General features: G+C 31.7%; 10 protein-coding genes and 1 pseudogene across 24 annotated transcripts; 7 read left to right on the top strand and 4 right to left on the bottom strand.

The window, feature by feature from the left end:
* Positions 1-12,849: 12,849 nt before the first annotated feature.
* Positions 12,850-17,386, top strand: LOC133672375 (DUF724 domain-containing protein 1-like). 12 transcript variants are annotated; one of them, XR_009834850.1, is made up of 5 exons: positions 12,850-13,006; positions 13,499-13,940; positions 14,511-14,777; positions 15,748-15,947; positions 16,058-17,386. XR_009834850.1 is itself a non-coding variant. In XM_062092815.1 (4 exons), exons 2-4 carry the CDS (start codon positions 13,536-13,538, stop codon positions 15,835-15,837), a joined length of 762 nt encoding a protein of 253 aa, XP_061948799.1. In that variant the 5' UTR covers positions 12,850-13,006; positions 13,499-13,535; the 3' UTR covers positions 15,838-17,386. The 12 variants fall into 12 exon arrangements, 2 of the variants coding, with proteins under 2 accessions (XP_061948799.1, XP_061948758.1); XR_009834847.1 differs by having other exon boundaries at positions 14,511-15,947; positions 16,900-16,946; positions 17,033-17,386; XR_009834844.1 differs by having other exon boundaries at positions 14,511-15,947; positions 16,058-16,109; positions 16,193-17,386.
* A 1,536-nt stretch (positions 17,387-18,922) lies between these two features.
* On the top strand, positions 18,923-34,485 carry LOC133672359 (peroxisomal ATPase PEX1). Of its 3 annotated transcripts, XR_009834836.1 has the most exons (18): positions 18,923-19,292; positions 19,410-19,583; positions 19,655-19,754; positions 21,260-21,745; positions 21,947-22,687; positions 23,608-23,699; positions 25,083-25,156; positions 25,349-25,571; positions 25,822-25,915; positions 26,032-26,186; positions 27,112-27,342; positions 29,130-29,330; positions 30,441-30,566; positions 30,648-30,709; positions 31,448-31,565; positions 33,376-33,660; positions 33,754-34,143; positions 34,240-34,485. XR_009834836.1 is itself a non-coding variant. In XM_062092751.1 (17 exons), the coding sequence occupies exons 1-17, from the start codon at positions 19,092-19,094 to the stop codon at positions 33,790-33,792; spliced, it is 3,402 nt and encodes a 1,133-aa protein (XP_061948735.1). In that variant the 5' UTR covers positions 18,923-19,091; the 3' UTR covers positions 33,793-34,485. The 3 variants fall into 3 exon arrangements, 2 of the variants coding, with proteins under 2 accessions (XP_061948735.1, XP_061948748.1); XM_062092751.1 differs by having other exon boundaries at positions 33,754-34,485; XM_062092764.1 differs by lacking the exon at positions 18,923-19,292 and having other exon boundaries at positions 19,563-19,583; positions 19,655-19,750; positions 33,754-34,485.
* Positions 34,486-39,042: 4,557 nt separating this feature from the next.
* Positions 39,043-39,789, top strand: LOC133693449 (uncharacterized). Its single transcript, XM_062114671.1, has one exon. It carries the CDS (start codon positions 39,197-39,199, stop codon positions 39,590-39,592), a length of 396 nt encoding a protein of 131 aa, XP_061970655.1. The 5' UTR covers positions 39,043-39,196; the 3' UTR covers positions 39,593-39,789.
* An 8,858-nt stretch (positions 39,790-48,647) lies between these two features.
* On the top strand, positions 48,648-50,565 carry LOC133677209 (protein DUF642 L-GALACTONO-1,4-LACTONE-RESPONSIVE GENE 2-like). Its single transcript, XM_062099103.1, has 3 exons — positions 48,648-48,785; positions 49,219-49,731; positions 49,840-50,565. The coding sequence occupies exons 1-3, from the start codon at positions 48,668-48,670 to the stop codon at positions 50,376-50,378; spliced, it is 1,170 nt and encodes a 389-aa protein (XP_061955087.1). The 5' UTR covers positions 48,648-48,667; the 3' UTR covers positions 50,379-50,565.
* A 466-nt stretch (positions 50,566-51,031) lies between these two features.
* Positions 51,032-56,017, bottom strand: LOC133679049 (boron transporter 4-like). 2 transcript variants are annotated; one of them, XM_062104533.1, is made up of 14 exons: positions 55,882-56,017; positions 55,139-55,247; positions 54,975-55,057; positions 54,404-54,596; positions 54,174-54,312; positions 53,894-54,059; positions 53,633-53,799; positions 53,315-53,488; positions 53,129-53,224; positions 52,922-53,038; positions 52,383-52,690; positions 51,754-52,033; positions 51,511-51,648; positions 51,032-51,322 (listed from the first exon to the last, which is right to left on the bottom strand). In XM_062104533.1, the coding sequence occupies exons 2-14, from the start codon at positions 55,240-55,242 to the stop codon at positions 51,290-51,292; spliced, it is 1,998 nt and encodes a 665-aa protein (XP_061960517.1). In that variant the 5' UTR covers positions 55,243-55,247; positions 55,882-56,017; the 3' UTR covers positions 51,032-51,289. The 2 variants fall into 2 exon arrangements, with proteins under 2 accessions (XP_061960517.1, XP_061959878.1); XM_062103894.1 differs by lacking the exon at positions 55,882-56,017 and having other exon boundaries at positions 55,139-55,863.
* A 5,951-nt stretch (positions 56,018-61,968) lies between these two features.
* On the top strand, positions 61,969-66,549 carry LOC133672350 (uncharacterized). Its single transcript, XM_062092740.1, has 7 exons — positions 61,969-62,434; positions 63,061-63,196; positions 63,437-63,518; positions 64,376-64,551; positions 65,235-65,372; positions 65,458-65,597; positions 66,012-66,549. Exons 1-7 carry the CDS (start codon positions 62,317-62,319, stop codon positions 66,272-66,274), a joined length of 1,053 nt encoding a protein of 350 aa, XP_061948724.1. The 5' UTR covers positions 61,969-62,316; the 3' UTR covers positions 66,275-66,549.
* A 4,705-nt stretch (positions 66,550-71,254) lies between these two features.
* LOC133685213 (protein ANTI-SILENCING 1-like) lies at positions 71,255-76,728 on the bottom strand. Its single transcript, XM_062106887.1, has 6 exons — positions 76,635-76,728; positions 74,932-75,332; positions 74,392-74,560; positions 73,493-73,654; positions 73,161-73,399; positions 71,255-71,580 (listed from the first exon to the last, which is right to left on the bottom strand). The coding sequence occupies exons 2-6, from the start codon at positions 75,283-75,285 to the stop codon at positions 71,578-71,580; spliced, it is 927 nt and encodes a 308-aa protein (XP_061962871.1). The 5' UTR covers positions 75,286-75,332; positions 76,635-76,728; the 3' UTR covers positions 71,255-71,577.
* Positions 76,729-83,067: 6,339 nt separating this feature from the next.
* Positions 83,068-88,191, bottom strand: LOC133672318 (uncharacterized). Its single transcript, XM_062092703.1, has 7 exons — positions 87,558-88,191; positions 87,111-87,421; positions 86,100-86,831; positions 85,613-85,741; positions 84,796-84,999; positions 83,804-84,004; positions 83,068-83,410 (listed from the first exon to the last, which is right to left on the bottom strand). The coding sequence occupies exons 1-7, from the start codon at positions 87,835-87,837 to the stop codon at positions 83,288-83,290; spliced, it is 1,980 nt and encodes a 659-aa protein (XP_061948687.1). The 5' UTR covers positions 87,838-88,191; the 3' UTR covers positions 83,068-83,287.
* A 14,249-nt stretch (positions 88,192-102,440) lies between these two features.
* On the bottom strand, positions 102,441-108,529 carry LOC133681550 (uncharacterized; annotated as a pseudogene).
* Positions 108,530-113,936: 5,407 nt separating this feature from the next.
* On the top strand, positions 113,937-115,949 carry LOC133694981 (caffeoylshikimate esterase-like). Its single transcript, XM_062116703.1, has 2 exons — positions 113,937-114,443; positions 115,153-115,949. The coding sequence occupies exons 1-2, from the start codon at positions 114,128-114,130 to the stop codon at positions 115,815-115,817; spliced, it is 981 nt and encodes a 326-aa protein (XP_061972687.1). The 5' UTR covers positions 113,937-114,127; the 3' UTR covers positions 115,818-115,949.
* Positions 115,950-130,233: 14,284 nt separating this feature from the next.
* LOC133672295 (plastidic ATP/ADP-transporter-like) lies at positions 130,234-134,799 on the top strand. The gene is made up of 5 exons (XM_062092676.1): positions 130,234-131,135; positions 132,385-132,639; positions 133,454-133,597; positions 133,692-134,039; positions 134,197-134,799. Exons 1-5 carry the CDS (start codon positions 130,380-130,382, stop codon positions 134,554-134,556), a joined length of 1,863 nt encoding a protein of 620 aa, XP_061948660.1. The 5' UTR covers positions 130,234-130,379; the 3' UTR covers positions 134,557-134,799.
* The last annotated feature ends 9,380 nt before the right edge of the window (positions 134,800-144,179 follow it).

Below are 144,179 nucleotides of genomic sequence, written 5' to 3'. Positions count from 1 at the left end.
TAAAAAGCAAAAACCTTAGTACAAATTAAATAATCATATTTATACTAGGTATAAAAATGTCTTAAATAATTCTAGAAAAATAATAAAAGAGTTCTAAATAAAATAAAATAGAAAAAAGAATCCTAAATCAACTAGAAAAATAATACAAATCTCGTAAAGTAGCATCTGAACCTTATTATAAGGATTTCTTTATGTCTGATTAATTTAAAATTTTAATTCAATATAAAACAAGACATTCGAAAACTTCTAGTAAAATTTTAATCCAATTCAATTATTGGATAAAAAATTATATTTGTTAACATAAAATTATACAATAAAAAAATAGATCAAAACTAACTTTAACTCCACAAACTAAGTTGTTAAATATCCTTTTTTATCATTAGAAAAAGAAAAAACCCTTTTTAAATAGAAAGTCTATAAATCAAAAAGAAAAAATATAACAAAATATATATATATATATAGAAACTTTTGAATTATATTACAATGTCTTTTTAAATTTTCATTAACCAAAAGTTTCAATCTTATATAGAACAATACGTGTGAAAATTCCTAGTAAAATTTTAACATGATCAAATACTCAAGTTGAAACTTATCCTTAATAATATAAAACTATATATAACATTAAGTTAAAATCCGAATTTAATTGTTAAGCCCTTGCATGTATCATTTCAAAAGGATTCAGGGAGCTTGGAAAGCGGCAATGAAAAAACAAACACGGCTAGGAATCCATGTAAGATCACTTGACACGTACCAATTTGGTCAAATTGTTCATAGAAAAAGTCCAGTTTGTCAGCACAAAATTGCTCTCTATTTTTTCATCACTTATTTATAACCATGTCATATGTTGGTGTAGTTTGTAAATGAATAAAGAAAAGATGTTTATCCCACATTAGAAAGAAACACTCCCTCCTAATGTTTCTAAGTGTGGGTTTCTATTGTGTAGTAAATTAAGCCATGATGGATATTTATAATATCATTTGGAACTTGGAACTTAATATGAATAGTTATACTATTTGATGAACAATCATATTATTTCATCAACAATCATATTGTTTGATGAACAACCATAGTGTTTCATCAATAGTCATAATGTTTGATGAACAATCATATTGTTTCATCAATAGTCATATTGTTTGATGAATAGTCATACTGTTTCATCGTTATGTTTCAAGTCTATAAAAGCATGTTACTATACAAAAAAGAAATAACAACAAAAAGACATATTCTTTTCTTAGTCTTATCTTCTTATTCTTTTAGAGGTTTAGAGGGCTTAGTTGTATCCTGGAGGTGTTGTCTCTGTGTTGGACAAATAAACACCTTAAAGATAGTGTTTTCATGCCTCTAAGCCAACTCCATATTTGTTTCCATCCAAAATTTTCCTAACAATTTTAAGGTGTTCATTTTGATGGAGACAAATATGAATTCTAGCGTTAAAGTTGCTAAGGATGTCAAAATTCAACTAGATCGGTTTGATGGTACGAATTACACAAGATGGATGGACAAGATGATATTCTTGCTTCCTTCATTAAAGATTTACTACATTCTTGATCCGAATCTATCTACACTACCTGAACCACAAGAAGATGAATCTGCCACTATTAAGATTGCAAGAGTAAAACGTGAAGAAGATGAAGTGCTTTGTCGAAGGCATATACTGAATACTTTGACCAGTCGACTTTATGACATCTTCTCTAAATTAAAGTCGCCAAAAGAAATTTAGGCTGCCTTGGAGACACACTACAAGCAGGAAAAATCAGGTTCTGATCGTTTTCTTGCTTTAAAATTTTTTAAGTATGAGATTACTGATAATAAGCCAATCATGGATCAAGTCCATGAAATTCAATTGCTGATATCAAAACTTAGTGATTTGGATATCAAAGTTCCTGATTCACTTCAAGTGGGGGCTGTTTTATCAAAACTTCCTCCATCCTGGAATGAATATAGGAAGAAGATGTTGCATTCTACAGACAATTATACCTTTGAACAATTTCAAACACACTTGCAAATTGAGGTTCAATCTCGTATGCGTGAATTGCAAGCAACAAATTATAAAGTGAATTTGGTTACTAAAACTGGTTTGACAATGACTCAAAACAATTTGAAAGTGGAAAAGAAAGGAAACAAATTCAAGAAGAAACAATATGCTAATAAGAAGCATAGAGTTTGTTTCCATTGTGGAAATAAAGGGCACTATATAAAAGAGTGCAGATTCAAGAATTTCAACAAGAAAGATGGTTCTTTCAAAGTGAATATGGTTGAAAAAGACGAAGTCAGGGAGTTAGTTGTCATGGTTTCAAACATTCAAATTGGAATGATTACCAAATTAAATATGACAACTAATGTTGTAAAGACTTCAGATTGGTGGCTGGATTCTGGTGCAACAGTTCATGTTTGCAACAACAAAGCATGGTTCAAGACTTATGAAGAATTGAAAAAACCTGAAGAGGTCTTGATGGGCAACCATAATTCTGCCAAAGTTTTGGGCAAAGGAACTATTGAGTTGTACTTTACTTCTGGACAAAAATTTTCTTTACTTAATATGTTTCATGTTCCTGAAATTAGAAAAAACCTTGTATCTGCTAGTCTCTTGAGCAAGAAAGGGTTCAAGATTGTTTTGGAGTCTGATAAGGTTATTGCAACTAAGAGTGGGATGTTTGTGGGAAAGGGTTATTCATGTGATGGCATGTTTAAGTTCAGTATTAATGAAATCAATGTTATTTCTGCTTATATGGTTGAATCCACTTCTCTTCTTTGGCATGCAAGATTATGACATCTAAATTATAGATATTTGAAATATATGTGTAAGCATGGTTATATTTCATATCAACACAATAATAAAGACAAATGTGAAGTATGTATTCAAGCAAAGATGACAAAAAAGCCTTTTCCTAAAGTAGAAAGAAATTCTCAATTACTTGAGTTGGTCTATTCTGATATATGTGAAATAAATGGTATGTTAACAAGGGGTGGGAAAAGATATTTCATAACTTTCATTGATGATTATTCTCGTTTTACCTATGTTTACTTGTTAAGAACTAAAGATAAAGCCTTTGGAAAATTCAAGGAATTCAAGAAAATGGTAGAAAATAAAAAGAAAAGGAAAATTAAAGTTCTTAGAAGTGATAGAGGTGGAGAATACTTTTCTAAGGAGTTTTCTACATTTTGTGAGGAAAACAGAATAATTCATCAAATGACAGCACCCTATACACCACAACATAATGGACTTGCTAAAAGGAAAAATAGGACCTTAGTGGATATGGTCAATGCCATGCTTTTGAATGCTAAATTACCAAATAATTTATGGGGTGAAGCCTTACTTACTGCATGTCACATTCATAATAGAGTACTATCTAAAAAATCAAATGTTTCTCCCTGTGAAGCATGGAATGGTAGAAAACCAAATCTGAATTATTTTAAAGTGTGGGGGTGTGTAGCTTTTTATAAAAGTTCTGATCCTCAAAGAACAAAATTAGGACCTAGAGGTCTTAAGAGTGTTTTTGTTGGTTATGCACAAAATTCAAAGGCTTATAGACTTTTGGATTTAGAAACTAATGTGATTGTTGAATCTATACATGTTGAATTTATCGAATATAAATTCATAAGTGATTCAAATATGCAAGAACCAAATCTAAAAGTAATGACTCCTAGCTCAACGTTAAGTGAAAAACGTAAAAACCTAGAAGTAATAGGTTTAAGTGAACCTAGAAGAAGTCAAAGAGTTAGAAAGGAAAAACAAATAGATACAGATTTTATCTCTACCGATTCAATTGTATTTTTAGTGGAAGGTGATAGAAATACAATATTAAAAAAGACACCTATGATCCTAAATATAGAAGATGATCCAAAGACATTTGGTCAAGCTATGTCTTTTAGGGATGTTGCTTTTTGGAAAGAAGCAGTAAATGATGAAATGGATTCAATATTGTCTAACAATACTTAGATCCTAGTAGATTTACCTCTAGGTTCTAAGCCAATAGGATTTAAATGGGTGTTTAAAAGAAAATACAATACCGATGGTTCTATACAAACCTTCAAGGCATGATTGGTTGCTAAAGGTTTTACTCAAAAGGAGGGTGTTGATTATTTTGACACTTATTCTCTAGTGGCAAGAATTACATCAATTAGAGTTTTATTTGCATTAGCATCAATTTATAAATTGTATGTTCATCAAATGGATGTAAAAACGGCTTTTCTAAATGGAGATTTAAAGGAAGAAGTGTATATGGAGCAACCTGAGGGTTTTATACTTCCTGGAAATGAAGAAAAAGTCTGTAAATTGGTAAAGTCCTTATATGGTTTAAAACAAGCTCCGAAACAATGGCATGAAAAGTTTGACAAAGCAATTTTGTTGAATGGTTTTCATCACAATGGTGCTGATAAGTGTATGTATTCCAAATTTACAAAAGATTTTGGTGTGATTATTTGTCTCTATGTAGATGACATATTAATATTTAGCACCAATATTATTGGAATAGTTGAAACCAAAAGGTATCTCACTTCTATCTTTAAAATGAAAGATCTTGGTGAAGTAGATACAATTTTAGGAATCAAAGTTAAGAAACATAGTAGTGGCTATGCACTTAATCAGTCACATTATATTGAGAAAATGCTCGATAAGTTTAAGCATCTCAATATAAAGGAGGCTAATACCCCATTTGACTCTAACATGAAGTTAAATGATTATTGTGATAAAGCGGTAGCACAACTAGAATATGTTAGTGCCATTGGAAGTCTTATGTATGCTATGCATTGTACAAGACCAGATATAGCTTTTGTTATATGCAAGTTATCAAGATATACAAGCAAGCCGAATACAGATCATTGGAAGGCTATTGCAAGAGTCTTTGGTTACCTAAAAAGAACGATCAATTTAGGCTTGTTTTATTCTGATTTTCCAGCTGTGATGGAAGGATATAGTGATGCAAATTGGATGACTAGTTCAAGTGATAATAAGTCCACATCATGATGGATTTTCTCACTTGGAGGAGGTGCAATATCTTGGGCATCTAAGAAACAAACATGCATCTCTCATTCTACCATGGAATCAGAATTTATTGATATAGCAGCTGCAGGTAAAGAAGCAGAATGGCTTAGAAATATGTTGTTTGATATTAAGTTGTGGCCACAACCTATGTCAGCTATTTCTTTATACTGCGATAGTGAAGCAACTATGTCTCGAGCTTATAGTAACATTTACAATGGTAAGTCAAGACATATAAGCATTCGACATAGATATATTCGAGAGTTGATTACAAATGGTGTAATCACCATTGTCTATGTGCAGTCTGTGAATAATTTAGCGGATCCGCTCACAAAAGGACTATCTAGAGACATGGTACGAAAAACAACTAATGGAATGGGGTTGAAACCTGTTATTAAAGATACCAGTAATATGAACCCAACTTCGGATTAGCAAGAAGCTTATCTCTTAGTTTAATGGGTAATAACAAGTTACTGTTTTGTATCTGTTTGACACTAATAATTAATTTGAGTCCCTATTCTGATAGTATTCAGTGTATTCTATTATGAAAAGTAGGATAAGCGTGGGCTCCTAATGGAATTTAAAGTTCATGTCTAATGTAATAGAGACATGTATAATTCCACCTATATGAATATAAAAGTGGTGCCGTTTTTGACAAGAGTTAGGGTTTTCTCTTGTAAATATTCAAGAAAAAAAATTATGATTTTAGCACATGGCCATAATAGTGCTAAACAGTTGTAAACCTCTTTAAGAGTTTGGATAGTATTATGTGTGTAGTATCTTTTATTCTACAACCAAAGTTTTGGTTTAATCTGCGGACACCAATAACTTTAGTAGGATTCAAGTTCTAACACTAATGGAAGGTTTAAATTGCAAAATACCTTCTTGTATGCATAATTCTATCAAGTGAAAAGACCTTCATTACAAACTAGTGGGGGATTGTTGGTGTAGTTTGTAAATGAATAAAGAAAAGATGTTTATCCCACATTAGAAAGAAACACTCCCTCCTAATGTTTCTAAGTGTGGGTTTCTATTGTGTAGTAAATTAAGCCATGATGGATATTTATAATATCATTTGGAACTTGGAACTTAATATGAATAGTTATACTATTTGATGAACAATCATATTATTTCATCAACAATCATATTGTTTGATGAACAACCATAGTGTTTCATCAATAGTCATAATGTTTGATGAACAATCATATTGTTTCATCAATAGTCATATTGTTTGATGAATAATCATACTGTTTCATCGTTATGTTTCAAGTCTATAAAAGCATGTTACTATACAGAAAAGAAATAACAACAAAAAGACATATTCTTTTCTTAGTCTTATCTTCTTATTCTTTTAGAGGTTTAGAGGGCTTAGTTGTATCCTGGAGGTGTTGTCTCTGTGTTGGACAAATAAACACCTTAAAGATAATGTTTTCACGCCTCTAAGCCAACTCCATATTTGTTTCCATCCTAAATTTTCCTAACATCATATCTTGTAAAATATGCTCAACTTAGATTTTATCCCATTAAAGACAAAATGTTTTCAAACCTATTTTCAATTAAATTTATTTTATATTACACCTGCTCATCTAGCCTTGCTATTCAACCCATTCAAACTTTTTTAGCATTATTTGATTTGAATTGAATTAAGAAAATCCATATCTCCGAATACCAAAAAAACAAAAAAAATTAGTATATGAATATTAGTCTTATTACCGGTGCTACATTATGGGTGGAATTCAAAATTAATTTTAAACATAATAAAAGAATATATCAATGTTGTGGATGCATTTTAAAATACAATGATTCTTTTTTAATTCAAAGATGCAAACATGTTGTTTACATAACGGGTAAGATTTCAAATCAATTTTTAATGTAAAAAGAATAATCATGTTATGGATATGTTTTCATGTATTATTTTTTTTAATTGAGATGAGAAAAGTTGTTTATGCTTTCTAAAATAAATGAAGAAATATATGAACTGATAAATTAAAAGAGAATTTTGAACACTAATTAAATATTAAAGTGGAAAACAAATCTTCATACTGGAAATAAAAGATAGATGCATCTAATACTTTACACTAACCGTTCTTTTTATTTTAAATATTTGCATTCATTTTATCTTAACAACAAAATGTTATTGCTAATAACAAAACATTTCCCTTTTTTATAAAAGAAAACTTCATACAAATACAACCAATTCATATAAAATATAAGAGAGAGAAAATTCGATGCAAATCAAATTAGTCTCTTTGAAGTTTCATTGAACTAAAGAAAATATAAAAATATCAATACTTATTTTAAAAACAAGGTTTAAAAAAGGTCAAAATTAAAAACACAAAAAAAGATCAAATGTTGAACAATCACGCCCACTCGTCTAGTCTTAATCAACAACCTAGGCACGCCTAGGCTTGGTAGCCCAGGCTTCTGCCTTCAAAAAAAATCTCCTTAGAAGTGTATGACATGTCATCCATTTTTGTGTTTTCTTTTTATTTTTGCTTAAAGTGGACAATAAAATCACTTATAGTGGCTGACAACCTATTGATAATTAGTCACTTTTTTGGTCACCTATGATGACCAAAAAATAAGGATTCATGTTTTTTATCTTGAAAACCTAATTTGCAGCTTGTCGTTAATATAAGCCTTAAACAATTATTTAACAACCCCAAAACACCTTAAAATCACTATAAAAAACAAGGATTGTATCATATGGAACCTAATCTACTTTTCCTACATGTTTAGAGGAAAATAACACATTCATTGAACTTATCTAAAGAAGGGAAATTCATTGACATAAAGATCTCTATTTTTTATGGTCAACATACAAATTTCTCTCTTCTTTGTTATTTTTTATGAGTTTCTCCCTCCTCTCTCAAACTTAAAAACTGAAAAATAAACAAAATAAATTTTTGTATTAATATGAAAATTCTAAAAACTTTGAGATTGACCACAAATTTTCTCTGTCTTTTACATTGTTGTTCTTTTTCTTCTATTTTTGTCATTCTAATACAATTTTAAAAATTTATCTCATTGAATTAGATCACAAAAGGAATAAACAAACAAAGTACGAGGATGAAATATAAAAAAAAAAGGTGAGAAGCAATTTCACTGATTTTATGAATAGTTCTGCCACCTAAAAAAACTCTTGTTCTTTTAGTTTTTTACTAGCTAAGTGGTCCGCGCTATGCTGCGACCCTAGTCAATTTTTTAACACAAAAAAAGATGCTTAGGTGATGCGAACATTTTTAAAGGAGTAGGAAAATTTAGGGCCTAGATCATTGATTCAAATTGATTCAATAAGCTTAGTTAATTTAACAACATGATTATATAAAAAAATAATAATGATAATGGCTAATAAAAAAAATGAATGCTCACTGATATTATGAAAAGATACCCTCTAAATATTATTAAAATGTATCAATAGTCTCATTTGATAAAAAAAAAAAAGTTGAATGAAAACGAGATAATCTCATAAAGAGAAAAAAAATCAAACGCTCAATTACAAGCAAATCAAATGTTGAAAAACAAATTGAAAAACATTAATTTTAAAAAAAGACAAAAAACCTGACTTGAGTTAGCATGTTAAACTCGCGATATGGTTGTGAGGTCGAGATAACTCGTACAAAAGAAATTGAATAGAAAATGGAGGTCAACTCTCAAGTAAACTAAATAATAAAAAGCAAAACAAAAAAAATCGATTAAAAAACTATAAAAAAAACTTGGATAAACTCGAGTTAACTCGACTAACCCTAAGGATATGAAAATATGATTACTCCGTAGAAAGAAAAAAAAGGCAAAATCACAAAGTTGAAGACCAAATAACCTTATACCTAAGGCTAAATTAAAAAAAAATAATTAATGTTATTCGAAGCACGTGACACGTGACACGAGTCATGAGACCGAGTTACCCCATAGAAGGCAAACTTATAAATCATCTAAGATTAAAAAAAACAAAACAAATATCAATAAAAAAAATAAAGACCAAATTTTGTATAAAAACTAAATGAAAAAAAAACAATGAGGGGTGGAATTAAAAAATAAAATAAATCAAGAAAATGATAAAAAATAGTAATCAATAGAATAAAGATAAAATCTGATATAAAATAAAATAAAATAAAATAACGTGGGGTGGAATTGAAAAATAAAATAAATCAAGATAAGGATAAAAAAACCAAAAAATAGCAATAAAAAAAATAAGAAACAAATATAATAGATAAGAAAATTCAAGAAAGATGAAATTAAAAAAAAAAACTTAATTTTATAAGTTATTCCAATTAAATAAATAGTAATAAAAAGAACAATGATCAAATTTGAAGGGTTGCTTTTAGGCAAGTGTAGAAATTGAGGGAAAACTAGAAAAAAAGGAAGAAAAAAATGTTGTCATTGTTAAATCAAATGTCTGTTGGCTATACGCGTCGGTCTAAGATGGAAAGAAATACAAGATGATTTAAATAATACCCTGAAAGCAACTGTTAGACCACTAAAAGACCTCTCAAACACTGCCTAAATGGCAGACGTCTGCTATTTTTTTAAATAATATTTTATTTTTATCAAACTATTAAATTACCTATCTTTCAACTTCACTGTAACAAAAAAAAAAAGTTTAAAAATACGAAAAAGCCTTTGCAAGCTAGCTTAATAATTTTTTATTCTAACAGCAAGTCTGTTATTTCACCACGCTTAAGAAAGGAAAAGAAAAATAAGCTCTTAGATGCTAGTTTTTAAGGTTAATTAAGTAATTTTATTATGGTGGCAAAACACATAACGACCAATTAGTCTTGATAAATTTGGTAAATACAAATGAGTGATCTGGAAAACAACTTATTACCAATTAACAATATATTGATTTTTGATGAGAAATGTAAAAATAATATTACGTTGTTTAAATCCACAAATATTTTGTATCTTAGCCTACAATAAAAACTTGATTTTTTTTTAGTTTTCTGTTAATATGATATTATATATTTTTACATTTCAGATGGATATTGGATTTAAATTTTTAATTGCTCTTGATCTTGATAGCTAAAATAAATTAAATATATTTGAGAATTATTTATAAATTGGAATTGAACTAGGAAAATCCATATTTCCAAATACAATAAAACGATATCAGTATATGAATATATTATATATTTTACATTTGAGATGGATATTAAATTTAGATTTTTAATTGCTCTTGATTCCAAAATAAATATTAGAAATTTAAACTATATCGTTTGATATCTTAAATCTATTAAAAAAAATGGCCTAATCAAAATCTAATAAGAGTGAATTTAATTTATAATTTTAAAACTAAATAATTTTAAAATATGCATCCACAATATTAACAAACACTCTAAAACATTTAGGTTTTTTACTGTAGCAGTTTTTTTTTCGCTTTTGTTTCTTATTTTTACATGTTTTATTTCCTTTTTTTTTTACCCAAAATTGACTTATTCTTCTTCTTCTTTTTTAATTTTTTTTCAAAATTATCTTTGCTAATTTTTTTAAATATTGAGCTGGTTGAAAATTTAACTATATAGTTTTTTTCTTTAAAACATTGTGGATTGCTATAATATTCTCATACATTATTTTTTTTTCTTTTTATGATTTATTTATTCTTTATTTTTTCAAAATGATCTTTGTAGATTTTATTTTTTTTATATTAAGTTGGTTGAGAATTTAGCTTTTTAGTTTTTTTTTTAAAATATGGATTGCTACAGTGTTTTTCCTATATAGTTTTTGTTTTGCTGCTATGTTTCCCCATATATTTTTTTAAAAAAATTATCTTTATCGAATTTATTTTTTCAATATTGAGCTAGCTGATAATCTAGCTTTAGCTTTCCCCACATGTTTTTTTATTTTTTTATTTGTTTTTCTTTTTTTTCAAAATTGTCATTTTTTACATATTTTCTTTTTTTTTTCCTTTTTTTTAGAATTATTTTTGTTAATTTTATTTTTTTACTATTGAGCTGGTTAAAAATTTAATTTTTTAGTTTTTTTCTTTAAAATACTATAGCTTTCCCCACGTGTTTTTTTTCCGCTTTTGTTTCTTTTTTTTTACATGTTTTGTTTTTCATTTTTTTACCCAAAATTGACTTTTTTTTAAAAAATAGTTTTTGTCGGTTTTTTTGATATATTGAGCTGGTTGAGAACTTATTTTTATAGCTTTTTTTTTAAAAAAACACTATGGATTGCTATAGTGTTTCCCTTACATGGTTTTTGTTTGGCTGCAGTGTTTCCCCCATATGTTTTTTTTTTAAATTATCTTTGTCGAATTTATTTTTTCAATATTGAGTTGGTTGAGAATTTAGCTTTTTTTCCTGAAAACATCTTTGATTGCTACAGTGTTTTCCCATATAATTTTTTTTATGTTTTTTTTTTAAATTGTCTTTGTCGTTTTTATTGTTTTTAATATTAAGCTGGTTAAAAATTACAACTGTAGATTTTCTCATGAAACATTATAGATTGTTATAGTGTTTCCCTGCATGTTTTTTTTCCTTTTATTTTTTTTATATTTGTCAAAATTATCTTTGTTGATTTTTTTCAATATTGAGATGGTTGAGAATTATAATTGTATATTTCCTCATAGAACACTATAGATTGCTACAATGTTTTTTTAAATAATTTTAATATTGAGCCGGTTGAAAATTTAGCTTTAACTTTCCCCGCGTATTTTTTTTTTCATTTTTTTATTATTTGTCTTTTGGTTTTTTTTCTTCCAAAATTGTCATCTTTTTTTTTTTAATTTTTTTTTATAATTATTTTTATCGATTTTATTTTTTTAATATTGAACTGATTGAAAATATAAATTTATAGTTTTTTTTTTTTTAAATTTGTGGATGATAATAATTTTTTTATATAATTTTTTTTACAAATCCACGATAATACACAAGTCACAAGCCAGCAGATCGCACGGCATGTCACCTAGTAAAATAATAAAACGTGTGGAGAAAGGAAATGCCATTTCTGGCACTACCAGCGGTAGTACTGTTTTAATGCAATATCAAATATCAAATAAAATAAAATCCATTCTTTCCAAATATACATTTCTTTGCTCCCCCACTCGCACTCGCATGAATCTTTTTTAATTACTTGATTGTGATATTATGGATATTTTACTCTTGGCTGGATTTAGAAATCTGTTCAATAAATTATGTGGTTTTTTTTTCGTGCACCAAACTCTTGAAAGTTTTTTTAGTTTTCTTTATTTTAAATTATTTTTTAAATATTTTTAAATTGTTTTTGATATAAAATGAATTTTATTAAAAATAATTTATTTTAATATATTTTTAAATAAAAAAATATATTTTTTTAAAAAATTCGCTACATAATAATAAACATTACCAAAGTCGCCATTGATTTGGTCTTAACTGACAAGCCACAGAGAAGCGATGCCGTACCGATGTTCTTGTTTGACCAAGCTTGGTCCAACAACAAGAATCTGTTTTAAAAAAAAACACTCATATAATTAGTTTTGGACTGCAAATTGATTATTGGCCGAACATGAGTTGGCCTTTCAGCTAAAGTCGGTGGATTGGTTATTGATAATTACCAAAGTAGCCAAAATTGGTCGAATAATAATTGATGGAAAACTGAATCCTACCGAAATACTTGCTTCATAAGCCTCGAAATCACATGAAACCTCTATTTCAATGGCGCTGTCAAACAAATTCAGGTACATTACGAAAAAAAAATTTTAATTAAAGAAACGGGCCAATTTGGAATTTTTATAACAGGAGCTCCTTTTGTGTAAAAAAAAGAAGTTACATATAAAAGGAAAATTTACGTGTAGCAACCTCATTGGTTACTCAGACACCCTACATCTCCGCGCTAGATCCCACTTTCGTAGTCATCAAGTGATCGCTTAATAGCCGTCTGATTATATAACTTTTAAGTTAAATAAGAATTCTGAAAACCCTAATCATTCGGCTGCACCATTCAAACACAAACACAAACACAAACAACAAACAAAATCTCAATTTCTTTTTTTTTGTTTTAAAAGAGAAAGAAATCCGAAAGCAGAAGAAAACAAACTCTGCGAAAAAGGTTAGTGAAAAAATATGATCTGCGTTTGATTCAGTGATTTTTGGTGCTTTATACAAGATTGTTTTGTTCTTATTGATTTGATATTCGGTTATTTTATATGGTTTTATTTATTAATTGATGTTGAAGAGAAACAATTTATCGATAGTTAATTTTCAAATACACATCTTAATTTGGGGTTTTCTGGTCACTAAGCTTGAATGAATAGATGTTTTATTAATCAATTCTATCTTTTCACAATCTTCTTATCACTTATACGTTTATAAGATTTTTTAGGTTTTTTTTGCAATTTTTTTGTTTACTATTATTTTCCGGTTAATTTTATTACCTCTTTTGTGATGGCTGATTTTATATGCAGAGTATAATTTCATGGTTCTTTTCTGTGTAATTTTTTTATAATATTTTTTCTCTTGTTGTAGTTGATAACGTGATTTGTATGATCTTTCTGTTTCTGTGAAATTACTGATTTGTTGAATTGAATTTTTGATACGGCAGGTTGGTAGAATCTTGTTGGTATTTTAATTTAGCCATCATGAGATTCAAGGCAGGTATGAAAGTGGAGGTATTAAGCAAAACGGAGGTTGCAACGGGTTCTTGGCTTTGTGCCGAGATAATCTCTGGGAATGGGCACACGTACAGTGTGAAGTATGGCTGGTTTCCAATGAATAATGATGCAGAGGCAGTTGTGGAGAGGGTGCCTAGGAAGGCAATTAGGCCTTGTTCGCCACCGATGGCGGGGGATGATCATTGGGTCCCTGGGGATCTTGTTGAAGTGTTCCACAATTCTGCTTGGAAGACAGCAATAGTAATGGAAGTTATGGGTGATAAAAGCTTTCTTGTTAGGTCACTTGGATTGTGTGGAGAATTCATTGTCCATAAATCTCATTTAAGAGTTCGACAGTGCTGGCAAGATGGCAGATGGATTGTCATGAGGAAGGTAATATTCAATCTGCATTTGCTTTGTTATGTTTTGCTTTCCTTTTGATTATCCAGTACAATTTTAAGAGTTTGTCTTGATAAGTGCACAAGTATGGTTCTTGAATTGGAGACCTGAGAGCAGTTGCCTTGAGCAAAATTTGCTAGGGTCAAGACTGTGCCCTAATCATCTTTCTTAGGACCCTGTTTATATGGATTAATAGCTGGATTATTCCTTCTTTTTTGTTTAATTCATTACCTCCATTGATCCTTCCATGCACCCTAAAACATGAAGTCTTCAATGCTTTGCTTGATGAGGTCCTTTTGATCACTAAATTTTTTTGATTGTGAACTGCAGTTAAATTGCCAGCCAATTTTCCTCATCTGGGAAGTAATTAAATTGTTGTAGCTCATGATCAAGTTGCTATATGACTGAATTTGATATTCTCCTTTTTTGGAGTTTAATCTGCTTAATTTACATGAATTTTGTGTTCCAAGTGTCACAAATTGATGCTATGTGTAATTATGTTAGTGAGTTCTTATTGTTTTACAATTCCTAATCATCATTTATATGTGTGGCATTTTGCAACAGGGTTTGGAGAATTATGTTGTGCCTATGGGAAAAGGACTACCGGATACAGGGATACACCTGTCTGCAGACAATGATTGCTTTCCAGTGGAGAAAAGTTTTGACGTGCGAAGGTGCCCTATGGTTTCCTCTAGAACATTGAAGAGAAGGTCAACATTTGGCAGTGATCTTGAAACATATCCAGTTACTGCTCAAAAGAAGAGACTGATTGAAAAAAATGGTATTCATGAACAAATTTGTTCAGCTTATCCATCTCCTACTTTTGAAAAGGTAGACACGCTTTTTTATCCAAATGAAATATTGGGTGAGAATTATGTGCACTCTTCCTTTCATGTTGGAAAAGTTGAGCTCTCTAAAATGGATGTAGGTAGGAATAATGATGGTAGTCTTGTAGAATCCTCAATATCTGTTGACACTGATAGTTGTATGTCCTCCGTTGGTAGTTGTAGTGCTGTAGGCAGCTATGGTCACAATCTGCCTTGTCCAAACCTATGTGATAAAAATTTAGAGGATTTGCATAGTGATGCTGAATCATCAAATGGATCAGAATATGAGATAAAAGATTCCCCATCTTATGATGGGAAATTTGGAGTTGAAGTGCATAGGTCAAAATTAGATGCCTATTGTTCTACTGTTGAGGCATTGTATAGTGCAGGGCCTTTGAGTTGGGAAGATGAAGAAAATTTGACAAGCCTACGTGATGAGCTCCACATTTCAGATGATGAACACTTGATGGTGTTAAGAAATTTGACATCTGTTAATAGTAGGATTGTTAGTAGGTGATTTTAGGATTTTGTCCATCACCAAAACATTATACTGTAACTTTTCTTTGACAATGCGTTGTAGAGTCCATGGATAAGATGTGTAGCTGCTCGACATGTATATCTTTTCTGGTTATTTTGCAATGCCTCCCTCCCCTTCCCTTTTTTTTTGTTTTTTTTTGTATCCAGTTCTCTGAACCAGAACTGTCACTCAAGGAATTGTTTATATTTGATCTTTTTCAATTTTTTAGGCAACAACGAACTTGAAATTGACTAGAGTTTTATTGGAAGTAAACTGAGACTTTTTGTTCTTGAACAGGGTAATTTTGAGTGGGTTATTCAATTATTGAAAACATGGTACAAAAATCTGTCATTGTCTGAACATGTGTGGGAAGAAGATTTTTTTGTCTTTTGCGTTGTGAATGTATATATTCTCTACAACTTTTCTGAAAGATCATTCACATCCATGTATTTTCCAGCAGCACATGGATTTTGAGTTGACTAATATGCTGATGCTATGTCGGAACGGCTCATGGCCAATATTGAGGGGTTGCATTCCTTGTTTCTAAAAGTCTCAAGATGATGATGCATAAAGTTTACTGCCATGCTTGGTAGGCTATGGGGCAATATCTACACCTGATTCCTGACTGGCTCATGTCTGGCTGACTTGGCCATGGGTGTGAGTTTTTGATTAACTTTTTAATGCTTGATCATAACTAGCCATCTTTTTCATAATTTTGTTTTCTCCTCTCTAAATGGGTTTTTTTGATTGAAATTTTAAAATATAAGGTCAACTTTGATCAGTTAATTCTACCAAATTTCAGGTGGTCAATGTCCAAGGGTAAGTGAAAGTCCTTTCCTCCTTAATAAATGCAGTGATCTATACGAGGTTGTTTGTGTGTTCACAGATATTTTGGATTTCAGGTGTTCTTCTGTTGAAGAAAATATCTAATACCAACAAATTGATTTTGTTAATGTGGTCATTTATGGTTGTTCGAGCGTAAGTGGCCTTGATTGATAATCAGGTGAAACTATTATGCAGATTGTTGTGGGAGAGTGATTTTATTGGAAATTTTTCATAGTGTTGTCATTGAAATTTAATGTTTCAGGATGATTAAATCTTTTAAATGACTTAATAGTCTTGTTTTAATGGGTGAAAGAACTCACTTACCAGAACAGAACCTTTCTGAAAGGATCGTTATTTCTTATTTCTTAGAAAGTCCTTCAAGTGCAAAGTTCAACACACAATATAAATGAAGCTGTTTGATGTGGCATTTCCTTGCCAATTGCCTATAATTCAAGTGCAAAGTTCAACACACAATATAAATGAAGCTGTTTGATGTGGCATTTCCTTGCCAATTGCCTATAATGTGGTGCGTTGACGACATTTCTTAACTTGAAACAAATCATAGTTCAGGAATATGCATTCTGTGCTTGCTTTATAAATGAAGCGATACTTTATTGCATCACATTGCTCTAGAATTCCATGACTCAACAAATTATTATAAGTTGCTGTTGATTTTATGCATCCTCTGATGGAGGTTGGGGTATTAGCTAGTAGCAACATTCATAATATGTCCTGACATGCTATGTCCATGTTCATTTGTATGACGAACAAGTATTCGATGTAGATGGATGTTGCCATGGTTAAGGGAAATCATGCCCGTCATTGCCTCTGGTAATTCCTTTAATGTGGCATGTCTGAAAGTTGATTAGTAAAGCCATTACTTATTAAAGTTCATGTTTGTTTGCATGACAAACAAGGATTCATTGAAGATGGATGTAGCTGTGGTCGAAGGAAATCATGCCTTGCCTCCGGTGGTTCCTTTGATATGGTGTTTCTGTAAGTTGATTAGTAATGCTATTACCTCTTCAACTTCTGTTTTCTGGAGTCAAGTTTCTATTTATGGTTTCCCATATTGGCGTCGTGTTGTGGTGTTAATGGGGATGCCGAAAGCAAGGTTTTGCAGCCCTTGTGATGTAAACTTTGGAAGCAGCTCAATAGATATTCAAAATCTTGAGAATTATCAACTTTCAATTCTTTGTAAAATCTAAACTGCAATGCCACTCACATGGCTATAAATAACCATGTCATGATATAGATTGAATCATTGGATATGTATGTATATGTATATATATATATATGTATGTGTATATATATATATATAATCATATTTTATTTGGAAAGTTTAATGTGGATTAAAATCGCGAAATTCTCATAAATTATATAGCACGTGCTCTTGCTTTTGCATTATCGAGTGGTATAATTTGCTTGGGTGTCCCACGGGGTTTGCTTCGTGGGAAGCATGACGTGGATACCAATGTCTGATGCTGTGGCTCGCCGAGATCCCCAGTGATATTAGAGAAAAATGGCTTTCAAATAAATGGTAGGATTGTTGAAATATTTGCAGGGTAGTAGTTGGTGAATTGATAGCCTCTTTATTGGGGTTGAAGTATAATCTTAGCAGACACATCTTTAGCTTAGCAACTCGAGCAAAATATTTCAATCAATGTTTATTTATTTATTTTTTGTTTCCTGTGAGATGCAGTCAATGTCTGATTGCAAAATGGAATTAGCCTGTGGAGTCTGGCTATCTTCGTGCCTATGAGCGGGATGCATCCACCACCACTGAATTAAAGCAATCATGAAATGTTATTGAAGTTTTTACTAGCAGTCCTGTGATGATTTGAACTGCAAAACCGTGAATCTCAAATATGGAGAGAATTGAAAAAAATATTTTTGAATCTAAATACCAATATCTTTTTTTCATTTTTAATAGGAATGTGATTTTTCTTTTTTTCTTTCTATTTCTTAAAGTGAGTTTTGTGCAAGAACTAATAACTATTATTAGGAGTTTTAAAGCTCTCTCTTATCCATCACGAACAACGCTTTAATGGTGGACAAGGGAAGTATTGAGAGAGGAAAAAAAGAGGAGAAGGCATGTAATACCGGCTGATTTTTTACAGGTTAAAACTTGTTATGGGCAGGCCTAAATAGGATAGGCTCAGGTGGGATTATTTTTTAAAATATATATTTTTTTAAAATATTCAAATAATATATTTTTTATTTTTTATATTAGTATATTAAAATAATAATAAAATACTAAATAAATATTTGTTTGGTTTTTTCAAAAAACAAAAAGCTTTTATCACAGGAGCATATTGAAAGTCATGAAATAAAAAAGAAAACAAAAGACATAAAAAGAAAACAAAAGACGTCGGTTCTTGAAAAGGTTACAATTGAGGCAAAGGTCATTGATTCGGTTTCAATTAAAAACAATAATTAAATTAAATTTTTTTAAAATAAAAATTAAATTAATTCAAACTAATCGATTTTGGTTTGATTTAGTTATTTAAAAAAAAAATCGATTTGACTTGATTTTTTCTAGTTTGTCTTAGTTTTTTTTTATATTTAAGTTTGGTTCGGTTCGATTCATTTTTTTTAGTTTTAAATTTATAAAACTAAAATCAAATTTTTAAAAAATTTAATTAATTTTTTTTTTCTATTCAATTTTTTTAATTATTTTTCTCCATGTGAGGCAGTTCTACATGTATCAAGCGTCAGTTGTGAGACTCATCTTTTCCTGTTGTTCACAAGTCGTTCCAAACTCAAAGTCAGTAGAAAGAAAGAAAGAAAGAAGCAAAGCTTCGAGAAGCGCAAAAAAAAAAAAAAAAACAGTCAGCTCATTAACCACCTCCTCCTCTCTCTCTCTCTCTCTCTCTATCTCTATATATCTTCTTCCAGCTCTACTCTTAATTAACTTGAAACAAAACGCCATTCCATAGCTCTCTCTTTCTCCATTCCTCCTTGAGGTATCGAAAAATGGAATTCCAAGTGAAGCACGTGGGCGGTATAGAGAATTGCTTTGTCTCTCTCCCTTTCAACCTAATCCAAATCCTTGAATCCACTCGCCGCCCTGCTCCTCTCCCTCCACTTCTCACTCTTGAACTACGTTCTCCTTCCGCCAACCGCCACTGGACCGTCGCTTGGTCCGGTGCTACCTCCTCATCTTCCTCCATCGAGGTACCTCAATTTACATCTGATTCATTTTATTTTTTTTTAAACTGGAGCGGTAGTTAATCTAATTACTGCAAATTTCAAGGATTAATTGCTTTATTTTTGGTTATCTGTGGGGTGAAGGTTGCGCAACAATTTGCAGAGTGCATTTCATTGCCTGATCATATTAGTGTTCAAGTCAGGGCTGTTTCTAATGTTGTCAACGCGACTTTAGTAACCATTGAACCTCATAGTGAGGATGATTGGGAAGTTTTAGAACTTAACGCTGAACAAGCCGAGGCTTCCATATTAAAGCAGGTATTTCTTGCGCTATTTCTTTTCTTCTCTTTTTCTTTTTCTCCCATTTGAGAAATCATATCTGCTTGCAGGTGAGGATTGTCAATGAAGGAATGAGATTTCCTTTGTGGTTACATGGAGGCGCTGTCATTACATTCCTCGTGGTTTCAACATCTCCCAAGAGAGCGGTGGGTAAGATGATGTCTGCAACTTTCCACTCAAATTATAGTAGCTTGATGAAATTGGTTCAGTGATTACCAGCCTTGCTTTTTTTTTTTGTGAGTTGTGCTTTCTAGTTATGTGGTTTAAGGAATTGCATTTTTGTTGTTATCAATTTCTTATTTTGTATAATTTAGTTCTGGAATTAACACTGATTTATCAATTCTTGAAATGATGCTGTTCTTTTGGATGTACATTAAAAAAAAACGATTTTATTGAACTCTAATAATGACTCACATGAAGCTATTGAAGTACAAAAGTTGAGGTCTTACCACGTCCTGTTACCAAACTGTGGCTTGTGATCTTGATAAATTCAACTGTAACACATTGCTTACCGAAGAATTGCTACTCGTTCCCCTTTTGTTAAGTTGTATTCTGCAGCTGCTCAATATTGTTATGGTATATTGTGAATCTATGTGGTTGTTCGGGATTGCATTTGTATTTTGACATCAAGGTAATTTTGGTGTAGAATTTGTCTATTTTTTTTAGGTTCTAGGGGCCAATAGATTTATGAGATAAGGTGTATCGAGAGTCTAAGAAAGTGATATTTAAAAGAGAAATCTGGTTTGAACTCAATGTCAAGTTTGTTTGTGTGGGAGTATGTTTGGATATATTCTAGATTTCCCATTTCTCTCTCCCTCCCTCTTTCCCTCCTACACACACACAACACAAGTTAACTTGTTTCCAAATGATAGGATTCATAATACCTTGAAGGTACATTTGTTATGGTCTTAATTATGTATTTTCATATTAGAGTTTCGATTAATATAATGAAACAAGTGTATTTAATTTACATTTTTCCTGTCTGCTATCCCCTCCCCCTCATAAATTTGATAGATTTTACCGTGTAAAAAGAGACAACAAGCAGTATAAGACATTCTCTGACCTGGTATAAGAACATGTATACATACAAAGCACTTTCCAAAAGCTTTGATGGACACTTAATAATGATTCTAACCCATAACTATTCCCGGGGTCAAATTCACATAATCAACTTTTTTAGAGGATGCCCGTTTTATCCATATCTAACATCTTTTATAGAAAATTTCGTTTAAGGATATTCAATTTGGTCACATCATTTCAGCATTCTTTTCATCTGCAGGAGGTTGGAAAGAACTTCATTCACCATGTAACATAATAGCATTTTTCTTCCACTTTTATGTGTCTTCTATTCTTCCTTGTTACTGTGAAGGCAAGCTGCTGAAATTCTGCTGCTTTTGGCAAATTTATATAATAGATGCATTGATTTTTCTCATGCTAAGCTGTCATATGATCCTCAATTGAGCTCAGCATCCAATGTTGGAATTCACACCTGTATTAAAGAAATCTCCTTTTATACTCGTTGCAAGTCTGTGCATAATATTCCTTTTCTTTTTTATATGCTTTGGTTTTGATATCATTGGTTGTTGACAATTATGTTAAATTAAGGTTTGTCATGGGCTACTAGTGTTAATCCTGACCTATGAGATTGTTTTCAGTTCAACTTGTTCCAGGAGCTGAAGTTGCAGTTGCTCCAAAAAGACGCAAAAAGGTTGTTAATAAACAAGATGCCACTGTGCAGTCTTCTAATAAAGAAAGTAATATGGCAAAGGCCCTGTTGCGTCTTCAAGATTTAGACAGAAGATTGTTTCACAATTGTGATGTCAAAGGTGTTGAGCTGGCCACCGCACCCACTTGTGTTGCTTATATGCATCCTGAAACTGCTCAAAAGTTTTCTTTAGATTCTCTGCAGTTGGTCACACTTGTTCCAAGATTGTCATCAAAAGATGGTGTTAAGACTCTTGATAGCGATGCATTGAGAGTGAAAAGTGCCTCTCCCAAGGAAGCTAACAATGGAACTTTAACTGACAAGAAAGAATTTCGTCAAGCAATTGTCCGCCTTTTGTTTTCCGATTCAATGGCTAAAGGACATGTAATGATAGCTCGATCCCTTCGTTTGTATTTGAGAGCAGGGCTGCACTCTTGTATGTTAATTATTCTGAGCACTCATTGATCTTATCTATGTTCCTTTATACTGTTTTATTTGCTTTTATGTGAACCTTCATTATTAGCTTTAAAATGCTTCAATAAGGATTTTGTTCCTCTCTTAACAATTATGACTCCTCATTTGATTTTTTTATGCCATACTGTGCAGTTTTGAATTTAGAATATTCTTTTGTTTTCAGGGATTTATTTAAAGGGAAGCATTACTGATTTGAAGGACATTGCATCACTTTCACTTTCTCCCTGTTACTTTAAGATGCCTGGACAAGATAAGCCTGTTGAGAAGCCTGGTCTAGAACTGATTGACATCGATAAACTTCAGAAACCAAGAAAAACTAGCTTGGACACCTATATGGATGCTGTAGATTGGTCAATCCACGACAAAATTTTTGCTTCTCTGTCACAAGACTTTCCTTCTAAACAGGAAGAAGAGACTGGTTATCTGCCTGATAATAAAAAGGGATTGAGAAGACTTCTTCAAGCATGGTATCGTGCACAGCTTGATGCTATTGCTTCAACTTCTGGGGTGGAAGTTAATTCATTAATTGTAGGTAAAGAAACTTTACTTCACTTTGAAGTGAAAGGATATGACTTTGGGATTGATAGGAAGACCAGGGAAAAGGCATCTTCGTATTCAAATGGATCTCTAAAGAACAGAAATAAGACTGGTGGAATGCAACTTGAATTCTTGTATGTGCTGAGTATTCCTGAGGAATCTGTGCACGGAATAAAGGTGAATGCATACAGTCTTGCCTTTGATGAAAGAAAAAAGGATAATCTTGGAGTAGGGTTGTTTGAAAGGCTGAAACTAGGTGGCCCTGTGTCCTTCTATTCTTTGAAGGAAAGTAACTCTTTTACAGGGTTTAGTTCAAATGCATCATCTTTGAGCTGGATGGGGACAACTGCTTCTGATGTGATTAACAGTAGGTACTTTCTCTCAATGCTTCTAATTGCAGTGCTTGAAGTTCTCAGGGAAGCCTTTATCATGTGGAATTTTGTAGTTCATGAGCATATAGTGTAATGATCTACATTCCTTTGTTATATATGTTGTCCAGATGCTAACAGAACACATACACATGATAATGAGGAATAATGACAATCTCTACTGTCATGTTTATTAAGACATGGAAGAATCTCAAGGTGGATATTGAAGTCAGTTTTCTGCGCACAATACTGGATACCTTCTTTCTACATTGATATTAACTTTTCTTAGCATGTCGAATTGGGGCCAGTGTCTAGTTGCACTTTCACCTTGATCTTCTTCCGTTCTTGACAGAGTGACTGTTTGAGTAAATATTTATGTGGTGAACCTTTTCTGTGGTTTTGGTGAATTGGAATTTTCTTAGAGCCCGTAATCATGTGTTCTATAATTGTTGTTTGATCTAAAAGAAAAAGAAAAAGAAAAAGCAGAAGAAAAGTTTGGATTGTTAGTGACTGTTTATTTTACTAGCTGGATTAGTGTATACAGTCTATCTAATGCTATTTAGAATTGAAGTTAGCTTTATTGCTTAAAGTTATGTTGTGGCTTTCTCCTGTATTCTCTCTCGGTCTTGTTTTTTTTTTTAATCACGATGCTTGATTATTTTGTGTTTGCATGCATCTTTGTATTGTGACAAAGTAGCTTGATGAAACATCTATGGATTGATTTTTCCAATATTTTTGCCATAACATGGTCATGCCAAACTGCATCGTGTGCTCGTGCTGGCACCCTATGCAGTTCTCAAATTTTTTTGCGCTTAATTTTCCTACTAATGACACGCATCACATGCCCCACCAAGGTGTAAAGAATTTTCTCCTTTCCCTGTTAATAGTTTAAGTTGATTACAATTTTATCTCAATGCAGGATTGATGGTGTTGTTATATCCTCCTTATAGCACGTGGTTTAATACATACAATCTTCCTCTGCCTGGGCACATTCTAATACATGGACCTCACGTGAGTTTTATCTCTTTGATTTTAGTAAAGTTATCTATAATTTGATGTGTGATAGACAAAATATGCTCATTATCACTGTCAAACCAAACATGACTGCACTGCAAACAATAGTTTTATCATCCCACATTGTCCGTTTGGTTCAATTGTATGGAGATTTTCATCTTGAAGATGAATGAACTTCCTTGTAGGTGTTAGATGCAGATTATTTGTGTCACATGTCAGGGAACATGTTTAAAACACATGGTTAATTTTTGTCACCCTATGCCTAAGGGCATCAAATGTGCAAGCTGCCGGTTTAAGATGTGTAGATACGCTCATTTTGAACTATCACTCAGATACCGAGAATCAACAATATTGTTTTCATCCATGAAAAAAAAAGACAATGCCTCTATCTTCTTGAAATTGTAACAGGTATCATTTGAATGTTGTAACAGGTATTAATAACACAAATAGATGAAAGGGTGCACATTGACTTTCTCTGAAAAAGCTTTATTGTTTATGTATTCGCATGGTGTACTATGTTTGGATGGTGACTGATGAGAAGTGTCATAATCTCTAAAAATGATTATTGCCCCTATATTATTTTGGGATCAATTAGTCTTTCTGGCATCTTTTGTTTTTGAGCTTCAGTTGCATTTAGAGGTCTGTATTGATGTACCAAATGACAGTGGATAGATGAAGAATTTGAGGGTAGTGAAGATGTCATGGGATGAGGTAAGGGAGAGAAAAAGACCAAAAGAAAAACAGCAGAAATAGGAAAAGAGAAATGTAATGTTAAATCTCACGTCAATAGCCAATCTTGAAAGAGGGTATGCCAAAACATATGATAAGATGTTATAAAGGCATCAAGAACCTAATAGAATTTCAAATCAAGTTAGATTCTGATTATACACTGGAAAACATGTCCATGCCACTAAACTGGAAATACATTAGTAAGGAGTTCCCTAATTACAATTTAAAATGCGAGATAATCAAATAAAACCACTTTTGTCTTAATAATCCTAAATCCTACTTTGCTTCTTGTCATGAGAATTTAGTTGCATCAGATCTTGTCTTTTCTAGAGAATGGAAGATGACCTTATTTTTTTTTTATCTCTATTTCCTTCTCTCCTTGTTTCTAATGATTTATTAAAGAATGAAATTCGCCAAAAAATCTAAAAAATAGAAAACAATCAAAAGTGTAATCAAGTTCATAATCCTTGACTGTTCACCAATGGAACTAAATCCTTCATTTCTAAAAAGTATCTGGATTTTGGCATGTTGATAAGTCTACATGTTCAATTGTCTATTTTTTTGTCATTGCTTTATCATACAAATCAAACATATTATTCCAAGAGTCATGTATCAGTTAATACAAGAGATTGAAATGTGTTTGCTTTTTAGGGTTCTGGAAAAACCACTTTAGCAAGAGCTGTTGCAAAATCCCTTGAAGAGCGTGAAGACCTCTTTGCCCACATGTGAGGAATTCTTTTTTTTAACACATTTGTGCAATTGTCTGTTTTTTTCTTCCTTTTAACTGGTAATCGAATCTATCAAATGTTTGTCTGTGTTAATTCTTGTGAACAAATTTAATCATAACAAGGCATAAGGGTGGCACACACAAACACATATTTTTTTTGTATTGCTCTAATTTAGTTTTGTGCATGCAGAGTTTTTGTAAGCTGCTCTGGACTCACTTTAGATAAAGCCTCGGCCATTCGTCAAACCCTTTCTGCTTCCATATCTGAAGCATTAGATCATGCACCTTCCCTTGTCATCTTTGATGATCTGGATACCATTGTGTCAGCCTCTTCTGACTCTGAAGGATCACAACCTTCAACATCGGTTGTTGCGCTGACAAAATTTCTCTCAGATTTTATAGATGAATATGGGGTAATAAATTCGTCATGGTCTTTCCCTTCTTCCTGAATTGATAATATTGAAGCCATTGTAAATGTGTGTTCTGTTTTACTTTTGCATACAATGTGCAATTGGTCGGTTCTAATGACAGTGCCTTCATATGCATGCATAATTATGATTGATTGGAAGACATCCACACTAGTAGAGGAACATTGGTTTCAGGTGACAAATAACACAAAATGGATCTATTCTGAACATGAAGATTTAATATGGCAATGTACAGGAAAAAAGGAAGAGCACATGTGGAATTGGCCCGATTGCCTTTATAGCCTCTGTGCAGACTCTGGAGAATATTCCACAGTCATTGAGCTCTTCAGGTCTGTCACTTTTTGCACTTAGAAAGTATGCTGTGAAAGGTTTCAGGTTACTAACACTTCCCTTTCTCTTCAGTTTGTCTTTTTTATACTGGTTTTGTGTATTTGGATGTTTTCAGGAAGGTTTGACTTCCATGTGCAACTGCCTGCTCCTGCTGCCTCAGAACGCGAGGCTATATTGAAGCATGAAATCCGGAGGCGTTCCTTACTGTGTTCTGACGACATTTTGCTTGATGTGGCTTCCAAATGTGATGGATATGATGCATATGATCTGGTATTTGTTGTGATTCTGGATTTGGGATGTATCAAATTTTGTTCCTTTACTCTCTTCTTCTTCTGTTTTTTTTTCCCTTACAAATATATCATCTAAAATGATGATTTTGCAAGACAGTAAATCATTCTAAGTGGAAAAATCAACAATTCATAGGAAGGAATAACTTTTTTATTAACAAAAAATTATGAAAGAGCATGAATCAAACGCTAACATTCACTACAATTTGAAGCTCATTTATAAGTCATAGGAAAGAAGACGATGGCATAACACAACAGATATTCATGTGCTTGGTTTTCCTGAAACAAGGCCTTCATCTAGCATCATCAACTACCAAGCAATTATGATAAGCAAAACAAAATACTCAAATTGTGATAAGCAAAACAAAATACTCAAATCTTCTTGAATTGAATTGGCTAGATTATGAATTCTCTACTCAGAAGGCAGTTGATACTGTTCTTAAAGTTGGTTGATGTGAATTTGGGTCTCTCATTTGTTGGCTGTCTCCTGTGCAATAGCTAGATTTCAAAATTTTTATTTGTTGGAGCTTCATGTTTTTTGGCACTTTACTTAACATTTAATTTTATTATATACCACTCCATCATTCTTGTAATGAAAATTGCATGTTATTGTAATGTGCTGGGTGGCTACTTTAAGTTTCTTCTTCATTGTCAGTTCATCAGCATTCAAGCTTGTTTATACTCACCTTCTCCATGATGAAGTGGGACACGTAATTTTATCAATCTTGCACAGGGCACATAGCTATTATTGCATTTAGACTTCAAATTTGTTGTCTTAAGTCTGTTGTGATACTTCTAAAATTGGTTATGTTAGCAAAATTCTTGGGAGTGAAAAACTGTGTTTGAAGCTACTTTTGTTGCACATGCATGAATTGTAATTTCTCATACGAAGCAGTTCAATGTATCAGGAAATATTGGTAGATAGAACTGTACATGCTGCCATTGGCCGATTTTTGCCTTCTCATTCTACTTCTGAAAAGCATGACATACCCACATTAATCAAGGACGACTTCTCTCGGGCAATGCACGAGTTCCTTCCAGTTTCTATGCGTGACATCACTAAATCTGCCCCTGAAGGTGGCCGTTCTGGGTGGGATGATGTTGGTGGTCTTAGTGACATAAGGAATGCTATTAGAGAGGTATGATTTTTTATTTCAACATGTTTAATGATCAAAAATGATTTTATGATTATTGACTATATCATTTGCAGGTTGTGTTAACTGTTAATTTGTTGCTAACAGAAGATCAGCATTTCAATTATTTGCTTTCCCTTTCATCTTAACTTCAAGTTGTAGGCTGTATGAATATTGTGAAATGAGTATCACGCTAGTTGTAAGAAAAAAAGTGAGGCTTTGAAAAAAAGAAAAAAGCACCTCTAGGCTCTGTGGATTAATTAAATAGAGAGGAATGCAAGAACTTCTAATGGAATTGTGCCATCATAGGAAATCTTTTTGGTTCCTCTGGAGTTAAATAGTTCTCTATATCGATGAGACAGCTCACTGCCCAGTAGTTTCAAATACTCATTTTATTCCTCACCTTAAGGTGCATACTGCATAGGCATATGGCCTTGGTAAAGGTGTATCACTCAAAATAGAATTTATTTTCAAGCTATTATCAATTCCTTATATGCGAAAATGCAGTCTTCTATACAAGTTTGCTCACACTTCAGACCAATGAAAAACTGGAAAGTTTTTGGGAATACTATTAATTTGAGTGCCAAATGACCCACAATACTGTAATTAAAACTAGAAATTTGCCAAAATTATAGTTGTCATAAAATTGAAAGCATGATGAAGAAGTATATGAAAAATCTGAAGAAAACCTTATGTTAACTGTGAAAAGAATCATGATCCTCTCAGCCCATCCTACATAGAAGAAGTTGTGTTTAGTCTTGATTTTATGATGGGTAAAGTACTGGGGTTGGAAGACCTGTGAACATAGGATCTTACCAATGAGAAGTCGTTCCAACTTTTTGACCTTTCAGGGCTTTCAAATTTGGATCATAAATTTTAGATAACCTGTGTGCTTATTGTTAGATATTTTGTATTTAGAGATTGCCACATCTCAATCACTGTGGTGCTGAAAATTGAGTTACTTAATTGAATGGATTTGAATAACAAAACACTTCCCTTCCCCATTATCCTTAATCCTTGAACTTGATACATGATGCTCATATTAATACTAACAACTAGGCCATGGAGAGGGCTGGTATAGATGATTACTGTATATAGTATTTCAATTTATGACATATCTGTAGTTGAGAAACTCCATTCTTATATACCCCTTCGCTTTTTTGTGAAGTTGAATTTGATTGCAGTCTCTCATGCAAGTTGAAGGCAGTTTATGCAACAAAAATAGATACATTTGTGTTAATGACACTCCTTATCCTTCTAAAGGACATTTCTCTTTAGCAATTCCTTTTTATGTCAACTGTTTTGGATCATCTGATTCTACATTGAGTTTGTTAACTATGGTACTTAGGTTTGTTATACACTCCATCTGGTTTTCTGCTTTACTGTATAAGCTCCTTGCTCTGGTGATTTCTGCTTTGAATAGGCTCTTTTTGTTTCAATAATTTTTTCCCTGATAGTGCAAATGCTTTTGAAGGATTTGAAACATTGTGTAAAATATGATTTTCTGACGGAAACCTGAGTGTGTCAGTCACACACAGTTATGCCTTTGTTTCATTCATTCAATAAGTAATGGATGGTCTCTAACCTTTTCGGTACTCTTAAAGTGGTCTTTCATTAAACACTAGCCTTTGGACTATCCAATGAAACAGTAATTCGTTTATTTGTTTGGTGCTTTGTCAAGTGTTTGCCCTCTAAAACTTGTTTGTGCCTTTAATTACTTTTTTTTGTGCCCTTTTCTTTTCCCATGCTTATTCCATGATAGGCTTGAAGTTGTTATTGTTAATTCTATGCAGATGATTGAATTGCCTTCAAAGTTCCCGAATATCTTTGTCCAATCTCCTTTACGCTTAAGGTCAAATGTTCTCTTATACGGTCCTCCTGGTTGTGGCAAAACTCATATTGTTGGTGCTGCTGCTGCTGCCTGTTCTCTTCGATTCATATCAGTGAAAGGACCTGAGCTGTTGAACAAGTACATTGGTGCTTCTGAACAAGCTGTAAGAGAGCAATTAAACCTCCCTTCCCATTTTGAAATGAAAAATAAAATAAATAATTTCTTTTAAATTAGCCATTCTAAAACTTTTGACTCTTCCATTGCATAATTTTCCTCATATCTACATACCCTAGCACAGTGCTGTAGTTTTTGTCCTTGTCAAGCCAGAACGCTAGCTCCTAAAATATTAATGGAATGGTAGTGAATTTACTTTTTATTGGGTCAATAATCTTATTTTCTTTCTTCCAAGTGAATTGAAGTTTTTGAAACTTTTTTTTTCATCTATTTTTCTTTCCATGTATTCACATACATTTCAAAGGGTTTGCCACTGCATTGATTTGGAATTCTCTTCCTTGCTTATTGGTGTTGTTCAATATAAAAGTTCCTGGAGTGTATTGGAAGGATAAGAAAATTCTTTGCTTGCTTGAAGTCCAATGCTTACACAAAAATTTATTCTTGATGCATTTTGGCATACTGCTTTGTGAAGATTGTTGCTTTGAAAAACTTTAGCTCCACACTATGTAATGATGCTTGTAAGCCATATCCTTTTGTCAAAACAAATTCACACCACAAACGTTTTCCTTGCCAAACATTTTGTCTTCCTGTTATATCCTTTGACACATCACTACCATTTATTATTTGTTGAATAGTCAGTTTGGAATTGTTTGTTAGATAGGTGGTAAGCAATCAGTTATGTATTGCACTCACTTTACATTTCCAGTATTGCTTCAACTGAAGAATACTGCATAATTTACTGATAATTTCATTATTAATATTCACTGATCATTGTTTGGCATAATTGATCAAAGAGTATGTGGTATATCATGGAGATTCAAAAATATGCTTATGGAACTTGTGTGGATGCAGTATTTTATTATGTTGAAATTGATTAAAATAAGATATCAATATTACAATTGAGTGTGAACTCCTTTTCTTCTTTTAGTTGAATTCAATAATGCGCTTTGATGGTGGTCTGCATTTGATTGTGTGATTTAATGACCCAGAAGTGAACTTGAGACCATAATAGGTTCCTGTATTGGAATATGCCTGTGTTTCCTCCTTGTAAAAATTTAATGCATATTGACTGCTGGCAATGCCCTTGCTTTCACTACAGGTTCGTGATATTTTCTCAAAAGCTGCAGCTGCAGCACCATGTATTCTATTTTTTGATGAATTTGATTCCATTGCCCCAAAACGAGGGCATGACAATACTGGAGTAACTGATCGTGTTGTTAATCAAGTCAGTTTCTCATTTTGGTTTTTTCATCTTATATGGTTTCTTTATCAATTTTTCTCACTTGTGAATTCTTCCTTTTCCCAGTTTCTAACTGAATTAGATGGCGTTGAAGTTTTGACTGGAGTTTTTGTTTTTGCTGCAACAAGGTTTGTTTCAATCTGGTGTATATACTTATTTCTGGTTCAGGTTCCACTCCATACATTAATTACTTGGTACTAACAAGAGAGATTTTCTGCACTTGCAATCTATTGCATATAATTTAGTACATGGTTTTGCTTGTAGCAGTCCATGGCATTTCCAATTTCAGAAAGCAGATACCAAATGATGGATACCTTTTTTTGGCTGAATACTTGTGTTAGCTTCCTGTGCTGATTAGAGAATGTCTTCCCATCCTTACTGTATTTTCTTCTCTTCCTATTTTCATAAATTTTCCTTTCGTCCAAATGAGAAGGTGGAAGGAATTGGGTGCCATAAAATTACATGTTGTAAAAATTGACTCCTGCAAATGAAATAATTGAATTATTATAAGGGATATAAAGAAATTGTTCTAGATTTGTTAATTTCAATGGAGGATTGCCACTGATGATTGGCAATACCAGATAGATGTGTTGCTAATGGATTCTTGTTCTTTTGCATAAATTTGGTTTCAAAATTGACTTTAATCATGTATTTCATTCAGCATCTCATGTCGACTGGATATCCAGTGATCTAATTTTTAGCATTTTGTGGGAATTTGTTATTAAATGTTTACAGCTCCATGATTAACATTGATTCTGACAAATTTTTGTTCCTTTTGTTCCCTGGTTTGTTAATTAGATTTTAATGACTCTTTGAAGACTAACATTCTACTATTCCTGTTTTCCCATTATCAAATGATGAAGCAGTAGACCAGATCTACTTGATGCTGCGTTGTTGAGACCTGGTCGGTTAGATCGCCTTCTTTTCTGTGATTTTCCATCTCGGAAGGAGAGGCTGGAAATCCTAGCAGTTCTTTCTAGAAAGGTGAGTAATACTGCCCATTTGTAACCTTTTTGTTTTAGATAAGAAAAAAAATGTATCAATTGCAAAAAGAATTACCAAAGCCCCCCCCCCCCCCCCCCCCCATCTGTCTTTCTAGATTCCTACTGATAAGAATTGCCCCCTTTAATGTTAGAGAATCACTTCATTTGTGTCAAAAAGTCAATTTGCACATTGTGTTTCATTTTGGTCAGTTCACCTAATTTGGCCCAAATGTGGGATTAAAAGAAAGTGCTCGTTAGGTATTGTTGACGTGAGTTTCGCCTGACAGGCTCACATATTTTTTTATAGAATTAAACAAAACGTGAATTCAAACAAGAAAAATAGATATGAATTCTGAAGATCTCCATCTAAGGTAGAGTGTACTCTTCCATTCAAATAAAAATTTTGAGAGTTTCCAATCTGATCTTCCCAAAGCTTTCAATTACCACAACTTTCCATTCCATCAATACATAACTATAATCCCCACAATCTTTTGCTATTGAAACTCAATGCTAAAACCCATTTTTAAATACAATCTCAACCATCTGTCATAATCTAAAATCCATTTCAACTCAAGTCTCTGTATATTCTTGCCACTACCATGACTTATCCATGATTTAACCTCCACTGCCATTACAATGCTGTCTACTCCTCTGGCAACAACCTGTGAAGTTCTTTCAAAATCAATGTTGTTTAAATCAGCATTTCATCAAACTCAAAGAGTGCAACTCGTGAGATGAGAGGATGGATAAAGAGAAGCTAGCGGAAAGCTAAATTATACGAGTCCGCAACAAATAGTAGACCAAAAACCAGCAACAAAATCACAGCAATGCTTGAGTACACATTAGAAAAAGCTGCTCAAATGAAAACCCAGCCATGTAAGAAACAGTGGAGTTGAAAAGTACTGTTGAAAAGGAGTGGATATGGAGCAGCTGATTGGGGTTGTGAGGAAGATGCAAATGAGATCATATGGAGGTGAGGTTTCACCACAACTTTGAAACTTGTTGATGGATTTTTATGTTGTTTGGTTGATGCTGACAATAGCTAAAGAGGCTTCAGGACTTCGATATTCAAGATTTTATACCCAACAGCAGAGTTTGATTTGGGTCTCATATATTGGTGCTGTTGTTGTCTTGAAGCTTGGAGAATATGGAAGTGATCTGAGAATCCAGAATTTAGACATAATGATCAAGAGAATTGGTGTAGAGTAGGAGTGGAAGAGATAGGTTGTTGAGTTTGTTTAATTTTAATTGACTTGGTTTTGTTTAATCATTGTTCTTTGGAGTCTTAATTAACTTTGTTTTGCATAAATTAATTTCTCTCAGTTTTTTGTGTATTTCTTTTGTCTACATGATGTAATTAAGTGACCACATGATGCCTTTATTAAACTGGAGCCAACTGGGGGAATTGTCCCATAGTTTGGCCAAATTATGTGAAATTGACCAAAAATAAACATGGGGTGTACATTAACATGTGGAAATAAACACGAGGGCTAAATTGAGGTCTTTCTCTTAATCTTATTGCAATAGAAACTCTTTTGAAAGAGATTAATAATAAATCAAATAGTATGCTGTATTTGTGGTAGCTTTTGTGTCCGTATAAGGTGAAATAGAAATTATGTTGCTTTTTGGAAAAAAGAAGTGTAATCTTTGCCGCTAAGCTTCCAGAAAGACCAACTGCTGTTTGGAAATCAACATAAAAATTGCAAAGGTTCATTTTTTATGGTCATGTTGTTTGATTTTTGGCATCAACTTAGGTGCTCTATTTTCATATATCTGTATTCTCAAACTATGCCATCTAAAAATCAATGCAGCTGCCTCTTGCCAATGATGTTGACATAGAAACAATAGCTGCTATGACAGAAGGATTTAGCGGTGCTGACCTACAAGCTCTTCTCTCCGATGCGCAGCTTGCGGCAGTTCATGAACATTTAAGCAGTGCAGACATGGGTGACCCTGGTAAAATGCCAGTCATAACTGATGGTATTTTAAAGACCACTACTTCCAAAGCAAGACCATCGATATCTGAAGCTGAGAAGCAAAGACTCTTTGGTATTTATAGCCAATTCTTGGATTCAAAGCGATCTGTTGCTTCACAGGTTCCGTTCTCTCTCTTGGAGTCCCATTTAGTGCACTTCTCACTTTCTGTTCTTTCAATTGAAGCTCAGTACTAACAAATTATTTGTCTGCAGTCAAGGGATACAAAAGGCAAAAGAGCTACTCTAGCATAAGAATCTTCTGAGGGCCAAACAACAAGATCAGTCATGTAACTTATACTTGACAAATAAACAAGTGCTTCTACTCAATATCATGGATGGAGTCTGTGCAATCTTTTCCGGAAAAAAAAATAAAAATCAATAGTGCAATTTGTTCCCAATTTAAGATCTAATCAGAGACCCCTTATCATCCTCATGACTTTATATACTATATAGAATTGGATTGTTCATTCTTCGATAGTTAATAGATATGTTGATGTATGAATACTGTAAAGTGGATATAGGCATAGAGCACTTGCTTATACAGTTCCGTCCATTATTATGTACAACTGTAGACATAACCAAGGACAAAGGCACGTAGCGAAGGTTCGCTCAGCACATACTTTTCTCAAACGCGCACCTGCACTTGACTCGGATGATAGTGAACAAGAGAACTAAGAAGTCCATTTCTTTTGTGCTTAGGAAAGCAAGCACATGGGAACGTGATGGAATGAAGAAACTGGGAGGCTTTCCTAGCAATTGTCGAAAGACCTCATGAGGTATAATTTCAACTATCTTGTGTTGATGATCTAGCATCCTTATGAGTGACAAGGTTATATTTGAGACTTGAGCAGTTTTCTTAATGGAGGTCTTTAGAGACTTATTTTGACGATCAACAGTTTTTGTGAATAAAACATTAAGAGGACGAAGGTCGTTTTCTTTTAATCATTTTTTGATAGTCAGTAAGCTAGTTTTTAAGATATAGTATTTTTTATGTCGACTTTTAGGATGGATTTCAATAAATGATTATTTATATTGCTCTTACCAACTTGCACATAAAAAAAAAAAAAAAAAAAAAGTTGCACCCCACTATCTTTTTATGCAAAGCAAGTTCGTAGTGTCAGTTCGTTCATCAAATTTCGTCTGATGGTTCTTCAATTACACACACACACATATTTATATATAGAGAGAGAGAGAGAGAGAGAGATCGGAAAGAATTGAATAGAGAGACAAACTAACGTTGTTTAAGATAATGGAGTTCAAGTGTTTGATTAGAAAGTATGGCAGGATCGAGTGACGGGTCATGATTAATCCTTTTGGATAGGACTGAGAAATTCTCCATCTGAAGTCGTTAGTATACAAGCTGAAGCTGAATGGGATTAAAATTGGAGAACATAATAATAACATGGCTATGTAGCTGTACTGTAATTGATCCATCGGAAGCAATTCTAAAACATGCCTGATCCACTTCATTTGACTTTAACAACTCCACCACACACAAATTTCTTTTGCCCAGCTGATGGAGGATGGATAAGGTTCCCCATTTCTAACTTGAATAGACCTACTACTAGGCTGGTGTCCTTTTTTGCCACGAGCTAAGTTTGTTTTTTATATATCAAAAATAATATTTAAAGATTAGAGTTGAAATACTAATAATAATAAAGAGGGTTAAATTATAATTTTCAGGAGAGAAAAAAAAATTAACCAGTGATAAATCGAACCACCAACACCTTCACGCACTGCTCCAGATAAAATAGGACTTAGTAGCGCTTTCAAAGCTAGGAGGCACCGCATGCGCCTTTTGATGCCCCGCTTGTGCCTGTATTTTTTTAGCTAAATATCAAATACTCTCTCAATTGACTTAATAATTATATAAAAAAACATTGTGAAAAGACAAGAAAAAAAAAGCCTCTCGACACTTAGGTTTAAAATCTTGGCTTTAAAGAGTTTTTTCGTTGTCTTAGTATATATTTTAATTGTTTTATTTTTTTTATATTTAGATAAATACCATATTGCTTTTTAGCTGATATTATAATAATAAAAATATTATTGAGAAAGTAAAAAAATACTTCTTAATACCATGTTTAGTTTTTTTTACTTTCAATAATATTTTAATTATTTCACTGTACAATTAAAAATATAAAATACTTATTTACTCCTGATAAATTTTGCAACTATAATTAGACCATACGATAAAACTCCAATATTTTTAAAAGTTAATATTAAATGTTTTAGGTGGAGGGAAAAAAAATCAATATTCTAGTGGATAGTTCTTTTTTTTTTTAGTTCGGAGCTAAAGTGTTTTCCGAATGAGCTTTAGCTTCTTTTAGTATTCTTAGCAGTGTGAATTTAATGAAGACATCTGCCAAAAAAGAAAATACCTTTTTCCCGCTTCCACATCTTTCCCCTCCCCCTGTAATAAAACAAACTCAACTGAAGACATTAGATTCTGGATTTATTTTTTAAAAATTATCAGTTTGAATATTATAAATCTTAAAACTACTAAAAATTTATATAATTATTAATTTTAAATTTTAAAAATTAATTAAAATATATATAAATTGATCCGAATATTTACAATAAAAAAAAAACCTCACAGGTGACATGCACATAATAGTTACAGGTTTATTCAACAAGATCAAGAGGCTTGGAATCCACAGTCAGTGTATATATTGACATTGGGCCTCTTTAGCTTGGAATGCCCAACGATTCAAGTTGTCAAAAAAACACTACAAAGACGTGATGTGTTGTCTAGAAAGTGAAATTTGATTTTGTCGTCGATGACCTAATTTTGTTTTTTGGGGGTGTCGCTGTTCATATCAAAATTATTTTAATCGTGCCTTCTAGTTTCATTTTCTTCAAAAACAAGGATCCAATCACGATAAATAAAATGATTGGTGGTGACTCTTCAATTGTTTTTTTCTTAAAAAAAATACTTTTTTTTTTAATTTTTTGAAAACTAACATCGAGGATTTACAGAAAGTATATTCCTTTTTTATTTTTTTTAAATTTGAATTTTGAAAAAGAATTTATATTTATCTAAATACATAATATAATATAAAATGTAAGCTTTTAAGATATTTAGAAGAAAAGAATTAGTCTAAGTTGATGGGCAAATTACTTCAAAAATATCATTATCATAAAAAAAATAAAGAGGAAAACTTCCAAGGTATATTCGCATAAAGTGGGTGTGGAACTTCCATTGAAAACCATTAAAAATTGGACTCTATCAAAGGGTAATTTTATATAATATTTTGCATTTGTTTTTCCATGGAAGATTAATTATTTATTGCTTATAGAATTCATACTTTAGCATCAATCATCTAACAAATCAATTTGTTTAAAATTTTAACTTAAGAAGCTTTATTTGTAAATTATATTTCTTAAATGGGTGTTATTTCACTCTCCATCTTCTTATCATCTACTCTCTTTTTTCAAAAAATAAAATAGGAGAAGAATTACTTGAGGTTATTTAAAAGAAATTGATGTAGTAGTGAGTCCACATCTAATTAGATTTTATTGTTGATAATGTTTTAAAATTTAATATGATAAAAAATAAAGGTTTTTGAATGTTTGGATAGAGAATAATCATATATTTACGTCCTGGCATTAATATGGTTCTGGCATTAATATTATTATGTAATAAATATTTATTCCTTATTCGTATGGTGTAATTACTATTTATTCTTCATTAACACTATAAAAAAAAATGATATTCCAATCCATTCATTTAAGCAACTTGACAAGGTTTAGATACTATATATATTATTTAAATCACATAAGTAAAAGGTTCATATTTTTTTACTCTCTAAGTATTCATATTCTTATTTACATAGCATTTATTATACACAACTAAGAACAAACACTCTTATTATTAGAATTTTAAATTTATTCTTTTATTTAATGCAATCATGTATTAAGATTCACAGACTTTACTATTAGAGAGTCTTTAAATCCTATCAAAATGTATTTTATTTTCCTTACTTTTCTTTCATTTTTTTATTAAATTCTCATTTATGCTATAACATCTTATGAAAACACTTAACACACACAAAAAAAAACCTCTAAAACCAAATTTAAAATAGGCTATTCAATTGTAAAGGACGACATAAAAATAAATGAATAACATTGAGAATTTTAAACTAATTGAATTATTTAGTTTATTGAAAAAATAAACTAAAAATACTCAGTACTGCGAACTAAAACAGTGAAGTGAGATATTTTCCCTTCACAACAAAAAATAATAAAGTGATTATGAGAGCAAAATAATCTTTTCTATAGGATTTTTTTTGTCATTATTATATTTAAGAAGGACACATTGATATTTTTTATATTTTGTATACATAATAAAATGACTTAAATAACTTTAAAAATAAAAATAAAACTGGTTCAAGGGATTTTTTTTTCTTTCATGCTTTGATTGCACAATATAACGATTAAATTTCTTTTAAAAGAAAAAAAGAATTAAAACTGGTGTCCATAAGAATTTTGTATTTTTTATAATGGTTTTTTTAGTTATAATTAATTTAAATAAGAAAAAATTCATTCTTTTAACAAATATAAATATAATTAAAAAAATAAAAAGTAGTTGACGTGTGCTTAACATTCTCTAACAAATGAGAGACACATGCGCTCTTTGAATAACACGTGCAAATTCCAGGGCGAAGCAAGAAAAAATAATTAGGAGGAGCCCAATTAAACAGTAAAATTTCCTGGATAATCTTGCATGTCTATTAACAGTAAAATTTTAATTATTTTATATAAGGGAGGGGCTGGAAAAATTTCCTTGCAGGGGCCAGCCCTCCTTGCCTTCGCCACTGTGTGCAACCTCTTGACACTCAAACAACACCTTCAACAACAGCAACAATGAAATCATGGTGTCATTCTCTTCCTGGTGGTTAGATGCATGGGCACACAGAAGTACCAATTGCGCTTTGATAAACTTTTTGTTTTCTTATTTCTTTTCTCTTTTCATGTTTTAGATTTTATGCCAACATCTTCATAAATTAAATGTGCCATTTTAATTTATATTTTAATTTATATTTTTTTAAGTGTTATTTATTTTTTATTTAATGATTTTTAGAGCTGATTTATTATTTTAATATATTAATATTAAAAATAAATTTTAAAAGATATCACGGGGTGAAGTAAAATGATCATATCATACTATCCATGTCTTGCTTCTCAACTCCGCCACGCATCACTCCATTTTTTATTTTTTTTCCAATAACGACCTGAAAAAGTGCACCCTTTAACATCCTATAAAAGCAAAAAAGGCCCCAGTCCCTCATCTTCCTTTCTCCAACAACCTTCCACGTGTTCAATCTTATCCGCTTCTCCAGATCTTTAATCCTCTACATCCCTCCTCACTCACCACAAATCATACTCGCTTTAATAGTTGTACCATAAACCTCAAAACAGTGTCGTACAAGTTCCTGAAGCTATACCCGTAACAATAAATGCATACACTTAACCGTACGTGATCATAGCTTACTACCTTAAAATTTTATCCTAGACCTGTTCCCCGCTCCATTTGTTGTTTCCTTTTCTCTCCCTGTCTTCAACGCAGCACTCACTCAGTCTCTCTCAAACTTTCCTATCCTCTCTACACACACTCTCTCTCTAGAAAAATCTAAAGCTTCGATCAGTTTTTCTCATCATGGCCTCTGTACTCACTTTCGCTTGCTCCGTCCCAGCTCCAGTCCGAGCATCATCCGGATCTCCCAGGACACCCGACCCGTATGGCAAGAAGTCCGGTTCTTCAACCTGGTGGTCCCCGCTTTTTGGTTGGTCATCCTCTCCTGATTACCTTAACGGCAATAGTAGCGCCGGTGGCACAGGCGATGATGTTCCCGATAAGGGATCCGGGTTATCGGGTTCGGACCAGGAACCAGGTCGACCCAGATCGAGGTTCGCCCTTGGATCGTTCACTGAAGAGAAAGCGAAGCAGCTTAGAAGGAAGACGTTGGAGGGCAGTACGTTCCACGATATGATGTATCACTCGGCGATCGCGTCTCGTCTGGCTTCGGACGGATCGGGTCGGCAGGAGAAGTAAACCGGACCTCCGGTTGGTAAGTAAAAACCGGGAACCCCACGCTTTAATTGTGGGACCCAAAAATTTGTCGAAATGAATATTTAGAACGTCTATTTTGTAAATGATGATGAACCGGCTTTGATAGCGTGATAAACTGTCGTTGGATCTTTGCCGTTAATAGTAGTTGATGAATGACATGGCAAACTCTTGATGCATTAGATGTCATGATGAAGAATTGATGTGTGATGTGTCGGTGTGTGATCTAAGCACGTGTTATTCTCTTTTTTTGTTCCTGGTTAGAACCAAAAGATCTAGGGCTACGCGACGAGGGAGCCAAACCTAATTTTCAATCATACCTCGCCCTATCAGATTCGACCCTGAAGTCTTTATTTGATGGGCTATCTCTAGAAAACGAGAGGCACTGTTAGAATTTTTGTCATTGGTATTTATTTGAAAATATATTAAAATAATATTTTTTATTTTTTAAATTTTAAATTTATATTATTATATTAAAATAATTTAAAAATATATTAAATTAATTATTAGACAGAATGATGTGGATATCATCGAAATTGAATTTGTTTTTTGCTATTTCGTCTATCACTGACCTAAGGACGGCTACACATGCTGGTGTTGTTTAGTGGACTAAAGTAGGGTTAGGATAAATTATTCGGTAGGTTTAGTGTTTCCATGGAATATCCCAATAAACCGTACAATAAACACCTAAATCCATACGTCGTCGTCGTCGTCTAGAATTTATTTAATAAAACAAATAGAAACTTCTTCATATGATATGTTTTGATGATTCCTAAAAGTTCATATCATATGTTTTGAAGGGAATGTGAGCAATTTCTTCAAAATATAATGCAATCATGCTCCTAATATGGTTAAACAGGGAATTAATGTGAAAGAATCTAATTTCCTTGCAGGCCCTTCTTATATCATACATGAAAACAGTTTTGGTTTGAATGGTTAAATAGGAAATTAATGGAGTTGTGTTCTAGTTTCATGTTAGACATCTTTAAAAGCACAGAGAAACAATTAAACCCATTCATTTAGTAGCTCCCTTCTTCTGTATTTCTTTCGTTAGCTTAGCACAGAGAAACAAGTGGAATATGAGAATAAATGCAAGTGAGGTGATTGTTCAGAGCCAGTTGCTTTGTGCGGCTGTACTTACTTGCAGGAACTGAGAGCGAGCAATAATGAATATGATTCCTTCATCATCCAAAAGCAGTTTTCTTTCAGTTTTTGTTAGTACAGTGATGGGTATCGTATATACTTGCCAGTGGCTGTGTTGATCCCTTTCTATTATCCATAATTGCTCCAAGTTCTTCTCTTGAGCGTCTGATTGCTGATGGTAAAGAGTTCATAGTCCTTGTTCTGGTCAGATTTGGAGGAAGCCATTGATTGTTGAACATCTTGCATTTTACTCTTATTCTCGTACGTACGTTGTTCGAGATTTATGAAGATTCTTTCTTTTGAAAGATTTTTTATGGTTTCTAAAAGGTGAAATCATTAGCTAATTGAATGCTCATTTCTTCCTCTATATCTAGCGTTGATTTTTTATTTTTTTTTAAATCTCCTATTAACATGATAATTATTGACGTAGAATATAATTATATAAATTATATTTTAAGATTTTATTTAATAATTTAAAATTATAAAACGGCAAAAACTCTCTGTCTTTTCTATTCAATTAAGAGTAAATGATAATGTGGGGGCCATTTTCGATTCTATCTTTTGAATATATATTTTTTTCTTCTATTAGTTATTTTGGTCTTCAAATAAAAAAAATTAAAGTATTACTTTATTTCTAAATAACTCTTTTGTATTTCAACAAGTTACCTTAAAAGAAAGATAAAAGTATGTTTGTTAATATTAAACTCAAGAATGGCGACCAAAAATTTAGAATAAGACATGCATGTTACTATTTATAAATAATAGCATAGGAGAAGTTTGAAAGTTTTTTGGGCTTGAAACTTTCACAAGTTTATATTATCTTGTGTTTAATTTTTATCAAATAAATAAGAATAATGAGATTTGAACTCGTGATCGCTTGGTCATCAAGGTTTCAATATTATGTAAAGTAATTATCTCAACCTAATAACTTAAATTATTATATAAAATTTCAAGATATGATTTATATTAATTTATTGAATGTAGTCCTTTTATTATTTTCTCAAATATTCATTTCAGAATTCTCCCAACTCTAAAGAAAATAATTTGTCTCTATGTCAATAAGTTATCATGTCAAAGATAAGAAACACTTGAAAACACCTAATACACTTGTGAATTATAGTGAGAATGACACCACAACCAACACTAGCATCTATCATGGACTATTAATCACTATGAGTTATCATAAGACATGAAATACAATGTAATGACTTTCATGTCCCTACATTTTCATATAGGTTTCAAATTTTCTTTTTTCTGAATTGAGAAACATGTTTATATATTGAAAAGAAGACAAAATTTTCCAATAAAAAAAAAAAGAAATACTTCAAGATTGCACCTATTTTTCATTAAAAAAAAATGAAAACCATTTTTTATAAAAGTCATCTTAATATTTTGTATTTTTGATAATCTAATTGTAAAATATTAATTTTATTTTATTCAAATTAAAAATTATCATGAAAAAATTATGTTGTTAACTCAACAAAAAGATTTTATATTAGATTTATAATTAAAAATAAATTTATGATACTAACTAAAGATGGAAATATAAAACAAATATCTTTAATCTTTCACATTGCTAAAAAGTGCTCGAATATAAAATCGCATTGCTCATGTCTTTTTTTTTTTTTTTGACAAAAGTGGATAATTAGTTAAGAGAAATTGTGGAGAATCTCTAAAATATATTTCCAAAACTCAAGTTAAATTTGAAAGACAAGAATACTAGTTTTCTGGATGGATAAATGTTGCATTTGAATATGAAGTTTTAGTTTTTATTTTTCTAAATCTATTTTTCTAGAAAATCATAGTATTTCTCTATTTTTTTAATAACCCTTTTGTATTTCAACGAGTTAGCTACAACATGAAAGACATGAAAAATAAAGATATGTTTGTTAATAATAAACTCAAGGCCGAAGATCATAGAATTAGACTTGGAACTAGTGATTTATTTATGGTAGCCTAAAGTACATGGTTTAGGTTTGAAAGAGAAGACATTGTTGTTACTGCTAGGTACAATAATCAATATATTTTAGAACGAAAACCATGTTATCCAAACCAACAAGAAAACATCTTTTAACTCGAATTAACTTGTCAATCCAATATGTTTTTATCTCAATATTAAAAGAAAAGGATGTCTTAAAATTGTTTTAGTCAAACTATGTTTTTAACGGTCATTTGAGTTGTTGTTGGATTCATCAAGTTGACCCGATCATATCGGGTCAACCCTTAAATGTTTTAAAAAAATTTCTTACTACAAAACACGTTAGCGATACTTGAATTTTTTTTTACATTAAAGAAAATTAATTTGACCTGCAGCGTAGCGCGAGCCAATAATCTAATATTTTACTAAATACTTTAAAATCATTTGAATGCATGTATACACACACGCGCGTGCGCGCATCTAATGCAAGCAACATGTCATGCCCTCCCGACCTAATTGATTTAGGTGGTTCTAATTAGTACATTATGGATTTATCATAATTGAGCTATGTGAATAGCTTTATAAGAATATTTATAGATTAATGAGATATGACTAAATTAAAAAAGATGTTTGAGTTGTGTAGAATAACTGTCCTAATAAAATTACCATAACTTCTGATCAAACCATTACATTATGCTCAAATTTGGTTAGAAGATTTTAGAAGCTCAAATCATAGCTATAATCAATCAAGATCTAAAAGGATGCCAAATTAAGCCCATAAGCTCTCTTTTTCGGGTTAGTTTATTTTATTATTATTTAGTTTGTTTAAAACTTTTATTGGTTTTTTGCTTTCTAGACTTTTATTGGTTTTTTACTTTCTAGGTATGACTTTTATTTTCTATTTTGTTTAGGTTAATTTCTTGAATTTATATAAGGAGTTGTAAACTTTATAGAAAGAAATATGAGAAAATATTTGATGATAAAATTTTAAATTAAAAATTTTATATGGTGGCAAGAGGAATTATGTTCTGTTTATAATTGTTGTTTGATTTTCTTTATATTAAACAATTAGAAATATATTAAAACAGCTCAACCTTTCACTGTAGCAATCCATAGTGAAAGACTGAGTTGTTTCTTCTCTTTCTTTTTTAAGCTTTTTGTTGTTAAGCTATTTTTTTTTATTTTTTATTTTTTGATGTCTTTAGCTTTTTTTTTCTTTCTTTGTTTTTTTTCTTTTAATAAATTTTGTTTTGTTTAATTTAGTTTAAGCTATTTTTTTTTCATTTTTTCTTTTTTGATGCCTTTAGCTTTTTTCTTTCTTTCTTTGTTTTTTTTCTTTTAATAAATTTTGTTTTGTTTAATTTTGTTTTTTAATGTTAATATTTTTTTAATGTAGTTATCAGACTTTTATAACATTAATCCCGGGTTTAACAGGTTAACTTGGTTTCACGAGTTAACCCGGATTTTTTTGTTTTTAATTAATTGTTTTCGTTTACTTTAGTTTGTTAATGTTAAATTTCTTTCTATTTAGTTATCAGACTTTCATGACACATATCTCAGGTCTGACGGGTTAACATGATTTTACGAGTTAACCCAGTTAATTATGAGTTAACCCATCCATTTTTATTTATTTTTTTCTTTTGTTAATGATAAATTTTTCTTATTTAGTTATTAAACTTTTATGACATGGATCCCGGGTTTAACGAGTTAACCTGGTTCGACAAGGTAACACGAAGTTTTTTTTGTTTAATTTAGTTTGTTAATGTTAAATTTTTTTCTATTTAATTATCATACTTTCATGACACATATCACGGGTTTAACTGGTTAACCTAATTTCACGGGTTAACTGAGTTAATTCTTGGTTAACCCATCAACTTTTTTTTTATTTAGTTATCAAACTTTTATGACATGAATCCCAAGTTTGATGGGTTAACCTGGTTTGAAGGATTAACCCAATTAATTCAGATTTTTTTTCTTTTTCTTCATTAATTTTTTTTTCATGTTGGTTTTTTTTCTTTGTTTTTTTCTTTTTAATTAATCTATTTAATTATCATATTTTTATGACACGATCTTGCAGCCAGACCCACATCCAAGGCTCTTGGATCTGGTGTTGCAGTCAAACTCACTTAAACTTGAGTCATGTAAGTTTATTATTATTATTATTATTATTATTATTATTATTATTATTACTCTTGGTTCAAGCGTTGCAGTTAGACCCAAGGCTTTTGGGTATATCTTTGCAGAGAGACCTAACACTCTTAGATCTTAGCCTTTTTTATATTTTTTATGCAAGAAAAAAAATTTAACCCATGGGTATGCCTTTATTTTTTTCCCTTTTCTTTTCCTTTTTAAGCTTTTTTATTGTGGATTGCACAGTGCAGTCCACAGTGAAAAAGCTGATGCCTTAGTTTTTTTCTAGCTTTTTTTTTAATTATTTTTTTTAATTTACTTTCTTAATATTAAATTTTTTTTATTTAATTATCAGACTTTTATGACACAGATCCCGGGTTTGACGGGTTAGCCCAGTTAATTTTGGGGTAACTCGTCAATTTTTTTTTTCTATTTAGTTATCAAACTTTCACGACATAAATCCAATGCTTGATGAGTTAACCTGGTTTGAAGAGTTAACCCAGTTAATTCAGATTTTTTTTTCTTTTTCTTCATTACTTATTTTCTTTATATTGGTTTTTTTTCCTATGTTTTTTTATTTTTACTTAATCTATTTAATTATCACACTTTTATGATACGACGTTGCAGCCAGACCCACATCCAAGGTTATTGGGTCTGGTATTGCAGTCAAACCCACTTAAACTTGGGTCATGCAAGTTTAATGTTATTATTAATATTATAAATATTACTCTTGGGTCAGACGTTGCAGCCAAACCTAAGACTCTTGGTATAGTTTTGCAAAAAGACCTAACACTTTTAAATCTTAGCTTTTTTTTGATATTTTTTATGCAAAAAAAGATTGACTCACGGCATCGCGCGGGTCATCTAACTAGTAAACACTAAACCCCATCAATCTTTTACTGTAAGATAAGATATTTTGAATCATGGATTGCTATAATGTAATGATATCTTTGCTTTTCATTACACAAAACAAATGACCTTTATATGAGGTGAGATGGTCTTTCCTAGGGGATTCATTTGGTTTTATGAAATTCAGGGTAATAGTTTATCATTTTTTTTGCACGGTTAGATGACATAAATACCCTTAAAAAATAAACAAAAATTTAAAGGATGAGAGGGGCTTTTGCACCATTTCATTTTTTAAAATAAGAAATTACTTCATTGTAACAAAAAAAAAAAGAGTGGTCAAGGGGTATTTTGGTATTTTCATCATGGTTTTTCTATTATAATCTATTTGAATTGGGGACAAATTAGTATTTTAACAAATAAAAAAATAATAAAAAAGTAGATGGGGGAAGCATAGCTCGCGTTAATGAGTACATGTTATCTGAACCCTTTGAACGACGCATGAGGCATCTTTCGACGATAAAAAAAAGTCCAATCGTCGTGTCTTCCAAAGTGTCTAGTGGTGGTGGTGCTCCTAATGAGGAAGTTCATGCAATGCAATTCATGACGATTCGACAAATGTGAGATTTTTTTCTCATCCCTCTCTTTTCTCTCTCATCACCTTGAAATTCATGCTAGGTTAAAAAAAATTCAAAGTTATCCTCCTATTTATTTCTTATTTCAATTGTGATCATCTTGTTTACTGGTCTTTGTTTGTCTTGGATTTTTTTTTTAAAATTCTTTTTATCCATTTCCATTTGGTTTTAAATCAAATATGATATTTTTTTGTTGGATTGTTGTTTTTAATCCTTTTCTTGATTTGTTTTTTTTTCTTCAATTTTATCCCTCAACATTTTATTTGATTTATTTTTTTTAATTTTCATCCTCATTCTTTTAATTGTTTTTTTAATCATTTTCTTAATTTATTTTTTTCTTTCAATTTTATCCCTTAAAATTTCATTTGTTTTTTTATCCAATTTCAGTCCTTATTTTTTTAATTGCACTTTTTTTTTTCATTTTATTGCGGGTTAGTCAAGTTATCCTGAGTTGTTTTGGATTGTTTTTTCAATTGCATCCTTTGACGTTAGGCTATTGGGTCTTGAGCTTTCTAATTTTTTATGTTTTTTTTTTCTATATGGTTATCTTGGATCGCATGTTAGTCAAGCTAACCCAGAGTGATTCAAGTTTTTTTTTAATATTTTATTTATTTATTTTAATTTCGATTCTTTTTTCCAAATCATTATTTTTAAAAATAATTTTTTTAATCTTGATCGTATGTCGTGGGTAACAGGTTAGTAGAGCGATCCCGGGTTGACTCTGGTTTTTTCTTCAACATTTCTTTTTTTAATTTTATTATTTAAAGTTAGATTATTGTAACTTCAGCTTTGTTTATGTTTTTATTTTCTATTCTAGAAGATATCCCTACCTAATATCTCATAATATCATCGACTGAACTTCTTTTCTATGTTGTAAAAAAAATTGATTCGACCCAAAAAAATAATGTAATATATATTATTTGGCGTCTTCAATCCCAATGCATCCATTGACTGCCTGCACATGCCCACGAACCATTAAGTTACAGTATGATTGCCGACCAAAAAAGAGCAGAACCAGATATAAAAACTATATTATAACTATAAAATGTACTAAATTAAGCTGGCTTGTAATTACATGTCAGGAAACTGAATGCATACTCATCAAGATAACGCCTCTTTCGCACATGGGTTGTATAACATAAGATCTGAATCATCCTTTATTCTAATCCACATGATTTGTCACTCCCATCTGATTCTGAGATGTTTCTGCTTCTTCCACACGAGCCATAATATTAATTAAGTTGCACTTGAGGGTCTAGCTGCTGTGGTCAACTGTGTGACTTGTTCCGTCCCCGTCTCGGGTTCGACCCTCTATGTGCACGCCTGTCACCCCCGCGGTGCCTTACCTGCTCCTGGGCTTGCAGAATGTCCAGTGGGCCGTGGGGAATAGTAGTGGTGCTCGCAAGCTGGCCCGGACACCCCACGTAAATAATAATAAAAAAATTAAGTTAATCAGCTTTCAAATTAGTGGATTAAGGTTGTTTTTGTCGATTGATGCATCTACAGATCACGGGCACCAATCAGCTTCCCAGAAGCGACCGATGCAGACAACAAAACATTATGTAAACCATGTGCTTTCTCCATACAATCAACTCAGACTTCCTTCAGACTTTTAGGAACCATTCAAATCTTTATTATTATTATAAACAACATCTTAATTATAGCGCGTGGGGTTCAATGCCTTCCCTCTTAACCCCCACCAGAAGACGACCAAATCTTAAAATTTAGCTCCCCAAGAATATTTGATTCTTATATCATTCTCCAAATATAAAAAAAATCACTATTTTTTATAATTTAATTTCTGTTCTAACTCTTATTGGGTGTGTAGAACTGTAAGAAGTGTACATTTATAACAAGTTCTTGCATCCAAGGATAGAATTATCTTGTATCTTTTTTTCTAATTAAATATATTTCTAATCAAATTATATATTGGGTTAAATTCATATTCTCAATTCAAGACCATGAAAAAAAAAACTATAATGAAATTAAAAAATAACATAAAAAACAATGATTTTGAAACATAATAACGTTTAAAGCCTTGATTGAGAACACGATTGAAACCGTGTTTTTTAAAAATTTAAATTTTTTTTATTTAAAATTAATTTTATATATATTTTCAAATCATTTTAATTTAATGATATCAAAAATAATTTTTTTAAAATAAAATAATTAGTTTTAATATATTTTCAAAACTTTAAACCACAGTAGCTATAACACCATTACTGTTACAGTCCCACACTCCCATGATAATTGTGACTTTGTCTTCAATGAAGATGGCCACCAAATAGATGTAGTGGCACTCATGTAGTTTTGACCCAAACCGGTGTCTTTTTCGTGGACCAAAGCAAATAAAACCCAACGCACACGGCACACCTTCAAGCGATCTCCATGCCTAACATCTCCTCCCTCCCTCTCTCTCCCTGTAAATTAAACGCAATGTACAGAGCCACCGTGCTGTTAGTGTCACTCTGCCTCAACTGGCAAGTTGCGTTGTCAGTCACCGATGGTAAGTCCTCCAAATATTTCTTCGTCTACTCACAAAGTTTCAGCTTTGATTTACTTGCTACCACGTACATCTTTGCTAGTCACTTCCTCTTGGTTCCTTGTGTGATATAATACATGTATGTGCCAATGCTTGTTTTTTCTTCGATTCCTTCTTATCGTTGGATCTGAATTCAAGACCCTGCTTGTTTTTTTTTTTTCTAAGCTGAGAATCAGCTCCTTATTTGCTAAAAAAATGTGAAAACGAAAATGCAAAAGAAAAAAAAAAACTTTCTATCAGTGAACAGACCCTTAATTTTGTAAAAAACTTAATTCACTTTTTTTTTTAATTTTGATTTTAGCTTGCATTTTCATATCAATCCCACCATGCAGGATGGCGTTTACATGCAGCATTTATATTTCATGTGCTTGAGTCAACTAATGGCCATTGATTTCAGGTTTATTGCCCAATGGAGACTTCGAGTATGGGCCAAAGCCATCGGAAATGAAAGGAACGGTAGTGACAGCCAAGAATGCAATTCCTAACTGGGAAATTTCCGGCTTCATCGAGTACATTAAATCAGGGCATAAACAAGGTGACATGTTGCTGGTAGTGCCTGTTGGAGCCTACGCAGTCAGATTAGGGAACGAAGCATCAATTAAGCAAAAAGTTAAGGTCACACAAGGCGAGTTCTACTCTCTAACCTTCAATGTGGCTCGCACTTGTGCCCAAGAGGAGAAACTAAACTTGTCTGTTTCACCTAATTCGGAGCCAAGAGATTGGGGAATCTTGCCAATGCAAACAATGTATAGTAGCAATGGATGGGATGCCTATGCATGGGCTTTCCATGCTGACGGGCCTGAGGTTGAGATCTCCATCCACAACCCTGGTGTGGAGGAGGATGCCGCCTGCGGCCCACTTGTTGATTCCGTCGCGTTAAAGCTTTTGTCCAATCCTAAGCGTGCCAGAGGTAACAAAATTATCAAGGAATTGGATTTCAACTTAATTAATATGATTTTTTCTCAATCAAATCTTAATCTGATTTGGTTTTGATTTATTTCTACTTATTATATCGCAGACAACTTGTTAAAGAATGGGAATTTTGAGGAGGGTCCTTACATGTTTCCCAACACAGACTGGGGTGTCCTAATCCCTCCCCACATTGAAGATGATCAATGTCCTCTACCTGGATGGATAGTTGACTCTCTCAAGGCAGTAAAGTACATAGATAGAGAGCACTTTACAGTCCCAGAGGGAAAAAGAGCTGTTGAACTTGTAGCAGGAAAAGAGAGTGCTATCTCGCAAACTGTGAAGACCATAATCAATAAGATCTATGTCCTCACATTCTATGTTGGTGACACCAGCAACTCATGTGTGGGATCAATGGTTGTAGAGGTTTATGCTGGCAAGGACAGAACTCAAGTTCCTTATGAATCTAATGGCAAAGGAGGGTTCAAGCGTGCCAAGTTCGTGTTCAAGGCCGTGTCAAATCACACAAGAATTACATTTCTTAGCTCATTTTACACCATGAAAAGTGACAACTCTGGTTCTCTATGCGGCCCAGTATTAGATGATGTGAAGCTGGTTAGTGTTCGAAATCCAAGGCGTCATCTGTGATAATGTGCTAATTGCATTGCTTGTGCAAACCACATTCTTTCATCTTGATCATCATATATATGTCTTTATGTACCATAGGTTTCTTGTAACGGAATTGAAATGAGTTTAATTATAATATTCCTCGAAGAATGATGTATCTATGGTTTTTTCTACTATAAAAAATTATAGGAGCTTGTTCCTCGAAAAATGCCTGTTATGGGCGTCTTCTGCATTGTTGTGGCCTGTGGATCCCGTAACTAATTGAAAACTTCGTATGAATCATAGAAAACACTACATATGCTGCCCGTGCTCCGCTGCGGGCTTTCTCCTTAATTTTGCAGCGAGTTGGATTCAATTGGTTTGATTGAATTCTTATTTTTTAATTTTTTTTAAAAAATTACTTGATAATTAAATTTGATAATTTTATTTAACTTATTTTTGATAAAATTAACCCGATATTATAATCAAGTCACATATTTAATATACTAACTCGGATGGGCTCAAATCAAAAAAAATTTTAACTAATTTTTCACTGTTATTTTTTTTATTATTATTATATTTTTTTTACATTGTTAAATTAACTGAGTTTATTAAATTGACCCGATTCTTCAAATAAAAATTTGCTTTTTAAAGACTTATAATATTTTTTATATTAAAAAAAACCGAGTCCACTAACGAAATAGGGTGAGACATCCATCTAAGTAATCTCATGAAATATACTGCAAATCTTCTCTATCGCTTTACTAATGCTAATTTGGATTTATATACATTGAAGGGACTAGAAATTAAAGGATGGGATAATTCTGACTGGACAAAACTTAATGATCTGTTCTTGGCTTCTTTCTGTAACTATTATGATGGAATTCTTCTCTCCTAACTGTAAATGTCGTCGTCGTCGTCATTTATGTCTTCCGAGTACAATTCATCATCTCTCATTCTGGTTGGACAGCATCTTTGGAGCAGACCTGCAACAACGACATAGAAACCTGCAAACATCAATTTCTTATGCCAAATATGTGAATAAAATTGATACAGAGAAATTTGAAACACATTTATGTACGTACTGGAACGTGCACTTTTCAAATGCAATATAGCACCAATAGTCCTACTCTTGAGTTCTTTGTACTTTTTAAGAATAAAGAAACCAGAATACCTGAGTAGCATTCTCTTCCCTGAAGCTTACAGTTCTAACCTTCAACTCCCCTCTGCTGGTAGTTAGCTCGTCAAATATCTCAGCATCACACATTTCGACTTTGCCTTCCTCATTTCCAAGAACAGGTGCTTCTCGTTCCTGATAGAACACGTTCCTCATAGAATGTCACATGAATTTATTATTAGCACAATAAAAACTACAAAGAATCAGCAGATAGCAAGAGAGGTCTGGAGAATAATATGCCTTGAAAGAGAAGCTGAGAGAAAGTCGTGGAGCGCCGGTAATCTCCTCATATTCGGCTGCATCTAGTTCCCGCAAATGATTTGGACGGAACAACTTAGGAAGGACGTGCTGTCTGATGCTGATGAGAATAAAGAACGGCAGGGGGAACAAGATTCCAGCTATCGGAATCCAGGTCACACCAAAACAGACCAGGAAATAGACGAATTGGAAGATGGTAAATATGGCTATGTATTTGAATGGAACTGATTCCACAAAGGAAGCATGAATCCCCTCCAGGACCCTGTCAAAAGTGAATGCCAGGCACAGTGGTAACCGGTAAAATCATAGGCAGCTAATAACAATACATGTCAGAATGATAGAAGTAACATAGACTTGCAATCAGGAAGCTCTTAAAAACATTTAACATTTATGATGCATTTAAAAAGATATCTTGAAGAAAATGGGAAAATTCAAGATTCAATTTTTTTTCCCATAAAAAAACAGAATTTTCTGAAATCATGAGAAAAAATTGAACAATTTTGGTTCAATCTGGTTCTTAAGATGCAACTGAGCAAGGTTTTAGAAAATATTGCTCTAATTCTAAAATGCCATTTGGATTATTGTATTACTCGGAATGACAAATAACTTACTTATAGCGCCGGCCAGGTGCAATGAATAGAAGTAGCATTCTCTCCCAGAACTGGTTCCCAGGAAGACTGTCAATTGCCATGTAAGCAAAATATCCCCAAAGTACTGATGTAGGTATCAGCTTTATTGCAGGCATAGCACATACTGATGCTGCCACAAGTAGAGACAGAAGAAAATTGCTAACTCTTTGCTCATTAACTCGGACAGGCAAGTAGGCATCAATGTGCTTCTCCGGATCAAACGTTTCCTTTGGATCTTCTCCTTTCATGACTGCCTCTTTCAGGTCTTCCAGCTCTTTAATTACTGCATTCTGCATATCAGAAAACCATGGTGTTTGGCATTAATATGCTGCGACGATTTGGGAACTTTACCATCATCCCAGAGACAAGCTAAAATTCTTAAAACTTTAAACATATGGTTACAGCACGGAACCTGTACAGGTCATTCGGTAGAAAATGTTAGTGCGTTTGGCGTAAGAAGCATTATAATGTTGATTTTAACAGAACGGACACTTTGAGTTCGTATTGATCAAAGAACTCACAATTGGAATGCTGTCCATTTCAATGAACACAGCTTGCATATTGCCATAGATTTCAGAGTTGCTAGCTTTCTGTTTGATGCTTTCTTTGGCACTTGCCACCATCTTCCTTCGAATCAACTGCAAATGATCAACCAGATTCTATAAGCATCTAAAGGCTGCTAAGCTAATTAGCTTAAGAAGTTTTCTATTGAAAATCTGCAATTTGACCTGTCTTTTGAGGACAGCAAGGCTCTTAGTATGCATAGGAGACTGTGGTAGAACACCATTAGAAGGAGGTAGCCCAATTAATCCACAAAGCAAAGTCTGAAACCAACCAGTCAATAGTAGAACACAAGTTTTTGAGAAACATGATGATAAGAAAAGCCAGCTTTAACATATGTGGATGATATGTACCATAAAGCCCAGTAGCAAGATGTCATAATGGTACGCAGAAGGATTTTTAAGATTGAACTCCTTTTGTTGTGCCATCTGGGATGCAACACTGTGGTCAAAAAAGTAGAGCCCTGCTATCATCACAGCAGGGATAAATGCAGCAAAGATGTATGCTGGAGGGACACCTCCCATATCCTGTAATTGATGCAAAAAATAGATATTATCTGCAAGTGTCTTGAAGCTGACAAGACAGTCATGCACCAAACAAGTCATTAAGCAAAAGAATGATCCATTTGTAAGAAAATGCTGCATTAGAAATTCCATTCAAGGTTTGGTTACCTTGATGACAGTCCAGTGATGTAAGGATGCAGAGTCCCGTGGAAGAGGGCTAAAAAGTCTTCTGGGAACCCCAGAAGGAACTTTGCTTGGTATGCTAAATGAAAGTGCTGTCCATGCCACAACCATTAAAGGAACACCATAGTCTGCAATGAAACTTCTAAACCACCCTGGACAACATGGTGCAAAAATTTAAAAAACCTTGTGTTCAACCTAGGAATATCTAACCAGAAATGCAAAGTTACTAAACGTTGCTACACAAACCTGTGCCATACCACCATGCTCTTGCCCTTCTACTTTTTAAGGCAGTGTAAAGAAGTCCAAAAGTGAATATGATACCCAACAGTCCATTAGTGTAAAGCCACTGAAATTGATACTTATCTAACTTCGGGTCCTCAGATTTGGGAATTTCAAACTCGCTGACCATGCCCTGTGATCCAAATATGGTGCAGCATTTTTAATTACCATAGTATCATCACACTCATCAAGTTTCTATTCACTTACACAAACTTTTTTATTTCTTTTTTGTATTGATTTCACATACCTTGATAGCCTCTTGGATGAATAAAACAGCAATCAGCATGCCAAAAATTTCGCCTGCTAACCGAGTAAACCGATTGATTATATCACAAACATTGAATATTGCAAGAAGAAACAGCAAAACAGCTGTCCAGACACAAACCCTGCAGCAGTCACCAGAAAAAACGAATGCATAAAAAACAATCCAAATATAAGCAACAATTTTGAGCAAGACACAAAATGAATTTCCCATACCATCCAGCCCAAGCCAAGAAGAGTTTTTGTCCTAAATGTTCCCTTCCTTTAGCAAAGTTGTACAAATAAGTGTACATTATAACAGTTGGCTCTGCAACTCCTAAAATTAAAAGAGGTTGGCCACCAAGTATTGAGTGTATGATGCCACAAAGAGCAGTAGAAGCTAATGTTTCTACTGTGCTCAAGCTTCCATCTACAAATAGTAAATTGAAAAAGTTGCATTACTTCCAACTCCTTAAATAAAATTATGGACCTGTGATTAGAAAAAAAAAGTGAAGCAAATAGTGCAAAGTGAGCAAGTTAATAAAAAAAAAAAACAAATTTAGCCTTAAGAATCCATTTTAATGGTCTCCTTTTTTAATTTTTATGCACCAAGCTGCAATATATTAAATTCTGCAATTTATCAGAGGTTGTGCTTCTCAGGATTTCCATTTCCTTTTGCTGATCTTTCATTTTCTAAAGTAAACAAAAGGAATCACTGCAATCTCTACAAGTCCGAATATCCACCTTTTACTGGGCTATGCTTTTCTAGAGAGGATAGCATGAAAATTGAGAGTTCAAAAGAGGCAACCTGTATCTCTACTAAGTTGCTCTCCGAAGGCAATAACAGGAAGGGCTGAAGCGAAGAAGATATATGTAGTTGGTGCTAGTATACTGTCACAAAAGATCGAAAGAAAATTTAGATAAAGTTTCAAAGACAGGATGGGAAGATTATGCTACTTGAGTAATAGATACCCGAATCCAGAAAGAATGCCAGCAACCCAATCTTGTTTATAGCAAGCTATTCTTCCTTTAACATCGTTTAGGATACCTCTAAATGGGGTTTTCATGTACTCCATGATCTCTGAATTACAATATAGTATCAGTAGTGCAATTACAATCAGATAAGAAAAGATACTGAAGACGAACCACTTAGAAAACAGAAGAAAACAGAGGTGTGGGAGAGAGAGAGAGAGAGAGAGAGAGGGGAAAATTTGGAGAAAACAGAGGTTTAGGAAATTATAGCAAATTAAATATTCTGCTATACCTGTAAAAGAAACTCCTTTATCAAACTGTTACATCAAAAGTGAAAAATGAAAGGACAAATGGAAAACAGAGAAAATTGATTCTTTCTAAAAAAACAGAAAGGAAATCTTTGACATTCAAAGCTGAGGAAATGAAATATAGGGAGGATTGATCGAGCAAAATCTCCCTTTCCTTACAAAGAAATGAAATCAAGAAAGGAAAAGAAATGTAGATTCGTTTCTTTTGACTGCATGATCAACCAACCACAGATTTTGTTACCAAAACAACCGAAAGTCAGCTTTTCATTTTTCTTGCACAGCCAAGAAACAGAAAAAGAAAAGTAAGCCCAAAACAAGGAAGCCAAGATTACATGAAAGCCACAACAATCAAGTCTTGAACAAGAAGGACTGAAGCAAGCAGGAATGTGCCTGTTTGCATGAGTAAAATAGTAGAGAATTCGGAGAAAGAAATACCAGACAGAATGCTGGTTACGGAAATTCACCAGGAATCTCGGTTGAGAAAACAGAGACCAAGTGTGTTGTGTGTGAAATGGCACTTCTTCTCCAGTTGGCTGCTCGTAGTAGAGGACTTCGCCATCTCTTTATACACAGGGAGTCAATAAGCTCGGTTGTCCCTCTACTATTCAATGTTTGTTAGTATGGTCCCTCATCGTATGCTTTATCTTGATGCGACCCTTCTACGATCTTTTTGTCTTTTAAACTTCCATCCGATTCCTCCGAGATTACTTTAACGATTTATAATAAAGACGACAAGACGGCAAAAATCTTTTCATCTCAACCTTTTCTCTTGTTCTTTATCATTACATGACACCAATCCTCTATTGTCCCTTTAACACAAACAAATTCATACACATTGGAATAAATCACAAGCATACCCAATATCCAATCCTATGCTCAAATCAAATCCAAATCCAATTATTTCATAGCTTTTGGTGCAGGACAATAATTTAGACGACGAGTTTTCTGGATGAGGGATGACGATCCTTTGACACTAGGAGTTGGTGGCATGCAATTATCAATGTCATGGACACGTACAACTAAAATAATAATTTTTCTTATCAGTATTAAGAGTTTGGGATCAAAAAATTTATTTTTTTATAGTCTCAGGTTCGAGTCTTGTGATTGCTAATATAATAGCTACTTGAGGCGTTTACATGGTCGTTAACTTCAGGACCTGTAGAATTAGTCGAGGTGCACGTAAACTGACTTGGACATCCACATTAATAAAAATTAATAATAATAATAATTTCTCTGACTGAGAATAAAAACTAGATATCATTTTAAGTTCTTAAACAATAAAATCAACTTTAAACTAGAGCTTGCAATCAAACTAGTTCTTTAAAGCTTACCCCACACACACACACACGTACGTGTGTGTAAATGCATTTTTAAGTTTACAATCTTGATTTCTAAGACCAGTTTGGATATATTATGTAAAAAGATAATGAGATTTTAATTTAAAAGGATTCCTGTTCTTTTCCAATTTTTTAGTTTTTGTAATATGTTTTATTTTAAGCATTAAAAAATAGCAATTCCCAAATTAACACTAATAGAGAGGAATGGAGCCAAAGGGCAAATTAACAGATGGAAAGACAGTACAGGGGCTTATTTGAGAAAATTATATGATGAAGTACCGAATTAATAAGAATTGAGTAGTAGAGAGAGCATCGAGGTAATTATTCCGACACCCACGGAGACAGCGGCAAAATCTGAAACACGTCTTCAGAAGAGACCTGCGCGAGAGACTCTCCAAGTGGAAGTAGGGCCACTGATTTCCTTCCTCTTTCCTGTATTCAAGTTAATAAAACGGATGGTGCTGTGCCTTCGAGCCATTGACTGGCAATTTAGAATGTAAAATCTATTTTAAAAAAAAAAATATTTTTAAAATGACAAATAAACGGGCTTTATATATATATATATATATTAATCAACTATCCATTCTATTTTAAATGTAAGTATATATGCTATCATATCTTTGTTGTATCTAATTTTCTCATCCGAGTCCATTATAATATAATAATACTAGATCGGTGACAATGGAATGAGTACGGTTAGGACAAGCCATGATTTATATATACGAGGACAAAAACATTATTAAGAATTAATGATTGTGGTTTCTGTTTAATTGACTGCTTTTATATCAGGGCAAACTATATCTTATCATCCCAAACAAGTTTATAATTCGATCAAAAAGCAGGAGAACACTATTTTGGTGTAGGGGTGATCACTTTTCCATATTTGAACGCTCAAACAATTCTCAGATAATTTTGGGTGAGAATATAAATTATGTAGACCTCGAAGGTTGACTGTAAATGAATAATAATTGAATATTTTGATTGTCTTCCATATAGTTATAGTGTTTTTTATCCTCATGTATTTTGACATGTAACATATTTATGTATTCTTTGCTTCTATTCTGTGTTAGTTGATATCAGAACCTAATTATTCTTAGTGGTTTTTATTCGAGGTTGTAAATAACATGTATCAGAGCTCAACGATTTTTGATGATTAATTATTATGTGTTGTTAAATAACCATAATTAAAAAAGATCGCAAAATAAAACATGTTCATACCGAATAAGATGAAGAGATTCTCCTTAAAAAAAGGATGTCTTAGAAATACTAGTATGTTATTTTTGTCTATATTAATTGTTGTTATTGAAAATCCTAATAGTGAAATGTATGATGGGTTGAGTTGGCACAAAAATGTTATATTAGGGATCTACAATGAGGCGGCCTCGCAAAGATTATATGTTTGATGAGGTGGCTCATGCAAAAAATGTTTTTAGTGGATGATGATTTCTGACTTATGTCTCAACTCAAGCACGAGAAGATTGATGAAGCATCTATTTTTAAAAGAAAAAAAAAGATATTTTTCTTGGTTAATTTTATATCTTCTATTTTTTTTATTGTGAAAATATTATTATGTTTTTGTAGTTTTTTTTATTTAAAGAGAATAATTTTTCTAATTTATTTTTTCTATTCAATATTACAAGGTTTTTGTTTTTCTATATAAAAAATTATAATAATATTTTCACAATAAAACATAAATATTTTAGCTATCTTCCCTTATAATTATGATTTTTTTTTTTTACATGTAATAAACTCATTTACCCTTCGCTAAACTCCTTTATCCTTCCTTTACTCTGATCTGCGTCACGGAGTCTCCAAACAGTTCACCTACGGTCCAACCAATCCGACATGTGACTATGCAAGCTTGTCCCTTTCATGAGTTCCCAACGAAATTCATGGTGATACACAGCCGTCTGTGGTGCAAAACAATTGAAGCCAGATTGAACGAAAGTGAAGACGATACGAAGTTTCTAACAAGTTGTGATGCTGAATTGTTACAAATTAGGGTTTGAAGGAAAATATACATGGTAGCAATTAGCAAACACGTGCATATCACATAAAGTTGAAGGATGGATCAATGGTGATAATTTCTTTAGTACATTTTTTGATGTAAAAAATAGCTTAGGAATTTGTTTTCTTCTTCTTCTTCTTGTTTTTTTTTTTTTTATAACCCGGGATGTTCAGGCCAGCTTACGTGTATCATGACTAATCCTCGGATCCATTGAACACTTTATAAGTCCAGTAGACAGGTAAGGCACGACAAAGATGACAGATATGCATACAAAGATTTGAACCTAGAATGCAGAGGTAGGGAGTTCCTTACCAGACTGCTAGGCCACAAACCTAGATGCGAATTTGTTTTCTTCTTAATATGCAACGAGATTACATGGGATAATAAAAAATGCAATGAACTTAAATTGATCTCAAAGAAAAATAAATAAATAAATAACATATTGGTTATCATGATATATATATATATATATATACCAGGTAGTATATAGTATATACAACGAAATTAAGCCTCCCACTTTCTCAAAACAATCCACACGTTATTTTTTGAGTTCAAGTAGTTCTAATTGAAGACATAGAATAACATGGGAATAGCAAATTAACAGAATACTAAAATGGATGGGGGTAAAAATAATGTTAACTATTGTAGCTCTAGATTCATTTGCATTATGGATTGAAATAATAAAATTATGATTTTGCTCTTCTCATAAAAAATATTTGGCTTGGATGTTAGGGATAATAGGGTCTTTTCATACTTTTATGCACAAAGAAATATTTGTGTTATCATTAAGAGCAAAAAATTATTGAAATGATATCCAGGGCCTATTTAGATTTTTTATTTTTAAAAGCACAATAAAATAATTAATTTACCTTTAATATAAAAAAATCATATAACTTTCATCCAATAACTTTTTTTTTTTATCTTTTCACCTTTTTTTATATAATCATGATGGTTGAAGGGCAAATGAGTATTTTAATATATAATAAATATTATTAAAAAAAATGATTGACATTGCACGTATCAATGTGTGTGTTAGCTCGTGCTTTTCGGGCGGCGTGTGCGGCATCATCTAATGATTAATCGCTAGCTTTCGGGGTGGTGTTTGAATTACATAAGATTATGATAAATAAAAAAAGTTGATAAACACTCACTTTTTGAATATAAAACTTATCGTTGTTGGTGTTAACGAGTTTTATTTTTTTAAAAAAATTTTATTTAGGTCTTATTTTTTTCAATTTATCTTACCTAAAAGGTGGGTAAATGGTGATTTAATGCCTCAAATGGGTTTTTTTAAAGGTCCATATAGTATTTTTGCGATGTTTTGAGCAGAAAAAATAGGTCAAAAGAGCTTTTAATTTCTAGGAGGTGGCTCCCCAATTTTATGGGCACCATTGGTGGCCAAAATCTGTAATAGCAAGCGACAATCGCCTAATATTTTTTTAATAAAAAAAAATTAGTTGAATAAATGACATGTTGTTTCCATCTAAAAAAAATTACAGCCCCAGACAAGTGGGCAGCCTTAGGCTCACGAGCCTAGGCTTTTTATTTTCTTTTGTTTTTTTTTTCATTTTATTTGTCCACTCTTATTTATTTTTCTTATTTATTTTTATTTTTATTTTATCATTTAATATTTTATTTATTTTGACTTGGATTATGTGGTTTGTTTTTTAATACTTACGTGTTCATTATAATTTTAAACAAACATTTTAATATTTGATTAGTGTTTAATTTTACAGATTTTTTTGTCGTATAATTAAAAAATAATAATTTTTTAAAAAAAATAAAGTTTAGTCCATCACCTGACTGTATTCTATAGTTAAATATATCAAAAAAGTTTAAATTCATTCAAGGTTCAAGTTGTGAGTTTAGAGGGATTGACCGCAAAACTCAAATTGATAAAATATTTCTCCATCTCAAGAACAGTTTATAGAATTGCAAGCCAATATTCTTCTATCAACCAAATGGCAAGGCTTTTTGAACAAAATCTTAAGAACATTGTAGACAATTAATCAGCAATATCAATTGCATGGGACAACCAAAGAGCCTCGAGATTTTTCATTCATCCACTGCGAAATCTCCGAGCTCCAATTAAACCATCAGTACCAACATCCCACCTCGCTCTCTCTTTCTTTAACCAGTACGCTCAATGGCTTCAGTAAAATTTATCTAAACAAAAAACAGTTCAAGGCTTTTTCATCCCTCTGATGAGATTGAGAATTCACTCTTTCTGGGGGCTACAGTCCACAACGCCCGCATGTACTTGGGATTACTTGGCTCCCTGTTCGCGGCCGTGATTTTACCAGAGTTTTAATAAAACAAATTTATTATGTTTTTAAATTATTTTAATATATTTTAAATAAAAAAATACTTTAAAAAACAATCTATAATCACAATAATTCAATAATTCAATAGATACAGCTAACCCCAGCCCAGATAAGCTGAAAAACTCCCAAGCTACTAGTAGGACTGGATTTTGGTTCTTCGGTCAACCTAAAATTCTTCAAGAAATGGGCTTTCTCAACTTAGCCTAAGAACTCGAAGCTAACGTAGATTAACTCAATGGAACCCATTTCTTTGTAATTAATATAATTAAACTCTGTATAGGTTAACCATGACTATTTCTATGTAATTAAAGGTAATAAAAAAAATGCTTTTCATCATCATCTTCATCATCATTTCTTAATTTATTTTTGAATCTAAAACATTCTTAAAATTTGATATATTTTTCATAAAAGTGTAGAGTGATAATTGTTATTGAATATAACATCTAAATTCTTTATGCTAACATTGGACATGTTTTTTTTAATTTATTAAATATCATTCTATGCTCCATTTTTTAATTAAAGAATCATTTGATAATTCTTTTCAAATGATTTTTTTAAAATAAAAATCTCTTTTTAAAAAAATCCTCAGCTAAAAAGACTAGATTATATATTTTCTTATAAATTATGCATTGCTTGTAATCTTGATGACGTGATAATGATAGTGTTATCTGCATTACAAATTTTGCTGACATGAATATAGTGTTGAGTGTGGGTTAAATAGGAGATAGTAGGAATAATAGGGGGTTGAGTTTATATTTCCAAGAGAAGCAGAGCCTTAATGCAAAAGGACCAAAAGGAAAACGAAAAAGAAAGGGGGAAATCAACCCTATAAATCCACTCCCTATCCAGTTCAAGTGTTCTGCGATTAGCCCTCACATAGTAGTAGTTCTCTATCTTTTTTTTTATTATTTTCATTTGATTTTTGTTTCTTTTTTAATATATCACTAAAACTCTGTTTCATAGAAAACAATTTATATAGCCTTAACAAGAGTAAATCATAGCTTTAGCCAGCAACATTCCCTGCAATATAGAGAGAAAAGGAGATTAATTCTGACGTCAAACTTTGTTGTGTAGTTTAAATAGGTGAATTGGGTTTTGTATCAGTGCTTTTTTTTGTCTATGTAATTCTCTCTCGTTTTGGGTTCTTGGAATTCTTGATCCATTAGGGTTTTTTTGGGGTTTGTTGTTGCTGAGGGGCAAAATGGACAAGAAGAAGGTGGCTGTGCCATTAGTGTGCCATGGACATTCACGTCCTGTTGTGGATTTGTTTTACAGTCCTGTCACCCCTGATGGCTTCTTTCTCATTAGTGCTAGCAAGGGTATGCCTGCTCTCTCTTTATTTTTCTTAAGGTTTGCTATTGTTTTAAGCAGTGAATTTTATCCATTTTCATTTGGGTATCTGTTGTTAACTGTGATTTTGGATTCCGTTAAGCAATTGGGTTTCCATTGAATAGTCATTGGTCATTAAGGTTGTTACTTCATTTCTGTTACTTATGCCATTGAAATTTGAATTGTTCTTACATTCATCTGATTTAGTTGAAAGCTTGGTCTAGGTTTTGTTGACTGCTGTAAGATGTGAATTTGATACTGATTTAATTGTATTTTAGATAGTCAATCAGTGATCTTTTTGTTATTGTAGATTGGGAATCGAGGTTTCAACATTGATCATTGTTATTTCTCCTATTTACTATGGCAACAAAGAATCAAATAGTCGTTATGTTTATCCCTTGTTCCACCACTTCTTCTAAATGCAAGATAACCTCAAAGGACTGTGGATCATTTTATTGTCTCTTTGTGCTAATGTGAATGTAGTGATGAAATTACTGAACTAGGATTTGCATAATGATTGATTCTTCATTTGTTAACTGAAAATTGGGGTTGAACCTCTATTCATTGAGACCTTGTAATTCCTCACTTCAAAATAACACTATCCTTTGAAATTCAGATTCGAGTCCCATGTTGAGAAATGGGGAGACTGGTGATTGGATTGGAACCTTTGAAGGGCACAAAGGTGCAGTGTGGAGTTGCTGCCTGGACACTAATGCTTTGCGTGCAGCATCTGGCTCCGCTGATTTTTCTGCGTATGTTATTTAAGTTCCTTCCTTTTATGTTTTGAAATTCATGAATATATATTGACTTATGTATTCCTTTCCAAGTGACCTGTATACTTCCTTATTTAGGCAATTTTCTTTTAAGACACCTCTCTCTTTCTCTCATGTTTGTGCACATGGTGGCAAGTGGAAAGATGCGAAATGATCAACATATCATAAATTCAATCAATTTAGAGAGGTTCTATAATATGTCTGGTATATTGTTTGCAGGAAATTGTGGGACGCATTGACAGGGGATGAATTACAGTCTTTTGAGCATAAGCATATTGTTCGAGCATGCGCATTTTCAGAGGTAGAATTGAATTTTGCTTCTATTCTATTACTTCTTTATTTTCTTGAGCCTGATTTGTTTTGTTTATTTCTAATGTTTCATTATTGAAGGCATTGTTTTGTCAATAGTACAAGAAGGGAACATTTTTATCAGTCTTTAAATGTCCAAGTTGTCATAGTCTTCACATTTAATGACAGAGTGACATGCTATTCAATGTAAGAGGAGTCAACATGCAATTGATCCATCAAAAGGAGATGCTTAAACCAAATTCCAAATGATTGTAGCAATTTAACGATGCTGTTTTCTGATATTTGTTTGAAAGTGCCTTCAAAAGTTTCAACATTGTCTCAATTGCTGTTAAAATTATTCAATTAAGCTGATTGTTTATACATTTACCAAGTTTGTATTCTCAGCGGAGTATTGAATTGGGTTTCTTGCCTGACATTATGGGCCTGGTCCTTGTTCTGGTTGTGTTTCCTTTTTGTTCTTTCTGTATTTTGGTGCACCTAAGTTCTAAGACATGTTAGTTTGAGATAGATTATAAGTTGGTAGCTTCAGTTGTAGTGTCTTTCAATTAACTTGTATGTAACCTTTGATTTTTGCTGTTGGATCTCCTTTCCTTCATTTGTATCACTTCCATTTGATTTTGCTTTCTATATCCACCGTTTGATTTTTCCTTTCTAGAAATATATTATTTGGTTCTGGATTTGTATAATCTGATTCCTTTGTATTATTTGCATTATTATGCAATCATTTAGGTGAGTTTAAACATTAATAATAATAAAAAAAAAATCTGAGTGAAAATATGTATCTGTTTCTATGGCATTCTCCTTTGTTTCTGCTGTACGCATCCAATATCTAAGTTGTCCTTTGTGCAGGATACTCACCTTCTACTTACTGGTGGATTTGAGAAAATTCTTCGTATATTTGACTTGAATCGTCCAGATGCACCGCCAAGAGAAGTTGACAATTCACCAGGTTCAATCAGAACTGTTGCGTGGCTTCACAGTGATCAGACCATATTAAGTTCTTGTGCTGATATTGGTGGTGTGAGGTATGGACAGTAATAAATGATCAAGCCTGATCCCATGTGATGTCGTATAATTATTTGCTTTCATTTGTGGCTGCTCTTTGTTGTTTGATTGGTTGAACCAGGGTAATTTGTGCTGTTATATTTGAGATTCTAGTTCATAATGAACTATCAATATGCGGTGTGTGTCATTAAGCTTAGTGCTTTTTAAAGATATGGGATATGTGAACACAAGCTTGTCACATACTTACAGACAGGTACTTGTAATAGTTATCTGATTTTGGTTTTTGTTTTTGTTTTTGTTTTTTAACAAGAAAACTTTTATGAAAGTTGCTGTTGGTTTCTTTACATTATTTGGTTCAATTTAGAGCCATGTGGACATATACTCTTAAAAAATAAGATGATAAAAAAAATAGGAGAAATTTTTGGGGTTATGTGAACTGAACTTAATTTGATGTGCTTTATTTATTTATTGGTACAGAAATCCCTCTTCTACTTTATTGTTATCATCATGGAAGGAAAAGCAGTTAATTAATTGTCTTTGTTTTCACCTTGAGTGGTTAATTGGAAAGTGTGTTCAAGAAGGGCTATATATATATATATTGGTAGCCCTTCTTGATTGATAGATGTATTATTGGTACTGAAGTCTTTCCTCGACTCATCATTGTATTGTTGTTCTCCTTCTAATTTGATTGCTGACTCTATAGGTTATGGGACATACGAAGTGGCAAAATTGTTCAAACACTTGAAACAAAGTCACCTGTAACAAGTGCTGAAGTGAGTCAGGATGGTCGTTATATAACTACTGCTGACGGATCTACGGTTAAATTTTGGGATGCAAATCAGTAAGTTGTGGTTTGGATTCTTCCTTTTGCACCTTGGTTATTTCATAGGAATTGCCTTGTAACATTTCTCATTTTTGTTTTCCAGTTTTGGATTGGTGAAAAGCTATGACATGCCATGCAATGTGGAATCAGCTTCATTGGAACCAAAATTTGGTAATAAGTTTGTTGCTGGAGGAGAAGACATGTGGATCCACGTGTTTGATTTCCATACTGGAGAACAGATTGGTATGTGTAACTGCTCCAACTTTTTTTTTTTTTTTGAAGAAACAAGTTCAACATCTAAACACAAAAAGTTGGTTTGAATCTCTGTGCTGTATATTCTTGTTGAATGGGAAATTTAGATTTCAGAAACGACTTCCATGAAACTTTTATGTCAAAATTGTTTGTTAATTTATGTTTTTGAGGTGCAACGTAATGCAGTTTTTCTACCAGAATATCTGTTGTTAGCTAATGCCTTGACCTGCATGTTCTTTTACCAGTCTTCAACCAGACGAGAAAATGATGGACCTGAGCTGAATATATGATTAGTAGTACTGTTGGTTGATGGCCCATATATGGCCACGAATTCTTCAGAGAAACTTCGCTGATGTTCTAAGTTTCAGTTATAACCATCATCTTGCTCGTGCTCTCTATATGCAGGATGCAACAAGGGTCACCATGGTCCTGTTCATTGCGTACGATTCTCACCTGGAGGGGAGTCTTATGCATCAGGATCCGAAGATGGAACCATCAGAATATGGCAGCTCAGCCCAGCAAGTCATGATGAGAATGATTCTCTTCCTGGGAATGGACCAACTGGGAAAGTGAAGGTTGCAGCTGATGATGTTGCTCAAAAGATCGAGGTCTTGCATATCAGCAAAGAAGGAAAAACTGCTGAGAAGGATAAGGCAACCGATGCCTGACTTGGGCTTCATATTGTTTCACCTGTTCTTGTTTTGTCTCTACTTGGCAAGTGGACGCTACTTCTTTTGCATTTGCTCTGCCGTGGAAATAAAATGGTCATGAAAAAAAAACACAGAAAAGGAAAAATCTGTTTTGTATGTTCATCGCTGTTTCTGCCTTGTTGGAAAATCCATCTTTCGAACTGAGCCACCTTTATAGTTTTAATGATGTAGAACTTTAAGAAAATGACGATAGTACGGTTGCTAATTACAATAGATTTTTGTTAGCTTGATTATCTAATTCGTACATGCTTATTCTGCACTGGCAATGAGGCGTTCCGCATAACTTTTGTATGGAAGTAGTTTTTTCTTGAAAAAATATGAAATTGTTTTTTTTTTTAATAAATGTATTGATGTTAAAAATAAATAAATTTTAAAAATATTTTTTTAATATGTTTTTAATAAAAAAAATATTTTGAAAAGTAATGTACAACAATCTTAAACACTTTTTATGTATGCCACACGTTATCTTTATTACTAGTTAGTTAGGTATAGTTTGGATAATTTTTTTAAATGTAAAAATATAAATATGTTGGTATAGATAACTTGTTTTTTTTACTTCAAGAAAAAAATGCAAATGTGAATGTGAAATAAAAAAAAAGTTGTTAATGTCATATAAATCTCAAATTACTTTTAACTAATATAAAAATAGGATTGTTGCCAGTATGTATGATTTTTAATTGTTTTTAATTGAAAAGTAAGATGTATGAACAAATAAACTAAAAGAAAATTGTTAATGTCAATCAAATTCTAAAATAAAAAAAAATGATAAAATCATTCACATAAAAGTAAAATATAGATAAATATGACATTTAACCCCAACTTTTCATACACTTTTTTTTGTCTTAAATGTTACTACACCTTTTTTTTGTCTTAAATGTTACTTTTTTTTTACCAACAACAAATAATTTTTATTTTCATAAACACATCATGAAAATAAAAAATAAAATACAAAAATTATAAATAAATTAGAATAATCTCTTTAAAAAATTAAATACGTACAAAATAATTAAAAAACCCGCAATTTTAAAAAAATGAAATACACAATCTAAGAAATGATAAAAAAGAGTATCAATTTAAATATAAATAAAAAAAATTTAATTCAAATAAAAAACACATAAAAATATATCAATTAAACAATAAAACAAAATTAAAAAGAAAAATAAGTTCAAACATTGTCAAGCCTAGCAAGTCAGGTTTGTGCTCACGAGCCTTTAATTTTTTTGTTTGCAAATAGAACGGACAACATGTTATTTGTCCCTAATTTTTTCAAAAAAAAAAGGAGGAGGCAATGCATCATAGACCTTTCCAGTTTTCAACCACCGAACCGGAAAATCAGACATAGTGTTTTTTATTCAAAAATATAATTTGTAAATTAAAAAAACCTAAAAAATCATATAAAAACACAAATCCAAACTGAAAACAAAATCCTCTCTCAAGTTTGATCTCTTTTTGTTATTTTAGGATTAAGACAATAATAACACCTAAGAGAGTTGAATAAGGTGTTTCACTAATACTAACAAATAATACAATTTAATTCAATTTAACATAATAAACATGATTAACCAACAATATAATTAAAGTGTTTAAAGTTAAAAAGTATAGGGAGAGAAATTGCAAACTCATTTTAACGTGGTTTGACAAACCTATATCCACTATTCAAGTGCCAAAATGTAATTGAGTATTGTATTCTTTTAATAATCTAAGCTTAAGAGTACAATGTTCTTAACGAATTCACATCAAGCTTTTTTTCACTACTTGAAGAAAAACTCTTCTTAGAGATTTTTATCCACTTGGAGATATACATTCTCTAAGATTTTTTTTCACTTGAAAATATGTCATCTTCAAGATTTTTCTTTGATGATATTCCCTCACCAATATCAAGAGTTTTTACCTAACTCTTATAAGTTTACAATTGTGGTTTTTGTTTACAACAAAAGCTCTCTAAGTGAGTGGATAATACAATTAAAGTTTGTATATTTATAACTCATTTAATAGCATTTATGATATTTGAAGGTGTTTAAGTGTTGTGAACATGAAAATAAATATTCTAGTACTAGAATATAAAGGTTAAAATTAGCACAACTTCATATATGAAAGAATTGATGATTTCTAGTTTGTTTTTCACTTGAAATAATTTTTATATCATATATGTCTATTATCCTCTATTATTTATGCAATTAAGAGTACTATTTATAAGTTTACAAAAAAAACTAGCTGTCTGTAGTCGTTGGAATGACATTAACAGTTGAAGCGGTCGACTAGTTTCATCTAGAATTTCAAATTTTGACAGTTTAAACCTGGTGAATTCTTTGAATTGATTAATCAATCTTATATACATGCAGAGTGAAGTGTGTGAGTTCATTTCAATTGTTCTATCAAGATAAGATAAAGGATTTACACACTGCACTCAAATGAATACTTAATTTTAGGTCTTCACTTGCTTTCGTTCGTAGACTTCATTCCATTTTGCTTATCGATATATTCTTTAAATAAACTTGTTTAAATTTATTCTATACAAAACAATATTAGTCAATTTTTTATTTAGTTGTTATTGTTAAAATATATAAGAATATGAATATGTGACCCAAAGATCAATATGTTTTTCAATAATTTTAAGAGAAAAACATCTTAATGAAACCACATCCATCAAATAAAACCCATTGACACCAAAACTATTGTTTTCGTGGTCAAAATCGATGTCAACTAAGTTATTCTTTCTCTATTATTAGAGTATGGCGACTCTCTATATCTTCTCTCAAGCCAGAGACTAAAATATTCTATTATTTAGAAAGTAAAAGAACCAAAGTGAACTTTTCGCTTTAATTTTGAAATTATCACTAATTTCCTTTATTTTTTTTTGCTTCGGTCCTTTGTATTTGAATTTTTCTCTTCCTCAACAACTTTGCTTAAATTGGCCACCAATTTAGGCCTATAAGGGCGAAATAAAAAAAAAGTTAAGGCACAAAAAAAAAAAAAACATTGTAGCAATATGTTTTGATCTACCATGAATGTTGGAATAGTGTTTTCGCCACATGTTTTTAGAGTTTTCTTTAGTATTTATATATTTAAAAGAGGAGAGACATTTATTTGATTAATAAAATAACTTTTGTGACTTGGAAGTTTCTGAACATGAAAAAGAAGATCAATTGAAATTTATCAAGTCTACACAACTGTGATGAGATATGAACTAAACATTATTATTTATATTAAATAGATAAAGATGAACGCTAGTTGCTGACCATCCAATTTAGAATGTTATTTATATGGTAATTAATGAATGAATTTTTTTATTACAACTAATTATTAATTAAGAAAAACTAAGGTGGTTGCGCTCATGCTTAGTAGTTGTCTTGTGTTTCTAAAAAGTCTCTCCGACCAATTGATCTAAGCTCACATAGCAAGCATTTCCTACTTTTTAGGACTACCCCAACAACAACCATTTCTCATTGTTTTGGACTGCTTGAATTGTAATTCCTGTTAATTTTTAAAGTTTTTTTTATTTTTAAAAAATATCAGTATATCAAAATAATTTAAAAACACCTAAAACATATTATTTTAAAATAAAAAAATTAAATTATTTTAAAAACATTTTTAAAACGGAAAAAAACAAGAAAAAGGAAAGGAAATAAAGTCCAACCTGTCTTCTAGGCCCTAAACGAAATAGACATCTCGTCCAAGCATGAAAATTCTTGAGCTATCAAAGCTGAGAAGGTGCTTATGTATCGATTTCTTCAGACTTCGAAGTCGTTTCATTATGATCACATTTAGATTGGAGTTTAAACTATCTGATGCAACTTTTTTTCAACTTCCATTGATTTTCCAGTGAATGCGAGGTTATCAGTGGGGTATGTTAAAAACGCAGTAGTTGTAAATGACACAAGCAGCTCTTTGCAAATAGCTGAAGGCAAGTTTTGATGATGCTTTCTTGCATAACAATGTGCCCAGGTACCCAAGGACTAGCTCTTTTCAGTTGAATCAATGACTCGCTATTGTGCCAAATAAAGCAATTATATCTAATTTAATTAGCTCTGTGAGAATTTTTCAGTTTGAAGATGCAGAAATTATCACAAACAATACATTAGTCATCAACGATGCAAACAGCTCTCAGGAGGCAGTAGTTAGGGGCAAGTTTAAAGATCAGAAAATTTCAGCTAGTTATGCATGAAGGACTACTGATGATTGAGCTTTGTATATAACGAGTTGCAAAGTCAAGGAAGTTCATATTATTATCATTTATCAAGCCTAGCTAACAAATTTGTTCCTGAATTTTGAATATGTCAGAAATAATAAGAAACTGATCAATGATTCAGGCAGCAACAGGCAAACACAGTCGATGGTAAGTAAGTAGAGTGCTGCATGCTTGATACCAGTCAAAAAAACCTGTGTCTTCAACTTCTGATGCTACAGGGAGATGAATTATATCTAGATACAGCAATGAAGAATATAATGTTACATTATAAAACATGATTCTAAGCACTTGACAATATTGGACTCCATTAGATGCAGGATGGCAAATCTACACACCAGGTGCGCTCTCTCTTAAAATACTCTACACACTCCAGCTCCAAGAGTAGAATAAATTTGGAACTTGCATGCAATGAATCCCATTAGAAGCTCAAAGACTAGCAAAAAATTCGTTTGCACAGGTATTATTTATGGCAATAATTAAAACATGTAATAGATGTAATTAAAAATGCATGTAACTGGAGTGTGTGTGTGTGTGTGTGTGTGTGTGTGTGTGTTTAACTTCAGCAGCTTTCCTTACCAACAAAAAACATGCAAGTTCATATTGGAGATATTCTTTAACCTTCAAAATAGAAAGCTGATTTATCTAAATACTTGCAGTGAAGCTAAAATATATCGAAATCCCAAGGGTGGACACTTCATCGTTGAAGAGGGCCTGGCCTAAAATCATATATTCTAGGAAACACTTGGGCAAAAGCTAAATAGAGTTCTTTTAATCAGGCAAACAAAAAAAAAATGGGGAGCAGAATAATAGGAAAATCTTCTGTTATTTGCACATTTTATGTACGGGTGCATGCCTATCTGTCCACCACAATTCCCAAAATCACTTGTGTATGCCAATGTATCCACCAGAATTCACAAAAACAAAAGACAAGTTCCTGCAAAAGCAATAGCATCCACAGCGAAATCAGATTATCAACTGAGCAAAGTCTCACTCATGGACTTGATGCTTCCAGATGTCACTTGTTACATTTCTTCTTCAGCTGGTTTCTGATTTCTTCTAATTCCTTCCCTTGTCACTGCAGGAATGGAACCGGTAATAAAATTAATTTCAATAAAAAACAACTGAATAGGAGAAGCAAAAGGAATTTCTAGAGCAGAAGCAAGACAAAATGACAAAATTATGGGATTTCTGGTAGCACAAACGCACAAGCAAGGCCACAAGAAGTATATGTGATTCATCACCTAAGACAACTAGGAGGAACTGGATTTTTCTTCTAAAACAAAACAAAGAAAAGAAGAAAGCCTTGCCGGGTGGTTTTAATACAGTAAAGACATAAATCATTCATATACACTTGATATCGATCGAATTGCTCAAGCTATCACATCCATATAGATTAAAATCACATCTAAAAAGAAGGGTTATCAAAACATTCAACTCTTTTTTTTTTGTTGCAATTGACAATGAATTGACAAGAAACCGAAAGGAAACCTGCTCTCACTCAATTGCTTCTACGCTACAAATAAGCAAGGCTCAAGGCTAATTTGTTAAGATAGCAAATTAATTCAAGCCTATTCTTAAAACTCACCTTATAAAGGAGCCGAATTAGAGATTTCAACTCATTTAGGCTCATAAGCTAGCTTACTAGCTAAGCTAGGTTTAAATTCTTTAGTTGGAATATTTATAATGTCATGAAAATTCACAATAATAGGAAACAAAATAAGTCCATGCCTAAAGTTTTTATATTTTTTATTATAAACAATTTTTATTTCAAGGATTGTACTAATCGGGGATTCAGCCCATGCTGGATGCTAGTGCCCCAGATTTACTTTTCTCGCCCCAGACCTCAAAAGTATAGTGCTATAAATAAGTGAAGGTAAACTAGTAAAATTTAAGCTAGTCAAGCTTGAGCTTCATGTATTTGGCTCCTTATAGACAGGAGTCAGGCTTGAACCTTGCTAAAACTTAACAAGCAGAATGAAGCTCGAATCTGCTCAGCTAATTTGCAAACCTAATAACTTCCACTTGTTTATAACAGCCAACCTTTGGGTTTATCATGTCACCTGTGTTATAATATATTTTTCCTGTTTTTTGTGTTTTTTTTTTTTTTTACCTAAACTTCTTTGATCAAATAATTCCCTTTCATCTTTTTATCATTTGAAGTTTTTTTTATCAAATTTCTCACTGCCATTGCTATTGCAAATTCTTTCCAAGTGAACATGAAGAATTAAGGATGCTTCAAAACTAAAAAAGTCCAAACTTACCTGTCAAACAAAAGATTATGTCTACATATCAACACTCTTTTCATCAATGTTTTTGGTCAATAAAGTCTTTTTATGATTCATCTAACAGCCCTGCCTAAGATTTGATGTTACAGGGACAAAAGTGTTGTTTCTGAAGCCTATGAGACAAATGGGGGGTACCTAAAACTCTGACTAGTTTGTAATCATCCCTGATAGAGAAGTTCAGAAATATTTTATTTAGAATGGCGCAAATGTTTATAGGAAAGGAAAATATGTTATTTTTCTTCTTTTTTTTAGTGGATTGAAAAACCAAAGCATATTGACTTCTCAATAACATCCTAATATACCAAAGAAACTTCACAGGGTAATGGTCGCGACTCCCGAGAAAGGAGTAAAAAACTTAGTGAGGACTTACAGAATCCAGGTTTCGAGTACCCTGCACAGATTTGTTGACAGTTTTTACACCACTATCTTGTCGAAATCCAAAACCTACTTCATCAGAAATTTGGCATGCCTTTTCACCCAGAAGCTTTCTTCTCTTATAAGGATGGGTACATGATGCATTTGGAGGCCAGGGATCCTCGGAGAACTTCGATTTGTAGGGCTTGTTTGAAAAGTGTTGCTTGTCATCCATATTTGTATGAGTCTTGGATTCTGGACAATCAGAAATGAGAAATTTCACCCACTAACTTGAATTTTTTATTTAAACAAAAAAGGAAATGCATTTAAAAGCACATTGGATATCACCTTTAACCACTGGGCTGCTGCGTCCATACTTGCCATCCTTTACTGCATGACGATTCATTTTTTCCAAAACTATTGATTTTCCAGTCAATTCTTTTACTTTTGGCTCGAGAGTTCCAGGATTGCCGAGCATCTGATTTCTTCTTTTATTGAAATAAAGCTCCACTGCACGTGTTCAAAATTTATGAGAGAACAGGTTGTTGTAAATGTGCATCGATAATTCACCAAACAACGATCACTTTGTTGCAAGAAATATGGATCAGAAAGAACTTCACAGACACCTCACACCGGTCTTCAGTTTCTAGTATAGAGAAGATTCAGAATCCAACATCATATAAATTTGCTCATGCCAACAATAAAAAGATTTAAAAAATTGGTCCGATACAATATGGAAAATTGATTTACAGAATAGAAAAGATCAATACCAGTATTGTTGAAGGGGAAAAAAAAAAACAAGGGGTGCCACATGTTTATGAGGGGACCAAAGAAATCATTTACAAAACAAAGAGACAACAGAATCTAGTATGGCATCATCGTTAACAGATACTTCCATGAACAAGCACTGTAGTTCTAAACCAACTATCCAATAACTAAATACAAGCCTACCTCTCCCTATTGACTCTAGAAACCACATCCTCTTCAGACATTTAGATCCAAATTATATAGATTTAACACTAAGCAAGGAATAAAAGGAATTCAAAAGATGGGAAGGGATACCCCGTCATACAACCTGGCCAAATCTTTTACGAGAAGTATGCATAACCAACTTATCCATCCATTAAAGACAAAGCTGTCCTGCTTGGATGCTAATTTATGAGGAAATGGAAAGCAAAATATGGCACTACTCTTCATTGTCAATTTGAAGAAGAACACCACTGTACATGAAATAACAGTAGCCCAACCTTTAAATCCACAGATCTGATCTGCAAAGCTCTCAGATATTCTGCATGTTCCAACATCAAAAGAACGGTAAAAAATGTAGTCAGCCATTTCCAACTGTTGTTCAGATGCTTGAGGATTTCTCTGGTCATTTGATGCACAAACAACATTACATTTCCCAACAATTGATTCCTGAAAAGAGCAAAACATTGAGACAGAAATCATTTTATATAAATTTGGACATGGCGATGAGAATCATCATTTTACTGTAAAACCCAATGTGGACTATAATTAGGCAAATACCATCATTTTTAATCAGCAATACAGAAGCTTCTTCATGCCATTATTAAGCATGGAATTATATGATCTCTTCCTGCTAATTAAGTTCACAATCGTGTAAAAGTCCCTTAAAGATGATTTTGCACAAAAAAGAAAATTACCATTCTATGGTTTTAGATTACACAATATTAGAGCAAAACATTATAAAAAAATTCAATTACATTGGCACAGCTAACTAACTCGGAAGAAAATACAAATTGATAGTGATTGAGAGTCTGATTTACCACAAGATTAACATTGCTAAGGCCTTTACCCTTGCCAGAAGCCAAAAATAACTCATTCCTGTTTGGCTTATAATCTCCCAAGAAATTGCGTATGTCCTTGGGAGAAAAGAACCACACTGCCCTCACCATCCTTTCATGGGCTGCAGTCTCAAAGATTTGCACAAGTTTACCAATATTAGTCCCGGAGTCACCTTCACGGTAAAAGCATACACAATCGTGAAGACAGTATTTAACTCCATCATATGTAAATGACTCATAAAACTGTATCTCTTTGTTCAACCGCCCAACTCCCCTCTTAGTACCCCACTTGAATATCTGATTCTCTAATCCATTTTCCTTCTTGAGATGCGACATAGCGTATTTATTTCCCGCTAGCAACACTCAGCCCCTTATTTATGAAACTGCCAATGCAAAAATGGTAAAACCAAATGAATCATACTTTGTCAAGAGCAGCGATACATCTCACATGAACAGAAACCTCTACCAGGTTAAAATAACAATGAATGGGCAGAAATGAAGCGCATAACAATGTTAAGGCAACAAAAGTCGAAACTCTATAACCAGTGTATTTAAACAGTAATTCCTTCGTAAGAACAACATGTTTCAATCAGGTTCTTCTTTTCATCTCGGTACTATTTCTATGATAACAAAGCAAGAAAACAGAACATGTTTTTGCAAGGACTTGCTAGCTTACTGATGCTCTAACTTTCAATTAAGCTTCTTGCAATAAAGAAATGCCTTTAGAAATACTCCTTGAACAGCCAAGCATTTCACATTTATAGTTTTAGAAGAATTCATATGGCCAGTAAAAGTTGGGGATAATTCCAGTTGCCGCGCCAAAAGCGAAAGAATAAGGCCCATGACCCTTAAGTAAAGGCGCCACTAGCAAGAAGTATGCACCAACATGAAAGCTAAACTGGAGGAATTCCAAACACATATAACCATTATCATGCAAAAATAAGCACCCCTCTTAAACTGAATTTCTATCACTCACCCAAACACACACACACACACACACACAGAGACAGAGAGAGGGAGCTAGATTTACCCTTTAAACCAAAAACCCTGAAATTAGGCAAAAATAACCATATGGGCTCAAAGTTCCAAACCTAAAGGAAAATAAAACTGATCATCAGGAGAGAAAAATGGCACAGAGGAAGTATGACGGGCAGCAAGTGGAATAAACTAAAACGAGTGCACACAACCCAGAAGGACAAAAACAAAACCCAATAAATCCGCAAATAACGCCATGAGAGAGAGAACATTAAGAAAAAAAAGTGTTGAGGAAAACCAAACGTCAAAGCCGTTATCAAATTTCAAAAAAAAAAAAAAACAGAGAGAAAAGGGGTATTTCACACCAACCAAAAACAAGTTAAAAAATAAAACACAAATAAAAAGGGAAGAGGGGTTTTCAAAACCAAAACCTATTCTACAACCATGAAAGGAGCTCGAGCGAACGAGAGAAGAAGGGGTGCCAAACGCTAATCGGTAGAAAGGAAAAGAAATGAAAGAACCAAGTTTTCAGAAACCAAAACACAGCTTTAAAATGTACCCAAACCAAAAGAATGGCATATTTTAAAATGTATACAGAGAGAGAGAGAGAGAGAGAGCACTAGCTAAGACCAAAGAAAAGGCAGACAAGGTATACCATAAATATCAGAGAGAGAAACGGAGCTAGGCAAGCTTGAGATAAACATGCTTACTCTCTAAAAGAGTTGATTAAGAAAGCAATGATTTGCAGCAGGTTGGCGTGAGCAGAGCTTACAGCTATAGTAGCATGGGAAGGAGGGAAACCAGCACAACAGGACCCGAGAAAGAAATAAAATACCTTGAAAGAACACTGGTTACAATGAAAATACGTATAATATAGCTCTGCTAATGTGCGCTTTATGCGTATGGAAAATAGCGAAGTGGATCACTTACCGTGCGGTGGTGGTGTGTACTTCTGCTGCTGCTTACACAGTGACAAGAAAGGATGGCTGATGGAGCGGTATTACTGCAGCAGAACCATTTCGTCGAAACGGAGAATACCACCACCACGCGTACGTGCTATCAACTTTTCTTTTCTCTTATATATATATATATATATATATATATTATTAAAAAATATTAAAAATTTAATCATAAACAATTTATTTTTTGAAATGATTTTTCTCCCATAAAAATTATTATATAAAAAAACTAAATAAAATGAGAAAGCATTTTAGCTTTTCTTGCATAACACTATAAATTCTATAGCATTTTTTTTCATATTTTTTTATAATTTTTTTTTAAATTATTTTTATTGATTTTATTTTTTAATATTAAAATGACTGAAAATTTAACTTTATAATTTTTTTTTAATTTGTCTTTCTACGAGATTAGTGTAATTTACGAGTTTGTTGAGGTAATTCAGGTTGCCCTAATTTATGGATGTGGTATGTTTTTTTTTAAATGAACTTGATTTTTTTATACTTTATTTTTTTCTTATATTGTTAAAAAAAATAGTTTTAGAAAAAACTATGTTATTAAACTTTATGAAGTAACAAAAATTAAAAGATATGGAGGAAATCATTATTCATGCAACACCCATTACACTATGGATTACAATAGTAATCCACAATGTTTTGTCATTTTTTTTTTGAATTTTTATTGTGATTTTTTTTCAAATCTATTTTTGTCAATTTCATCTTTTAAAATTAAAATTGTTAAAAAATTAGTTTCATAATTTATTTCTTTTTATTTTGCCTTTATACGAGGTTAGCATGATTTACGGGTTTATTAAGGTAACTCAGGTTGTCCGATTTATAAGTTTAGAGGGTTGTTTTTTTTTCTTTTTTTAATTGAACTTAATTTTTTTTATAGTTGTTTTTTTTCTCATATAGTTAAAAAAAATAATTTTAGAGAAAAGTCATTATTAAACTTCATAAAATAACAAAAATTAAAAGGTGTGAGAAATCATTGTTCACTCATATATATTACATTTTAAATGACAATAGTAGTCCATAGTGTTTTGTTTTCTTTATTTTTTCTTTATATTTTTGAATTTTTTATAATTTTTTTTCAAATTTATTTTTTTCGATTTTATCTTTTAATATTGAGATGGTTAAGAATTTGGCTTCATAATTTATTTATTTTTATTTTACCTTTCTATAAGGTTAGCATGATTTATGAGTTTGTCAGAGTAACCCAGGTTGCCTTGGTTTATGAGTTTAATAGGGTGTTTTTTTTTAATTGAATTTCACATTTTTATTATCTATTTTTTTCTTATATAGTTATAAAAAAAATTTCAAAAACAAAGTTATGTTATTAAACTTTATAAAGTCCATGGACCTATTTACATGTTTGGTTGGTTAACTTGGTTCACGGGTCTTACAAGTTTAACTTTTTTTAAAAAAAAAAATCATCCTTAGATATTAAATTAATTGTGAATTTAGTTTCTTAATAAATTAAAAAAAATTAAAAAAAATAAATTAAAAAACCAAATTATAATCTCAATGCAGTCCACAACTGAGTTCACAAGTTTAGCGTACTAGTCCGGCTTACCTAATTCACAAATTTGATAAGTTTATTAACTAATAGGATATTTTTTTTTCTGTTTTTGGTCTTTTAATTGTTTTTAATTTATTATTTTTTGATTTCATCATTTAATATTGGATTAATTGAGAAATGGACTGCATTATTGATTTTTGTTTGCTTTATAGGGATAATTGTCTCAAATAAGTATTTAATCTGTTATTATCTCAATATTTTTTAAAAAATATCATCTTCAAGTTTTTTGAAAAGCTAGGTAATGTTTTTACAATCATCAAGGTTGTATTTAGACCTATGAAATTAATCGATTTAAGTCGAGTCAACTCTCACACTGTTTTTAATTAAAAACTCGAGTTAGATAAAGAGATGAGTTGGAAGGTTTTAAAATTAACTCACTTGGTCAGGTTTAATAATACTATTAAAAAAAATTCTCTATGCTCTTAATATTTTTTTACATTTAAAAAAAATGATCTAACTCACGGCGAAGCACGAGCCAATTTTTTAATTTTTTATATTTTAACCCTCCTCAACCAGTCTCTGGCAATTTCCTGTGAGTTCTAGTATGTTCTCCTCAACTAATAGATATATATATATATATATATATATATATATATATATATATATATATTTTTCATCCATCATTCTTTCGATTTTTTTATTTATTTATCTTTCTTTTTTTTAATTTTTTGTTTATGCAAGGCCTAAAAAATAGGTAACAACGGTATGTTAAATATTTTGGAAGCATGTTGATCAATTTGATATTTTTAATTCAAATTCATAGTTCATACAAGTATGTTTTGACATATATATATTAAAAATATCAAGTTTTGAATCAAAATAGCATGAATATGCTTGTTGTTTAGCTTTGGTGGTTTTGAGCTTTGAAACTTCATTTATCTTATTGATAATTTGATGTTATTTGTTAGTTTTTTAGATTCAATAATGCTTGAAATTGATAATGTGGTTTATGAGGACCATAAGAAGTGTGTTTCGAGGCCTAGAATGCCATTTCTGGGGTTTGACAGTGTTGGGTATATCTGGGTATTTTTTAGGGTTCTAAGGCAGTGTTCTTCGTATTTTTGGGAAGAACATTGTCCTAACTCCATGATTTGGATCAATTTTGGTTTAATTCTTTGCACTAAACTATTCGAACAACTTTATTAGTAAATAATCTAGGGTTAATCTGCATCAATAATAAGTTTTTGTGGGTTTAATCTTAAGATTTTAGTTTTGAAACGAAACTCATTTTAACATAATCGTGTTGATTACTTGATAATCGAAGTGAATAGACGCTAGATTAGGCCTTGCATGATTTCCAATATATCTATGTCTTTGTTTTGATTATATTCGGTCTGATTTGGGATCTATGTTGTTAGGTTCACCTTGGATGTTCTTCATATTCTTGAGTTATTCTTAATTTTTTTTCTGATTTGTTTTTAGTCAAAGATTTTTGTGTTTTTATGTTTTTTTTAATTTAATTTGTTTTAAGTTTTAGTTTAGTTTTCAGGTCAAATCAATGTATTTAGTTTGATTTATGGTCAGACCAAAGATTTCTAGTCAACCCAGTCGAGTTAAAATTAGGTCAAAGGATAAGACCCTGTTTGGCTGATAATGTTTCTGCAAAAAGTTTTTTTGGTTTAAGGGTATGTTTGATAAATATCACCAAAGTCTATTTTGACAGTTTTAGTTTTTTTAAAAATGGGTTTTTGACAAACAAACATAGCCTTGTAGAAAAAAAAATTGATTTTTGCTTGTTGCATACACCCAATCCTTATAAAAATTGCATTTTATTTATAAAAATGAGGGAAAATGTTTTTTAGCATTATTTTTAGAAATTTTTTGTGCTTTTTTCTTGAAATTTATAATAAGTTTGTAAAATCCCTTAAGGATTTAGTCAATATTTCAGTAACCTTAAAAATTTTAATTCTTGAAAATTAATATTCAATATTTGATATAAACGTTGGACCTGCTAGTAGGCTGGTATTTAAGTACCAAGAGTTAACAAGAAAAATCTCAAAATTATTTTGGATATTGACCAATTTTAATTAGGAGTATTTTTCACCATAATATATGAGTTGTGGAAAATACTTTCGCCTTTCAGGATAAATTAAACTCTGTCAGAGCACTTACTTGGATTTTTCCTCTTAGAATTTACCTGAGCATATGAGCCTATACTAAATTTAAAATGTCAGATTTATTCATCAGTGTAAATATTCGTTCTGAACAATAAACGGACTATTGATTAGGAACCTATCAACACCTTTAAACTATATCTAAACCACACAATATAACTTACCTCAGGTAAGATGCGCTAGGGGTACTAATACATTTCTTACCCATAACTAATCCATTATTTTGGAATTTTAGATAAGACCAGTCCATTCGTGTCTCATAATGACCATAAACCAAATAATTAGGTGGCGACTCATTGATCTCGACGCCGCAATACAATAGGCATGCACGCGATACTTTTTTAATTTTTTGTTGCTTTTTATTTTTATATTTTTTTATTTGAAAAGAAAATGATAATGTTAGGAGAAACCTAAAATTAGATTATGACAAATGGTATGATTGACGAAGATATGATAATAATAATTGTGTCATCTTCAAAAAATAGATATAGAAAGCATAGAAAACTGGTCATATTTGCTTATTAAAAAAGATGATGAAATTGGATAATGACCTCATTTATCATACGATTATACCTAAAGGGGAAGGGGGATAAAGCTAAAAAGATCAAGCAATGAAATCTGAAGACCTTTATGCCTAGAATACTCACTATCAATGAAAGATAAAAAAAATAGCCATAATAAAGTCATTCAAACTTGGATGAGGATAATAAATAAAGATCCACGACAAGTTTTTAATTGTAATCTTTTATATATAAAAAGGAAAATAATATGTTGATTGAAGAACCCATCAAGTGATCAACAACAACAAATAAGTATTAATGGGACTTGAATCGATAAACGATCTCATCAATAATTTTAATTATTTGTTCTTAAGTCACAAATAAGAAATTGTTTTGTTATACACTAATAAGAAATTAACTAATTCACTTGTTCTCATCAACATATCTAAATATTGTTGTTCCATTTTATCTATTTTGAAACAATAAATTTAAATAACTTACTAAATTTATTGTTTAAGAAAACTGATGCCAATAATTTTAATTATTTAATTTTTATTTAATAAATTTTTATTTCATTTTTAAAATTAATTGGTTCATTAATTTTTTATTTTTATAAAATAAAATATATGAAGAAGATTTATCGAAGTCCACGAGATTGAAGGGTATTTTCATATATATATATATATATATATATATATATATATATATATAAGGGTATGAGTAGTTGGAGACAAATGTTTGGATAAGTTTCGTCCCATGGATGGGTATAGGCATATCATATAAGGGTAATCGGAACAATAACATTAATTGAATACTAATATCATTAGAAAATAACAAATCACTTATATTATAAAGAAAATAATATATTAGAATATATCAATATACAATATATATATATATATATATATATATATATATATATATAATTGTATTAATTTGATATATTAGTGCATATAATACTTCGATTTAGATAATATTACTAGAAAATACAGTATAACATGTTATATTATTAATAATTATGTATTTTAAATCATATGAATTATTTTATAAAAATAGGATACCATAGAAAAAGAAAATATTTTCAATATTAAGTTTGTTGCTTTTATCTAAATATTCTGCAAAGAACAACAAATGTTTCATACATACAAGTTCTTCTATTTTTTTTTAAAAAAAAGAGGAGCTAATAGCTCAAAGTACATTATTTTTCAATTTATTTTATATGATTTGGCAAAACACCAAAAACTAGTTTCCAACTCATATTTTCCATAAGACAACTGAAAGTAATTCATCTTTTTGAAAATCATTTTCCTTAGAATTCACTACGAAATTTTCTTATTTTTGCCCTCTACATCTTTAAACTTCTACCAGATCCAACCTAAATTTCTTTGAAAAATACAATTCATACAAACAAACTAAAATTTTACATGAACTGACAAGCAAATTGGAGAACTCACATTATTTAGATGATTGCGTTCAGCATGAACAACATTGCTCGAAACCTATTCCAATCCCTCTCCCGCATTAAAAATTAAGCTCCAGTTTCCACCGTTAGAGACTAAATTATAACTATCTTACCACACATAATACTCCCGAAAATTAAACTCCATTGACTGATCCTAATCAATGGGACTTCAATTGGCCTCAAATCAATTCACATCAATGGAAATACTATAATCAAAACAACTTTTGGACAGATAATGAATCAGGTTTAATAAGCTTCATGCCTATAATCACTGGCAAAAGATTTTCCATCAATGCTGCCTAGCACAAGAGTCCAATATCCATGCATATTAAGAGTCGAGAATAGGAGTCACTAAAAAAAAAAAAGGCACTGCAAGTTAAGCTACTTTTGAAACATACAAACTCAAATATGCAATTCAACTCACATACCTGTACAAATATGAGCTATTTTCCTCTCCCTTGGTGTGAAAACAGCAAGAACTGTTTGAATGAGCTTTTAGTTAAACTAATTAGACCTGGCCCGGGGAAAATTAAAAACCAAAAAAATAAAATAACAGAGATAAAATTACAAGTGAAAGAGCTATAAACCTTGGGAATCAGGGCATATGAAGAAAATTGAACATTAAAAAATACCCAAAGAAGAGGAAGACATTAGTCACCCTCCTGGGTTAAATTGCTTACGGAAGAAGGGTATACAACAGATACAAGCCTATGGATAAGGTTAAAAAAGAAAAGAAAAGGGAAGGTGATCTATTGCTTTTCCAAATCTGATTCCAACAAGAGTCTGCTTATGAATGGTGATATAGCTGCCAGTAATGCCTTGGGGCACTCCTCGTGTGGAAGATGGCCACATCCAGATATAGCAACCAGTCTCTGCATAGAAAATAACACTCAGCAAGAATCAACTAATTGAAAAAAATGCTGGTGTTCAGTTTCGTCGTAACTTCCCCCCCTTGAACTCCTTGTTAATAATAAATAACAGCAGAGCCAATATCCATTTTAAAATAGTATCCTAGCACCGAAGCAGTCTGTTTCAGTTTTTGCAATATGAAATCATGGCTGGTTACCATGTATAAAAGTTTTCTTTTCCTTTCACACTTAGAGTGGGATTTGGATTTCTGGACCACCACTAGCATTTACAGCAGCAAATTTCCAAAATGGAAACTAAATTTCTCATCCTTCATTAATTATCTCCAGAATGGATAATGACAGCAATATTCCAAAATGTCCAATCCAATATTCAAGTAAGAACAGAGAGACACTCACAGAATTTACAAGTTTTGAAGCCATGGCTTGAGAAGATTTAAGTGGAACAAGTACATCTTCAGCACCGGCTATAACTAACACTGGCATGCCTGCTACAGCCTTCAACAAAGCTGCAGAATTTTGTGGTGAAAGGACTGTCTCACATGAAAGTTTGCCTATCTCATGGACTGCTTCATCCCAACCCTCGACACATAGTTGTGCCTGATTCCATCAGTCAAGCCAACATCAAGGTTGACATATTAGAATATCATAAATCCCGGATAACAAAACACTATTATCTTTTCTTTCAAGCACAAATACTCACTACAAACAAGTTCAAGTATTTCACTTGAATACATAACTACAGACATAATGCGAGAGTGAAGAAAAACCAGTTCAAGCATAATGAGCACTAGGAAACAAATTACAGAGGTATGCCACTACAGACATTCGAATGAATACAACAGGTTTAGTGCTAGTGGCAAATACAAGGGATTTTCGCAATATGACTGTTCAAGTCATACCTTCCCCCGGACATTGTACCCATGTCCTCAATAAGCAATCACACCCTCAAAAAAAGGTATTGTGTAGGTTGTTACTATTTCCCTATCCATTGTGTTCCAGTCTCCCTATTTAAGGGAAAATTAATCTTGGTCTCACCAAATAAATCCTCCGCATGGAAGCAAAGCAAAGGAACATATTTCCAACCAAGTATGGTGTATCTTCAATTCTCGCAAAAAGAATCCAATAAAAAGGAAGGTTCCTTTTCCAGTAATTTAATTCCACTTAGTAATATTTTTTCCATACCTAGAGACACCAAATAGGCATCAAACCCTAGAGGTGTTTTATCCTGACCCATAAGCAACAATGCCTGCCTTAAAAAATTAGATTAGATGAATATAATGACAAACTATGAGGGTATATATCAGAGAGGATTTTCTAAAAAACAATTTGGCCCAGGCATGACCAATGACATGAGAGAATAGCCATGCTGAAAGGAGGCATGAACACACCTTATAAAGACTCAAAATCTCTGTTGTTAGTTTTGTAGCATCATACCATGCACGCCTGTTCACCACTTGAATAATTTCCGTTTGCAGTAAAGGACGAACCAAGTGTTTTTTTCCAAGAGAAGTGCGCATAAGTATCCTAGCAAAGGCAGGAACCACTTCTCTAGACAAGCTAACATTTAGTAATACCACCCCTTTAATTGTAACCTGAAAATGCACAAACATACACATAATGAGAAACATGGCAACCAACATTAGAATTTCAGACACTTTGAAAAATGTGCAAAATTAGAAAGTGCATTTTCACCATTGTCTAACAAATCAGATGAAATTCTAGAGTTTTAGTCTAACTTCAAAGAACTTGATATTAAAGAATCAAAATTAACTACAAACTAGGCATCCAAGATATGCCATCATAACAGGAAGTGTATACAACATCAAATGCATTTTATGCAATAGTTAAATCTTGGAAACCACAGGACAGTGCTTGCTAAAATTATCCACAAGTTCCATTTCTTTGGAAAAATAAATCCTAAAAATTCTACAACTTCAACTAATCAAGAGTATGTTCTGGTACAAGAAAAGCTCCAAAGTCCTCTCTCACAAAACACTCCACGGTAGAGAAAGTGGTACCATCCTTCAAGCAACCACACTAGTATCCCGATTAACCTCTTAACTCATCATCATCTCAACCACAAAACCCAATGAATGACAGGAGCATGCATAACATTCCTCAAGTTACTTACTATTCAACTCTCTTCCAATATGGTTTAGTAGAGAGATATGCAGCATCACATTATTTAACTGTAGAAGAACTTACATTGAAAGAAGTCGTTGATTCTTGGACTCTTTGAGTGGCTTTTAAAGCAAGCAAGCCTCCATCATCATGACCAACAAGCACCACCGAAGAAAACCCCATCTCAGAACAGAAAGAAAGAAGCAGGTCAACCTGAAAACACCAGAGCAGACTTAAGCTTCAAAGCAATAATTAAGTCTCCAAACAGAGAAGGTAAAGATGAAAAGACAGATACAACACCATATAACATGTCAAATGTATGTGAAAATGCTAATTAGGAGCAAACTGCATAAATCAACTCGACAAAACAATGAATTGAAAGCTGTAAATGACGAGAGTATAAATAGCTAAATGGATAATTCTGCAACAGAAAAAGATTTCAGTTGCACAGGTGCATCTCCTTCCTTTTAATTTTCTTAAGATTGCAAGAAAAGGTATCTAACAGTTCCCTCAATCCAAAATGTTTATAGAACTCTGACTTCATTCTCTGTCAACTAACATCTTGAAGTACCTGAGTTTCAAGCTTGTATGGATTGGGCAGTTCTTTATCCTCCCAATCCTTACGACGTAGACGAGAAGTTAACCCCCAACCAGGTCGATCAAAAGCAGCAACTGCACAGCCAACTTGCCGAGATAGCACTCCCATCACATGCCTCCATGAGAAAACTCCACCTCCAAACCCATGAACTAGAACAATACCTAACTGGCCATTTCCCTCCATATCTAGCTTGGGAATCACAGAGTTCAATTCACACATTCCGTCCTCCTGAACAGCATCATCTAGGTTCAGAACAGGAATTTCTTCAGATAGAGCAGAGGTTGGAGAACCACCCAATAATGGAGCATACAGTGAAGAGCTGTAAAATTGATTGCTATAACTCCTACATAGATGATGCTGAGTTTTTGCCACCGCACTAAATGGCTGCCTTTCAAGTCGTAACCTCCCCACCACTAGCTTAGGTGAGCTACCGCAAGAACTAGATTCAAGGACAGTAGTTGAGGATAAGTACCGAGGGGGTGCACCAGGAAAGCAGAGCTTGTAATGGACAGTAAGTCCCAGGCATGTAGTGAACAGGCTGTCAATGTCAGCAAGAAATCTGACTGGGAGTTCCCCTTCATCACGAGTTGTTCCGAAAGGCCTTCGCTTCATTTCACTGTCACTTTTTGGGGTTCTGCCCGCTGTGGGAGTGGGAGATCTTGGAACCTTCTGATAGCCCGAGAAAACACTTTTACATGAAAGCACCTGGTAATTCAATTTAAACAGAATAAAGGGAATTAACCTCTAGATATTGTTGAAAATAACAAGAACAGACTTATAGATATTATTGAAAATAACAAGAACAAATATATGAAACTAACAATAACAAATTTGTTAACTGGAAACAGAAAATCCAACAATGTTCACTATCCTTTTGAGAATATAGATAGATGTTCATGAAATGCTTGATTCAAAACAACCCAAAAAAGGATAAGATATTACAAAACAAATGAGAAAAGGAAAAGCATTGGCATGCAAACATACAGCTTCGGGGTCAACTCGGTGAAACATAAGCTTTCTCCTTGCTCTAGAGCTAGTTCTATAAGCAACTACAGAGTGTCCAAGCGCAAAGACAACAGACGAAAGAAACAAGACAGGCATCCCCCATGACTTCTTCAGATGAAGCTTCTGTCTTGAAATTGAGGAAATTGAAGCTTCAGCCTCAATTTGAGAATTGACAGTGAAAACACATGTCTTGATTGAAAGAAGCATAACTGAAACTACAGAACACAGTGTCACAGTTCCAAGGTAAGGTCCATGTGATAGTGCTGGTGCATCACACATTGAATAAACACCTGAAATCATCATCGACGCCATCATCAAATAACTCATAAATAAAACACAAATTCCATATAACTAATGAGTTAATAATTTTTAAAAAAACACATAATTAAAATTTCAAGATAAATAAAATTTATGAAAAATACTTACAGATGATGAGGAAAGATCTGATAAGAGAAATGATAGGAATATCAGTGAAGGAGCTTTTAAAAGAGTATCTACGCAAATGGCTTTTGAATCCATAACATGTCAAGCACGTGAAACTCGACACCAAAAAGAAAGCAACCACCACGTCGCCAATAGCCACAAGCACCGGAATCGATGATGCCAACAGCGACGCCACCATCGCCACCATAAAAATCACCGTCCTTACACACCTCCTCGCCTTCTCCACCACCACCCCCCAACATCCTCTCGCCGCCGGCGCCATAACCTTCCTCTTCTCTCCAAGAGCAACTAATAACTGTAATTAATCAATAAACTAGGTGATTCTCTATATTCGACGTAAAATATTGCACTTGAAACCATAGCCGAGACAAGGAAATGAGGATGATAACTCTGATCAGCCGGCGGTTCAATGGCCATTCCTTGGACGATCCGTGTCGCCGGAGAATGGTGATTTCAAATGAAACGGCCAATAGAAACGCCCTTTAGTCAATAATTATGGCTAGGGTTTCGAAGGCATCGAGTGGGAGAGAGAGAGAGAGAGCGCAGCGCTTGTCCTTCCTCTTCGGTTTCAAATGTTGTGCTGTTTCTCTCTCTTTCTGGGATTTGGTTTTGAATTCTCTTTTTATAAGGATTTTTCTCTTTCCTCTTTTTTTTTTTTTCAATAGCTGAATTAAATAATTAATTTAAATAAAGTAGTAATAATTATTAGGAATATTACTATATTAGCAAAAGGGTAAAAGAAAATTTTATCTATCTGACAGACACCCGACTTGATTCCAGTCTGGTGCATGTCTGGCACTGCCCACTTTCCTTTCTGTGTTGTCTTGTGGGGACTCACCTACCCCTGGTTTTTTCTTTTTTCTTTTTTCTTTTTTCTTTTTTCTATTTCCCTTCCTTTCATTTCTTTTATCTTTTGGTGCGAAAAACGCTCACCTTTTCCCGTTGTTTTTTTTTTTTATTATTTTTTTTATGAGAATACTTGTATACTTTCAAGTTTTTCAAATTTTCAATGAAAAAAAAAAAAGAGTTAGAAATTTTTTTAACTAAAATTTAATATAAATTATATATTTTGGATTGTTTTGATGTACTAATATTAAAAATAATTTTTAAAAAATAAAAAAATATCATTGGCATGCATTTCAACACGAAAAATTATTTGAAAAGTAACAACTACCACACTGTCAAATATACTATTAGTGTCAAGCAATGAAAAGAGTTTTATCTTTATTTTTCTATAAAAAAGTTATTTTATAAATAAAAAAAATTATATGTCAAGTAAATATTTAACATTGACTATTCTTCTTATCTTAAATATTTTTATTTATTTTATCCTAGATAGTAATTCTAGTTGTTAAGAACAAACTATTTTTGTTCTTATGCAAATATAACTTATTTATATGACATATAAAAGAAAACATTTAAAGATAAATTACAATAATTTTTTTGAAGCATTCTAGAATTAAAAAAGATTAAAAGTATTAATTAGTATTTTTTAAAAAAATGAACTAAAAAATTTTTAAAAAAATAAAAGAGAGGGTATTAATAGAACTAAACAATTTTAAAAAAATAAGAGAGGTTATTAATTAGAATTTAAATAAGAAATTAATGAAAAATAAAAGAAATGATATTAATTACAATTTAAATAGAAAAATTAATTAAAATTAAAATGAGGGAGGCTAGGTGGAGCTAGGACATGAAAAAAGATCACGCTCGTTTGGCTAGATTTTTATTTTTGAAGGGACGGATTGCTCTTTTTTCCAGTCTGATTTTATATATATATATATATATATATATATAATGGTTGATATGTTGTCCACTATGGTGACCACGCATCATTTGATGTTTTTGGAAAAACTATCATCTGCAACATAATTTTCTAGTGAACTCATTCACTAAAAATTCTAGTTGCAATTTCTAGTACTTTAAAAATTTATTTTTTAATTTATTTTAATTTAAAAACATTTTTAAAATCTTAATAAATTCATTTTCAAATTCAAAATACTTTTTACCAGGGTAATCATTTTCAATTTGATTTTTTCCTATAAAACAACCAAATCAAAATTTTATAAAATATAAAAAATAAAATTAAAACAGTTCAAACCGATCGGTTTTGATTAAGTTATTTTATATTAAAAACCAAAACCCAACTGACTGGTTTTGGTTCGGTCCGAAACCCAATTGACCGGTTTTGATGCGGTTCGGTTTCAGTTTTTTTATATTAAAAACAAAAAACTATATTGTTTTTTGGTTTTTTTTTTTTACTTCCTAATGAGCCTGGTTAAGTTTTTTTTTCAATTTGGCTTTTTTATTTTTTTCAATTTGATTTTTTGGTTTCAGGCTTATGAAACCGAAATTGAACCGAACTGAATATTTTTTAAAAATATTTTAATCGGTTTTTTTCATGATTCGGTTTATTAGATTATTTTTTTTTATTTTCTCAATTTAATCAATTTTTAGTTTTTTTCCTCATTACTGCTCTCTAGTCACTTTAAAAAATGAAAGCCAAATGAATAAAAAAAAACTTTACAAACATCATTTTTTTGGCATGGTTAAAGAACAAAACTATCTTCATTAAATTTTTTTAAAAACAAGAACTTGTTAACACAAAAATTAATTCTTTTTATGGTCAAAATATAACCATTCAAGAACTCTCTCTTAATATTTTTCAATAACATTCTCTCTCCTCTCCAAACATTCAAGCACCAAAACATAAAAAATAAAATTTGAAACTAAAATGTGAAATGCTAAAATAATAAGCACCAAATAATCAAATAAATCTTGGTTATTTTCTTTTAATTTCTTTTTTTAACTACAACTAAAGTCCTATTTTGCAAAACCAATCTTTAATTCATCGTCTAATATTCTTTGACACTCAGTATACGGAGAGAATGTAAATTGAAAGAAATCTCAAAATATAAAACCATGACAATACAAATTAGGATGATGAGATTGTAAAACAAAAGGAGTTCAATGATTGAAATGTGAAAAAAAATCACATTGTTTGTAAGAACGGTACTGCAATAAATAGTGGATCTAGGTCAGGAGGAATCTAACACAACATGGTGTTCCTTTTGCTCATATATTTTAGTATGTTAGTATATTTTGAATTTTAATGTACATATATGATAAATTTTGAAAATTGAAATTCATGGCAATCACAAACAAAATAAATATATATTATGCATTTAAATGACATAATTTGATCAAATACCTTACCCTCAAGTCATCTTACTAGGGTTGGATTGAGATATGGTTTTGATATATCTTAAAAAATATCACTTTAATAAAATATATTATAAAACCTTTTTATAAGTTGAGTTTTTTTATATAACGTGGGTGTTCAAGTTAACTTTAATGTACCTCGACTAATCATACGAGTTCTAAAACTAACGATCATGTAAGTCTTTAGTGGTCTTAATGTTTGTGGGACTCGAATTGGTAATATTTAGGGAACAAACTTAGAATCTGACCAATTAACTTATACTCCTCAAAATTATAAGTTGAGTTTTTATTCTAAAATAACTTTGTAGTTGGTGTAGGATTGTAAAAAAAAATTTTTCATTTTTTCCATGCCAATGAGATGTTTATTGTTAAAACTAAAATTTTTTCTTGAAAATCTCATTTAAATCTTCTATATTAATTAATGAGATGGGAAAAATCTCTTGGAATCGTAAATTTGAAACATGGTTTCATCATTTGTCGGAGACCATTTCTTCCTCTGAGAATGGTTTCCTTTGTTGGCTCATGTCAGCAAAATTAAAGAGGCATTCAAAATCATTACCACATCCCTTTTCTCATGTACAATGCTGTTTGATCGTTGTCTTCTATGGTAGAAGTCAACATCTCAATGGCTCTTCTCTGGCAACCATTCATTGAAAAAATAAAATTAAATGCTCCCAGCATTGTTCCTGCAAATGATTGATACATGCCGCAAAAAATCTTAATATAAGATAAGATTTTTATTAAAAATAAAATTAAAAAAATAATAATTTAAAACCACAAAGAAAAAAATAACTAAAAAACTTATTTAGAGTATATTTGAAAATGTGGTAGCGATTGTTTTTCATTCCAAAACATATCAAAATAATATTTTTTTATTTTTTAAAAATTATTTTTGACATCAACACATCAAAATGATATAAAAACATTAAAAATACATTAATTTGAAAAAAAATAAAAAAAATTTAATTTTTTTAAAAACACTTCCAAAACACAATATCAAACACATTTTAGTAGAATAATATTGGGTTGTTACCAATATTTAATAACTTTTTTATAATCTATGTGAAAAGTTAATTAAAACATGAGTCTCTTTAAGAAACCGTGTATTTATATACATTTAGGGGGAAGAATAGGAAATACTTTTTGATAAAACAATTAATTTTTTTCTTAATTATGAAATGTCTTTTAAATTTACATTTAAGGTGAAGTAGTTATTGTTTGAATTGATGTCGTAACATTTCACAACCGTTTTGACTAAGGATTTCCATTTAAAAATATTTCTTTTCTTTTTTTATTTGGATATTTCTTGGAGTTACCTTGTGTATCATTGAATATTAATTTTATTATTATTATTATTATTATTAATAACTATAAAGGCAGACTTGCCATTGGTTTAGCACATTCAAAATAATTTAATAATCATTTATCTTAACTCTGCATGATATTTCATTTTTCTTAAGTCAACAAAGATAAACATGTGTCAAGAAAATACTATTTAGATCTACACTTAGACAATTTACATTAAAATGATACGAAAATATAAAAAATATATTTTATTATTATTATTATTCAATGGTTCAATCCTAAAGAGAACTCGTGCCATTATTTTTCAAGCCTCAGTTGTCAGGTGTAGCGGTTTTTCTTTTTTTAACATTTAAGTGTAATTAATAATGAGTGGCAATAAAATTAATGAAGGGAATTGAAAGAGCGAGAACTCCCGTAAGAGAGAAGGTGGCCATTAATAGAGAGGATCGCTGTCGGGACTAAAAAATATAAACACCAATCCCCCGCTGACCCAGGGTCACGTCAATATTACCACCACCGCTGAGCCAAAGGGGACCATGTGGGTCCTGACCTGTTTTGTTGGGTTCGTGCTAGGTGGAGCTTCGTTGTTTGTGGGGCACCAACGTTCCCATTTTCTGAACCCAAAACGGATCACAAGAACCACACCGTTAGTACTGCACTAACCGCCTAGGAATATTTCTTTTTTTTCTTTTTTTGGACAAACAGCCTGGTATCTTTACAGTACTATAATTTATTTATACTTGTTTCCTTTATAATTTGATTCTTTTCATTTTTCAACTATCCAGCTTTCGTGGGCTATAATGAGAAATGGAATAAATTAGGAGCATCTTTGTTCGTGGAAAATGATTTCCTCTATTTTCTAATATAAAAAAAAACAAATAATATTTTACAATCAAACCCTAAGTAAAACTTACATGAAAGATTATGTTTTTTTTCTTCATTTCATGGATCTCGCGACACCGTGCCACCACATAAATAATTATCATTAATGTTATTACAATCATTATTTTATTATCAATATAACCATAATGTTACCATCATCAGCACTATCTTGTTATTAAAATATCTACCTTTGCAATTTACAATCATCATTTTATCATATACGTATCATTATTACTATTAGAAAATAATATAAATTATATCTTATGACCTCACCTAACAACTTAAACTTTTAAGTTTAGATGATTCTTTAACAGTTACTGCCACGACAACCATCATCTTATAATCACCGCCGCCGCCAATACATCACGACAACGATAACTATAACCATTATTTTCATTACTTTTATCATCAACATCAAGACTTTTCTTATGTAGTTATAATCATTAATTAAAACTCAACGCCGCCACCACCACTATCTTATTATTAAAGTATCTATTATTGCAATTTACAACGATCATTTTATCACTTTGTTACAAACCTCATTGTCACAGCAACTAATATTTTACAACCACCACTATTAACACTGTCACAACCATTACTATAACTATAATCATCATCATTTTTATTATTTTTGTTCAACATTATTGTTTAATTTTTTATTTAAAAATTACTAATAAAAAATAATTTATTATATAAAAAAATATTTTTTTACAAAATCAAATCAACAAAAAATAATTCATTTTTTAGAAAAGTACTTTTCATTGGAGCCCGCATCTTTTAAAGGATAGTTACAAGCATTGGAGCCCGCATCTTTTAACAGAACAGTTTCGTAAGACCACCAAAAGCACGGCAAAAAAAGAAAAAGGAAAAAAAAGAATGCAAAACTATTTATCTAAATTCAACGATTTTATTTCTAAAATAAATTGCATTAAAAATGTAATTGACCATTTAAATTTAATAATTTAAATTCACAAAATTATGATAGGGTAATTCGAATATGACAACAGGACTATTGTTGATGGTTTTTAATATTTTAATTCAAAATAAAAGGTAAGATTAAACTTTGATTCAATATGAAAAAAAATTGATTATGGAAGTAATAATTTATTTTTAACTAAACACATTTATATGATAAAAAAAGAAGAAAAAGCTAAATAGGTAAGCAATACTAAACCAACTCTAAACACGCTAAGATTTTCTTTTTATTTTTTTAAAGATCTAAAAGAGAATCAAAACAAATCAATAAAGATTGGAAGTTTGATGTAGTTGGTAGGAGTGGTGGGGAGAATAGCACCAAACCATAAGAGCAATGGTAAAGATTGGAAGTTGAAGATATGTGCTTGATTTTCGTTTCATTTTCGTCCCAGATCTCACTCAGATCAATCCAGGCCGCATGAGATTCAAATGCGTGCGTTGAAATATGGGAAGATTAATCAATTTTAACGCCATTATTGTCCTGCAACTATCTGGATGTGATTCCCACGATACATGGATCTCGTTTTTAACTCCTTTTCTTCCTTGATTACCATGAAAGTAAAAAGGAAATTAAGTTTTTTTCCCAGCAGAGTATGAGACAAAAGGGTGACCAAAAATATGAAAATGGTACATAAAGGCGACTGCAAAAGCTGGACATGTATCGTATGCGGACTCACTCTGTCCTTTCTGCCTCAGAAGATGACGTTGCATGGGCCCTGGCCATGTCTTGCTTTCCCTCCTTTCATTTTTTTGTTTCTTCTTTCAAATATTCATCGAATAATATCATTTGAAAAGGATTTGTCCTGATTTTTATCTTCTTGTGTTTTAAAAAACATGATATTTATTAAATAATGGTTAAATTTATAATAATATATAATGTTGAGTAGTGAGGTGTGAGTCTGTTATAATTAAATAAAAATTTATCTCAAATAAATTACGCGGATGACCTAACAGATACATTTATGGATCAGTATGACAGGTATGGACCTAAGAGTAGGTCTGGTCGCGTCAGACCAAAATAATAGATTAAAAGAGCCACTACTTTTTATTCGACCGTTGGATCACGCTCAAATTCATACATGAGTTTTTGGAGGTTGTTCTCCCTGAAGTAGCCACTGCGTCGCTACACGGACCATCAAATGTTTAGATATAAAAAATCTCGTCGAAACCTCCTAATTTTGAAAAATTTTGAGATTTTTTATTTATTTTTAGAATCGACCGACCAATTTCAATGACAATTACAAACCAGTCGACCGGTTGATGCAGAATATTGGACTTTTACCTTGTCGCGCTTTAGAATAGCGACATTTACAAAATCAATTAGCCAACTTCAAACACCTTACAAGGTCTCACGTGCCACCTAAATGTGGTGACATGTTTGATGCACTGGGACGTTTAATACACGTGTTAACCACCTTTTATTTTAAAATTATAATTTATATTTATTAAAATATCAAATTATTTATCGATCAACTTAATTGTTACTAGAAAACCAATATCAAAACACAAAAGCCCTTGAACCCCAATTAAATAAATATTGATTCAAAAGGTAATTTAGTCATTTTACTTAGTGTTTTTTTCTTTTATGTTAAAGATCTAGAAAGTGTTTTCGAGAGTTGAGAGAAGAAGAATATTTTTTTTTTTAAAGATTCAGGTTTTTTTTTACTTGAAATTATTTTTTATTGATCAATTTTTTTAAAGTTGAATAAAAATAAAAAAGTTTAGAAAATAGTGTTGAATAAAGCATTTTCCATGAACCAAAGAGCAAAATTACATTATTTTCCTAACTGGATTTGTTCTGCAGCTTAATAATTGATGCTTTGATTCCTAAGATGTATTATTTCTCTTTTTGACATTCAAGCCATGTCAAAGTCACAATTATAGTGGAGATTATACTCTTAATAATGCTTAAGGTGACTAAAGTCAAGCCAGGCTATATCATTGCCAGTGCTCTGTGTATATATATATATATATATATATATATTTGATAAAAATAATAGATTATAATTGCAGCAACTTTATAACTGTATAACACACGCGCGCGCACGTGTATAGTTATAGCTAGTGGAATCCTTCGTATATGAAGTGTCCCACCGCTCCTAACTAGAAGGGATACCATGACCTAATGTCCTCCAGGAGTGAGCTGTACACGATTAATTTATTAATCAACTTTATTTTGGATATTTTTTTTTAATGGTTTTCAAGTGAAGGGCATACTAGACATTGAACATGAGAGAGAGAGAGGGTTGCTTAACCTTTTGGCATGTGATGATGTGAGGGAAAATGGATGAAAATGACGGTCCATCAATCCTCAAAGTTGCTGCAAAACAGAACATTGTGTACCATTCCTCACTGAGGGCTTTATTTGAAGTATGTGTACCATTCTTCCAGCCTTTTCTAGCAGCTTTCAAAAGAACAGGGGAAACAAATTTAAGATATTAAATTAATTATTAATTATTAATTATTAAAAGAAACTAAAACTATTGTCATTTGACTGGGCAAATTTTATTTGTTCATCCTCTAGCTGTTTTTACAGTGGATTGGAGAAGCACCGCTTACTCTCTCTCTCTCTCTCTCTTTAATTTTGATTCTAGAACTTTTAATTCCATGGTTAATGAGGCTGTGTGCACCTTGGTTTTTTTATTAGATTATATTAGTTGTATTCTTCTATTATTTTTATTAAAATTCAGCCTCATTTAGGTTCTAAAACATCTATATCACAATTTAAATCATTAAATCGATTCAGGTTTTATTATAATGATCTATATCTTGATTATATATTTAAAAAGTTAACGTAGTTTAATATTTTTATTATATATTATTTTTTATTTTGATTTTAATTCTTTTGATTTATGATTTTTAATTTTTTTTGTCAAGATTATTATTTTTTTCAATTCAACATTTAAATTGAACATCATTGTTGTCCTATAACTTATTTTTTATACGATTTTTTTCCTTCAAAGTTTTATTTCTTGAGGATTGAGCTTTGCTATTTTTCTATGCATTATGCTTTTGGATTGATGATGTAGGTCATAGATTTAAAAAGTTAACAGGGGTTGTCATCCTTTTTTAACTTATTTTTTTTTTCTAGTTTTGTTGTTTGACATTTTTTTTAAATTAACTTTATGGTTTTCTTCAAAAACTTTTCTATCGAGTTATCTCAATGTCATGACTTAGAACATAAATTTGACGGGTTAACTCGAATTGACTTATCGCTTAATCCTCAAATTACATATTTATAATACTAACTTAAGTTGACTCACACTAGTTCTTTTGTCTTATTATTATTATATTTTATTATTCCATGTTCTCTATGGATAAATAATTTTTTCCTGGTTATCATATTTTTTTTTTCATTTGATATTCAGTGTTTAACTCAGATTATTAAATTTGTTTATAACACCTAAACAATTTAGGAGAAAAAAAAATCGGACCCGCTGCATAGCAAGGCCCCCGCCTAGTTACTTTGCTATTTATGCAGGCGATTTTACAAGTATAGCTAAGCAACTTGTTTCAATAGAAGAACTGATTTAATGGTGTCCCCTGATGAGGCTCTTCACCCAACAACCTTGACAAGAACGTTTATATAATAAGCTTCATTATCTTTTTTTTTTGGAATTTTCTCTTTGAACTGACTGTGCAAAGAACAATATTTGTACTATATGAACCAAAAGGCGAGCCTTTTACAGTATTAATATACTATAAATTTGAGATGTATGTTTATAGTTTTTGAATTTTATTTTTGCATTTGGGTCGTGGATGTTTGTGTTATGGTGCACATATCATCTTCAATGGATGTCAAGCTATGTCAACTAAGAGTGTGATTGGTATTGAAGTTAATTGTGATTTTAAAAAGATTGTTTTAGAAAAAGTATTTTTAGTTGAAATTGGTTTGGTATTAAGTTTGCTGTTATGATTGTGGTTTTAAAAAGATTGTTTTATAAAAAGTACTTTTAGTTGAGATTGGTTTGGAAAAATATATATTTGTTTAAAACTGTGGTTGAAATTGAGGTTGAATAAAAAGTAGTTTAATGTGTTTGGTTAAAAAAATACTTTTCAAATTGAGGTTATAAAATAATTAATATATATATATATATATATTAATGATTTTTATTTTAAATATTATAGATTTAACTAATGTTATTACATCATGAAATAAATAATATTGATATCAAATATTTTTTATTATTCCATTAAACTATGTGCGATGTTATCACATACGAAATCTATCCAACAATGACTATATTTTCCATGGTTTCTTAAGCGCGCAACAACAAAAACTGAATTTTTTGTTACGTCATCAAGCGATCTCCTTTTAATTTTTTGAATAAAACACAATTAAAATAAAAATAAAAACTGAATTTCTTTTTAACTGGGTCCGACCCGGCAAGAACATAATTGGAATTGTGATCAAATTCCACAAATGCTACGTCATCATGCGATATCTTTCTAATTTATATAGTTTTATTAAATAATATTAAATACTAGTTTTTCGAGTAAAATACAATTTTTTTTAAAAAATTTACAATTTCATTATGTACAAAAGTCATTCGATAAGAACTACAGTTTCATCCATCTTTTTTTGAGCGTGCAATAAAATTATGTAAAATATTATCAGGAATAAAATTGAGATTACAGTACGAGTAAATTTAATTCACCTTAAACTAATTTTTTAAAAAAACAAAAAAAAATATTGTTCATGTTCATGTGAACAATACGAGTGAAATCAATTAACTGCACTGGTTTTTTGAGAAAAAAAAACTAAAATTTTCAAACTATTTTTCAAAAAAAAAAAACTGTTCTGTTTTTCCCCCTACGAGAAGCAGCAAAATGGTGCTTCTCCAAAACATGCGGTCCGGCTGAGATTTTGGTGGGTCCTACCATCAGAAATCAATTTTTTCTTCTTAACCAAACGATATTTGGTGTGGCTCCGGGTGAACCTCACCCGCAGCCACGTTACCAAACGGCCACTAAATGTGATGTTGTGAGAAGTCTATTATTATTATTATTATTAGTATTATAGTGAAAGATTAATGCGATTTGGATGATAGTAAATTGGTGACCCGCATTATACTGCATGTCTGACCAAATTTTTCCCAACATAAAAAAAGATGCTCAGACAATGAAAGTGATTTTAAAGAAGTAAAAAAAATTTGAAACTCAAGTCATTGAGTTGACTAGGTTTAATAAGCTTAAATAATTTAATAATATAATTAAAAAAAATCATGATAAATAAACCAAACAAAACAAAATAATTGACAACGAGCAACTAAAAAAATGAACGTTTACCAATACCACAAAAAAATACCCTCTCAATATTATTAAAAGGTCTCAATAATTTTATTTGATAATGAAGCAAAAATTATATGAAAACGTGATAACTCTATAGAAAGTAAAATGAAAAAAAATAAAAGTCAATTTCCAGCAAATCAAATGTTGAAGGTTGAAAGTGAAAATAAAAACAAAAACAAAAACAAAAACAAAAACAAAAACAAATTAAAAAAAGGACAAAGAGCCCAACCTGAGTTCATTTGAGTTAGTATGTCAAATCCGCGACTTGGTCGTAAAACTGAGATAACCTCGCAAAAAACAAATTGAATAAAATTACGAAACTCAATTATTAAACAACCTAATGTTCAAGGGTGAAACTGAAAAAAATTAATTTTAAAAAAGAAATAAAAAAATCCAAGTCAATTTGGGTTAACATGCCATATTTACGACCCATTATATAAGATTGAGATAACCCATTAAAAGAAAAGTAAAAAACATCATGAAGCTTAATATCAAAGTAGCCAATTGTTGAAAAATAAAATTAAAAAAAATCAATTTAAAAAAAACCTAAAAACCATAAGTTAGCTCAGGTTAATCTTCGAAACTTGTGATTCAGATTATGAGCTCGACACTATTTCCATAGAAGGAAAACTTGAAAAAACCATGAAGCTAAATTCCTAACTAATCAAATGAGGGATAAAATTGAAAAAACCTGTTCAATAAAAAAATGATCCAAAACAAAACAAATAGTAATAAAAAAAATGAGGATCAAATTTGACTTAAAAAATAAATTGAAACTAAATACCAAGGGATGAGATTGAAAAAAATAATAATTAAGAAAAGGATAAAAAACAAATGAGAATAAAAAGAATAAGAACAAAATTTGATATAAAAATTGAATGAAATCAAATGCCGAGGGAGAAGATTGAAAAAAACCAATAAAAAAAGATTCAAAACAAAACAAATAGCAATAATAAGAATGATGACTCAATTTAATACAAAAATAAAATGAGAGGACACCTTTCAATTTTAGTAGGCCAACACGAATCTCGAGGAGAATAGAGAAAAGAGGGAGGTGAAGAAAAATAGATCATCGGAGCTCCACCGTCATGCCTCTATCAACACACATCTTACAACAAGAGCACGATGAGCCGCTTCCAACCCACTGCAAAAGACGGTGTTTGGTCATCAAGTGACTCCTCACATGTTGCCTAAACATTAGGGGCACCTCCCACATATGCTAGCCCATTTGCCTTGCTCATTTACTCAATCTTTATATTTGTTTTAGTTTTAATTTTGATCCCTTAACACTTAATTATTTTAAATTAACTGAATTTCATTTTATTTTGAAAAATCAAGCATCAATTAAGCATTGTAAATTTCCATCGATATTGCAAAAAAAAAATCAAAATAAACTATCAAGTCAAATCCCAAGAGAAACCAATGTGAAAGGATCAAACTAGTTCTTGATGTTTGCAAAAAACCAATCTGAGATTGAATTTTGTTTTGACAAATAAAAAATTAACCGAGCAAAGAAAAGTTCATTTGACACCTTAAAATACCTTCATAACTTATTCAAGAGAAAACGAACTTTTAACCCACAAAACTTAAAATACCTACTTAACTTGAACTAAATATATCAATTTACCCCCAAATAATAATAATAATAATAAAACAACAATAATAAGACTCAACATAATACCTCAAGTAGCCCATTTCTTTTAGTAGCATTGCCTAATCGAACCTAAAGTCAAAAGAGAAAAGGTGGGAAGTTGTATTAATATATAAAATCTGATGATGCTAAGCTGCATAGGCATCTGCGTTAATTTGGTTCATATATATTCCACAAACATGAATTGATCAATTCACAAATCATTAGTACAAATATAACGATTTGTCCTCATCAAATTGTATCCTCAAATCAACTTCAAGCAATCTTAACAATTATTGATCAAATTGATTAGATGGTATATGCCGTGGTTAGGTTTTATTTCATCTTTCTTTCAATAAAATAAAGAAAAGAAAACCATAATTTGGCTCCTAAAGTATTACCCTATCATTAATTTGAACCTTACATGATTTTATCAAAGTTGATACGAATATAATCGACATGAGAAAATTTTATTATTTCAAGTCTTTTTATTTTTACGTTTTAAAAAATGTTTGATTTCTAAATAAAAATGTTTTTATTTTTTTTAAATTAATTTTTTAGTGTTTTCATATCATTTTAATATGCTGATATCAAAAATAAATTTATTTTAAAATAAAAAAACATTTTAAAAAACAATCACAATACCAAACATGATTGTTCATCCGTATATTGTCAAAGCATCAAATTAGCTTCAATTTCCTCTAAAGAACAATTTTATCGTTCAAACTATAATAAATTTGCTATACTTCAAGAATCTGTATAGAAGTAAAATTGTCCTTTAAGATAAATTAGGTTGGAAGCATTTAGCAATCACGTTCAAATTTTGGATGGAATATTTTAGCTTACCACCAACAACGGATAGATGAAGAAGGGGTGGTGCTGTGTAACATCATCAATTACATCTTCGTACAAAATTAATAAAATCAAAAGATTAGGAACTCAATTAATATCGAAACAATATATTAGGGAGCTAAATTGAAGTTTCTCCTTGAAAAAACATCCCCTTCACTGTAATGGCAAACTGGGACCATTGGATCTTGATCGTGGACTGCTAATCACAAGGCCCTGATCAACTTTGAATCCATTAGAGAGCTCTTCCTCCTGTTTTTCTGCATGTCATCTTCCATCTTAAAAGAATAGCTCTGTAGCTGTCGACTGGGATTGTTGCCTTAATTCACAAAGTGAGAGCCGGGCCAATGTGCATACTGGAGTGAAGTAACCGAAATACATGTAAAACGACAGGTAGTTGAACTGGGCATGAACTTTGAAGTGATACAAAGATTGTCACTTGTTTGCTTAGGTTTTTTTTTTAGATATATTGTCGCCTTTGGATTAGTATATGTTTGATTTTTTTAATGTATTGTTGAAATTATTTTTTTAATAAGTCCATACATCTGAAACATAGAAGATGATCTATAAACCTTGCCGCAGGTTCTTGAAAATAGAAGGAAAGAAGATAAACATTAATTACAGACAAAAATCTTCAAAGTGGGATCTCAAAATGTGAGCATGGGCAGAAATATATATAAAAACGTAGGAAGCATGGCAACCATCAATGTTCAGGCAATTAACTTGTCTGAGACAGCTGGGTGAACATGGTCATTCTGACCAAGCAAGAAACGGCGCCCTGCCAGAAATGGAAGTCCAAGAACCGGAAGAAGGATTGCTTGACGAACAAGAACAAATTCATCGAACCTGAAATATAACATAGGTGAAAAAATAACTTAATTGGCAATGGGAGTTTACACTGCAAATGACTAAAGTAAGAAAACATCTTAAACACTGCAATTTGATGCAATACCAAAGGAATAGTAAAAAAATAAGCACTTGCAGCGCTGATGCTATCAAGGAACCTTGTTTTCCTAATAACAGAATAATGATTGTTGGACTCAAGGCAGATAAAACAGCTACTGTTTTCATCGCCAAGTTCCTATTGCAATTTAACTCTCTATCTCTGTCAAACAAAAGACTAACCACAACTAAAAACAGTTGACCCAGCCCAATTGCATAACCATTCTTGGGATGTAACCTTCTGCAATTCCTTGAAGCAATGAAGACAGACTCTGTGTGTTACTTTCAGCCCCCCAAATGCACTGCTATAAGCACATAACCTAAAATAGTTCCCATGGGAATATACTTCCGAAGTCCCCCAAATATGCTGCTAGTGATGGTTCTGTGTTCAGCAGCCATGCCAATAATATTACAAGATAGAATTGGCCCAATTTTAGCAATATACGTCCATAGTGGATCACCTGGGGCAATATCAAGCATCCATGAAGGAGATGCACTCAGAACTAAAGAAGTGGCAGCCTGCTTTGACAGCCCAACTTCAATGGTAAATCTGAGGATGGATATCAACAGTAGAAAACTGACTGCCTGCAAAGTGAAGCCCTTGAAGATTAGTATCACAAGAACAATCCGTGATAGATTTTCTGATCACAGCCATCAACTTATTGCAACAAACTTTTATGGCCACCAATACGTACATACTTCAAATAGCATTTTCTTTTTCATGATCGAAGAACTTAGCTTGACAATGCTGGTGGTGGCCAACAGAGAACTTGCCACTTTTCCTCCCTCCACTGAGATCAAGGTTTTAAAAAACTGGATGTCAGCAAAGGAGGAAAGGCAATTTTCAAACCATGAAAAGCTAGACTCAGGAACTTGTTAGGTTGGTTGCCATTAATGTGCAACAACCATTGACAATTGCAGTAGCCACCATTGTTGAAGAAGAGTAGGAGTTGGCAGCCACCTTTATTGAAGAAGAGCTGGAGTTGGCAGCCACCTTTGTTGAAGAAGAATAGGAGCTGGTGGCACCATTCATGCCTATAAATAGAGGCATACATGAGAGAGCAAAATGAGAGAAGAGAGTGGTTAGAATGTGAAGAGTGTGGAGAGAAAGTAAAGGGCTGCAATGGCAGCAGTCTTGCTGCCATTGCAGCAGCTGCAAGAGCAGAAAAGATGAGTTGATGAGTTGAGTTGAGTGGATGTAATCCTCCTCCTCTACATATATGTATTGTAACCCTTTCTCTATCTCTAATACAATGACTCTCTCCCGTGGATGTAGGCGGTTTTGCCGAACCACGTTAAAATATTGTGTCTCAGTGTGCTTTACCCTCCGATGAGCAACTATCAGTACACCACCGGTCCGCGTATGGGGGAGCCGGAATTCCCCAAAAATTGGTATCAGAGCTCATGGTTCAAAGGGGTGTTTGATTTTTGTTAAAAAATAAAAGTTCTCAAAATGGTGTTTTGACCATACCACTGTGTAGAGAAGGCCGAGACGAAGCCACTGGTGAAAACGGCGTCAAAAACAGACGTCGGACATGCCCGCACGCGCCGACGAGGTGGCAGTTTACAGTAAGCATGCAAAGGATGACGTCAGCATGACATAATTGTGATGTCAGCATGCACAACAGGCATGCCAGGGATGACATCAGCATGATGTAATTGTGATGTCAGTATGCACAGTTGGCATGCCATGCCAGCGACCAGTCATCTGCCATGTCATCACAGCGGGACCCACCTGCCACATCATCAGTCGCGAGCCGAGCCAAGCCGAGCCGAGCCGAGCCGAGCCGAGATGAGCCGAGCCGTTTATGGAGTCGAGCTGAGCCGCGAGCCGAGGGATAAGATTCTGTGCAGCAGAGTCTACGTGCAATCGGATCTGAGATTGAATCTGGGCCGTTGATCAGGCCAGAATTGTTTTGATCAAATCTTAGCCGTCTGAAAATGCGATTTGGACGATTTCAGGCTTGTTTCTAGCTAATTTGATCGTTCCGGATGCAATGGTACGGTCCGATCGTTGAGATTTGAGACCGAAAGTGGTGGTGGTGAATTAACAAAAGAGATTGTCCGATCAGGAGGCATCTGAAGGTCATCATGGTGGTCGATGGAGATGAAAAAGAAGAATGTGCACATGTTTACCCAATTACATGTGCTGAACTGTTAAGTGGGGAGAAATTTAACTGCCTTGAAGGAAGGCAAAATTGGGACACTCTAGACACCCGATCATGTGGATAATTTGAGGTGAAGAGTGGAAATTGACGAAGACCAATCTTGACGAATCTAAGAACTGGTAGTCTCGCCAGATGTTGAGAAATCATGTATTAAACTAGTATATTCCAGATCACTTGTAAAGGAAAGCCAGGACAAAGCTAGCAAATGGTTGTATATACGGAAAGACAGTACGATGGATAGATATGGCCTGAGAAGTTCTGTCTAGGAGATTGGGTTTTAAGTGGGACCAGTGTGACCCCTCCAATCTTTCATGGGAACTTGCTTAGTGGAAGGATTATCCATACGGTACTATTTTCATATATATAGCAGTTTGTAATGAAACGGTTGAAGACTAGCAGGATGACGGCAAAAGGGAACAATTGGGTTCCGAAGGTTCAAGGATCTGATGGAATGGTGATTTCTCCAATGAAGTTAGATTCGGTAACTGTGATTTCTCCAAGGGTAGAATTGATGAAGACCCTAATAATGGAAGAGAAATACAGCAAGGGGATAAAGATTGGCACCCTATTTTGATTTGGACAGGTGTTATGACAGGATGAGCTGCTGTCAAACATAAGCAAGGAATATGGAGAAATCTGGAGAACAGAAATTGCACGAGGACACACGGAGATTGTGCAGGAGTACCCGTAGGATCCAACGAGGTACTGTAATGAGACAACAGGTGCAAGGAGAATAAGTGTTCCCAGATGAAGCTTAGAGCAGAGACTGTTAGAGCTTGTACAACAGAAAGTCTCTTGTGCTCTTGATGAAGACAACAGGCGAAGACCTTTCCAATGCATGCAAGGATGGAAAGAGAGCTGTTGCAGAGGCACCTAATTGAGAGGGTGCAAATGCCTATGATAAAAGGCGACCGCCTATGATGAAAGACGAAGACACCAAAGAGAGTTGGTGTAGGTGGAGCTGTCAAGCAGAAAGGCACAGAAGCTCTAAACATAGAAATCGAGGTGGAGGATTGCGAGGAGTATATCGCAACTTTCTCTTTCTATGTATTCAGTGGCAGTAATCTCTCCCATAGTGCACATGGTGGTAGAGAATTTTGGAGCCATTTTGAAGCATCTCAGCTGAAGGAGGATGCGACCACCTATGAAAGGTGAAGACACCTTAGATGGAAGGTGTGTGAGGGTCGTGATAGAAGCCCCAGTTCAGACCGCCCCATGACAATGGGCGAAGACACCTTAGAGACGGTGTGAGGGCCATGATAGGAGCCCCATTTCAGACTGTCGCATGACGACGAGCGGAGACATCTGAGGAAAAAATATGTGGGCCGCGATATGAGCCTAGTTCAGAACGCCCCAGAGCCAATGTGATGGCTAGATATGAGTGGACAGGTGTATGGCCAATGAAGTGGCTATGATGAGTATGGAGAAAAATGCAGGATTGACTTTCATGGATAATGACCCCATGCTAAATATCAATGAGCTAGAAGACATTTGCCTTGGACAATAAGTGTGTGACTTGTGGAGCATTAAGACGTGGCTGCTATGAAGGAGCAGAGGGCATGCACAGGTTCCGGGAACGAGTTGACTCTTGTCAAGGTTGTGAGCTCGGTAATGACATTGTAATATTCAGAGTATGAAGACAGATATGGATCAACCTTTAATGGGCTGCCCCATGGTTAAAGGTGGAGAGCTACCTGGACTCTTACGACTAAGAGCGAGAGACTCACGGAGAAGTAAGGCGTGGTTCCTAGGGTGGAACAGAGGGCAGACGCAACTCCTGGATGAGTAGACTCTTGGAAGAGTGGTGAGCTTGTGATTACATTGAAATACTCAATGACTGTCGCACTTGGAAATATTCGTTTGAGGGGGTGTTGTAAGCCTTGGTGTAAGGCTTGATGAATTATTCCGGATCGAGCATGGTTGATACGTTCGAAGGGGAATGTAGTGTGTCCTAGAGACAAGCGTTAACACTCTTCAGATGTGAAGTGGCAGACCATCTGGTTGTAGTGATCCTTTTGTGTGAGAAAAGGTGATTGAAAGGTTTGGCGAGTACCTGTAAACTCGGCCACAGACGCTCTCAGAATGGTAAGCTTGGAAGAGCTGCAAGATGCAAGCCTGTGCTGAAGAAGCAAGAGGACAGTTGCCCCACATGAATGGCAAAGGGGGTGATTGTTAGGTTGGTTGCCATTAATGTGCAACAACCATTGACAATTGCAGTAGCCACCATTGTTGAAGAAGAGTAGGAGTTGATAGCCACCTTTGTTGAAGAAGAGCTGGAGTTGACAGCCACCTTTGTTGAAGAAGAATAGGAGCTGGTGGCACCATTCATGCCTATAAATAGAGGCATACGTGAGAGAGCAAAATGAGAGAAGAGAGTGGTGAGAATGTGAAGAGTGTGGAGAGAAAGTAAAGGGCTGCAATGGTAGCAGTCTTGCTGCCATTGCAGCAGCTGCAAGAGCAGAAAAGATGAGTTGATGAGTTGAGTTGAGTGGATGTAATCCTCCTCCTCTACATGTATGTATTGTAACCCTTTCTCTATCTCTAATACAATGACTCTCTCCCGTGGATGTAGGCGGTTTTGCCGAACCACGTTAAAATATTGTGTCTCAGTGTGCTTTACCCTCCGATGAGTAACTATCAGTACACCACCGGTCCACGCATGGGGTGCTGGAATCACCCAACAGAACTCACAAATATAACTGTTTGACAGGAAGCTACATGCACGTATTGCCACAACAAAAAAAGGCAAACATTAATTCAAAGGAAATTCCAGAACCTCCAGGAGATGAAAGAGAAGTCATATAGAGATTATTCACCCTTTGCATGGCAAGAAATATTATAAAGAGTGAAATTAACATGGTCCCGAGACCAATTCCCATCAGCTTCAGATTAAATTCAGTCCATTTGGAGTGAGCCAGCTCTGAAACATTTGACAGGAAACTAAAATAAGAATCAACTTGCCTTGTAAGAGTAGGTAACAATGTGTGGCAACTTTCATTTCTATACAATAGTAAGTTCTTAGTAGTGTGTGCCCAAATCTGCTCTACCTTAACTTATTATACATTTGATATGTGGAACAAGTCTTCAGATGAAAATCCAACGACAGATGAAGCTGAATAAACTTCAACGTAACTTTTCACCAACAGAAGAGAAGTAATATCACATTGGAAAAACAGGGATGGCGAATAAATGCAAGATTGCCTTAAGAGAGTATTAGCCAAAGTGAAAAACAGGCAGCGGTGGTGGTTTGAATCTTACCAGCCCGTCCCCTACAGGGAAAAGAAAAGCAATATATATGCATGCTTGAAAACAAAAAATGAAAACATCATGTTCATAAATAACAGTATGCTACCTCCACCCTAACAAATCGTTATCTATACCCTTCTAAAACTGGAGAGGGTGATGATATATGAGACATTTTCCCAGGTCTGATGTGAACGACATGTCCTGCTACTATATTTATGATAAGGTAGATATATATATTCTACAATCATAGGGGATTAAATATTCGAATTACAATATTCCATAGATGTCATTTACTCATTGGTCAAAGTGTGATAATGCACATATTCACAAGTCTTAACGACACCATGCATATATTTGAGAGAGGAGAGAATGATTTGCCTTTCCTCCATAAGAGTTAAGACCCACATAACACACAGCTCATTATCTTCTACATACTCACACATTCTCTGTATCTTTTCCATACATGGACACGGGAACTGCCAGAAAGCTGCAGTTTTTTTTTGAGAATGGCTGACAGCAGTGCAGAGCTCATTCAACATATTTGAATCAAGTCTTATTTGTAATCGTTATATGGGTGTTCCAAATCAGAACCCAAAGCCCAATAAGGAAGGTCATTAAACAAGTGTAGTCCCCCTGAAAATGTTTAAAATGCTACAGCCATAACATCTATTGCTCTTGCGAGTCCTACGAAATCCAGATCATATATATTTCCCATCTTTTCCTCCGCTCACAATGGACAAAAGGTAGTGTTACAGGTTGTAAAAATCATGTAATTAGGAAGTAATGTAGAGCTTCATTGTAGGGATTCTAATGAGAGGGAGAGAGATTGATCAATGTCATAAAGTGAAAAAAATATCTTTTTTTCCATTCATGATTTCATGCTATCAAAGCTTGGTTGCTCAGATTTGCATTGCCTTAATACTGTAAAATCTGGTATCAAAATGTTTTCTCTTCTTAAGGCATTTAAAACACATGCTGGTGCTTTATTATTATTTTTCAAGAAAAATAGGGCTCATGACATGCATTGCCAACCAAAAAACTTTAAAGGCTAGGCACAGGCTTGGTCTTATAGGCCCATGAGCATTGCTTTTTTATTTTAATTTGTCAGTTTTGTTGGGGCACTTAGCCTAAGCTACTGGTCACTTTTTAACTTTGAATTATTTTTTAATATGAATTAATTAAAATAGATAAAGTAAATGTATGTGTGAGATGCCTAACCTGGTGCCTATTCAATTATAATTGAGATTAATTAAAATAAATGAATTACATGAACTTTGATGAATTTTTTGAATTAAATATTATTTAATTTTTACTTGGTTTATGAATAAGATTGCACCTTTTTTTTTATATTAATTGGAGTTCATTTTATGCAACACTGTAATTTTTTTTTGGATTTTATTCAATCACTTTTAAATGTATATCTATTTTTATTATTATTTAATTAGATAAAAAATTAATTTTAAAAAATAAAATTATTAAACATAACCGGATTCATTACTTGTATTGCGATATCAAGTATCATGTTCTATATCTATCTTTCAATTTTACAGTTTAGCTTTTAGTTATCATTAACAATTTTTTTATATTTATTAGCTCAAATAATTTTTGATTTTTTTAATTAAAAATATATATTCCTTTTGATTTACAATTAAAATCTCTTCTTGAGGCAAAAAAATCCATTAAAAATACCTACATATTTCTTTATTTTGCATTAAAAATTAAAAATACCTACACATTTATTTCTTTTGCATTAAAAATTAATTTTAGTTCATCTAGAAGCATGGTGCATTTCTTACGTCATTGAGATGCGAAGATATGAGATAAAAATATTCCAAAATGAATTTGGAGATTTTTTAAATTATTCAAATGTTCACTGTGTAATCATTCTATTATGTATAACTTACACCCTTACTATATTTTAATCAAGTCCATTTATGATTAACACATGATCATTTTGTACTGATCAATGTCTTTATGTTGTCTTCTCTTATAAATCATTGTGAATTAAAATAGTATTTTGTTTTTTTTGTTCTTCAATTTTTTTTGTATTAGTCATTGATTTTTTTTTTAATTTTATCATTTAATATTATTTTCTATAGGATTTTCATGTGTCAAAAAAATTCTAACTTTGGGTTGATCTTTGACCTTAAATGAAAATTTTGGTTTTATTATTTGTAAAAAATTAAAAATTCAAGGACCAGTATTGATAATGAGAAAAAAAATCCACTTTCTCTCGCATCTCTTAAATTCAAGGACCAATATTCAACAAGGTTTTTCCTTTTTAGGTACTATTTATCCACTGTTTTTTTTTTTTAAAATTCAATAGGATTTTTCAATTTCAATTTTAGACCATTTAATTTGAAACTTTTACATTTTGATTCATAAGTTTATTTTATTTATATTTCAATCCTTGAATTTAAGAGATGTGAGAGAGAGTGGCCTTAAAAAACACAGGAGATATAAAGCAATTGGTTGACGAGACTTAGCGAACAAACAAAAAGTCAAATTTGGTGTCAACATGTATCTTTGTATAAGAGAAGTGTAATTGAGGAGTTTTTTTAGGTTTCATATTGTTGAAAAAAATAGATTGAAATTGAAAAATATATTTTGTAGTTTAATTATGTGTGTTTTGAACTGGTTTGGAGGTGTTTTGAGTTCAACATAGTTTTTTGAGATTTTAAGAGTATTTATTAGATGTTTTCAAGTAAAAATAAATGAAAATAACTTTTCAAATTTAAAAATCCTAATTTTTTAGACGCCTCTTTGATGCTCAAAATCTATCAAACAATTAATGTATCGTTTGTCATAGAGAAACAAATTAAAATTAGGTGTGCGGGTCTGGTCTTGCAAGTCCACACAGGCGGACCAATCTTGTCCACACAGGCGGCCCAATCTTTGCCCTGATCAAGCTTACATGCCCAACTATTTGGCTCAAGGTTGATTCATAAACTATTTGACTCATGAGTTCTGATCTTGGCGTTGCAGATGCTCCAGAAACTGAATGTGTGGATTACATGCATGATAATTCTAGTTTTCAAGTTACATATATAGATAGTTTACATCATTCTATATTACACAACCAAAAAGAATTTCTAAGCACGAGTCTGGACACCCACAATAAATTAAAAAAAAGAGAGGATAGATACCTAGTCTAGTCATGCAATAAGCAACCCATAACTCTGAAAATGAAGGAGATGTACCTGAAATGTAATTATCGATTCAATTTCTGGTTTTCGCAACATTCCCCTGCTCTTGCAGCCAACTACACCCCATGATTATATCATACCCTCGTGATAGCCCCCACAATTTCTTTACAAAGTCTCAAGTTTTCCAATTTCCCATGACAACTTAATCTCATGGGTTTCCTTCCAAGCTTTTATTAAAACTTCAACTCAAAATAAACACACTAATTCATCCAACACAATCCAAGTTCATTTCTCCCTCCTCTAGGCCGAAACTATACTTTCATTTTTCCTGGTATTCTTTTCAAATTTCTTATTCAAGGATCTTATTAACATGCTACAGTAACATCATAATTTTTATTTTTTTTATCAAGGTTTACAACATGGTTATTAAGCTTAATCAATGTCATGATATAAATCATGGATTGAGCAGGTTACCTCAATTTAACACGAGTTGATCGGATAGTTAAAAAAGTGCATTTTCTTATTAATTTTTTTGAAGCGCTAATTAGTATGGAAGGGATGCTTTTAAGATCATTCTAAGAATGAGATTTAGAAGGTGTTTGAGAGTGTGGTAGCAGTTGTGGTTTAAAGTATTTTTCTCTCGGAAATGTATCAAAATAATGCTTTTTTTAAATAATTATTTTTGACATTAGCATATCAAAACGATTTGAAAATATAAAAAAATTAATTTTAAATAAAAAAATTAATTTTTAAATTTTAAAAAACATAATTTCAATCACATTTTCAAACACTGTCTTAGTTTTAGTTGAAACGAAAGTTACTATGAAGATTTTCCTTATTGTTTGATTAAAAAAAATCCAAATACATATCTTTTTGGAATTGAACTGATAATTTTTTTTATTAATTTTTATTTTTTATTTAAATTTAAAACCTATCACTTTCAATTATTGATGAATGTCATGAAATAAAATAAAAGTAACTTGTAGCTGTAAGTGAAAGAGATTGAATTTGAGAGTTATGCTAAAATATCAAGGATTGATTTACATTAGAGTGGGCGAGAGAGAGAGAGAGAGAGAGAGAGAGAGAGAGAGAGAGAGAGAGAGAGAGAGAGAGAGAGAGAGAGAGAGGAGGAGAGAGGAGAGAGAGAGAGAGAGAGAGAGAGAGAGGAGAGAGAGAGAGAGAGAGAGAGAGAGAGAGAGAGAGAGAGAGTGAGAGGAGAGAGAGAGAGAGAGAGAGAGAGGAGAGAGAGAGAGAGAGAGAGAGAGAGAGTGAAAGAGATAGAATTCTTTGAAGCATTAAAATTACCCTATTTTATTTTATTGATGAGTCAATATAAATATATAATATATAATAATAAAACAGATACAATTTCAAGTGCGATTTTTTATAATGACAGATGATTGCTTGTGTATCGATATATTTAACTAATAATATCTTGTCTTGTATTAGAAAATTAACATATAAATTAGATCCCTCTAGATAGAAAAAGAAGAAGAAAATTTTAAACATTGACTCTAAGTTTTTTTTTTTAAATAGAAAATATGAGAAAAAATTTTAACTAAAAACTTTGAATTATAATCTCTTAGCATAGGTTTATTATATATTATTTTTACTTGAACCAATTGAAATGTTCATAACATAAGGTTCAATTTAAGATGCATGTTGAATATTTTTATTTGATAAAATATAAAAAAAATAAAAAATTAACTTTTAAACTATACCAATTCACTTCAAGTCCCTTTAATTTATTCAAAGATTTATGATAACACACTAGCTGAATTATTTATTATTTAAACCCCCATTGCTTTTTTAATTAAATCCTTTTTCCTGATAAAATTATGAAATCAAATGAGACAACAATATTTTTTTCAAAAATTAACCCCAACTAAGAATTTAACTTCGATATGCATCAAGAAAATAATATCTTATAAAATTTGTATTACCTTTTTATTTTAGTTCTAGTATGATAATTCTCTAAATTATGAAAATTGAAGGGGGAGTTGATGGATACTAATCAACGACCGGCTGGTGAAACGGGAGAAGAACGTCAATGTGAGAATATTATTCATGTGTCCTTTGGCCCATATCATATAAAACATCCAATCACCACGATCGTGTTGGGTGTTGGGAGTGCAGTGCAAATTTTATTTTTAAAAATTTTGAATTCTTTTTATTTAAAATAATTTTATATTATCATTTTAATATATTAATATCAAAAATATTTTTTTTAAAATAAAAATAATTTATTTTAATACATTTTTAAATAAAAAATATTTTAAATAACTATCACTATAATTCAAACAAACTCTTGATAATGACCAATAAGAAAAGAGCCACCTCCCCACCTACTTTCACCTCCTCTTACTGCCCCCACATAAAGGCTGGAAAACATGGTTGGTGGAAGATTGACTTGAATATTTATATTAATAATAATAATAAAAAACTTGAATTCATTTGAACAAGTGAATGTTTTGGATAATTATTTTATTTCATAGATATTATATATTATGATTCGGACTCAAACATCTCTAAAATATATATTATATTTGTTTATCTTATATTGAATAATAAATCATCCTTGAATATTGAATAACATTAAATAAAAATAAAAATATTGAAGTTTTTTATTTAATAAATAATGGATATAATATAAATTAAATTCACGAGTATTCATAGACATCCTACACCAACCTCACCGTCTATAAACACCAATTTTCTTACACAAGAAGTCACCAGTTTTAAAACCCCCTCTCGCTCTCCCTTGCAGAAACACCATCGAACTCCGAAACGCCACCCACCAACTCGCTCAGAAAACACCCATCTTTCCCCTGTTTTAAAGTCAACCATCCAAGCCTTACGGGAATCTGAAAAAAAAGAACTCGACGAAACGTGACCATGTCATTCGAAACGCAGCAACCCGGAACGCCACCCAACTTCTGGGGCGACATGCCGGAGGAGGAGTACTATGCATCACAAGGAGTGACCAATACCCAATCATACTTCGAGACGCCAAATGGGAAGCTCTTCACGCAAGGTTTTCTCCCGTTGGATAAAAAAGTCAAAGCCACGGTATATATGACCCACGGATATGGATCTGATACTGGCTGGTTGTTCCAGAAGATTTGCATCAGCTTTGCTAACTGGGGATATGCTGTTTTTGCCGCTGATCTTCTTGGACATGGCAGATCAGACGGTATACGTTGCTACATGGGTAATTAACTCACTTTCCTCTTCACTACTTGTTATCAAATATTCAATTAAATATACATTGATTTTGTAAAACATTGTACGATCGAATTCCATTGCCCAGGACAACATTCGGTACATGTGGGGTAGTTCACATGGTTTTCGATATGTTTTTCTCTCCCTCTCGATGCGTTTAGGTTATAATTAGAACTCACAAACGCTAAAATCACAATATGCTTAATTGAATATGTTTAGTCATGTAATATTTATAATTTTTTTAATTGGTTCATGATTTTGGGATGGCATAATTCATATAGTATTTATTTTCTTGAGAAATTAAAATATTGAGCTGTAATATATATGGATTTTATTTTGGAGGAAAAACAGTGCAGGTAAACTATTGCCAGGAACAGAAATGAAAGGAAAAGGGTTGTTAGATATGATGCTACTGTTGCTAATTAGTATTCTAGGCATGGCTATAAAAGGGTCCCAATGTCTGTCTCCAAGTTGATTTCATTAAAATTATATTTTCAGATCGAGAGGCAGAACTCAGATTGATTGCAACAATATTTTGTTGAGATTATTGCTCTCTCGTAGACTTGTATCATAATTCATACGCATTAAGCTCAAATCCAGCATATCTTATTCATTCAAAAACACCCAGCATTTGTTTTTACTTGACTTCTTTCTAAGCTTCTGCAAAAATGAAAACTGAAAAAAAATATGTTGTGAAGGTGACATGGACAAGATTGCTGCCACTTCCCTGTCTTTCTTCAAGCACGAGCGCTTCAGCGAACCATACAAGGACTTACCAGCCTTCTTATTTGGTGAATCAATGGGTGGACTCGCAACAATGCTAATGTACTTCCAATCAGAACCTAACATGTGGACGGGCTTGATTTTCTCGGCGCCACTTTTTGTCATACCAGAACCGATGAAACCAAGCAAGGTACACCTATTCATGTATGGCCTACTCTTTGGATTGGCTGATACGTGGGCAGCCATGCCAGACAACAAAATGGTAGGCAAAGCGATCAAGGACCCAGAGAAGCTCAAGATCATAGCATCCAACCCTAGGAGATACACAGGCAAGCCTAGGGTGGGAACCATGAGGGAAATTGCTAGGATGTGCCAGTACATACAGGACAATTTCTCCAAGGTTACAGCGCCGTTCTTGACAGTCCACGGCACGGCTGATGGGGTGACATGCCCTACATCATCACAGTTGTTGTTTGAGAAAGGCTCTAGTGAGGACAAGAGCTTGAAGATGTACGAGGGCATGCACCATTCTTTGATACAAGGTGAGCCCGATGAGAATGCTAATCTTGTTTTGAAGGATATGAGAGGGTGGATTGACGAGAGGGTGGAGAGGCATGGGTCCAAAAAAAGCGATGACTGAAATCATATAGAATAAAACTATTGATTAATTCTGGAAATGTAAATGTGAAGTTCGGTCATGATCTTTTTGATGGGCAAAACGAATGCGAATGTAATTGAATAAAGTGATAGTAAAACTTTAAAAGTTGTATCTGATCGTGATATTGTGTCGTGTGAATTTGGCTTCGGCAGTTGGTCTCCTCGTTTCGTGTGATGATCTTGCATGCCAGATTATGTTCTCACGCAACTAACGAATTCGACTGCTGATTCTTTTAACTAACGAATTCAACTGCTGATTCTTTCGGGTTTTTTTTTTTTGTTAAGAATAATAATAATAATAAAAGGGAATTCAACTACTGTCGGACCAGGAGAAAAACTAGTCTGGCATGACTAAAAGATGGTCTCTCGGGTTTTTTTTTGGTTAATAATAATAATAATAATAATAATAATAATAATAGATATTAGATTTTATAATTTATTTTAATTTATTTTTTTATGAGTTATTCTTATTTCATGATTCAAATCGCGACTTTTGTGGATTAATCGTGTTAATTCGAATTATTTCTTTTGTTCTTTTTTAAATTAGCTCTTTTTATTTCAAAGGTTGATTCAGAATTAAACTTTATATTTTTTTTATTTATTTTCTATAAAGTTACCTCGATCTCCTAACTTGGATTTAACATGTTAACTTTGGCTAACTCAAGTTGTTTTTTTTCTTTTATATGAATTTTATATAATTTATTTTAATTTTATTTTTATAGGTTTATCCCGATCTCATGATCTAAATTTGATAGGTTAACTCAAGTTGATTTAGTTTATTTTTTGATCTGCATTTCATTTTCAATTCCATTCTTCAATATTAAGTTCATTGATAATTGAGTTTAATAATTTTTTATAATATTTTATTTATAATCACCAAGATTTCATGATCTAAATAACACATTTGATAGATTAACTCAAATCGATCTAATATATTGTCGTTTGAATATTTTTAAAAAGTTGTCGTTATGATTTTTTTTTAATCTAACTATAATTTTATTGATCATACATATTATTTTTAAATTTATCAAATTAACTACATCATATCATGTATGCTAAAAAAAACACAATAACAATACCTCAATTTTTTTCATGTAAAAAAAAAATAAAATCAAACACAGCATAGTATACTTTGTTTAAGTGGCAATGTCAAAGACAAATAAAACGAGCAAGCAAAAAAACCCAAGACAATAGCCTCAATCTACAAGAATAAATGGGCAGAAGAGAAGTGAAAATAAAAGCCCAAGGAAAATTGGCCTTAGGAATAGAACCTTAAGAATTCAATATTCCACGTACGTAAATACTACCTCAATATTCCACGTACGCATGGATACCTTCTTCTTCTTCTTCTTCTTCTCTGCTGGAAACCAAGAGCTCTATACTCGAGGACATTAATGTCTATGGCATTTTGCATTCTTCGTCTTCTGCCTGCCTTCTTGTTATTTTGTAATGATGTGTTTTTTGTTGCCTGCTATTCGTCGCAACTCGATTTTCTACTCCTCTTTTCGAGCTGGCTTTTATGTCTCTTACCACTGGTTGGATATTGAGGTAGTCTCTGATATGCTGAAAATCTGGGTGACCGGACGGTAAATATTTAGGTGAAATGTTATTATATTTTTATATATTTTTAAATTAATTTATAAAGAATTCACCTCACATATTTTTTTATAAAATATTTCTTTTGAATGTGAAATAACTATATATATATACATAGTCTTTATTTTTATAAAATGGTTTTTAACGTAGGATATATATACACACACATACATACACGTGCAATATTTTTTAATTTTCTCATGTAAAATAATTATATGTAGTTTTTATTACATGAAATATTTCTTAATTTTTTTATATTAAATATTAAAACTTTATTATTATTATTATTATTATTATTATTTTGGATCGAATAGGTATGAATTAAGGTATCGCGGGCTAATTACATGGTATTATTCCAAGAGACGTAAATACGCTTTCTCAGTAACAATTTAAAAAAGAAAAGAAAAGAAAAACGGACTGACGTGTTGCAACAAAAAACGGTTTGTCCGGTTCGCTTGCGTGGTGATTCTGTGTGGGGGCTCGTGCACTTTTTTCATTTCTCGATGTCAGATCCGATAGATATTTTGCCTCTTACCTTTTTGCCACGTGGAGAAACCTTCATCGCCCATTGCATCGAGGTATAATAGCAGAGCAGAATATGCGAGGGAATCTGTGACAGGCGCCCCTGCGTCGCAGCACAAAATATCGTCCCTCCATTACTTGTATTGTCTCTTACTTTTTAGTGGTTTCAATTACTCAATTTTATGTGTCTCAAAAATTATTATTTTTTAAATGGATACGAGAATTTTTATATTTTTAAAATAAAATTTACGATACGAAGATATTTTTTCAAAAAATAAATGTTTTATTATAATTTTTTTTAAAGTACACACATTTATTATGCTATTATCTCATTAAATGCCTATACTGTAAGTGGACCGAGGAAGGATTTGGCTTTGGAAGATCAAAGAAGATGGAATTTGCCCAGGGCAGTGAACGGTGGAGATGGGGTTTGGAATATAAGAATCTACGTGGATGGTGGAGATCCATTCACCACACATTAAATGACAAAACTCGAACGACAGCGTATTAGTAAGTGTTTGAAAACATGGTTGTACCCGTGTTTTAAAAAAATTAATTTTTTTATTAAAATTTAAAATTTTTTTATGTTTTGGATTATTTTGATGCGCTAATTTCAAAAATAAAAAAATATTATCTTAATGCATTACGGCATGAAAAACACTTTAAAAAACAAAAACAACCACAATAATCAAATATATTAGAAACTTTTACTTCCTTCCAACTCAATTCAAATTTGTTGTAATTGAGTCCTTTAAATTGAATAAATTAGGACCCTTCAATCCTGATTGATCAAGACGAAATTCTTCAATTATCTCTTAACCTGTTTTTAATTGTTAAGTTCATTGCATGTTCATGGATCAGTAGTCTTCTATTACCTTCATGATTTGTTTTCATTACATAAAAATTAAAATACGACATTAACGAACTAAATTATATTAATTAAGTAGCACAGTACAAAATCACCATTGACCCTGTTTTTCAGCTAAAATACTTCTATACATATATAATTAAATTGATTGTGTGGAGAAAAATATAGAACTTAATTGATTGAAATCTGTGTGTGCTTTTAAAATTCGGAGCTAAATTGATCATGTTTAGAGTTTGAAAGTTTAAATATACTCATTCAAATCATTTACATATTCGTAGTTATATTTTATGATTGCTCATATCTCTTCATCTAGTGTCAAAAATCATTCTAAACAAATTTCAACCACATAATTTTTTTTAAAAATACAAAAGAATAATTTCTCAAGGTTTAATTGAATTTATTAAGAGCATAATGACAAGAAAAAAATAATTTTTAAAGTCAATTTAAGCTTTAGTAGGAAGAAATTAAAGTCTAAGGGTTGAATTGCAATTTTGAAAAGTTAATTTGGTCAAATCATGAGCTTAATTACATAAATATTAAAGTTTGATGAGCAATTAGAAACTTGATTAAAAAAATCTAAAACCAAGGACAAAACTAAAAGGCGCGTGAATTTGAAATTGACCAAATCAGGGGCCAAATTGAATAAATTGGAAGTTTGTTGGTCAATTGAGGGTCAAAATGCATAAATTTAGAACTAAAGACTAAAATTAAAATTACGATTAGCTCTAGGGTGGTCAATTGAGTTTAGCAATGGTGAAATTGCATGAAATTAAAAGTCTAGAGGCAATTACGGATACAATTAAAAGCAATTGAAAGAACATGGACTCAATTGAATTTTATCAAATCCCAAATTAAGAACCCTAAATGATGTGTCATTTGGACTTAATGAAAAGAATGTGAATGACACGCTGTTCGTCAACTTGCACATCTATTTTGACAATTTTGGCTGATCAAGTTTGCAACTTCAGACGCATGAATGTGGACTTACAAACCTCTAAATTGAGTAAGGTTGGATCCAAATGAAAGGTGTGCACCCCTTGTACCAACTTCAGGTGGTCTTAGATGATGATGGCATTAGAATTGCTTCGATGAGGCCTTGAAAGTGGACAACTTAGTCATCCTCTTTGACAGTGCAACCATAATGCAAAAACCGATTTGGTTTTCATGTGTTCACATATAAAATCTTCTTAATGAGTTCTTATAAAGGGTTTAAAACACTTCTTTCAGGATTAAGAGGTTAAAAATGGATTCAAGACCTCCCAAAACCTTAGCAAAACTCTATAAATAGTCCCATCAAGATCAAGAAAAAGAACTAAAAAAGGAATAGAAAAGAATAAAAAGATAGGAAAAGATAAAAAAAATGAAGAGAAATATCAATACAAAACATAAGTGTAGAGGAGCAAAAGTCTAAACAAAAGTTTTTTTATACTTTACAAGTTTGTGTAAGGCAATATTTTCTAAAGGAAAGCCAACAAAGAGTAATTGTTTTAGGTATACATTGATGACACAAAAATAGGTCTTTTGCTGCTTGTTTTTGTTTTTTTTTTGTTTTTTTTTGCTTTTCATTATATTTATATTTACAAGAATATAAAATTTTTTTGGAATGTTTAACAAATAATGTTGTATTAACTAATTTGTTGTTGTGTTGGTTTATTTAATGATGTTCTTTTAAAGTCTTTTTATGTTTTTGATATATTAAAATTGCTATTTAAGTTTATTTTTTATATATATAATGTTGTTTTATTTTTTGTTTAGCTTAAGCTATGCATGTTAAAGTAAAGATGTTTATCCTGAGTTTGCTAGGCTTGTTCATACATAAAATATGTTCAAAAAACCAATTTTGAATCCATGTTGTATAAACATGTATGTTGTTTTAGGTTGATAGTTTTTAGATTGGTACCTCATTCTTGATTTTAATGCTATAATGTTTTTTTATTACTTTTTTGGTTCAAACATCTTTTGTATGATATTGTGACTTCTTGGGATAAAAGAGCATGTTTTAGAAACTAAAAAATGCTCATTTCTGGGTTTGGAAGAGGTTACCCTAGGCGGGTAAATTTCTGGGTTCTTTTAGGTAATGTTCTTTGTGTTCTTGGAAAGAACATTGCCTTAACCCCTAGGTTTGAACCGATTTCAGTCCATTTCTTTGGACATAACCATTCTTTATGCATGATTAACCAATAATCTAGTATTTATTTACATCAATAACATGATTGTAACTGTTTTTAATCACAAGTTTTTGGTTTTGAACCAAAACTTATTTTGATAAAATTGTGATGTTTAAGTGATAATCAAAGTGAATAGATGTTAGATTATTGATTCTTTCATGATTTTCAACATGTATGTACTTTTGTTTTCACCAAATCTAATCTTTTTAGGTTCGATGTTACTGGGTTCATTTCGGTGTTCTTGGTGTTCTTCATTTTTTTATTGTGTTTGATCCTTTTTGTTCAAGATTTTTTTAGTTTTTGTGTTTTTTTAGTGTTTAATATGTTTTTGGATTTAGTTTTGTTTTTGAGTTATTTTCGGGTCAAAACAGGATTTTTTATTGGATTTATGATCGAATAAAAAATTTCAGGTCAACTTGGTGAGGTAAAAAAAAATTGGGTCAAAAGGTTTAATACCCTATTTGGTTTGCCATATTTTTGTTAATGGTTTTTGGGTTGAGGGTATGTATGGAAAACACCTTTTAAGCTCATTTTTGGTAGTTTTATTATAAAGAAAGTGAGTTTTTACCAAACAAAGTCTAAACAAATAAAAAACAAAAAATTCTTTTTTTCTTGTATATGGCTAAAAATCCTAAAGCCATTAAAACCTTTTTTTTTTTATAAAAAAGATCAAAAATACTTTGACATGTTTTTTTTTTTTAAATATTACATAGATTTTATAACAAGTTTGTAAAATTTCAAAGGATTTTGGCCTACATTTCAAATAAAAAAATATTTCTTTTCTTTTAATATGCGGGATTATGAACTTATACATAAGACATATTCTTGATATTAAATAAAAAGATAATTTATTTTATTTTTTATGTTGGCATTGTAACTATTAGATTTTTAACTTAATAAGATAAGAACCTTATTATTGAAAGAAACTTTTCTTAAACCTTAAACAGACCAATGATTAGAAAACACATTATTTTCTTAGTTTATATCAGACAAATAAATAATGCAGCTTACCTCAGGTAAGTTATATCAGGGATGTTAATACCTTACCTTTATAAAATCAGTCTTTTTACCCAGACTCTGAGATTAGTTAGGGTTTCTAGTGATCAAAATACTAGGTGGCGACTCCCATTTTTTTTTCTACTGATAAAGAATAAAAATTCCTTGTCCTTTCCACCCACATTATTCCTGACGATCCCGATCCTGAAGGATGATCGTTGTGACGCCTCACACATGCGACATCAACTAAAAGACGAGAGCCCTTCTCACTTATAAAGGATAAGCGTCTCTTTTCTTTTCAAGAGGTGTCTTTTCAAGGACAAAACTCATTACATGGTTAAACTTATATTATCTAGGACAATACTTTATAGAGGACCTACCATGTGTGGATATAAGAATACAATAATGATGTGTGTGCCTATATCCGCATATGGTAGGCCCCTTAAGAGGTATTGCCCCCACTGACATGGGTTCAATCATATAGTGGGTTTTGTTTTTGAGAAGGTGTCTTTTAAAAAGAAAAGAGACCCTTGTGCTATATAAGCAATTAAGGTCTTTGTCCCCTAGTCGATGCAGGATATTGACATCATTGTAACCCCTTAAGAGAGGGGCTTGGGTAGTGAGCATGACTAACATCCCCACAGATAGCGCTAATGGTGATGCGTGTCCATATTCGTACATGGAAGGCCCTTTAAGAGGTATTGTCGTAGTTGATGTGGGTTCAACCATGTAGTGAGTTTTATCTTTAAAAGGCACCTTTTTAGGAGAGAAGAGACCTTCATGCTATATAAAGAACTAAAGTCTTCGTCTCCTAGCTGATATGGGATAATGGGATCATCACTAACCAATCATTCCTTGTAAAAAAAGAAACTAAAGAATGAGAAATGATTCAAACAAAGTTAAACATGTTGAATTCCATAACCACAAAATTAGCAACAACAAACATCACCTTATCCCTTCAATTAAGAAAACAATAAACAAGGAAAGGATGTCAAATCTCGAAAACAAGTTTTAAAATCCCAACCCTACTTAGAAGCTATCTCTTATATCTTCAGGCAAGAAAGAAGTTTTGAGAAATATTTAACTTAAGAGGTTGTGTTGTATGAGTATTTGACAATGATAGATAAGACAACAAAATATCCATTCTTCATAAAAATAAAATTAAAAAAATATTTTCAAATAGATTTCACTAAAATATTCAAACAAAGACATTTTTTTTTATTTTTTTGAAAAGATATTTTTTACTAAAATATATTTAAAAAATAATATGTAAAACAAATAGAATTGAACTATACTGTATTAAGAACTTGTTCATGCATTGCTCATCCATTAGGTTATATAAATGGGATCTATCATCAATTATATTAGGATCCCATTTTTTCATGATTTTTTTTAAATTGGCATTTTTATTAAACAAAATTAATAAAATAACACAATTTGAAAGATAATTGATGAAATAACATAGTTTATACACGTCACAATTGAAAAACATAACATTAAGTGTATATATATTAATTTGATATGTTAATGCATATGAGGTGGATGTAAGAAAAGAGCATTTCCAATATAGATATGACATATGCGGTCAGACAAGGCATAACAAAAAAACTTATAAACATAGATAATGTATATAACAAGATACTCAATTATATGTCTATTTATTATTGTTTTTAAGGTATTTATTTCTAATATATATTGTCTAATTTTAAATTATATTTTGTATTTTAGAAGTATACTTGGTTAGGATGTCATGTACGTGAAATACTTCATCTTCATTTACACTTAAAGTTTCTTAGTACATGGATCTTGGTCCGGTTGATCCATCTGTTCTAAAGTTGCATGAGTTACATAGGTCAGAGGCCATTTGAAATGGGAATATATGTTTGATTTCATAAAATAAAAATTATTAATTATTGTGCTAATTATCCTATAATTCATGCTAACACATCAAATTTCTCCTTTTATTATGCAAGATTTGGTTAAGATGTACTATAAATTTTATAAATTGATACCGCTTCTAAATCCTGTGATACCACAAGTCATGCATGCAAGTTTTTTTATATTACATGTCTTCAGCATATAAAGATGGATAATGACTTGCTCACGACACTTATTGAGAGAAGAAGATGAGAGACTCACACATTCCACCTTTATATAGGGGAAACAACACCTACATTATAGGACATTGCTATTTTGCTTGGTTTACCCACAAATGGGCAATCACTTACTATCATGGGTATCTAGAATAAGGTCATTATATGCGAGCGTGCATTCGGACGAATGCCCCTTACTAAAATGTTCAAGGGGAATGTTTTATGCATGGGATGATTTTGAAAAACTTTTCTGAATTACCTAATGATAATGATGATGAGATCCTAAAATGGTATGTTAATGCATACTAATAGTTCAATTAATATATTGATTTGTCTATATTTAATTTGAATTCCATGTTATATTGTGTAGCTATGCTAGAACATATATACTTCATATGTTTGACATTATTGTTTTCATATATCTCAATGAGACACATGTGTCATTTTCTACTTGCCACTATCGGAGGACTTTGAATCCATTCCATTATATAGTTGGGGTTTAGATGTCCTTGCATATTTGTAGCCATTTGTGTCAAGCTAGCTTGGAAAAAGCAAAGCAAGTTAGAGGATGTTTATTGCTTTTATAAGCAAAATAATTGTAATTGTTTTATTATTTTTGCATTATATTTTTAATGTTTGAGTTGGTTACTAATTATTGTATGTTTTTTGTACATAAAACTATGGTTATGAGAGCGTTTATACTTTGGGTAGCCATGAATTGAGCCTAAACCTGTTATGTTTATTCAGGTTTTGGAGGTTGAGCTACAACTTTCATTAGGATATAAGTAATATGTTATTGATAATACAAATGATGTCCTTTAGATTAATAATATTTTTCATGGAAACCTTATTTAATAAGTTAATTACTTATTTATTAATAGATGATATGAGAGTAGATATTTTAAAAATAATCCAACCCATATTTTTTCATTTTATCATGGCGAGTTAGATAGATAGTTACCAAATCATACATGTTAAAATAAATTGAGAAGTAATATTGAAAAAAATTGCTTGCACTGATGTTGAATTTTGTTTATATTGAAAAATGTTGAAAAATAATTGTTTGTGTTGATGTTAGTAAATGATGAGAAATAATTGCTTGCGTTGATGTTGAAATTTTTCATATTGAATAATATTGGGAAATAATTGACTGCGTTGATGTTGGTAAATGGTGATAAATAATTGCTTGCGTTGATGTTGAATTTTTTTTTTACATTGAAAAATATTGGGAAATAATTGTTTGGATTGATGTTGGTAAATGATGATAAATAATTGCTTGCAGCGTTGATGTTGGTAAATGGTGATAAATAATTGCTTGCGTTGATGTTGAATTTTTTTTTACATTGAAAAATATTGGGAAATAATTGTTTGGATTGATGTTGGTAAATGATGATAAATAATTGCTTGCATTGATGTTGATTTTTTTTTTATATATTGAAAAATATTGGGAAATAATTGTTTACGTTGATGTTGACAAATGATGAGAAATAATTGCTTGCATTAATGTTGAAGTTTTTTATATTGGAAAATAATTATTGGTGTTGATGTTGGTAAATGATGAGAAATAATTGCATTAATGGTGTACATATTTTTATGTTGTTGGTAAATGATTAGAAATAATTGCATAGATTGATGTTGGTAAATGATGAAAAATAATTGCGTTGTTGATGTTTCTTTCAATTAGTTGCATGGAATCCTTATTCAGAAAATAATATGAGAGTTGCTCCTGTTATATACATATTGGCCATGAACTTATGAACATCAGTAGCTCCTCTCATATTTTTTAAGCTTGTTAAAATGCATTGCCCAGACTATGTAATGCGGTAATTTGGCTTTAAACAACACATCTCATCTTATATAGATATGAGCTATCAGTTGCATTCCATTAGTCATTTAGGTAGGCACGCTGATCATACCTAAATGATCCACTATCTCCAGTATATATCGACATGGGATGCACGAAGAAATTTTATTTTTAGAAAGGTACATCAAGTAATTTCCAAGGAGGAATACTTAGGCTAGTATCTAAGTATAACATGCCAAATCATTACACCAAACCTAACGCAGGTTCCTCTATGCGAGGAGATGTAGTATGGGCCACATGCACATCAAATTCAAAATGTTGTAAGTATGCGTTACTTTTTATAGACTTGGACAAAACCGTTGCATTTTTTTTATGTGGATTAATAATTTCTATTTACTTTATATTATGTTGGACAATTGTTACATGTTGGCCGACGTGCTGTGGTTGATCTTCTTGATCTCAATGATGATGATAGACTTGCACATTATTATGTATCTTTTTGGTTCAAAACATATCGTACTACACTTGACCTGTTCAGAGAGACATTGAGCCTACATATTGTTGTCTTAAAGGATGAGATCACACAAATAGATGAAATTCATGTAGTTGATGAAGCCGATCCATCCACTCGTCGTCGCAGAAGATATAGATAAGTTCAAATGTATTATTATGTTTTTTTTTTGTTTAGAGTTATTTTTATTTTTATTAATTTTGTAATATTGTTTTAGTTAATTCTCATGTTGATTTTAATGTTACCTTATATATTATGCATTCTCATACTTACTTTAGATAAACATGATTTAAAATTGTTAATTAACAAGGGAACATGTTGTTTAAAATTTCAAATCATTCTTTTACAAGTTATAAAATGCACTTTGTTATATTTTGTTATTGCCATTATCAATTATCTTTAAAAATAATAAATAAAAATAATCTTTAAAAATGATGTTAAAATATTGCACTCTCAATTATGAATTTAAGATTATAATTTATGATTTTTAAAAGTTTTGATTATGGTGATTTAATGATTGTTTTATATCAAATCTAAAGTTAATATAGATCTAAGATTGTGATTAGATAACACAAGCGCTATTCATATTAGCGTTTGAACTCAGAATCATTATTAGCTGTAATTTAATACATACACTATTAGCTTTTTTTAATATAACTCATATTTCTATATTAATAAAATTGCAATTTTCATTAGAAGCTGAATTAAAATGTGCTATTTTCCTAATATTTTTGTATTTATAACTCGAAATCTTTTACCAAACTACGCCTTAGAATTAGGGGTAATCATTTTCGGTTCGGTTTAGTTTTTATCAAAAAAATAACCAAACCAAATTTTTTTTTTAAAAACGGAAACCGGTTCAAACCGGCCGGTTTTAGTTCGATTCGGTTTTTTAGGAAAAAACGGTTCAAAACCAGTTTGGCCCGGTTTTTTTCCGGTTTGGCTCGGTTTTTTTTCCCGATTTTTTTAGTTTGGGTTTGGTTTGGTTCGGTTTTAGGCTTATAAAACTGACGCGGGACAACAAGCAAAATAATTAAAGCCGGGAAAAGAAAGAAGCTTTAGAAGAAGAAGAGAAGAAGAAGAAAGCCAAAAAAGAGAAGAGAGGAGAGTAAGGAGATGCAAAATCTGCAATTTTCATTAATCATCAATAATTGTCCTTACATTTAGAAAAGTAGGGTATTTATACTAAAACCCTAACTAGAATAAGCAATTGGGCTTATGGCCCATTAAATAAAATATCCAACAATAATTAAATCCAACCCAACAAATAAAACCAAATTCATAAACCTTAACTAAAAGTCCATATGAATTAAACCCAAAAACATAAGCTAAAGCCCAATTTCTCAATGGTTTGGGCTATCCTCCATCGTCTATAATTATACGCGCGCGTAACCAATGTTTCCGGTTCGATGTCCCCATCAAAAACTGAAACCGAACCGAACCAAGCCGATCGGTTTTTTTAAAATTTTAATCGGTTTAATCGGTTTTTTTTATGGTTTAGTTTTTTCAATTATTTTTTTCTGATTTTTTTAATTTTTTAATTTATTTTAGACACCCAAACTCAGAATGGTAAAAGACCCCAGAGGAGCTGAGCCCCTCCCTAATCATGGAGTTCTGTGCTTTCTTGGGAACTCGGGGCTGAGCAGTGGCCATGGGCGTGTCTCCTGTGTGCGGGATACAATTATCACAATTCCCCATGTTTATAATATGGCATTATTAGGAAGCAAGACTTGACATGCAAACGTGTTGTAGAATATCAACGCTTCCACCAAACTTTTCTTGTCCATTCTATACATAAAAATTGATCCATTCGTTCTAAAATCCCTGAAAACCCTTCAAATTCTTGGTTCAGAAATGGATACTGCATCACACGTCTCACGAGTATAATAAAAATAAAAATAAAAATAAAAATAAAAATAAAGTCATGCTGCCCTTTTAAATGATTAATATCAATAAGATATAATAGGGCATGCTGATTTAAATATCAGGTATCAAAATTAATTTCTTTCAATATAACTGGGCGTCAACCGCATATCTCTTTCAGAATTTGAATAGTAAAGCATATAATATGAAAAAAGAAGTTAGGCACCGCACCGGCGACACACAAACTAGTAAAACCCGTCTGCAGGTGTCGTTTTAAGGCAGTGGTTTGACAAATCAATGGAAAGCCACCTGGCTTGACTTTGAAAATTAGAGTCCACAGAATCTTCTAAATTTTGATCGAGAATTTGGACCTAAAAAGAACCTTGCAAGAAACGTGCACCCATGTCGAGAATCATGCCCTCCAGGAACCGACGGAAACAATTTATCCTTCGATTTAACTTCAAAAAAAAAAACCTGAAAATTAATTTTCTATTATAAAAAAATATTAAAAAAACATTAATTAAACGCTTTCTATGTATATATGGATATAAGATAATGTTTTCTATCAACAAATATTCCATGTGCATGGCATTTAAAGAATCTCGTCATGTATTTTACACACACATTATCTCATATAACCTATAGTAATGCTGACACGGTTGGAGTGATTTGAAATCATTATATAGTAATATAAATATGCTGACCATTTATTAAATAATTTTAATATCTATCAGTTTGTCCCATGAGTTATCAAGGTACTGTTTATTTTTTTCCTGTGTAAAACCTATTTTTTAATAATTTTATATCATTTTAATGTATTAATTTCAAAAAAAAATTTAAAAATAAAAAATTATTTTAATATATTTTAAAACAAAAAGTACTTTAAAAAATAATCATTATTACAATACTCAATTATATCATATGCATTATTCATTTAACTTCCAGCTAATAACACAATATATGAATTTAGGTTTAAGAATATAAATCTAATATGTGAAAGAAAATTCCCCAATCAATTAAAATAAAAAATAAATAAGAAAATTCAGCAGGAAACTGGACAGCCGTGCAGGGCATCTCACATGTTACTTTCACACCCTGTATCCCATTTTATGTAGAAAAGTGTAAAGTATCTCGAAGGGCATATCAGCGTCTAGCAGAAACCTCAAGGAGATTTCTCCCCCCCCCCTTTTTTTTTTGAAAATATAATTTAAAAATATATTAAAATAATATATATTTTTTAAAAAATATTTTTTGATATTATTAATATTATGAGATCAAAATAATTTAAAAATATAAAAAAATAATTTTAAAAAATGTTTTTTAAATCTTTTAAAAAACCCTTAGATTGAAAACCTTCCCCGCCTGGATGAAAAACTTTTTTAAGAAAATAATGATGTGTTTAGTAGTCAAAGAAAATAATTTTCTTTTTGAACTTTTTGTTTCAATGCAAAATTAAAAAATATATTCATTTGTTGATAATGATTTTTTTTAAAAAAATACATATATCAAGATCATAATTATTTTTTTATAAAAAACCAAAATTATAATTTATAATAGTCATTATAATATTCTGTATTTGTAATGACTTAATTGTAGAATACTAATTTTATTTTATTAAAATAAAAAATTATCATGAGAAAGTCTTGTTATTAACTAAAAAAATATTTATATTATATTTATAGTAAAAAAATAAGTTTATAATACTAACTCAATATGAAAATGTAAAAAAAATAATTTTAATGTCTTGTGGTGCTTATATATATAAAATAATATTATTTATTTTTTTATTTGGACAATAGTGAAAAGTTTGTAAAGAAAAATCATTAAAAAAACTTTAAAATATATTTTTTAAATCTATTATAAATTTAAAAAAGTAAAAAATAAATTTTTAGTCGTCTGACTGAAAAAATATTACAACAGTAACAGTAAGAGGGTCTGAGTGTTTAGGTTCCTATATATAAATGTATTCTATCGCTTCTCTATTTCTCTCTAATCAAAACATTCTCCTTCGGCCACCTTATCTCTCAATTTCTCTCTGCGTCTCTCCTATGCTTTCTTATTGAAAACCAAAGATTTGGGTTTTGTTTAAGGGATCTAAAGAGAGGGAAACAGAGAGGGAGAGACATGGAAGCGGTGCTACAAACCAAAGGGCTTCTTTCACTACCATCAAACCCCAAAACCAGAGCTTTGTATCCTTCACAGGGCTTAAAGCAGAGGCTTTTTGCTACAAAACCTAAAACTTTTACTGGGTTTTCTTTATCTTCAAATGGGGTCCCAAAATTTCCTACCTTTGTATCAAAACCAAGTGGGTTTTCCCCAAAAGATAGAAACTTGCATATTTGCAGGGCAGAGGCTGCAGCTGATGGACAACCTTTGTTTGGTGAAGAAACTGATAAACCAAAGTTTTTGGGTATTGAGCTTGCGACTCTTAAAAAAATTATCCCACTTGGGTTAATGTTCTTTTGTATTCTTTTTAACTACACAATCCTTAGAGACACTAAGGATGTGTTGGTCGTGACAGCCAAAGGTAGCAGTGCAGAAATTATACCATTTTTGAAAACTTGGGTGAATTTGCCTATGGCTGTTGGGTTCATGTTATTGTATACAAAATTGGCTAATGTATTGTCAAAACAAGCTCTCTTTTATACTGTAATCGTTCCTTTTATTGCCTTCTTTGGGGCTTTTGGGTTTGTTTTGTATCCTCTCAGCAACTATATCCACCCTGAAGCATTTGCTGATAAACTTCTCAACGTACTTGGCCCAAGGTTTCTTGGTCCTCTAGCAATTATGAGGATTTGGACCTTTTGTTTGTTCTATGTCATGGCTGAATTGTGGGGGAGTGTGGTGATTTCAGTGCTGTTCTGGGGATTTGCTAATCAGGTAACCATCCTTCTTTATGAAGGCTGTTTTCGATTCAAAATTGTCTGTTGATTGTTTGTAGCTGTGGTTGTCTTTTTTTCTTCTTTTGTTATATAATTTGTCTTTTTCGTACATTGTTTTAAAAAAAGAAAGGAAAAATCCATGCGCTAGAGGTCACTGATATGTTACTCATGCTTTCTCTAATCGATAATTCTTTGAATTGTTACAAAGCTGCTCTGAATTTCAGTTGTAGTTTGCATAAGGGCTTACATGTTTCAGTCATTGATATTTCAATCGATTTATAGGTTCCCTCTTCATTTCTGATGCTTTTGTTTTTTCATCCAGTTCTAATATATGCTGAATATTTTTGGGTGCTAGTTCCTCAGCATCTGTGCCATGCTTAAATGAAAAAGAGATTCATGGATTATGAAAAGTGCTGCGAGTTTTGTCGGAGTGAAGTAAAACTGGTTTGATTAATAAAATTTTAAAGAGCCCTGTCCCTTTGATATGCTGTTTAGCATGAATAATTTGATTTTTCATTAGTGAATGTTGCTGGTTTAAATGATCCGATCAAACAAGAAAATACATAATTGCTTTTCTTCATTTGGCATTCAGTGAAGCTGAATAGGATGTGGACTATTTGAGGTCGTGTAGAGGTTCATCTTTCTCATCTCTATGGAAAGGGTTTAACTTACTGTAGAGGAAGATTGGATAATAACTCTCTGTGACGTGCTTGTGAAGCATGGTTATTTTAATCTTTCAGTTGACTCTCTATTGATATTCAGTTAGATGTTACAAACAGTCTTAGCACTTCATTTTGCCTTTGTTTGGGCTAATGTCTGGTGTAGATGCCAGGTTTGCCCTGCCATAGTTGTAATTGTACCTTATACAAATGCTTCTCTCATTTGCATCTCTTAATTACCTGGTTAAGTTTTGTTAATGCTTCCAAAGGACCTATGATGGTGTTTGTTCATTTTGTTGAATCTCCTACAAGGGTTGTGGATATGATTCTGTTTACCTGTACACAAATGAACAGAGATTCATACTGCTCTAAATGTGTATTATTTTTTTAACTTTAATTCCCACTTTTATCAATCGGGGGATTAATACAAATGTGAGAATCGTCTTTGCCATGTTTAGTGCAAGAGTGGTTATGGACCAATGCTTCTTCTGATATGTATAGGGTGTTTTTGTTTTCTCTTCCATATCTGAATGGCACTTAAATGTTGATTGAAGCTACCCACTTAATGATGTTGCATGTATTGTGCAGATCACTACTATAGATGAAGCAAAACGATTTTACCCCCTTTTTGGACTCGGGGCGAATGTTGCTCTGATTTTCTCAGGCCGAACAGTGAAGTACTTCTCCAATTTGAGAAAAAACTTGGGTCCTGGTGTTGATGGTTGGGCCATCTCGCTCAAAGGAATGATGAGCATTGTAGTGTTGATGGGGCTTGCAATCTGTTTGTGTTACTGGTGGGTGAATACGTATGTTCCTCTACCAACCCGAAGTAAGAAGAAGAAGGTAATCTTCTCAAAGTATACTATTTAAATTTTATTATGAAATTGAAATAGTATACCCATAAAAATTATTTGTGTTTTTTAATTTGGTACTGGATATTATTTTCATCAGCCACTGCAATTTTTTTTAACACGGCACTCTTAATTTAAGGAACAAGTTTTAAAAATGTGATGTGACAGCATCTTACCAGCTATATGCTTGTCATGCCATATTTTGTTGATTATTAGCCTATCTAGATTTGTTCATTCAATGCTGAATAGGACAGGCTTACCTTCATAATTTTGTTAACAAGGATTTTTTTTTTAATTATCATTGAAGGTGTTGAAAAGCTTATTTTGTAGCTCGTATAAAACAAACAAAAAGGTTAAATCACTTGAAGGAACCTTGTGTATAGACACTGAAGGGTGTGAAAACATCCTTACAAATTATCTAAAGCCGCAGAAGTGAGAATACTTGTTCTGTAAATATTTCCACCATATCGATAAATGTACAACCACATCAATTTTATTACTGAAGAGTTCATGTGCTTGCTCTATTACAATTTATATTTTCACTTGTAGTTTGATGAGATTCAATTTACAAGCATATACTTTGAAGATTTAAATTACTTTTCAAAGTGCTCTTCGCTTGGAAATGCATCAAAATATTGTTTTTTTTTTTTTTTTTTTTTAAATTCATGATTGATATTAACATATCAAAACAATCCAAAAACACCAAAAAACATTGAAGCAAAAAAAAAAAAATAATTTTTTTTTCAAGAATATGGTTGGACCACAAAAACAAACATAGCTTAAATAGAATGAAAATCCATGTGCAGGAAAAGCCAAAGATGACCACAATGGAGAGCTTGAAATTCCTTGTGTCTTCCAGATATATTAGAGATCTTGCGACTTTGGTGGTTGCATATGGTATTAGCATCAACCTTGTTGAGGTTACCTGGAAATCAAAGTTAAAGGCGCAGGTAAACTTGATCTGATTGTGTCCTTGCCCTCCTTTTCTCTGTACTTATTGATTACTGATTCTCTTTGCTCCCCTCTCTGTCACTCAATTTGCAGTTCCCCAGCCCAAATGAGTACTCTGCCTTTATGGGTGACTTTTCAACAGCAACTGGAATAGCAACTTTCACGATGATGCTTCTAAGTCAATTTATATTTGACAAATATGGATGGGGAGTTGCAGCTAAAATTACACCTACAGTCCTGCTTCTAACAGGAGTTGGTTTCTTCTCTCTGATTTTGTTTGGGGGCCCTCTTGTTCCTACCCTTGCACAGTTTGGGATGACTCCTCTTCTTGCTGCTGTATATGTGGGTGCCTTGCAAAACATTTTCAGCAAGAGTGCCAAGTACAGTTTGTTTGATCCATGCAAAGAAATGGCTTATATTCCCTTGGATGAGGACACTAAGGTATGTGGACCTTTTACTTGTTTTAGATGCTTTTGTAGTTTAGACTAGCAATCTGTTTCAGTCATTCTGAGACGGTGTTGATGCAGGATATGGAAAAGTCAATTTAAAAATGGCTTGTTGTTCAGTGCTAATTGTGCTGCTTTAATATGTGCTGTAGGTTAAAGGGAAGGCAGCCATTGATGTTGTCTGCAATCCGTTGGGGAAGTCTGGAGGGGCTCTTATTCAACAGTTTATGATTTTAACCTTTGGGTCACTTGCCAATTCAACTCCTTACCTTGGAGGAATACTTCTGGTGATCGTGCTTGCATGGTTAGCCGCGGCCAAGTCTCTGGATACCCAGTTTACTGCTCTACGCCAGGAAGAAGAGCTTGAGAAGGAGATGGAAAGAGTGGCTGTGAAGATCCCCGTAGTGTCTCAAGGTGGAAATGGCTCTCTTCCAAGTGGCACTGCACTCGATCCAACAACAGGTGACTCGACCAGCAGTTTGTCTGAACCTTCAACTCCCCATAAGAACTAGTATATTTCTTCCATTCCTCCACTGTGGGATGCTGGAAGAATAAGCGAACTCAATGAGAAAGTGCTAGCAGGTGAATTTGTTTGTAGGAAAAGAATAATAGTTAGAAGGTAGGATGCATCTTGCTGTTCCTCTTCCATGACAACGGACTTCTAAAGTCTTGAGTTCGTCCAGTTTTTAAGTCCGTGTTGTAGAATTGAAAGTGGATTAATATTCTTAGATATCTGTTTTTAAATGGTTTTCAAAGTGAAGTGTTTTAAAGAGATGTGTTTCAAAAGTGTTTTTTAAAGGTGTTTTTGATGTAAAGCCATTAAAATCAATGAAAAGCACTTTTGTAATACTTCATGTGTTGCGTTGCATTCAAGAGTAGTGTAGTAAATATTGGTTTTTAAAGTGTATTTTTTGTTTGTAAATATATTAAAATAATATTTTATTATTTTTAAAATTTTAATTTTAATATTAATATATTAAAAATATAAAATTAATTTGAAGCTAAAAAGTAATTTTAAAAATATAATTGGATAGCAAAGCCAAATAAAACCCCCGAATAATATAATTGCTAGCAATAAAAAAAGAAGAAAAATGGTGCAGTGACATTTTTCAGCAATTTATCATCTTAAATTTGCCAAACACACTTTTATTTCGAGAGTTGGGATTTGGGAACAATTCGAGTTCTTTTACTCTGAAGAGGTTTTAGGTAAATCTAGGATTAGAAGGGAGGAGGAGTCAAGCATGGGGATGGATTGGAAAGGGAAGGGAAGATCGAACAATTTCCTTCTGGCCTGGTTTTCCTAAGTACGTAAGACACTAAAAGCAACCACAGTAAATAAAAAAACAACAACAGTAAATATACTAAATTTAAAGAGAAAAGGTGGCTTGCTAAAATAAAAAAAAAACAATTATGAAGTTGAATTATAATATAACCTAATATCAAAAGACTAAATAAAATAAAATAAAATAAAATAAAAAGTCTAGAACCAATTTGAGTTAGCAAGCAAAATCATAACTTGAATGAGGTTGAGATATTCTTATAACAAGTAAATAAAAAAAATAAAAAAATGAAAATTTTAATAAACTTAATGTTAAGGGTTGGAATAAAAACAATCAGTGTAAAAAACATTACTAAAAAAAGACCGATGACTACCCGTATTAATATTTCATACACGTGACACGTGATCCATGCCATGAGATTAGGATCGTTGTATTGAAAAAAATTATAAAGCTCAATTTTTAACCATTTTAATGTTGAATGATGAAATTGAAAAAATAAAATTAATTTTAAAAAAGGATTCAAAGAAAAAAAGCAATTAAAAGAATGAGGACTAAATTTGACATAAAAACAAAACAAAATAAAATGATGTAAAAGTTCTAAGCCAATCTGATTTAGCATGACAAATTCGCAACTCAAATCATGAAGCCAAGTTATTCTCACAGAAAGCAAATTGAAAAAAAATAAAGAAGCTTAATCTTCAATAAATCCAATGTCGAATGATAAAATTGAAAAAGAAAATTAATTTAAAGAAAGATAAAAAAATTGATATCAATTCGGGTTAACATTTTATTCTTGTGACCTGAGTCATGAGACTAGGATTACCGTACCAAAAAAAATGATGAAGTCCAATTCGGAAAATATCTAATACTGAAGGATGAAATTGAAAAAAAAATCAATTACAAAAAAATAACTAAAAGAGTAAGAATTAAATTTGACATAAAAATAAAATAAAATCAAATAAAATGATGAGGGATGAGATTGGAAAAAGAAATTAATTAAGAAAATGATATATAAAAAGAAATAACAATAAAAAAAATATGCATCAAATTCGATATGAAAACCAAATAGAACCAAATACTAAGAGATAAAATTAAAAAAATAAATCAATAAAAAAATTAATAAAAAAAATAAAGAGTACAATTGAAATAAAAACACAATTGGAGGATAAAATTTAATTGTGGTCGGTCCAACGCGATTCCTGAGAAGAAAAGGGGGAAAAAGTTCGAATGTGGCCGAACCATTGCAAATCACCGTACATGGGCTTGATGTTTTGGTGACACAGTGGGTGGCCATTTTTGGCCATTGGGGGCGGGGCCTGCACGTGACTCCTGATGAGCGTGGGCACTTCTTACATGTGACGCGTACATATATAGATCAACAACTTTTTATTTTTTTTTAATATTTTATATTATAAAAATACTGAATTGTTACTGACTCTAGTTGATAATTATATAAAAAAAGATGAAATAACAAAAAAAAAGAAGCCCAGATAGAGCCTAAAAATATTATATTTCAAAGATAATTTAGACATTTTAATTTTGAAATTAAAATGTAATTCTAAAAAAGAGACAAGTTAAATGAAATTTACTTTCAAGAATTATTTAATAATTTTATTATGCAGTACAAATATAAATACAAGTCGGTTGAAATATCCTTTTTTAATATTATAAATTATAACTGTATTACCTCTCAAGCTATCTAATTTTAGAAAAGCAATGTGAATGTATACACCCTGTTTAATTTGTTTGAGAATAGTAGTTATTTTTTAAAATGTTTTTTATATTAAAATATATTAAAATAGTATTTTTTTATTTTTTAAAAATTATTTTTAAAATCAACGTATCAAAATAATTTAAAATATAAATAAATTTATTTTTTAACAAAAAAAAAAAGTTTAAACTTTTTTAAACATAATCATTGTTTTAATTTCAGGCTTGTCACTTGAGGTACAGTTGAAGCTATGAATAGATCATTTATTTCACGTTAGCCTTCATATGTTATTGGCTAATGCAAGGCAGCCCATTATCCTTAGCAACTTCAAATTCAATTCCAAACTAAAAATAAAAATTAAATTGAAAATACAATTTAATTAATTTCAAGTACAAGGCACTGATATGTATATTTAAAATTATAATAGGGATTATAGTTTAAAGTGTTTTTTATTTAAAAATATATTAAAATAAATCATACTAAAGCAGCAGTTAACGTGGTTGCAATATTGTCCTCACGTTTACCTTTGCATAACAATCCAAACTTTTGGCATCGATCATTAATTGCTATATCGCGTTATCACGTCATGAATAAAAAACATTGAAAATATCAAGTTGCCAAGAAAAAAAAAACATATTTTCGTTAAAATAAGAAGTAGAATACATGAATAAAAAATAAGAATTTTAACTAAAATAAGAATTTTGTTTATCTTAAAGACTAAAACCATGCACATTTAATTTAATTATCATAGAACTAAATACGTATAAGTTTTGAAAATGGGTCGACGGCTGGTTAAAATTACTTGTGTTCTCCTTGGAAGAGAATAGTGTCATAGGAAGGAATATTAGCATCTAAGATAATTTGTGCGCTCCTCTCTGTTCCTACTCTTCTTTCATCCTTTCTGCTTCTTCACCCTTTCATTCAAAGAATGATTTGACTAAGCAAACGAGAGTTATTTGGTGGTGGTGGTTAAATGTTTGCTGTTCTGAATTTGATATCGTTAGAGAAAAGTTAACTATTAACGATACCGTGACAGATGATAAGGTGCAGGACCTGTATTCAATCGCTATCGATAAGCTTGGATTACCCAATAAACAATGTAGATATAGATAAATTATGAGTTATGTGTACATATTTTGAGATTACTTGAATACTGTATTATTGAATTATTTTTTATTCATTTTGCATGACTCTACATTTTACTTTTACATTCCTAAAATTATTTGTGATTATGAAATGAGAGGATTTGTTAAGTTTAGTTAGAATTTGTTGATTGGGGTTATTGTGTTTGTTTGCAAGTTTTTTTAAGCGGGATAAAATCTTGGATATAGTTTCCATATAGAAAAACTCTATCTAAAATTTGTTAAAATTGTAAAATTTTTAACTCTCTAAAATCATGAAGTAAATCAAATTCTAGATGAGCAAAAACTATGATTTTATAAATTCTTTTAGGATCAAAACACAGATTTTGGCTATTGTTCGATTGTTTTCTGAAATGTCTATCAAAATGGTCTATTAATTGATGTCGCGGTTCTGAACCACAATATTTTATTAAATGTTGCATTTCTAAATCATGACAGTTGATTAAATGTCGCAGTTATGAACCCAAACATTATTAAAATATCGCGTTTTTGAATTGCAACATCTTGAAACTGTGCTATTTCACCAAAAAAATTTCATCATGTGCTATTTCGCCATTTATTTGTATTTTGTGTGCTAATTGCCTATCATGACCCGAATCCGGTCCATGACTGGCAATGCAGGAGCGGTGTCGTAATGACACCCTACCTACGCTAAGCTTCAAAACAGACATATATAAAAACAATTATTTGAAAACACGCAGTATTTCATAATCTTACAAATTATTATATAATTCAAAACTAATGAAACCAAATGATATTTCAAAACTTCTCATCAGTAATTAAAACAAAAACAATAATTTATAATACTCATTACATTGTTAAAATCCAAACTTAATTAAAACAGGGTAATAATGGAGCATCAAAGACATCGAATCAAAATTAAAAGGAAAGCCTCACAAAACAAGCAAGGCATACCGATCAAAATTAAAGAAGCAAGAACACTTAACAAAGTCCACATGCTAATAGAAACTAAGAACTTGAAATAAAAAATGATGGGTGAGTTTAGGCAAATTAGTGAGAGGATAACATTTAATATATTTTAGATATTATTAGTTTGCAAGCCGATTTATCTTGATATACATATACATAGTAAACGTATTATCATAAAATAGTGGAATACATGTCAGAGAACAAATGACACACGGAGATAACCACTGTAAGAGGATCAGTCGCTATAGGTTGGTGCCTCTCTCACCAGCTAGGTATACAAAATACTATGTACACATAGACTAACTACTCTCTATTAGCATGTAGTTACTGAAAGTCCTATATCAAAACATAATAGATATTCATATAATTATCAAAGCAATGTATATAATATCAAATAGAATTTAGTTCAACAGAATGCGAGTGCAAATTCAAGAATAGATGAGTACTTGGAAAATAAAGTAACAAATATAAATATTTAAGAAATTAATTAGTTGTACTCGTCATATAATCAATATACATATTTATTTATATCACATGCATATTAAAGATTATTTCACTCAGCCGAAAAAATATAGAAGTAAAATGAATATCAAATGAAGACTCGAAAATCTTTTTAAGGATCGTTAGAAGTACCTACAATGAATATACAAAATATACTAAAAAAAAACATAAAACAACACAAATAAAAGACTCCAATGCATAAAAGAAACCTATGTTTAGTCTTCTAAGTTTAGGGACTATAACAACAATTTTTAGAAATCAGGGACTAATACATAATTTTACCAGAATTGGATGATCAAACTGTAAATGTTAAAAATACATAACCATACTAAAATTTCACCCATAATCCATCCTTAATTTTGTGAAGAATCTCAATTTACATTCTAGAGACTAAATTGTATTTTTTTCAAAGTTCAGGGACTAAACTATAAATCTCCAAAATAGAGGGACTAAACAGAAAATTATATAAATCAATTATCAAACTGAGATTCATCATCCTTAAGCTCATAATAATACTGCCCAGATTCCAAAATATGTCTTAGGGGTCAAATTATAATTTTTCAAAGTTTAGAGTCTAAATTGTAATTTTCATAAATCAAGGATCAAAATAAAATTTCATGATCTTCAACCTCAAAACAATTCTATCTAGATTTTCCAGCAAAGTTGAAACAAATTTATTAACTCATAACAAATCAATTCACAAATCTTTATTTCTAACAACACACCCAAAATCAATCATTTAACCTTAAATTCATAATAATCATGAATCAATCTTAACAACATAAACTTTAAATCCTTATAAATCCTAATCTCTTCTTTAATCCTTTCATAAACAAACCATAATTGAAAGTAACATGAGAGGAAACCACCTATTTGCTACTTCTATTTTTCTTAAACCCAAAAACTCAAGACAAAAAACTAAAATATATGGTTTGATGATGTGAAGGTTACAACAACCACAAGAATTATTCTCTTGTAACTTTTTTATATATATTTAAGTTATTTTAGGTTGAGTTTGAGCTGACTTGAATTTGGATTTGAGATAAAAATTTAGATTTTACATTGCCTAATTTATACATTTAAGAACCCTTTAGTATTGATATTTTATTATAATTTCCTTGAAGTTTCAGTATTGCTAATCAAATTAGCTGAAATTAATGCATTCTTGTGATCCTTGTAATTAATCCTATCATTTGTCAGCTTCCTTCCTCATGATGTTTTGTGTTGCTTAGCTATCATGTATAAATTAATGTCTTTTTGCTGTTGACAACACAAAAGTATGCACGAATAATTTCATTTTAACTTGAACTTGTTAATGTATATACCTTTAACCAATCAATTGGTTACTCATATGATTGACTTTGTTCATGTAAATATATTTAATTTATTAATAAAATTTTATTTATTATATGATATTATTTAAGGGATAAATTGATAAATTGGTATTTATAAGGTTTTTACGTTTTTTTATAAATAGAAAGCTATGTCTCTTATTTTTAGTTGATAGTGAAAAATGTGAGTATAGTATAATGCTAAAATACCAAAAACATAAAAGCAAAGAGTTAGCACTCTAAAATATAACAATCACTCTCTCCTAAAAAGATTTAAGAGATTTCTCATTGGTGGTTTAAGTTGATTACTGTTAGAGGTTGGATATTTGATTGACTTGTGATTTGCGACAACCTAATTTTAAAGCAATTATTCAAAGCCGATAAGAATATCAGATTTTCAGGTAATCTTTGTATAAAACTTAAACAACTCTACAACTATCTAACAATATTCTTGGAACTCCTAAATAAATTTTAAATTTATTATTTCCGATGCATTTACATGTTTTGGGAACCATCAATACTAATATGCTATATCTTCAAGAACGTCTAATATAATTTCAGGATTAATTTGATGATTGTATTAGAAGATATTATAGAAAGATGTTGTGTAGCATGGAATCCTTTATTTAGATAATCAAACACAATTAAAGGAAAAATAATAATTAAGATTCCGTTTAACATAATTCAAAGAATTATGATTTTTATTTTGATTCATAATTTTCAAGTTATTTTTTTTTATAACTCACTAGATGATTTAAAATAAATTTAAGTTAGAAGGCTCAAAGCAACATTTTAAGAAAGAATATACTAAAAGGTATAATTGATAAATTTAAAGTTAAAATCTTAAATTTTGATTAAATCAAAATTTTAAATCAATTTTATAACTAATTTTTAATTTATATCAAAAGTTAATTCCAACTAAATATATTTTTATTTTTATTTACTTAAAAGTTAAAAAATAACTTAAATTTCATACCCAAACATAACTTAAATATTCTATGATTTTTTAATTTTGTTATTATATTATTGTGTTTTTTATATAAAAATAGTCATTGATATATACATAACAATACAAGAAAAAACTATCAATATGATTCTCTCTAAAATTTCTTATGTTTTTTTTGAACGTATATACATACATGTGTGTGAGTGAGAGATATGCATTTTAAAATATATAGTTTATTATTTTTTATCATACAGTTTTTTATATAATTTTCTCAAAATTAATTTTGATAGTTTTTAACTAAAATTAAAATAAAATGAAGTATTGAGAATGGGTACACGGCAGGTTAAAATTAATTATGTTCTCCTGGGAAGAGAATAGGCCACGACGCGTCATAGGAAGGAATATTAGCATTGAAGAGAATTTGTCAAGATACAAGCCAAAATTGAAAATACAAACCAGCTAGTTTCAGCCAGCCAGAACTACAAGGCGCTGCTGTGGACCTAGAAATCATACAAAAGCAGCAGTTCACGTGATGGTGGTTCCAATGTTTTCCTCACTTTTACCTTTGCATAACAATCCAAACTTTTGGCATCGATCATTACCTAGAAAACTAAAAGTCACGAGTGTTTTACTTTACCCCTATTCATAGTAAATCACCTGAAAATTATATTTGTACTGGTTTGTTAAAAAAATTAAGTTTTTTTTTGGATGGGGATGTTAATGTTTTTTTTTTACAGAGTAAATAAATATTGTTTTACCATCAGAATCAACAAAATATTAACCAAATAGCTATCTTGACATTGCATAAACATTTTAACAGTAAAAATATGAATCTACCCCTAGAATAAATAAGAGTATTTTGGGGTTTTCAGATTTTACTAGAAAGTGCAAATATATTTTTAACCCTGGGAGGGAAAAAACACGAGCTTTGTATTTTGAGATATTTTTATACTTTTATATGAGTATTTTGTGTAATTACTAGGGTTATAGAGGTATTTTATTATTTTTTATATTTTTTTAGAGTTTTTTAATGCTTAAAGCTGCTGGTGCGTGCTCGATACACCCCAATGCGTGGGTGACATCTCCACCATTTAGGCGGTGCGTGTGACATCACCCGGTGGATGCAATTGGCTGTCCGGGTGTTTTGGGGAATTTGGATTTTACTGTATAGTACAAATATATCCTTAACCTTGAGAGAGACAAAACATAAGCTTAGTATTTGGAGGGTATTTTTGTACTTTCATATGGGTATTTTGGTATTTTTTCACATTTTTTTCTGAGTTTTTTTTTAATGTTTGAAGCTGCTGGTGTGTGCTCGGCACCCCTCAATACGTGAGTGTTGTGTGCGCCATTTAGGTGACGTGTGTGGCGTCATCCAGTGGATGTAACTGGCTGTCTCCTTTCTTTTTAGATGCACTGTCATGGCCTTTCTTCGATTTGGAGTGGCGTATGACAGCTTACGGTAGTTGGATTGTCACCGATGGTAGTTTGAATTCCCCCCTCTTTTTTGTTTTTCTCTCTTTCTCAACATGTAATGTACACCACTATCCTCTTTGTTTTTTACTTTTCAATTTTATTCCTCATTCTATTAATTTCTTATTTTGTTCATTTTCCATGTATAGAAGTTTTTATTCTTTTTAATTTAATCAATCAAATTTTCTTCAATTTCTAATTTTCTCCTCAATATTTTTGTTTAAGTTTTTTTTTTAATTTTGTCATTCAATCAAATTTTTTGTTATATTTTTTTCAGTTTGACCCTCATTCTTTTGTCTTTTATTAAAGCTATTTTCAATTCAATTAAACACATCAATTGAAAATTTTTATCCCTTTAATTAATGTTTATTCTCACCCTTATTTTTTCTAGATCCTTTTGTGTAATTAGTGTTTTTTCCTGGTTTTATCTTTCGATATTTAATTTATTGGGAATTCATCTTCGTATGATCTTATTGATAAGTTGATGAATTTAATATTTTCTTTGAATTATATTAATTTGTTATGAATTTGGGTTTAATTTAATGCAATTGAGCATGAAAATATCAATGAGACTTCATATCATGAATTATATTTAATTTTTGGTTAAGTTTGCTTTAACATTAAATTTTGGGAATTTGATTGATTTTGCTATGAATTTTGCCTATTAGGGTAATGTAATTTAGTTAAAATTATATCAATTTGATCAAAATCTAATTTTTTATTTTTTTTTACAAAATATCTAATAACACATTTATATTATATTATTACGATAACACTATTGTTTCTGATGTAAATAGTAGTATCACATGCATTGGCGAGAG

This window comes from Populus nigra, chromosome 1 (assembly GCF_951802175.1).
Source record: "Populus nigra chromosome 1, ddPopNigr1.1, whole genome shotgun sequence".
NCBI classification, from domain to species: domain Eukaryota; kingdom Viridiplantae; phylum Streptophyta; class Magnoliopsida; order Malpighiales; family Salicaceae; genus Populus; species Populus nigra.
Note: the sequence above shows the minus strand (reverse complement) of the source record. Positions and strands in the feature narration are given on the sequence as shown.

Coding starts and splice junctions, on each gene's coding strand:
- LOC133672375 (XM_062092774.1), top strand. CDS start 13,536: ATGAGATTCAAGGCAGGTATGAAAGTGGAGGTATTAAGCAAAACGGAG. Junction 13,941..14,510: donor GATGGATTGTCATGAGGAAG/GTAATATTCAAT, acceptor ATTTTGCAACAG/GGTTTGGAGAATTATGTTGT.
- LOC133672359 (XM_062092751.1), top strand. CDS start 19,092: ATGGAATTCCAAGTGAAGCACGTGGGCGGTATAGAGAATTGCTTTGTC. Junction 22,688..23,607: donor TGCTTCTGATGTGATTAACA/GTAGGTACTTTC, acceptor ATCTCAATGCAG/GATTGATGGTGTTGTTATAT. Junction 30,710..31,447: donor TTTGTTTTTGCTGCAACAAG/GTTTGTTTCAAT, acceptor ATGATGAAGCAG/TAGACCAGATCTACTTGATG.
- LOC133693449 (XM_062114671.1), top strand. CDS start 39,197: ATGGCCTCTGTACTCACTTTCGCTTGCTCCGTCCCAGCTCCAGTCCGA.
- LOC133677209 (XM_062099103.1), top strand. CDS start 48,668: ATGCCTAACATCTCCTCCCTCCCTCTCTCTCCCTGTAAATTAAACGCA. Junction 48,786..49,218: donor TGCGTTGTCAGTCACCGATG/GTAAGTCCTCCA, acceptor CATTGATTTCAG/GTTTATTGCCCAATGGAGAC. Junction 49,732..49,839: donor CAATCCTAAGCGTGCCAGAG/GTAACAAAATTA, acceptor ATTATATCGCAG/ACAACTTGTTAAAGAATGGG.
- LOC133679049 (XM_062104533.1), bottom strand. CDS start 55,242: ATGGAGTACATGAAAACCCCATTTAGAGGTATCCTAAACGATGTTAAA. Junction 52,034..52,382: donor GCACCTGGCCGGCGCTATAA/GTAAGTTATTTG, acceptor CACTTTTGACAG/GGTCCTGGAGGGGATTCATG. Junction 51,649..51,753: donor CTCTCAGCTTCTCTTTCAAG/GCATATTATTCT, acceptor GTGTTCTATCAG/GAACGAGAAGCACCTGTTCT.
- LOC133672350 (XM_062092740.1), top strand. CDS start 62,317: ATGGACAAGAAGAAGGTGGCTGTGCCATTAGTGTGCCATGGACATTCA. Junction 63,197..63,436: donor GGCTCCGCTGATTTTTCTGC/GTATGTTATTTA, acceptor TATTGTTTGCAG/GAAATTGTGGGACGCATTGA. Junction 65,598..66,011: donor CCATACTGGAGAACAGATTG/GTATGTGTAACT, acceptor CTCTATATGCAG/GATGCAACAAGGGTCACCAT.
- LOC133685213 (XM_062106887.1), bottom strand. CDS start 75,285: ATGTCGCATCTCAAGAAGGAAAATGGATTAGAGAATCAGATATTCAAG. Junction 73,655..74,391: donor TCAGATCTGTGGATTTAAAG/GTTGGGCTACTG, acceptor GAACACGTGCAG/TGGAGCTTTATTTCAATAAA. Junction 73,400..73,492: donor CAGCAGCCCAGTGGTTAAAG/GTGATATCCAAT, acceptor CTGATTGTCCAG/AATCCAAGACTCATACAAAT.
- LOC133672318 (XM_062092703.1), bottom strand. CDS start 87,837: ATGGCGCCGGCGGCGAGAGGATGTTGGGGGGTGGTGGTGGAGAAGGCG. Junction 87,422..87,557: donor CAGATCTTTCCTCATCATCT/GTAAGTATTTTT, acceptor TGATGATTTCAG/GTGTTTATTCAATGTGTGAT. Junction 86,832..87,110: donor ACCGAGTTGACCCCGAAGCT/GTATGTTTGCAT, acceptor TTGAATTACCAG/GTGCTTTCATGTAAAAGTGT.
- LOC133694981 (XM_062116703.1), top strand. CDS start 114,128: ATGTCATTCGAAACGCAGCAACCCGGAACGCCACCCAACTTCTGGGGC. Junction 114,444..115,152: donor CGGTATACGTTGCTACATGG/GTAATTAACTCA, acceptor TATGTTGTGAAG/GTGACATGGACAAGATTGCT.
- LOC133672295 (XM_062092676.1), top strand. CDS start 130,380: ATGGAAGCGGTGCTACAAACCAAAGGGCTTCTTTCACTACCATCAAAC. Junction 133,598..133,691: donor AATCAAAGTTAAAGGCGCAG/GTAAACTTGATC, acceptor CTCAATTTGCAG/TTCCCCAGCCCAAATGAGTA. Junction 134,040..134,196: donor CCTTGGATGAGGACACTAAG/GTATGTGGACCT, acceptor TATGTGCTGTAG/GTTAAAGGGAAGGCAGCCAT.